The 142426-nt window shown below is 37.3% G+C and overlaps 11 protein-coding genes, 4 long non-coding RNA genes and 1 pseudogene across 23 annotated transcripts; 11 read left to right on the plus strand and 5 right to left on the minus strand.

Moving 5' to 3' along the window:
* Positions 1-15575: 15575 nt before the first annotated feature.
* Positions 15576-16522, plus strand: LOC148693349 (uncharacterized). Its single transcript, XR_015952714.1, has 3 exons — positions 15576-15736; positions 16028-16132; positions 16217-16522. It is a non-coding gene; the product is annotated as an uncharacterized LOC148693349 (long non-coding RNA).
* A 13232-nt stretch (positions 16523-29754) lies between these two features.
* LOC148693350 (uncharacterized) lies at positions 29755-31180 on the plus strand. The gene is made up of 2 exons (XR_015951866.1): positions 29755-30169; positions 30993-31180. It is a non-coding gene; the product is annotated as an uncharacterized LOC148693350 (long non-coding RNA).
* Positions 31181-32283: 1103 nt separating this feature from the next.
* On the plus strand, positions 32284-34515 carry LOC148693351 (uncharacterized). The gene is made up of 5 exons (XR_015952666.1): positions 32284-32567; positions 32663-32806; positions 32907-33068; positions 33170-33243; positions 34107-34515. It is a non-coding gene; the product is annotated as an uncharacterized LOC148693351 (long non-coding RNA).
* Positions 34516-38529: 4014 nt separating this feature from the next.
* On the plus strand, positions 38530-40789 carry LOC148693352 (uncharacterized). The gene is made up of 5 exons (XR_015952177.1): positions 38530-39054; positions 39150-39293; positions 39394-39555; positions 39657-39730; positions 40594-40789. It is a non-coding gene; the product is annotated as an uncharacterized LOC148693352 (long non-coding RNA).
* Positions 40790-43498: 2709 nt separating this feature from the next.
* LOC137727384 (cellulose synthase A catalytic subunit 2 [UDP-forming]) lies at positions 43499-50697 on the plus strand. The gene is made up of 14 exons (XM_068466251.2): positions 43499-44767; positions 45273-45468; positions 45557-45792; positions 45898-46000; positions 46097-46280; positions 46662-46928; positions 47061-47406; positions 47656-47793; positions 47905-48030; positions 48124-48336; positions 48449-48716; positions 48848-49044; positions 49148-49498; positions 49577-50697. The coding sequence occupies exons 1-14, from the start codon at positions 44687-44689 to the stop codon at positions 50156-50158; spliced, it is 3288 nt and encodes a 1095-aa protein (XP_068322352.1). The 5' UTR covers positions 43499-44686; the 3' UTR covers positions 50159-50697.
* Positions 50698-54519: 3822 nt separating this feature from the next.
* On the plus strand, positions 54520-55820 carry LOC137729767 (large ribosomal subunit protein uL6m). 2 transcript variants are annotated; one of them, XM_088677307.1, is made up of 3 exons: positions 54520-54665; positions 55040-55393; positions 55617-55820. In XM_088677307.1, exon 2 carries the CDS (start codon positions 55054-55056, stop codon positions 55360-55362), a length of 309 nt encoding a protein of 102 aa, XP_088533433.1. In that variant the 5' UTR covers positions 54520-54665; positions 55040-55053; the 3' UTR covers positions 55363-55393; positions 55617-55820. The 2 variants fall into 2 exon arrangements, with proteins under 2 accessions (XP_088533433.1, XP_068324889.1); XM_068468788.2 differs by having other exon boundaries at positions 55040-55820.
* A 2315-nt stretch (positions 55821-58135) lies between these two features.
* On the plus strand, positions 58136-61407 carry LOC137730234 (NAC domain-containing protein 82). Of its 2 annotated transcripts, none has more exons than XM_068469300.2 (5): positions 58136-58368; positions 58980-59361; positions 59458-59735; positions 59978-60388; positions 60835-61407. In XM_068469300.2, exons 2-5 carry the CDS (start codon positions 59199-59201, stop codon positions 61147-61149), a joined length of 1167 nt encoding a protein of 388 aa, XP_068325401.2. In that variant the 5' UTR covers positions 58136-58368; positions 58980-59198; the 3' UTR covers positions 61150-61407. The 2 variants fall into 2 exon arrangements, with proteins under 2 accessions (XP_068325401.2, XP_088533438.1); XM_088677312.1 differs by having other exon boundaries at positions 58136-58363; positions 59059-59361.
* Positions 61408-63103: 1696 nt separating this feature from the next.
* LOC137727601 (citrate-binding protein-like) lies at positions 63104-65018 on the minus strand (annotated as a pseudogene).
* Positions 64912-67529, minus strand: LOC137728079 (proteasome subunit beta type-5). The gene is made up of 8 exons (XM_068466966.2): positions 67389-67529; positions 67123-67258; positions 66874-67003; positions 66478-66584; positions 66064-66198; positions 65881-65984; positions 65243-65343; positions 64912-65168 (listed from the first exon to the last, which is right to left on the minus strand). Exons 2-8 carry the CDS (start codon positions 67237-67239, stop codon positions 65050-65052), a joined length of 813 nt encoding a protein of 270 aa, XP_068323067.1. The 5' UTR covers positions 67240-67258; positions 67389-67529; the 3' UTR covers positions 64912-65049.
* An 801-nt stretch (positions 67530-68330) lies between these two features.
* Positions 68331-73634, minus strand: LOC137729180 (protein LIKE COV 2). 2 transcript variants are annotated; one of them, XM_068468031.2, is made up of 7 exons: positions 73306-73634; positions 72448-72500; positions 72235-72344; positions 71636-71803; positions 70778-70875; positions 69596-69722; positions 68331-68776 (listed from the first exon to the last, which is right to left on the minus strand). In XM_068468031.2, exons 1-7 carry the CDS (start codon positions 73408-73410, stop codon positions 68670-68672), a joined length of 768 nt encoding a protein of 255 aa, XP_068324132.2. In that variant the 5' UTR covers positions 73411-73634; the 3' UTR covers positions 68331-68669. The 2 variants fall into 2 exon arrangements, with proteins under 2 accessions (XP_068324132.2, XP_068324133.2); XM_068468032.2 differs by having other exon boundaries at positions 68671-68806; positions 73306-73633.
* A 1725-nt stretch (positions 73635-75359) lies between these two features.
* On the minus strand, positions 75360-78412 carry LOC137729310 (uncharacterized). 5 transcript variants are annotated; one of them, XR_015951825.1, is made up of 4 exons: positions 78101-78407; positions 77881-77999; positions 76330-76457; positions 75360-75597 (listed from the first exon to the last, which is right to left on the minus strand). XR_015951825.1 is itself a non-coding variant. In XM_068468219.2 (4 exons), the coding sequence occupies exons 1-3, from the start codon at positions 78250-78252 to the stop codon at positions 77397-77399; spliced, it is 291 nt and encodes a 96-aa protein (XP_068324320.1). In that variant the 5' UTR covers positions 78253-78412; the 3' UTR covers positions 75360-75597; positions 77375-77396. The 5 variants fall into 5 exon arrangements, 4 of the variants coding, with proteins under 4 accessions (XP_068324320.1, XP_068324319.1, XP_068324321.1 ...); XM_068468219.2 differs by lacking the exon at positions 76330-76457 and adding an exon at positions 77375-77416 and having other exon boundaries at positions 78101-78412; XM_068468220.2 differs by lacking the exon at positions 75360-75597 and adding an exon at positions 77375-77416 and having other exon boundaries at positions 76335-76457; positions 78101-78412.
* Positions 78413-79968: 1556 nt separating this feature from the next.
* LOC137729004 (uncharacterized) lies at positions 79969-84437 on the plus strand. The gene is made up of 9 exons (XM_068467821.2): positions 79969-80283; positions 80411-80494; positions 80707-80816; positions 80954-81004; positions 81450-81593; positions 82431-82520; positions 82965-83071; positions 83429-83513; positions 83933-84437. The coding sequence occupies exons 1-9, from the start codon at positions 80172-80174 to the stop codon at positions 84029-84031; spliced, it is 882 nt and encodes a 293-aa protein (XP_068323922.1). The 5' UTR covers positions 79969-80171; the 3' UTR covers positions 84032-84437.
* Positions 84438-85461: 1024 nt separating this feature from the next.
* On the plus strand, positions 85462-97587 carry LOC137728964 (uncharacterized). Of its 2 annotated transcripts, XM_088677937.1 has the most exons (22): positions 85466-86037; positions 86139-86268; positions 86664-86995; positions 88016-88097; positions 88192-88513; positions 89013-89071; positions 90418-90507; positions 91229-91320; positions 91445-91543; positions 91653-91730; positions 92496-92580; positions 92658-92716; positions 92856-92925; positions 93088-93179; positions 93634-93696; positions 93909-93975; positions 94394-94660; positions 95840-95956; positions 96604-96756; positions 96837-96983; positions 97174-97223; positions 97296-97587. In XM_088677937.1, the coding sequence occupies exons 1-20, from the start codon at positions 85592-85594 to the stop codon at positions 96930-96932; spliced, it is 2799 nt and encodes a 932-aa protein (XP_088534063.1). In that variant the 5' UTR covers positions 85466-85591; the 3' UTR covers positions 96933-96983; positions 97174-97223; positions 97296-97587. The 2 variants fall into 2 exon arrangements, with proteins under 2 accessions (XP_068323881.1, XP_088534063.1); XM_068467780.2 differs by lacking the exon at positions 97174-97223 and having other exon boundaries at positions 85462-86037.
* A 963-nt stretch (positions 97588-98550) lies between these two features.
* LOC137729008 (prohibitin-1, mitochondrial) lies at positions 98551-101450 on the plus strand. The gene is made up of 6 exons (XM_068467824.2): positions 98551-98691; positions 98982-99163; positions 99822-99938; positions 100216-100386; positions 100549-100761; positions 101042-101450. The coding sequence occupies exons 2-6, from the start codon at positions 98993-98995 to the stop codon at positions 101234-101236; spliced, it is 867 nt and encodes a 288-aa protein (XP_068323925.1). The 5' UTR covers positions 98551-98691; positions 98982-98992; the 3' UTR covers positions 101237-101450.
* A 153-nt stretch (positions 101451-101603) lies between these two features.
* LOC137727602 (tRNA(His) guanylyltransferase 1) lies at positions 101604-103514 on the minus strand (the record flags this gene model as incomplete). Its single annotated transcript, XM_088677587.1, has 6 exons — positions 101604-101870; positions 101955-102040; positions 102184-102353; positions 102549-102593; positions 102672-102803; positions 103267-103514. Coding segments are annotated over 6 exons (906 nt in total), but the record flags the coding sequence as incomplete, so codon positions are not given.
* Positions 103515-128837: 25323 nt separating this feature from the next.
* Positions 128838-131432, plus strand: LOC137728901 (uncharacterized). Its single transcript, XM_068467697.2, has 2 exons — positions 128838-129950; positions 130482-131432. The coding sequence occupies exons 1-2, from the start codon at positions 129395-129397 to the stop codon at positions 131273-131275; spliced, it is 1350 nt and encodes a 449-aa protein (XP_068323798.2). The 5' UTR covers positions 128838-129394; the 3' UTR covers positions 131276-131432.
* The last annotated feature ends 10994 nt before the right edge of the window (positions 131433-142426 follow it).

The raw sequence follows: 142426 nt of genomic DNA on the forward strand, positions 1-142426 counted from the left end.
CACATCTTCAATTGACCAATTAGACATAGTTACAAAAAAATTGCAGCCCGCCGAGATATGACTCGGAGAGTTGAGAAAGAAGGAATCCATCGTAAGGAATTCAACAACAAAGAGAGAATTGATGTGAAGGCAAGAGATTTGCGGCAAAGGATAGACCTAACTCCCAAATACTAAACGAGAATTAAGAATAACTGAGATGCAAAATCAAAAAAACAAAAACTTAAAGACAAAAAGAATAAAAAAAAGATAAAAAATAAGGGGCTGCCACGAATAGCCAATGGTATTTGACACGTGTTTTGATTGCTAATGATAGCCACCAACAACAGATGAAAAGTATTAAGAATCCGATGCAAAGAATTAAAATATACTTGCAATTTGCAAAGCTATGTGTTGGAGATTTTAGCAGTCAAAATCTGGGTGCTATTTGCAAGGTTAATTATTACTAATCCAGCTTTAGCTAGGGTTAGTAGGATTAATTGTCAAACCCAAAGTCAAATTGTTGTTTCACAAGTAACCAAGTTTAATTGACTAGGTTAAGTTGGAAATAATCTGAGTTGCATAATATTCTAACATATTATACCTTTAGGAAATCAGTGTCAATAATCTAATTACTTATAACTATTTTCACCAAGCGTTGCTAAAAAACGTTTACGAATATGCTTTTCCCTCCGTATGTTTGTTCATATTTATATACTTGTGACGATTGAAACGTCAAGCGGTTAAGTGTTGATTTTGTCAATAAAAATAAGAGTGTGTTATCCACACACATCTTTTTACTTCTCATACATCATTTGTTAATTTCTGGCATTTAATCTTTATTAATTCAGTTGATTCAACGACCGCAAATTAAGAGGGTGTGTATGAAGTAAAAATGAGTGTGTGCATAGCACGCCACTAAAACTAAAATGAAACAACATCTTATCATTTGATTGGTGACTCGTTATGTATTTTATAATCATCTGATTTAACATGGATTGTTTGGGAGATGATCAAGTAAATACCCAAAATAAAATGACTTCGAAATGCAGCATGGAAGAATGCCAATTGATGACTCACACAAATAGAATAAACACCAAGGGAGGGGGGGTTTGGGACGAGCATAATTGAAAGATACATAGTCATTAGCCATTAAAACAAGAAGCAATAAGTAACTTTGTCCATCCCCCAATAGGATTGTTTCCCTTGAAGTGCAAACCATCCCAAGCCTGTGTTGTTTTGCTCGTGCACGAAAAGGTGATCCCTGGCCAATAAGGTTTTTCGTTTTATGAGGTACCGTTTGGTACGTGGGACGGGACGGAATAGAGTGGGACAAGGCGTTCCGTCCCACGTTTGGTGCGCCTAAAACGGGTGGAACAAGCTGTTCCACGAGACGAGTTTTGGGTGAATTTTCGTTCCACCTCACCCCCCTGGAACGACTCGTTCCACATCCGTGGAACACAAAATTATAACCTCTCTGTCTCCTTCTTCTTCCTCCTTGTTTCCATCCGAGGGCATCTTTGCTCCCACTCCGTTCCGTTCCGTTCCGTCCCGTCCCGTCTGCATACCAAACGATACCTGAGGTACTGTTTGATACGTGGGACAGGATGGAACGGAGTGGGATGAGGCATTCCGTCCCATGTTTGGTGTGCCTAAAACGGGTGGAACGTGTTGGTCCACGGGACGAGTTTTGGGTGAATTTTCGTTCCGCCTCACCCCCTGGAACGACTCGTTCTACATCCGTGGAACAAAAAATTATAACATTTTAAGACAAAAATGCCCCTCTCCCATTGTCTCTTTCCTCATATCTCAACGTCTCTATCTCCTTTGTTTTCCTCCTCGCTTCCATCCAAGCCCAGTTTTCCATGACATCTCTTAATATTTAGAAAATGGGGAAGTCATCCAAAGGCAAGAAATCTGAGAATTTGGGGAAAAGAATGGTCACCTCCGTCCAAATCGCCTTCATCGTCGATCGATACCTCTGCGACAACAACTACTTGGTAACCCGCTCTCTTTTCAAAACAGAAGCTTCATCCCTCATCGCCAAATCGCCAATTTGAGAGGTACCCACTTGGTTTTTCCTAACGATTTGTTCGAAATTGGTCTGAAAGATTTCTTATTTGTCTGATTTGGGATTTGGGTTTTTCTGTTTTTTGCAGGCGCCGAAGAGTTTGTTGAGCGTGATGAACACTTACAATGCCGACGGAAGCCCCGCAATCTCTGCACCTCCGGCTGTGGCTTCGCAGTTATTCAATCTTTTGGTTCCGTTTCCGTTCAACACGTATCAAACGCAAAACGGAACAACCGTCCTATTCCGTCATGCACGTGTCAAACATACACGGAACCTCCGTTCTGTCCCGTCCCGTCTACGTACCAAACAGTACCAGAGGGTCACAGGGACGGGAAGGGGAAGGGGAGGGGAACGTCTATTGTACGAATGCGTGCTCTTTCTTTGCAAATAGGCTATTTTCATTACTCAAATCTGTAATTTTTCGATCACAGAAGAATAACATTTATGTCGTACCAAAGCTTGCCTACTGGTTTGCGCATGCACCTACTCTGCAAAAAGAGTGGGACAATTTGGACAACTGCATTGTATTTGTATTGCATTTCATTTGGTTGAGTTGCTCAAAAGAAACCTAAAGCCTAACAGGCCATTCCATTAGTCCCCTCCGTCAAATAAAATACTATTACAATTTCTTTGCAACAATTATTGGTTACTAGCTTTTGCCTTTTTTTTTTTACTCTTTTTCTTTACCCTTTTCTTCAATACTAAGTAATTCACTATTGATGCTTGCATAGCAAAATATAATTATACTGAAGTAAAAGGCAGCTGCTTTCTGAGGTTTTTTTTATTCAAGTTACTATTCATTAACTATGTAGCGATGAAATTAACAACTAGTCTAAAGTAGAATTGGTCCAAGGAGATGCGAGTTGTTTTAATTATAGTAAATTAAAATGAAACATAATACGTCGACAACTAGAGGTCATCAAAAAATCATTTCAAGAGCTCAATTGAAGAAAAATGTTGAATGATGAGTCCCACATCAGAAACATGAATAAATGACATACATTTTATCATTCAAACCCTAAAGAGCATCTCAAATTGGCAAATTCTAACATAACTAGTAATTTTTGACATGAAAAGTACTTTTAGAGTTTTTGGAGTCTGTTTTCAGTTTCAGATATCTTTCTGGTAAAGAAACAACGAGACAAAGAAACTCATCACATTGCCACGACCCATGATGGATTTCTAGTATTTGAGGTCGTTTATGGGTCAAAAATATATTTCAACCATTTTGGCTATTCCTTTACTTTGTCATTTTATTTATGTTTGCTATTAAGGTTTCGTAGAATGTACTTTCCCATTCGATGTCATTTTTCTGTTTAAGATACTTTCTCGAAAATGAAACGGCGAGATGGATTAAGCTTATGGCCTGGCCACAGCCTAAGATGGATTTCGAGCGTTTTGAGTAGTTTAATAGGTCAAAAACAGATTTGAACTATTTCGGCTAATCTTGTATTTTTTTTCCAGTTTTATTTCTTTTTGTTATTAAGTTTCGTGATACTTTATACTCTATTTTTGGGGTTTTATTTCAATCATATCTTTTCATTCCATTATCAATAAAGTTGAGAGCTTCTCTCAATTCTCTAGTGTTCTGAAACTTAATCCAAGGACGGCCGTTTGCGATCTCTTTATCTATAACTTTCGTCGTGTCAATTATTTTGATCACAAAGAAATTGATTTCTCTCTTAATTATTAAATTTGAATTGTTTTTTTTTCCCTAAAAGTTTGATGTTATCAAAAGCTTACATTTGAAATTTTTTTTTTAATTAATAGCACACATAGTTGATAATATATAATGTGAATGATATTTGTTTAGTGATGTTTTGTCTTTAATTTTATTAGAGAAGGTCGTAAATTGAATTTACATACAAAAATAGTAACGTATAATAAGAACATATTGATTGACATTCACATGTACATTCTCCATAGTCTCTTCGAGTTGGTGAATCTGTTTGATTGTGGCCACGGGCAAAGTGAAATTTCCTAATAACCTCTCCGGGCTCGAAGGGGGTAGATAATATTGACTTACCATCAGTTGTCTCCCCTTATCACAAGAAAAAAAAAATGTAACGCTTTAGTAGGATCTTATACCATACCTTTTAAGAGCATATAAGCTGTTGATAACATCACAAATTAGAGGAAAAGAAACAATCAAACTAGAGAAAAATCTAACGTACTTTGGAACATTAAAGGAATTTTACAACTAAAAATTAATTATAGCATAAGAAATGAATAAATAGGAGCTGATTGTACTGCTTTCAATTTACTATACACTTTTTGTTCTTATGTGGACAAGTATAACTTTGGTATTAGTCATACTGAAAATAATATATTTTCTGTCTTTTCCCTCCAAAAAAAACAATCAATGTCTCTCTCTGCGTGTATATATATATACATATTAGCATATGGCTTGTGACAAACTATCGTACATTTATTTGGTCTACATATATATATATATATATATATATATATATATATATATATGTAGTACACAAGCAATGTTGGGTACATGCTATGTACACCTTATAAATCTGAGAATTATCTTTTACATACACCCTATAGTCTACCTCGTCCCCTCCAGCACGATGCGCGACTTGCATCCCCACCACCCCCGCCTCTTCCTTCTCCCCCTCCTTTTCCATTACCTCGTTCTGCTCGCCACTACCCATGTGCCCTGCCTCATTTCCCCCATCTTTCTTTGCTGTCTCTTTTCCCTGCCTCTCTCTGTTTCCCTTACCCCCTGTCCTACCTCCCCTCCCCCGCCTCATCTTTCTCCCCCTCATTTTCCTTTACCTCGCGCCTCCTCCTTCTTTTCATTGTCCCCTCTCTCACCGTTATTTGCAAGCAACCCACAACCGCCATTTGATGAAAAAGACTATCTTCTTTCTTATATTCATCTCCATCTTCATTGAGCTGTGCTGGCCAACACCTGGAAAATGACGAAGTTATAAAGTGTGATAATATATAAAATGTGAATAAATTTAAACCTAAAAGTGCCTATAAACACGAGTATGTGGTGAGCGGTTTTGAACTCATTTCACATATGATACAGAGCATAAGAAAAGTACAATGAGGTAAGATAATAATTATACCATCACAAGGAGCCACCTGAACTAAGAAGTTTCAATAGTCCTCGTCGATACGAAAGTTTGCTATTAGAACCTGGATGGGTGCAAAAGTAGAAAGTGTGAGTGAGCACCACAAAGATTTTCAAAATCATTTCAATTATCAAAGGTAGTAACCCCTCGTCGTAAAACCTGTATAGTTTTCAGAAAATCATACTACGTATAAGTATGAAATCAAAAGTATACTAACAGTAAATCTAGAAGTCTACCACGACTCAACATCTCAATAGCAATATAATTAATCATATGCTTAATAATCCATACTAACACGCAAGTTAGAGTCACCTATGGTGACATGTACGACTGCACCCATATCTCATCATTCAATGCTAGTACATAAGTTAGAGTCATCTATAATGACCTGTACGACTCATCCATATCTCATCAATCAATGCTAGCACATAAGTCGGAGTCGCCTATGGTGACCTGTACGACTCATTCATATCTCATCAATCAATGCTAGCGCATAAGTCAGAATCACCTATAGTGACCTGTATGACTCATCCATATCTCATCAGATGAGATTTAAACTTATGATTTTGGTGGTTAAATGTTGGCCATAAATCAATGTGTGAGGAATTGAGAGATTGAAGTAAAGAATCGTAAATAATGATGGTTAATTAAACTAATATTTAGTTGGACTTGTTCTCGATAATTATTCCCGAAATAAATAGTTTAGGAATGGGGTATTACAGACTATGCATATTTCGCCATGTTTTTTTATTATATATATTGGTTAATGTTATGACATAGTTGAGTATTAGATTGCATCTTGGCATATCCATATGTATACTACCTGTAAGCAATTACTATGAATGCTTTGAAGTGGTAAGAGGAACGCATGACGCACAGGTAAGTTCAGGTAAGTTTATGGTGTTACTTGAAATGATCGAGTTATGGCATAACTATATTTATACTTTAGGCAACTCCGACCTTGTCGTACAGGTTGTAATAATAGGCAACTATGACTCTATCGTACAGGTTGCCTAGGAGTCGTACATGTTATAATAGATGCAGTTAGAGCTCATAAACCTGCACCCCAGTGTTAGTGCTCCCACTTGTGGCCAGGGCACAGTCATTCACGTGATGTTCACCTCTCGCACCTTACATTCACCTTGGATCCAAGGTAGGTGCATAGTCATGTCGTACAAACCACTGCAGATGGTTCCAACTCGTTGGTGACCCGCGATTATTCGCACAATCTTTACGTGATCGTAGCACTTCAGCGTACACCCAGTCATGTCGTACAGACCACTAAAGGTGGTTCCGACTCGTGTGCAGGGATATGTGATAAGCTATGGGTTCAACCGTACATGCCACAAGAGGTGGATTCGGCTGACATATTACTTGGATATTGACTGATGAGATATGAATGAGTCGTACAGGTCACCATAGGTGCCTCTTACTTATGCTAGCATTGATTGATGAGATATGGATGAGTCGTACAGGTCACTATAGATGACTCCGACTTATGTACTAGCATTGAATGATGAGAGATGGGTGCAGTCATACAGGTCACCATAGGTGACTCCGACTTGCATGTTAGTATGGGTTATTAAGCATATGATTAATTATAGTGCTATTGAGATGTTGAGTTGTGGTATACTTATAGATTTACTGTTAGTATACTTTTGATTTCATACTTATACATAGTATGATTTTCTGGAAACTATACAGGCTTTACGGCGAGAGGTTACTACCTTTGATAATTGAAATGATTTTGAAAATCTTTGTGTTGCTCACTCACACTTTCTACTTTTGCACCCCTCAAGTTCTAATAGCAAACTTTCATATCGACGAGGACTGGTGACACTCCTTAGTTCAAGTGGCTCCTTGTGATGGTATAATTATTATCTTACCTCATTGTACTTTTCTTATGCTCTGTATTACGTGTGAAATGGGTCAAAAACTGCTCACCACGTACTTGTGTTTATAGGCACTTTTAGGTTCAAATTTATTCACATTTTATACATTATCACACTTTATGGCTTCCTCACCTTTCAGGTGTCAGCCAGCACAGCTCGATTCGGAGTCCTAGTGGACATTCCGAGTCGGGGTGTGTTAAAGCAGATCCGCAATATTATCTTTTGACTTAACATAATCAATAGAAATTACACCACTAGAAAGCCATTGCTTTATAGTATTATGCCTTCATCTAATTTGTCTAGACTTCCTATTGTATACACTATTTTTAGCTCGATATTGTGCAACTAAACTATCACAGTGTATACATATTGTCGTTACAAGTTTAGGCCATATGGGAACATCTTCCAAAAAATCTCTTAGCCACTCAGCTTCTCCTCCAGACATATCGAAAGCGATAAATTCCGATTCCATAGTTGATCGGGCCATGCATGTTTGTTTGGAAGATTTCCAAGATATTGCTGCTTCTTCTAAAGTAAATACATATCCACTTGTGGATTTCGTATCAGTATTATCCGATATCTAATTCGCATCAGTAAATCCTTTAAGCACAGGAGGATACCTTGTATAATGCAATCCATAATTCATTGTATGCTTTAAGTATCTTAATACTCGAATTAAAGCTTCCCAATGATCATGCCCAGGATTGCATGTATATCTACTCAGTCTGCTCATTGAGTATGCTATATCAGGCCTTGTACATTTCATTATGTACATAAGGCTTCCAATAACTTGTGAGTATTCACGTTGAGATATAGCATCTCCTCTATTCTTCTTTAGTTTGCTATTGGCATCAAAATGAGTAATTGCATCTTCACTTTCCAAATGACTATACTTTCTAATTGTAGCTTCTACATAATTGGACTGTGTAAGAATATATCCTTCTTGGTTTCTTTTTATTTTTACACCAAGAATCACATCAACTAATCCAAGATCTTTCATATCGAAACTTGATTTCAATATCTTCTTGGTCCAATTTATTATCTCTTTGTTAGTTCCCATTATAAGCATATCATCTACATATAAACACAACATAACGCAAGCATTATTTTGAGTTTTTGTGTAGACACACTTATCACACTCATTTATCTTAAAACCGTGTGTGATCATAATATGGTCAAATTTTTCATGCCATTGCTTTGGAGCTTGTTTAAGCCCATATAGTGATTTCACAAGTTTTCAAACTTTGTGTTCTTGACCTTTAACCACAAACCCCTCGGGTTGTTCCATATATATTTCCTCATCTAAGTCTCCATTTAAGAACGCAGTCTTTACATCCATTTGATGTATTTCCATGTTATGGAGTGCAACTATAGCAATCAACAGTCTTATTGACGTAATTCTTGTTACAGGCGAGTATGTATCAAAGAAATCCAAACCATGTTTTTGACGGTATCATTTAGCTACCAAACAAGCCTTATATTTGTCAATTGTACCATCAGGTTTTAATTTATTCTTAAAGATCCATTTGTACCCAATTGGCATATTGCCAGGAGGCAAATCGACTAATTCCCATGTATGATCTTGCATAATTGAATCTATCTCACCATTAACTGCATCCTTCCAAAATGGAGCTTCAGGAGTGGACATGGCCTCCTTGAATGATTGAGGTTATGTATTGGTTAATAAGGTCACAAAATCAGGCCCAAAGTCTTTTCAAATTTTTGTCCTTTTACTCCTTCTAGGTTCAAGTTCTTCTTCTTCTTGAACTCTAGACGAGGATGAACCATCATCATGTAATCTCTTTCTCAATAAATTAGACTTGCCTATTTTGTATGGAAATATATCCTCAAAAAATATTGCATTTATAGATTCTATAATAGTATTGACATATATATCACTTACTTCGGAATGAAAAACTAAGAATCTATAAGCTGAACTATTAGATGCAAAACCAATAAAAACACAATCTATAGTTTTAGGCCCTAATTTTGTTCTCTTTGGCAATGGGACTTGTACTTTTGCCAGGCAACCCCACACTTTAAGCAATTTAAATGTTGGGGTTCTTCCTTTCCATAATTCATATGGTGACTCCTTTCTCGTTTTAGGTGGAATTCGATTCAAAATTTTATTTGCAGTAAGTAAAGCTTCACCCCACAAATTGTGTGGAAGCCCAGAGCTATTCAACATAGAATTGATCATGTCTTTAAAAGTCTTATTTTTCCGTTCGGCAACACCGTTTTGTTGCGGTGTATAAGGGGCTATTGTTTGATGAATTATGCCATGTGTGGCACAAAATTCAGCAAATGGATGGGACTCATATTCTCCTCCCTTATCGGACCTTAAGACTTTAATCTTCTTGTTAAGTTGATTCTCAACTTCTGCGTTCTATGTCTTGAACATATCCAAGGTATCATCTTTACCATGAAGTAAATAAACATAACAATATTTACTGAAATCATCTATAAATGTTACATAATAGTTCTTTCCACCACGAGTTGGATATAATCTAAAATCACACAAGTCACTATGAATTAAATGTAATAAATCATTGGATTTTTCATGCACTGATTTAAAGCTTTGACTTGCAAATTTCGATTCTGTACAAGTCTCACATTTAACATTATCTAGATAATCAATTTTGGGTAGCAAACCTAAATTATGCATTCTAAAAAAAAGAACGAAAATTTACATGTCCTAATCTAGAGTGCCATAAATTAGACGAATCAACAATATAAACAAAAACATTATTTATTTCATTCATAGTATTAGCAAGTACATTTAGTTTGAATAATCCATCAGCAAGGTAACCCTTCCCTACAAACATTCCCCATTTAGTTAGTACAAACTTATTAGACTCAAAAACTAGTTTGAATCCCTTGTTACTAAGGATAGCACCAGAAACAAGATTCTTCCTTATATCGGGGACATGCAGGACGTCAAGGAGGGTTAATTCCTTTCCAGAAGTGAATTTCAGAACACATTTTCCTATTCCAGCCACAATAGATGCAGATGCATTTCCCATAAACAGTTGCTCGTTCTCCTTGATTTTCTGGTATGTGGAGAACATATTTCTGTCACCACATACATGGCGAGTCACACCAGTATCTATCCACCAATCAGCATGGTTAGATACAATGTTGACTTCATAAATCATTGCAGCCAAAGCATCCACATTGTTTTCAATCAGGTTCGCGCGGTTGTTGTTGCCTTGATTTCCAGGACCTTGATCCCTTCGATGGCGACATTCTTGAGCTCTATGGCCTTGTTTTCCACAAACCCAGCAACTTCCCTTGATTTTCTTGAAGTCTTTGCCTTTCGTACCAGGGACAAAGTGTTTTTCCTTTTTAGTTTCTGGAATTTAGGTCTTTGCGTTGATGAACTTCCTTCAACAACATTAGCCTTGGCTTCCATACTCGAAACTAGGCTCTTCTCATTTTTTTATGTTATCTTCCTCAATTCTTAGCCTTACAAGAAGATCCTTAAGGGTTATCTCCTTACGTTTGTGTCTGAGATAATTCTTGAACTCTTTCCAAGAAGGTGGTAGTTTTTCTAGAAAGGACGTCACTTGGAAAGACTCATTGATCACCATCCCTTCAACATGAATGTCATGGATGATTTTCTGGAGATCTTCAGTTTGAGAGACAACGGACTTGGAATCCACCATTTTGTAGTCCAAAAATTTGCCCACGACAATTTCTTTGAACCAGCATCCTCGGTTTTATATATTTTTCTCAAGTGATTCCCAAAGTTCCTTGGCTATTTTGCCCACATAGACATCATACAACGAATCATCTAATGCATTGAGAATATAGTTTCTGCAGAGGAAATCATTATGATTTCAGGCATCTATGGTCGTCAAAGCTTCTGCAGAAAAAATATTTCCTCCATCTGCAGTAGGCACTGTCTCGGGCAAAACTTTAGCCAAACTCAATGTTGTCAAATAAAACAACATCTTCTGCTGCCATCTTTTGAAGTCTTCACCCTTAAATTTCTCAGGCTTCTTAGAATGAGGTTTAGTTCCTGATTGTTCCATATTGTTCGAAGATAGTTGGAGAACAATTTAGAAACAAAATAACAGAAATACAGAACCAAAATATTTATACTTTATTATTCAAAAATACTTGCAATACAGAATGCAATTACACAATAATTACAAAAAAATAAAATGATACTAACTTGAATGAATTGAAGGTAGAGGCTAGCACAAAAGTTATGTCTTTCGAACAGTATTTCCGTCCCACTCTTATGCTTATGGTTCTATAACGTCTGCTCAAGCAGGATACAACTACCTAATTCTACAACCCGCACTGGATTGTAGAACTCTAACGAATTGCTTTTTGTGTTTACTCTCTGAAAATTTTGTACGGAAGACAAGGAGGAAGAAAAGTTGATTTTTTGTGGAACTGAGGACTTCAGTTATATAGGCTCTTTCATACCTCTTTAAACACCTTTTGGATGTATCTGAAGCTATACAACTCTTTCCAAAGAGTTGTGTCTATTAATCAAAACATTTTAAATTAATTTAATTAAAAATTTAATTCGAAATTAAAACTAATGAATCAGATTAATTTTAATTCCTTGGCCCCAAGTGCCCCAAGGCCCTTGTCTTGATTAATTAATATTAATTTATATTCATATTATAGTATAATCATCAAGCCTGATCCACACAATTAGTGGCCCAAGCCTCAATCCTCATTCCAAATGGTCCAACACCTAATCACTAATAAAAAGGACTTGACCTTTATAAAGGCCTTTGACAAATTGTTGTTTCCCGATGTGGGACAATGGGAGCTCAAAACTCTATAGGGTGCTTCGTCCCCTTCTTTTGATTTTTCACTCACCTCTTGGAGAATTTCGGTTTTGTTGCACCAGAACTAAATTAGTCTCAAATTTATCTCTAATCCCTAACCCAAACAACTACTTAGATATCCTTCCTCTATGCTTCACACGAGAGCTTTCTTCTACCCTCCTAATCTTCCGCCCACAAATCCTTCAATTACCTGCTACATGCTTGCTTTCAATTGAGAAGCCTTTGTTAGCCACTGTGTTTGCTACCCACCTCGAGAGCGAGTCGTCGCTCACTTATATGAAGGTGTGCGAAACCGTTTTGCAGCTGGTTTAGGCATGCGGGCTGCCTCCTTTTACGTTTTTGATGGTGTTCTTTCTTTTTGCTTTGTTGGCATAAGAAGTCTTCCCTTGCTGGTCTTCGAGTGGTGAATATGGTTGCTGGTTTTGGTTGCTTATATATATTTTGCTAAGCTTTTTAGAGGCAAATTAATGTATTCTTTGTGCATCTTTGTTTTTGTTTAGTCAGGAATTATATTTGTTCATTTGGTATTATTTTGCATCTGTGGTTTTGTTTTATGGCCCTTGTGTTTTGTTGGCGTTGACTGCGTATCAGCTGACTCGAACGATGGATTGATAAGGTACATGATGCTTTTGGCATTGGCGTCTTGTGTCAACAACGAAGTCTAATTGGTTCATCATGTACTTTGCTTAGGTTTCTTTGTCCACTTGACCTACTAGCAACCACTACTACAATATTAGCTTTAGATGTTGAATGATGGTGGCGGTTTAATAAGCCATTATGTCGGATAAAAGATATCCAACACATTATTCAATTAGTGTCGGATAACAATAAAATCCTGCCGGTTATATCCACCAATATTTTTGAATTCTTTTTTTATAAATATTTTTAACATATTCCGGCGGTTTTAGTTAATTGTGGCGGTTATAACCGACAGAAATTGATTATTTTATTATTTTAGTTTCTGGCGGTTATAACCGACAGAAATTTATTTTTAACATATTCCAGCGGTTTTTAGTTAATGATAGCGATTAGCCGGTTATAACCGACATAAATTGACTATTTTATTATTTTAATATTCAAGCGGTTATAATCGACAAAATTGACTATTTTATTATTTTAAAATATTATATTGATTAAAAATAAATAAATAAATAAACACATGGTTTAAATATTTTAACAAACACTTAAGAGTTAATGTTGTACTTCCATTAAGTATAAAATAAGATTTATCCACTAATGTAAATATTTTAAATTGAAGATCGAATTCATTCATTGCATTCTTATAGGGTCGAGGAGTGTAGCTGTAAAAAAATCATCAAAATCGGAGCTAAAATAACCGTTAAATTGTGATTTTTCGATTATAACCATCGAAAACTTTTGTTCCGTTATCTAATCTCTAAATGTTTTTTTTTTTTTGTAATTTTTTACATATGCGATCTCGAAGTGTGTCCAAACAAGTTTGACGGTTGGATCGTTGAAAAATGTTTCGTAGAATGCTTATCGCACCAAAACACTAGATTAAACAAACACTTATAGTTAACGTTATACTTTCCCATCAAGTATAAAATAAGATTTTGAGATATCCATTAGTGTAAATATTTTAAATGAAGATCTTATAGGGTCGAGGAGTGTAGCTGTAAAAAATCATCAAAATCGGAGCTAAAGTAACCGTTAAATTGTGATTTTTCGTTTATGACCGTCGAAAAATTTTGTTATGTTACTTAATATCTGAATGTTTGTTTTTTTTTATTTTTTACGTATGCGATCTCGGAGTGTGTACAAACAAGTTTGATAATTAGATCATTGAAAAAAATTTCGTAGAATGTGTATTGCGTCAAAACTGTAGATTAAATAAACACTTAAGAGTTCATGTTATACTTCCATTAAGTATAAAATAAGATTTTGAGGTATCCACTAGCGTAAATATTTTAAATTGAAGATCAAATTTATTCATTACATTCTTATAGGGTCAAGGAGTGTAGCTGTAAAAAATCATTAAAATCGGAGCTAAAATAACCGTTAAATTGTGATTTTTCGTTTATAAACATTGAAAACTTTTGTTCCGTTACCTAATATCTGAATGTTTGGTTTTTGCGATTTTTTACGTTTGCGATCTCAGAGTGTGTACAAACAAGTTGAATCGTTGAAAAATATTTCATAGAATGCATATCGCATCAAAATGGTAGATTAAGCAAACACTTAGAGTTACTGTTATACTTCCCCATTAAGTATAAAATAAGATTTTATGGTATTCACTAATGTAAATATTTTAAATTGAAGATCGAATTCATTCAATGCATTCTTATAGGATCGAGGGGTGTATCTGTAAAAAATCATCAAAATCGAAGCTAAAGTAATCGTTAAATTGTGATTTTTCGTTTATAACCTTTGAAAACTTTTATTCTGTTACCTAATCTCTGAATATTTGTTTTTTGTGATTTTTTACGTATGCGATCTCAGAGTGTGTACAAACAAGTTTGACAGTTAGATCATTGAAAAAGGCTTCATAGAATGTGTATCGTGTCAAAACGGTAGATTAAATAAACACTTAAGAGGTAATGTTATACTTCCATTAAGTATAAAATAAGATTTTGTGGTATCCACTAATGTAAATATTTTAAATTGAAGATCAAATTTATTCATTACATTCTTATAAGGTTGAGGAGTGTAACTGTAAAAAATCATTAAAATCGGAACTAAAATAACCGTTAAATTGTGATTTTTTGTTTATAACCGTCGAAAACTTTTGTTCCATTACGTAATCTCTAAATGTTTGTTTTTTATGATTTTTTACGTATGCAATCTTGGAGTGTGTACAAATAAGTTTGACAGTTGGATCGTTGAAAAGTTTCGCAGAATGCATATCGCGTCAAAACGGTATATTAAACAAACACTTAGAGTTAATATTATACTTCCGTTAAGTATAAAATAAGATTTATCCACTAGTGTAAATATTTTAAATTGAAAATCGAATTCGTTCATTGCATTCTTATAGGGTCGAGGAGTGCAGCTGTAAAAAAATCATCAAAGTCGGAGCGAAAATAACATTTAAATTGTGATTTTTCGTTTATAATCGTCGAACACTTTTGTTCCGTTACATAATCTCTAAATGTTTTTTTTGCCATTTTTAATGTATGCGATCTTGTAGTATCTAGTTCCGTTACATAAACTTTTGTTCTGTTAGATCATGGAAACTAGTTTCGTAGAATGCATACCTCTGTTAAATTTGCCTAAATTTTGAAGTGGGAAAAGCAATTTGTGCTAAATTTTTATTTATGTTTTTCATGTATTTTAGTTTGTGTGATGATATTTTCATTGTACAATTCTCTTTTTATTTTTTTATCGCATATTTTACACGGGTTATTATCTATTAAACCAAAAGAGTAAAAATTATCTATTAAACCAAACAATCATTTATTTAAAATTTAAAAATGTATTTTATTTAAATACGTATTATTTATTTATTTATTAAACCAAACAATTATTATTTTATTCTTTAAAATCGTAACAAAATTTTGGGGGGGGGGGGGATTTAAAATTTTTCCGAGGGAAATTTGGAGGGATTTTTACCGCCATTTTGTTTCTGTTGGTTATAACCGACAGTAATGATAATTTTCTATCGGTTTTTATTTTAAAAAAAAAATGTTTTTATCGGTTTTAACCAACAGTAAAGAAAAATTTCCAAAATAAAACCTCTTTATCTCTTCCTTGAGCCGGTGCTTCTCCCTTCCCCCTTTTCTCCTCTCCTCATTTCCTTCTCCTTCTCTTCTCCCCTTCTCCTTCTCGCTTCAATCACCATGGATGAACAAGGCGAAAGCTATGCAAGCCCTTGAGCATAGAGACAAGCAAAGCGCTATAAGTCCTTCCACATGCTTCCACCTATGATTTAATGTATGTTTTTGTTGGATATGAATAATTCATATTTTGGAAGATATCAATAAAGGCTCCATCTTATTGGGATTTCATAGATATTCAGGGATTTATTCGAGTAGTCCAAAATTATTTTCACAATCAATAATCGTGTTTTTTTTTCATGCTTATTAACTTGTTACCTTAATCCTTTTACCAGGATGCAAAAGATCTAGTTGACTCTGATGCAAGCATATGAAACTGACACCTAAGAGTTTATCACCTCTGTCATCTTTTTCTGCGATCCCTAACAGCTTTGCCGTGTTTTTTCAGGCTGAGGAAGAGGATGATGCCAACACAGATGATGCGGAAGATGACTCTGATGCGGAATCTAAACTGGACTCAACTGAAGAGAATGTCAAGGAGTCTAAGAAACATGTAGGCTTCTTTCCTTTTGCGGTTACTCAACTAATACTACTAATCTATTTACTGATCTTTGTACCTTGTGCTTTGTATATTCAGGATGCATTGTAGGAAGGGAAGCATATAGAGAAGCTTTGGTGGAGTGCGCCATTTTTTCTCCTTATTTTTTAGCTGTAGAAATGTTAAGAGGGAAGAGATACTGCTAAATGTTGTTGATGTCGTTGTCGGTTTTATCCGACAGAGAATTCTCTTACTTATTATTAATATATTCCTTGTCGGTTATAGCCGACACAAGTTCTGTTAATTTTATATATTTTATGTCGGTTTTATCTGACAAAGAATGCTCTTATTTATTCATTATTAATTTATTCTCTGTAGGTTATATCTGACACAATTTATGTCGGTTTTAAAGTATTTTCTGTCGGATTTTGCTTAATATCCGATAGTAATCCATGTTTCTTGTCGATTATCATAGCGACACTAATAAATGGTTTCATAGTAGTGAACTTTTCTTTAAGAGTGCATTTGTTACCCCTCTTTATGAGGGACTGGCTTAATTAGGATTGTAATCCAACGTTTGGTATGGTCTTGGACTAGAATAAATAAGACTCACCTCGATTAAAAGGCGCTCTGAGCTTCGCTAAACCCTGTTATCTAGTCCCAAACTTTTGCTTGGTATTAAGTGGGACTAAAAAGGAAACGAGCCCGACATCCAGTCCTAAGCTTTCGCTTACTAAACCTTGGCATCCAATCCCCGGGCTTTGCCTTCTTGTTCTTCAGCGTTGTTACCATGGCCAGGCCATTGACAGTGCTTGGCCCGAGCCTGGAGGACAACTATAGCTCACAGCCGACACAACGTCGTTGTCGGCTAAAATCGGCGTGTTGATAGAGGTCATGGTGACGCTACCATCGCTGGACATTACTACCAAGAAGCGAATCAAGTGGTTGGCAATGAAGAAGGTTAGGGAGAATTTGTAATGCAGTCGTCTGCCATCATGGATGGCAGCAAGCAAGTGGTGCCGATGGATATCTCGGACCCGTGGTTTAAGAAGTTTCAGGAGAGGGATAAGCGCGATCCCGAGTATTTGAAGGGCTTCACTTTGTAATTTTGTAAGCTCTACTCAGTTTTTTTTTTGGTTTTTGTTTTCGAAAAGTTGAATTTTATAGTTTGTAATTGTAATGTGTTTTTATGAAAATTACTATTTTATTTGGGAGTTTTTGCTCAATCCAATTCCAATGTAGAAAAATTAATTATTTGGTTGCGATAAGATCAAAGGAGAAAATTAATTAGGTTTTTAAAACACTTCACAATTTTTACACTGATTAGTCCAATCTAAGTAAATGCAGTTTAGCCCTTGAAATTAGTTTATTTTGAGATAATTCGGTGCGACAAACACACTCTAAGTTTGTCACTTGTAACATTTTTTTTCTATGAATGAAGTTTATGTTTGACCAAAAAAATAAATAAATTGGGGAATTGTCAACATTGGCCTTGATGATGTTTTTATATTATTTAAATATATAAAGTGTCTCACCACAAATTAAAGATAAACTAATCTTACTTATCATATAGCTCTGATACTGCATGAGACTACAACGTACATTTAACCTTTAAATAAAACAGTAAAGCAAAACAGAGTCGATGACCCACAAAATCCATCTATAAGAATTCGACTCCAATTGAAGTTGCTCATGGTCGCCGAACCGACCCTTGGGTTTTGGCCTTGATTATGTTCGTTGGTCGTGGTGGCGTTTGACAACACATGCAGTACTTTCTGCTTAACGCCAAATTGAAAGGCATCGAGATAGTGAGGGAAGGCCTTCATCTACACGTATTGAGGTCTATATATACGGTATTTTTACTATATCAAAAAAAACTTTTTAACCAAAATAGTCCCTGAAATTTTCATAACACATAACTTTGGTCCATAAGATTTAAAATCAATAGAAGTGGTCATTGAGATTGTCCACCATCCATTATTTTTGTCCTTCATTTAAAAAACTCTGTTAAGTGGTCCTCACCTTTTTAATGAAATGATCAAAATGATGGATGATAGACTATCTCAGGAACCAAAGTTATGTGTTATGCAAATTTTAAGGACCAAAATTATGTGTTTGTAAATCTCAGGGACCAAAGTTATGTGTTATACTCTCAACTTAATGGAGTTTTTTAATGGAATAACCAAAATAATGAATGGTGGACAATCTCAGGAACCACTTCTATTGATTTTAAATCTTAAGGATCAAAGTTAGGTATTATGCAAATCTCATAGACCATTTTTGACTAAAAAGTTAAAAAAAAAATAACAACAACAACAAAACCAAGTAAGTAAATTGCACCCAAAAAAAGGCAAAGCCAGGGCAGACGTCATGGACCAAACCAAACAATGCACTACCGTCGTCATTATCATCATCGTGTACTTGTGCTCATGAACGACATTGAGCTATCAAAACCAAATCAAAACCAAAGTTGTCGTTTTCAAAAAAGAAACAATCATTTTGATTTTGTTTTTGTTTTTGTTTTTTTGACACAAATAAAGTCATATTAGTCTTCACTAATGTAAAAAAAAGAAGAAGTGAAGTGTGTATATATATACCATATATCATATATATATATATATATACATACTTTTTTTTAATGTAGGATTCAATATGGTCACCCACAACTAGGTATCATTATTCAGTAAATACAAATCTATATGTCGCTCTCGCATGTATTCCCATGATCGAATGTGCGACATTTTAACTAACCACAAGTATATATAATTTTATAGCTTAAAATATTTACACTCCTAGCTAAATGCAAAGCATTTGGTCCACTGATTACATATTAAATTATAATTAGCAACGCGTACTCGGTACTCCCGAGTGTCGGCAACTCCAAAGGTCAACATTGCCATTTAGTGATTATTAATAAAAATAATAATTATAAAGATAAATTAAGTTCTCATTTTTATTATGATTAATTGAAACCGTATTTTATTTATTTTTATCAACATTTTTTTTATCTTTATCTACATCATTATTTGAATATTAAATTAATTTTAAAAATGAAAAACTTATTTAATCAATTATAAATAATTCTTTTAGAATTTTACATATATTTCTATTTTTAATTTGTATATTTTCAATTCTTTTTGTACCCATCTTTTTTAAGAAATTAAGTTACCTATAATTTTAATCATGACATATATCCACATACTTTTTTTTTGTACCCACATTTTAAATTTCTACCGATATTCTTTTAGTTTTTAATTCGCACCCATGTGTTTCTAATTTTTATGCCCATATTTTTTTAAAAAATTTTGATTTGTACCCATAATTTAAATTTTGATATGTACCCATATATATTTTTTTATTTTATGAATGTATCCATATTAATACATGTATTTATTTTTATGTTTAAAATATATTAATAATTATTTTTTAAAAATATGAACAATTACGTGGGTACATTAATTTTTTTTACTATAACTATGTGAAGAACAATATTACTCTATTATTGATTTTTAAATAATTATTATATTTCAAAATACTATTTGAATTCGTTTAAATTTCATAATATGTGAGTTATATAGAATTCATAAATGCGGGAGTTAAATTCCCTAGATGGTGCAACATTTAAATGTTGAACTTCGATCAAAATATTTGAATAAAGTAAATTTCTTTTGAACAAACGATATTATATACACTAAGGGAGAGAGGATGTGCTTACCCTCACATTTGGCTAGCAATAATGTGGTTCAAATTCATCTTTGGCGACAATCAAACTTATGACCTTTCACTTACAAGTGAAGAGGAATACCACTAGACCCGTAATATTAAGTGGTTGAGTAATAAAATTTTAATTAATCTAACTTTTTTTGTGGAGCATCAGCTGGATATATATCATCAATAATTGAGTCCATGAGAGGCATGCATGGTTCAGTTTGATCCTTTCACTTTCAACTTTCAATATCTTAAAGGGTTCTGTTTCTGTTAAGGATATCGGATATCAAACAATAAGTTAGCAAATAAATGGGGTAGCTGTAAGAGAAGCATCCAAATAACCCACTTGACCTAATTGTTTAATTCATTTGGAGCAAAGCATGCATATGGCAATATGCAGTCAGCCTCTAGAAGAAACACTGTGCACATGTGACACCCTTCATCATACACATGGATATGCTTTGGAAATATACATATATATCTCTGTAAATTTAATTCCCTGTTGCCAATTTGTCGTGCCATGGATTCTAATTTACACACATGCATTCTTGCCTGCCTGGGCATACTCCCTCTTTCTCTTTGTGGTCGAGGAAAGTGATTTTCACATACTTATTTTTTTTCGTGACTTTTTAGTTTATTTTTGACATTTGAATAGAATAAAGCAAAATATATATATATATACACATACATACAAAAATCATTTCCCATGATCTAGTGTTTGATGATGTAATATTATTCTTTGTATAAAGTATTGTGATGAGTGACACTACCAGTATGTATATGCAACTCAACCATTTTTGGACCAAATAATTAGTAGTAGTGTACTGTATGAAAATGCTTTTAAAATAACTAAAAGCAGTTTCAGATCATCAAAAGCACTTCTAATTATTTTTGACAAAAAAAGTTAGATGTTCCTTGATAGTGGGCAACTTACATGTTTATTAAAAAAAAATGCAATGTACTTCTAATAGAAGAACTTTCAAGAAAAATACTTATAAACATAAGTGTTTTCTAAAGAATCAATTCCAAACCAGCAATTAATATCGCTATAGTATCTAGGGTTGTTTTCAATGACATTTCGTCTTATTTTCAATCGACCCATTTTGTTTAACTTAGTTAATATCATGGAATTAGAAGCACATATTAATTAGTTCCTCAATCTTTTTCATGGAATCCTGCATTGTTAAGTATAAGACATTCGACGGGTTGAAATATGAAGATGCATGATTAAGATGTTGTAAAAGTGTGCCAGGAAAAACAAATGTTATAATATTATTCATGTTTATCATTATTAGTATTAGCTGTTGGAACATCACAATATTGCACAACTCAATCGGCAAAGTCCCGTTGGTTGCAGAAGATCGATCTAGTTGACCCCCAAAAAACTCATCTAATTTTGAATTTGGATACAGGACTTAATACTATCACTATCTAACGTGCTCCTTAGACATTACAGGTACTATTGTAAATGGATTAGATGATCTTTGATCCATATTCGGATTCATTTATATTCAAATTAACATATTTGATACCTATTCGGATCATCCGATCTGACTTGTCGATCCAGATCGAATTGGATTATTATCGGATTTAATTTAAGACCTAGAAAAGATTACAATATCATTAGTAACCTCATTTTTTTGTTATATTATTTCTCTTTTTTTTATTTAAAAGTTTTATGTTGAATAATAAGAAAATAAGATATAAGTGTATTTTTATTTCATAAAAAACTTAAACTACTCTTACACAAAAGTATAAACAATATAAAATTTAAATAATATGTTATACTAAGTCTGATCGGTCAACCTCGATCCATATCAGGATCCATTTGTAATCAGACTATCAAATTCTGATCTTATTCAGATAATCATATTGGAAGTAGCGATTCATATTCTTTTAATTACATCGTATTCAGATCATATCTAGATCAAAATCTAATCCATTAGTTACAAAATGTTCTAAATTTCTATATTTATGAATCTAAACAAGTGAATTGGTTCATGTCAATTTATAAATTATGAACTTTTGTCCAAATTCTAAGGTTATTTCCCTCATACTGTGACATCCCGTCCCGGGATTATTAAACGCACGTGTGAAATTACCTTTTTGCCCTTAGGTTGTTTTGTCACGTTGTGGGTTGTTTTGTGTGGTGTGGCATGTGTTGGACCACACACACACACACTCACACACACAGCCACTCTTCCCCTCCCTCTGTCTCTCTCCCCCGTGCCTCTCTCTTCCTTCCCGTTATCACCATACGTACGGACAAACACCAAAACCACCCAAACCATCACGGATCGAGGAAACCAAGGACACCATTCAACTCGTGAGGACAAGGGGAGCACGACCATAGCATTTTCAGGTAAGAACTTCGACGTTTTCACGTCGATATCGCGAGGTCCGTTTTGAGCACTGTTCATGCAACATTAATTTACTTAGTTTTTGGACATTTGAAGCTTGTAGGTGTGTTGGTGAGGTCCTAAGGAGCGTCGGAGTAGCTCGTTGGACGAATTTGGACGTCGGGAAGGCCTAGTTCGAAGTTGGCCGGTTTTTGAGTTTTGAGACAGGTATGATCGCGTAACTTTTAGCCTTTAAAAGTGGTCCATCGTGATTCTACTAGTTTAGGGCTTTCTTTTGGTCCAAGAATCATAGAAAACGGTTGAGAAACGAAGGAGAATAGTTAGTTTAAAGTTTTTCCCAGTTTCCGGCGACCGGAGTCCGGCGAGGGTAGGCCGGAGAAGAAAGGGGAATATTCCGTCAAGTTTGACGGAATATTCCTAACGGCAGTGACGGTATCCGGTTAGATTTGACGGAATATTCCGTCAGTTTAACGGAATATTCCTGACGGCGTCTGTTGACACCGTCAGTGTGCCTGGCACGTGGCCGCGCGTGGGGGGCGCGTAGGTCCGTGCCTGTGCTGGCGCGTGGGGGCGCGTGCGGGGTCCAAAAATTTTTCTAAAAATATGGTTGTGACCCTGAGGTTGTGTAGAGCACGTGGGTATATTCATTTGTCCATTTTGAGCAATGTATGAGAAGTTATTACGAGAAACGGGTTATGTGCTTTAAAGTTAACGTTTTTATAGTTGTTTCTCATTTAGGTGACACGTACCCAGAGGACGAGCGTGCACACGCGAGGCAGGGGGGCTACGACCCTTCTACATACCAGTGAGTGGGCTTTTGTTTTCCGTATATACCTATATACATTTATATTCCCAGAAATTGATTTAAAAAGGGTTATTTGCCTTATGCCATGCATATTATTATTATCGTTTATGCATCATCACATTTATTAGTAGTGGCATGCATATACATATTTATATGTGGGTGCTGTGGAGGCATAGGTAAGTGCCAGGTAAGCGTTAATTAACGATTGCATTAATTAGTGGTTAAAGATGCTTAGAGAGCTCATAACCTGCACCCCCGGTGTTAGTGCTCCCGCCCAGAGTAGGGCACAGTCCTTCACGTGTTGTTCACCTCCCGCACCATACGCTCAGCTTGGATCCAAGCTAGGAGCATAGGCCTGTCGTACAGACCACAATAGGTGGTTCCGACTCGTAGGTGACCCGCGATTATTCGCACAGCCTTCACGTGATCGTAGCACTAGAGCGTATATATATGTTACACCCAGGCTTGTCGTACAGACCACTTTAGGTGGTTCCGACTCGTGGGCAGGTTTAGATATTGAGATTGAGATTTGAGCTCTAGATGCAGCCGTACAGGTCACGTTAGGTGACTCCGGCTGCCGGATTATATGATATTGATATGGTTATACCTGGGCACATGCATATCACTTTGAGATTGTGGCATGGCATATTTTGAGCATGATTGGTATACCCTTGAGCATGTTTTGCATGTTTACACATACGTATATATGTTTATTTTCTGGGAAGTATACAGGTTTTACGGCGAGGGGTTAGAAAGTATTTTGTAAATGGTTTTAGAAAGAATTGTTTTTGCCCACTCACGCTTTTGTTTTGCGCCCCTCCAGGTTCTAGTTGCTTAGCCGTTGCGGTGGTTTCCCTTGTGAGCTTTTCGACGTTCTGACAGACACTCCACATCGTAGGGTCGCCTTCGGGCGTACTATTGTTGTCGTTTTATTTGGACTGCTATAGACCTGCTCTGAATTTGTATCGCATTAACTAGCACTCATTTTAGTACTTGTATGCTAGTTTTTAATTATTCGTACTTTTATATTACTACTTACTAGCTTCCGCACGTGCACATGGCTACGTCACCTTTGTGCGACGGCCAGCACGCTCCGATCTCGGTCGGAGTGTGTCAGTTTGGTATCAGAGCCTAGGTTTGGCAGTCCTGTGTCCTTGTGAGTATTCTAATAATTTTGGTGTCTTCTGTCAGAACTATGCCGCCTCGTCGGGAACCCCGTCGCTCTTCTGAGCCTATGTTCCCCGATATTACTCAGTTGGGGGAAGCTTTTGCTACAGCCCTTCAGGCAGTGATGCGCCCTCCCCAGATGACTCCTCTGGAGACCATGTACAATCTGAAGTTGGATAAGTTTAAGGGCAGTGAGGGACCCGAGAGCGCAGAGCGCTGGCTAGAACACATAGAGAAGACTTTCCGGGTGCTACATAATCAGGGGAACTTGCCTATGGAGAGGTGGGTCGAGACGACCGCTTGGTTTCTGGATACGGAGTCGGCAGCTTGGTGGGAGCAGGAGCTTCGTAGGTTGACTCCGGATCAGAGGATTGATTGGAACGTGTTTACGGGGTTGTTTAGGAGAAGATATGTACCCCCTGAGTACATTGACCGCAAGAAGCAGGAGTTTTCCGAACTGAAACAGCGGAAGATGTCAGCGAATGAGTACTACCGTAAGTTTACGGACTTGTCCCGTTATCACCCTGATGTCGCTGGTAATCCGGCGGAGATGCTCCGTCTTTTCCGTCTGGGCACCAGGAAGAAGTGGCGTTCTATGGCGTCTACGGTCCACAGCGAGACTTATCGGGACTTCTATGAGATACTGTTGAGGATCGAGGATTCCGAGAATATGTCGAGCGATACTGATGAAGAGAAGGACGGCAACCAGAAGAAAGATGACAAAGGCAAGGGTCAGGCATCGCTCGGGGCCCGTCAGACTCAGAGCTTCAAGAGAGGTGGAGCTAGTTCTAGTTCTTCGAGTGGTGGCTTCAGTGCCACTGGGCAGGGTCGTGGGGGTAGATTTTCTGGTGGCGCTAGAGGCCAGAGGCAGGGCGATGGTGGGCGAGGCAGAGCCCCTATTTGCCGCAGGTGTAACAACCGACATTTCGGTGAGTGTAGACGTGGTAGCAACGGTTGTTTCACATGTGGACAGGTGGGACATAGAGCGGCAAATTGTCCCCAGGGTCAGCAGCAGCAGAAACCACAGCAGACCTTTATGCCACCGCCTGCACCACTCCAGCAGATCCAGGGTCCTAGTAGTTACAGCCAGACGGGTCGAGGTGGTGCTTACCACTATCAGGGTGATGCTGTCCCTTATGCTCCGGGGCAGTATCAGTACCCTCAGGATCCCTATTCCCAGGGTGGCTATCCCCAGTATTCGGGCGGCTATGTGCCGTATCCTCCAGCCCCAGCGGGTGGTTCACAGTGGTATCAGGGAGGACAGTATCAGCAGGGGGAGATTGCCACTAGCAGTGCAGGATCTTCGAGACAGTCGGGCCAGCCCAGTCAGGGGCGTGGTGCTCAGGGACGCGGTGTTCAGGCGAGCCGAGGCCGCGGTGGGCGTCAGCAGGGACAGGGGCGTCTTCACAATATTTCTCTGCAGGACGCTCAGAACAACCCAGACTTGATTATGGGTACGTTGAACATTCTTGGTTGTTTTGCTAGAGTCTTAATTGATTGTGGAGCTACACATTCCGTAATTTCTCATACATTTGCTCAAGCGACGCAACCTCGCCCCACACCCCTAGGGTATGATTTAGAGTTGGTTATGCCTAGGGGAGAGAGTTGCGTTGTAGATTGTGTGTACCCGGGGTGTCCAGTGATCGTAGAGGGTGTTGCTTTGTCAGCCGATCTTATCCCGTTAGATATTGTGGACTTTGATGTGATTCTGGGCACGGATTGGTTGCACTTCTATCGTGTCAACATTGACTGTTATGGAAAAGTGGTTACGTTTCACCGACCTGGACTACCTGTGGTTACCTTCGTGGGTGAGCAGAGTGGGGTGAAATATGGCGTTATTTCGGCGCTACGAGCGAAAAAGTTGTTAACTAAGGGTTGTCAGGGGTATCTGGCTCATGTGGTGCTGGATGAGGTTGTTACTAGCAGAATAGAGGATGTGAGAGTGGTCAAACACTTCCCTGATGTATTTCCTGAGGATTTACCTGGGTTACCCCCAGATCGAGACGTAGAGTTCACCATTGAGTTGATTCCAGGTACCAATCCTATTTCTTTAACTCCTTATCGTATGGCTCCTGCGGAGTTAAGGGAATTGAAAGTTCAGCTGCAAGAGTTAGTATATAAAGGATTTATCCAGCCTAGTACTTCGCCTTGGGGTGCTCCAGTGTTGTTTGTGAGAAAGAAGGATGGAACTTTGAGACTGTGCATCGACTACAGGCAACTCAATCGGGTGACGATTAAAAACCGTTATCCATTGCCTCGTATCGATGATTTGTTCGATCAGCTGAGAGGTGCTTGCGTGTTCTCTAAGATAGACTTGAGGTCTGGTTACTATCAGCTGAAGATCAGTAGGGATGATGTCCCTAAGACGGCGTTCAGGACTCGTTACGGTCATTACGAGTTTCTGGTTATGCCATTTGGGTTGACGAATGCACCAACCGCCTTTATGGATTTGATGAACCGAATATTCCAGCCTTACTTGGATAGATTCGTCATTGTCTTCATTGACGATATTCTGGTGTATTCTAAGTCGAAATCGGAGCATGTTCGACATCTTACTTTGGTGTTGAAAAGGTTGAGGGAACACCAGTTATATGCTAAGTTTAGCAAGTGCCAGTTCTGGTTAGACCAAGTTGCGTTCTTGGGGCACGTCATTTCTGCTCAGGGTATTTTGGTTGACCCTCAGAAGGTTGCAGCGGTAGAGAGTTGGGAGCAACCGAGAACCGTCACCGAGGTGAGAAGTTTCCTTGGTTTGGCAGGGTATTATCGGAGATTCGTTAAGGATTTTTCGGTGATTGCCTTACCACTGACGAGGTTAACGAGGAAGGATGTCAAATTCGAGTGGGATGATAAGTGTGAGCAGAGTTTCCAACGGTTGAAGCATTATCTCACTCATGCACCCGTTTTGGCACTCCCAGACGATAGTGGTGATTTCGAGGTTTACAGCGATGCTTCCTTGAATGGTTTGGGATGTGTATTGATGCGGCATGGTAGGGTGATTGCTTATGCTTCGCGGCAGTTGAAACCTCATGAGAGGAATTACCCTACACATGATTTGGAGTTGGCTGCTATCATTTTTGCGTTAAAGTTGTGGAGGCACTATCTTTACGGAGAAAAGTGCAGGATCTTTACGGATCACAAGAGTCTCCAGTATCTCTTTACTCAGAAGGAACTCAATCTTCGTCAGCGGAGGTGGTTGGAGTTGCTCAGCGATTACGATTGCACGATTGATTATCATCCTGGTCGTGCGAACGTAGTGGCTGATGCACTTAGCAGGAAGTCACAGGGCCGTATTAATGCGTTGTACGCTAGTCGTGCTCCTCTTTTGGTGGACTTGCGTACTACGGGGGTAAGGCTAGAAGCCGAAGATCGAGATGTGGCATTACTTGCTAATTTCCAAGTTAGGCCGATACTTGTTGATCGGGTGCTTGAAGCCCAAGTAACTGATCAGGAGACTCAAGAACTTATTCAAGCTCGAGAGCAAGGAAGGAGGCGAGACCTCAGAGTTCGGGATTCGGATGGCATGTTGATGCTAGAAGGTAGAATGTTCGTGCCTAAGAGTGTGGAGTTGAAGAAAGAAATTCTCGATGAAGCACATATCTCGGCTTATGCCATGCACCCAGGAGCTACTAAAATGTATCATACCATTCGACCGTTTTATTATTGGCCAGGTATGAAGAGGGAGATAGCCGAGTATGTGAGCAGGTGTGCTGTTTGTCAGCAAGTTAAAGCAGAAAGGAAGAAGCCGTTTGGGTTGTTGCAGCCGCTTCCCGTTCCAGAATGGAAATGGGAAAATATCACCATGGATTTTGTGTACAAGCTCCCGCGTACACATAATGGCTTTGACGGCATTTGGGTGATCGTCGATCGACTCACTAAGTCGGCTCATTTTATTCCTGTGAGAGAGAAGTATTCTCTGAGCCGTTTAGTGGAGTTGTTCATTTCGAAGGTTGTAAAGTACCACGGTGTTCCAGTGAGTATTGTCTCGGATCGTGATCCACGATTCACATCGAAGTTTTGGGTAGCTTTCCAGGAAGCTTTGGGCACGAGATTACTTTATAGTACGGCATATCATCCACAGACCGACGGGCAGTCAGAGAGAACTATTCAGACCTTGGAGGATATGCTGCGAGCTTCGGTGTTGCAGTTTGGTGACGCTTGGCACCAAAGATTGGATTTGATGGAATTTGCTTACAACAACAGTTTTCATTCGAGCATTGGCATGGCGCCATTTGAGGCCTTGTATGGTAGAGCTTGTCGCACACCGTTGTGTTGGTCAGAGGTTGGCGAAAGAGTTTTAGTGGGTCCAGAGATTGTCGAGGAGACTACTCAGAATGTTCAGGTGATTAAGTCTAACCTGAAAGCAGCTCAGGACAGGCAGAAGAGTCTAGCGGATCGGCGTGCTACGGACAGAACATATGAGGTCGGAGATTGGGTATTTCTAAAGCTTTCACCGTGGAGAGGTGTTGTGCGGTTCGGAAAGAAAGGGAAGTTGAGTCCCAGGTACATCGGACCATACGTGGTCACAGAACGAGTTGGCGAGGTAGCTTACAGGTTGGAGTTGCCCCCGGAGTTGGCTAGAGTGCATAATGTTTTTCACGTGTCTATGCTCCGACACTATGTTGCTGATCCATCTCACGTGATACCTCCTCAACCGCTTGAGATTAACCCAGATTTGACGTACGATGAGGAACCGGTGACGATCATTGATTGGAAAGAGAAGGTTTTGAGGAACAAGACAGTGAATTTGGTGAAGGTTTTGTGGAGGAACCATTCAGTCGAAGAAGCTACGTGGGAGACAGAGAATCGGATGAGGGATTTGTACCCTCGATTGTTCTTTGACTACTAGGGGGTTGCTGCGTTGTTGTTTTGAATTTCGGGACGAAAGTCTATTAAGGTGGGAAGGTTGTGACATCCCGTCCCGGGATTATTAAACGCACGTGTGAAATTACCTTTTTGCCCTTAGGTTGTTTTGTCACGTTGTGGGTTGTTTTGTGTGGTGTGGCATGTGTTGGACCACACACACACACACTCACACACACAGCCACTCTTCCCCTCCCTCTGTCTCTCTCCCCCGTGCCTCTCTCTTCCTTCCCGTTATCACCATACGTACGGACAAACACCAAAACCACCCAAACCATCACGGATCGAGGAAACCAAGGACACCATTCAACTCGTGAGGACAAGGGGAGCACGACCATAGCATTTTCAGGTAAGAACTTCGACGTTTTCACGTCGATATCGCGAGGTCCGTTTTGAGCACTGTTCATGCAACATTAATTTACTTAGTTTTTGGACATTTGAAGCTTGTAGGTGTGTTGGTGAGGTCCTAAGGAGCGTCGGAGTAGCTCGTTGGACGAATTTGGACGTCGGGAAGGCCTAGTTCGAAGTTGGCCGGTTTTTGAGTTTTGAGACAGGTATGATCGCGTAACTTTTAGCCTTTAAAAGTGGTCCATCGTGATTCTACTAGTTTAGGGCTTTCTTTTGGTCCAAGAATCATAGAAAACGGTTGAGAAACGAAGGAGAATAGTTAGTTTAAAGTTTTTCCCAGTTTCCGGCGACCGGAGTCCGGCGAGGGTAGGCCGGAGAAGAAAGGGGAATATTCCGTCAAGTTTGACGGAATATTCCTAACGGCAGTGACGGTATCCGGTTAGATTTGACGGAATATTCCGTCAGTTTAACGGAATATTCCTGACGGCGTCTGTTGACACCGTCAGTGTGCCTGGCACGTGGCCGCGCGTGGGGGGCGCGTAGGTCCGTGCCTGTGCTGGCGCGTGGGGGCGCGTGCGGGGTCCAAAAATTTTTCTAAAAATATGGTTGTGACCCTGAGGTTGTGTAGAGCACGTGGGTATATTCATTTGTCCATTTTGAGCAATGTATGAGAAGTTATTACGAGAAACGGGTTATGTGCTTTAAAGTTAACGTTTTTATAGTTGTTTCGCATTTAGGTGACACGTACCCAGAGGACGAGCGTGCACACGCGAGGCAGGGGGGCTACGACCCTTCTACATACCAGTGAGTGGGCTTTTGTTTTCCGTATATACCTATATACATTTATATTCCCAGAAATTGATTTAAAAAGGGTTATTTGCCTTATGCCATGCATATTATTATTATCGTTTATGCATCATCACATTTATTAGTAGTGGCATGCATATACATATTTATATGTGGGTGCTGTGGAGGCATAGGTAAGTGCCAGGTAAGCGTTAATTAACGATTGCATTAATTAGTGGTTAAAGATGCTTAGAGAGCTCATAACCTGCACCCCCGGTGTTAGTGCTCCCGCCCAGAGTAGGGCACAGTCCTTCACGTGTTGTTCACCTCCCGCACCATACGCTCAGCTTGGATCCAAGCTAGGTGCATAGGCCTGTCGTACAGACCACAATAGGTGGTTCCGACTCGTAGGTGACCCGCGATTATTCGCATAGCCTTCACGTGATCGTAGCACTAGAGCGTATATATATGTTACACCCAGGCTTGTCGTACAGACCACTTTAGGTGGTTCCGACTCGTGGGCAGGTTTAGATATTGAGATTGAGATTTGAGCTCTAGATGCAGCCGTACAGGTCACGTTAGGTGACTCCGGCTGCCGGATTATATGATATTGATATGGTTATACCTGGGCACATGCATATCACTTTGAGATTGTGGCATGGCATATTTTGAGCATGATTGGTATACCCTTGAGCATGTTTTGCATGTTTACACATACGTATATATGTTTATTTTCTGGGAAGTATACAGGTTTTACGGCGAGGGGTTAGAAAGTATTTTGTAAATGGTTTTAGAAAGAATTGTTTTTGCCCACTCACGCTTTTGTTTTGCGCCCCTCCAGGTTCTAGTTGCTTAGCCGTTGCGGTGGTTTCCCTTGTGAGCTTTTCGGCGTTCTGACAGACACTCCACATCGTAGGGTCGCCTTCGGGCGTACTATTGTTGTCGTTTTATTTGGACTGCTATAGACCTGCTCTGAATTTGTATCGCACTAACTAGCACTCATTTTAGTACTTGTATGCTAGTTTTTAATTATTCGTACTTTTATATTACTACTTACTAGCTTCCGCACGTGCACATGGCTACGTCACCTTTGTGCGACGGCCAGCACGCTCCGATCTCGGTCGGAGTGTGTCACATACCCTCATTCAAGAATAGGGTTACCGTTTTTATTGGTCTTCTTATGGGATATATTGTTTTTCTTTTATGGGAAATTCACTTTTTATATAAGATAAATATATAAAAAAAAATTGCTATGGTATGTGAACTTGTTTTTCTTTATTAACCTATTGGTACAAAGGAAAAAGTTCGAGAATGGAATTTACAGAAGAAAGAGGGCGAACCAACTAGGCAAATACATAAAATTCCATCTGTTAGAGATATACTTGCAAAAAATTAATTTGTATAAATTAATGGCACACCAACAATTAAACAAAAAGAGGCGTAAAGAGACAAAGGGAGTGGCTACTTATATTTCTTTCTTCCGATTTGGAAATTGGGATTTTCTGTTATCACTGTGACCCAACACCAATTGATATCACGTCAAATATATACTTAATACAAATTATACAATTTGATCAAATTCCTAACTACTACTACAAAAATAAATTTTATTTTTAAAAAACAACCAGTTGGTGGTTTCGTCTTGACAGTCTATTGTGTTGGGAGTTGAGAAGACTTATCGAGATATTTCAGCCTTCCTGACCACCATAGTGCGATTCACCAACGTCAAGAAACGAACTCAAAAGATGCCGTGTAAAATATGAACCTAAAATTTGTGCCCAACCACTGTGCCACCTCGTAGTGGTTGCCTAACTACTTCAACTTAACATCGGTCCTTTTTGTCTCTTGCCATGTGCGGCTGTCACTAGTTATTAATTCATTAAAACTATACTATATATACAATACAATGGACAATATATTTAGGAAACTGTTATTAGGATTTCAAAATTTTCATTGTGCACTTCTTGCTAGTATATATTTCATTTTAGATATAGAAATTTTAGAGTGTGCGATTAAAATTTTACAGGGCCAATAATAATACTTTCTATGTACATGTATAGCTAGTTAAAAGAAATATAGCGATTTTTGTGACATCCCGTCCCGGAAATATTGAAACGTACATTTGAAATTACAAATTTTACCCCTAGTTCGTTATTTTACGTGTAGTTTTGTGTTGTGTGGTGTTGTAGGACCACACACACACTCATACACCCCGTTTCACTCTCCCGTGTTTTCCTCTCCCTCTGTCTCTTTTCTGTCACTTCTCTCTCTCTCTCTCCCAAGCTCCGTTCTTCCTTCTTCTTTCTTCAAAAACGTACGGACAACACACAAATCACCCAAACCTTGATGGATCGAAGAAACTAAGGACACCATCGAACTCGTGAAGCTCGTACGAGTGCAACCATACCATTTTCAGGTGAGAAATCCTTCGTTTTCGTGTCGATTCGAGGTATTCCGATTTCGAGTACTGTTCATGAAAGATTAATCTAGTTAGTTTTTGGACTTTTGAAGCTTGTAGATGTGTTAGTGAGGTCCCAAGGAGCCTCGGAGTACTTCGTTGGAGAAGTTTGGACGTCGGGATCGTCGTGTTCAAAGTTGGCCGGAGCTGTCGGGGCTTTTTCCGGCGAAACCACGGCGAGTTAGGGGTCGAGAAAGGTATGGATGTGTTCGTCTCGTCAATACCTTCATTTTGATATATAGTACGTCGAAAATGGTTAAGAAATGAAGAAGTTATGACACTTTGAAATTTACCCAGAAATTCCGGCAAAACACCATCTCCGGCGAAACCAGTCCGGCGACGCGAGGAAGAAGACGCGCGCGTGGGCAGCGCGTGAACAGTGCGCGTGGGGGCGCGTGAGAGCTCCAAATTGAGTTCTGAAAATTGTCACGCGTTCGTGACGTCGTGTAGATCACCGTGGTATATTCATACACCCAAATTGAGTAACGTATGAGAAAGTTATGGACGAATGTTTGGTGTATGCGCGTTAAATAACGTCAATTTGGTTACTTTTTGTATAGGTGAAAATTATACAGAGGAAGAATGTAACCAATCTAGGGGAGGCTCAGGGACCTACGAGACGTCGATGTGATATGTGAGTGGGCAGTTATTTTTCAGTATATATATATATATACGTATGCTTGACGTATTTCCCAGAAAACGTATTTTAAAAGAAATACGAATTATATATCCTGTCATATATGCATCATATTTTAATATGTGCATTACCATAATTATGCATACTGTTGCATGGTGCTGAGGAGGCCCAGGTAAGTGCCAGGTAAGTGGTATTCATGTTTGTATGCAATAGTAGTAGTTGAGATGTTTAGAGAGCTCATAATCTGCACCCCGGTGTTAGTGCTCCCGCCCAGGGCCAGGGCACAGTCCTTCACGTGATGTTCACCAGCACCACACGCTCGCCTTGGATCCAAGTTAGGTGCAAGCCTTGTCGTACAGACCACATTAGGTGGTTCCGACTCGTAGGTGACCCGCGATTATTCGCACAGTCTTCACGTGATCGTAGCACTAGAGCGTATATATTACACCCAGTCCTGTCGTACAGACCACATTAGGTGGTTCCGACTCGTGTGCAGATTCAGATATTGAGTTGAGATTGGAGCTCTAGATGCAGCCGTACAGGTCACGTTAGGTGACTCCCGGCTACTAGATTATATGTTATTGATGTGAATTACGCTTGAGCATTTATATTTGATTATGAGATTCTGTTGTGGCATATTCTCAAGCATGAATGGCATATTGTGAGCATGAATGGCATATCGTGAGCATGAATGGTATATCATGGAGCATGATTGACATATCTATACATACGTATATATGTTTATTTTCTGGGAAACTATATTTGTTTTACGGCGAGGGGTTAGTATATTCAAAGAGAAAAGAAGGTTTTGAATACGTACGTTTTGCTGACCCACTCAACTTTGTTTTGCGCCCCTCCAGGTTCAAGAATTGAAAAGGTGTGGTGACTACGAGGAAATTCAACGGTGTTCTGACAGAATGGCCAAAAATTAGGACTCACCTTTGGGTGTTTCATCTTAGAAATTGTATCTTTAAAGCTTCCGTACTGTGCAAATGGTTACGTCACTCTCACGTGACGGCCAGCATGCCCTCCTTCGGGACGGGGTGTGTCAAGTTGGTATCAGAGCCTAGTTTCAATCTTGGACATCTTGAGAAGTTCTAGTGAATTCTGTCAGAACTACACCGCCTCGTAGCAAACCACGTAGTTAGAGGAACTTAGTCTCCCTGATTTAGCTGTTGGGGGAAATTATTATTTTGGTGATTCAGTATATTATCAAAAAGGGACATTTTAAGATGGGTTATGAGTGGAATTTGAATCACCTTATGGAAAAATGATGGACCTAAGGGAGCAAAGCGATGGCTTAATCTTTTGGAAAAGATGTTTTAGATTATGCAAGTCAAAGGAATCTTCCTTTTGACAGAAAGGTTGAGACGACTACCTGGTTTGAGTTATGAACTTGTATCCTGGTGGAAACAGGAGTATAATTCGTTGTCACCGAAGGAAACAGCCGATTGAGAATTGTTTAAGGACTTGTTTAAAGAAAAGAATTATTTCCTTTGGCATCTTACGATGGTAGAAAGCAAGAGTTTGCAAATGTGAGACAAGGAAAGCTGACGATCAATGAGTATTATAGAAAGTTCTCAGACTTGCCTCGTCCCATTCGAATATTGCTGCTATTTTGATTGAAGTGTTATATTGTTTTAGGCTGGGTGGCATAAGGCAGTGGTACTTTGGGTGACCACTATCCATTGTAATTCTTACCAGGAGTATACAAGATGTTGTTGAGCCTTGAGGACTCTGAGAACATGTTCAGCGAGAGTAAAGAAGAATGATAAAAGAATGGGAATCAAAAGAGGACGATAAAGTTAATGATTCGTCATGTCAAGAATATAGAAAGATTCGGAACTTCAAAAGAAGTGAAGCTGATTCTAATTCTTTTGGCAAAGGTTTTAATGCCATTGGTCAAAGTCAAAGTGATAGATGTATTGGTAATCCCAGATCTCAAAGACAAGGTGATTTTGGTAAAAGAAATGTACCTTTGGGCTGTAGGTACAATAATGGACACCTTTGAGAATGTAGGTGAGAAAGCATTGGACGCTTTACAAGTGGATAGATGGGACATAGAACTGCAAATTATGTCCAAAGCCAACAGAAGCCCTAGCAGTCTTCTTTGCCACAACTGGCGCCGATCCAGCAAGTTCCTGGATATATTAATTATGGTCAGTTAGGCCGTGGTGTACACGAGCGAAGTATTTACACTAATAGAGGTTGTGGGAGACAACAACAAGCCCAGGGATGTGTTAACCACACATCACTGCAAGATACTCAGAATTATTCGGATTTGATTAGGAGTACGATAATTATTCTTAATGACTTAGCTAAAGTCTATTTGTTGTTAATGTAGAAATTTTACGTTATTATTGTTATTGCCTAGAAAGTAGTATTTAAACGCGGTTGAGACGTGTGTATGTATTTTCTAATGAGTGGCAAAATAGTAATATTACACCCTCGAGAGTTGTTGCTTACTTATCGAGACAACGATGATTTATCAGTATTGCGGGCTGCAGACCGTAATATTAATAATTTATTCGTGGATTCGTTAAGCAAGTAAACCGGTAGGTTATCCTATGTTAGTATCGTACTTATTCAGAGTGCTCAGTATTAGTAGAGTATTGTTGCTAGCTACTTTTGTTCTATTAGATTGTAGATTTCGATGTTATTCTAGAGCATATTATGTTATATACAGTGACGAGTTGCAGACCACGCGAGGTGGTACTGAATGTGTGCAAGATATACATGATATGATGAGTTGATTATGAGTTATATATGCCGCCGAGGGCTGAGTTGATTAGAATGAAAGAGTATGAGCTATGTTTATAGCCGAATGTTGAATTGATTATATGTTATTTTCCATCGGTCTGGATGACTAGAGATTACTTTTGTAAGTATGCAAAGTGGAGTGAGGCAGGCCGTTATTTATGTTGTGAGAGCAAAGAGATTATTATTAAAAGGCTGCCAAGGATACTTATCTCACGTGGTGCTAAAAGATGTCACTTCTAGTAGCGTGGAAGAAGTGGGAGTAGTCAAACATTTACCTGACGTTTTCCCTGAGAATTTACCTGGATTGTTGTCAGTTAAAGATGTAGAGTTCACTATGGATTTGTCTCCAGGTACAAACCATATATTATAGAATGTTGCCTTTTGAACTAAGAGAATTGGAAATTGGTTGATAAAGGTTTTTATTCAACCTAGTACATTACGTTGGGGGAACACCAGTTTATTGGTGAGAAAGAAAATGGACGTTAAGGCTGTGCTTTGATTATAAGCAGTTGAATCGAGTAACAATTGAAAACCGTTATTCGTAACCTCACATTGATGGTTATTTGATCAGCTTTGAGGTGGTTGTATATTTTCTAAGAAGGACTTAAGGTCTGGATATTATTAGTTGAAGATTATCGGTGAGGATGCCCTTATGATAACTTTCAGGATTCGTTAAGGTCATTTCAAGTTTTGGTGATGCCATTCGGAGTGACGAATGCATCTACTACTTTATGAATTTGATGAATGAAGTATTCCAATGATATCTAGACCGATTTGTTATTGTTGCTATTGAAAGGATTGATAAGACTAGAGCAAAGTATGCTAAACATCTTAAATCGGTATTGCAAAGATCGAGGGAAGGTCGATTGTATGCTAAGTTTAGCAGAAATTGAAAATTTAGAATAATCACGAATCGTGATTGGGATTCGGAGTTATCCTAGCTTAACAAGCTATCATGGACGGTTCGTGAAAGATTTTTCAGTCATTGCTTTGTCATTGACGAGATTGTTGAGAAAAGAGGTTATGTATGAGTGGGAAGGAAATTGTGAGCAAAGGATTCAACAACTGAAGCATTTCCTCACTCATGCACGTAATTTAGTATTCCCAGAGAATAGTGGTAATCATAAAATTTTAGTGATGTTTCTTGAATGGTATTGGATGCATGTTGATGCAAATGTTAGGGTGATTACATACGTTTCACGACGAAAGGAACCTCATGAAATGAATTACCCTACTGGTGATTTGGAAGTCATGATTACCATTCTTGCTGTGAAGTTATGAAGACATTATATTTGGTAAGAATGCAAGATTTTTACGAATCCAAAAAGTCTCCAATATCCATTACTTGGAAGGATTTTGTTATGAGGCAGCGAAGGTGGATTGAATTGTTTAATGAACATGATTGTACGACCAGGGTGATCGTAAAATTGTTCTAGCTGATGCACTTGGTGAAAAGACGGTGGTAAGAGTTGATGTCTGGCACGCTTGCCAAGATTGTCTTCTTGTGGATTAGAAATCAACTGAAGTAAAGTTGAGAATGGAAGTTTGAGAAGAAGTTGTAATTGCTAATTTTCAAGTTAAGTCTTTTTAGTAAGGTCATACTCAAGACTTAAATGGTTAACGAAGAAAATTAAGAATTAACCAAGGCAAAGAAAGAAGGGAAAAAGAAAGATTTCTGAGTTCGAGAATAGGATGGTTATGATTGAACTTGAAGTGATAGTTGATCAATGTACCAAGTTAGTACATTTACTCCAGTGTTGAGTAACAACCACAGTGCAACAGTACTTATATGTTTTATGGAGAAGAGATTTGGGTTACGGAACTGCTGAGTTTCTTAAGTATGTTGGTTGCACAGTTTCTAAAGTAACGCCATAAGGACCATGAAATGTGTCGATTTTTGTTGATTTGTGGAAGAAATACTTCTGGATAGAGAAGATTCGATCACGAAAGAGTTTTGGTAGGCCCTGAAACTATGGATAAGTCTTCTCAAAGTATTCAGGTGATTAAGTTTAACCTGAGAGTAGTCAGGAATGGCAATAGTGATTAAGAGTTGAACATGTCACTAATCGAATGTTTAACGTAGATGATCTTAAAATTTTGAAGTTTTCACTTTAGAAAAGTATGTTTCGACTGGGAAAGGAAAGCAAATTAAGTCCTAAGTACATCGGACTTTATGTGATCATCGAAGAGTAAGTGAAGTTGCTTGAATTACTTCCAGAGTTATTGTAAGAGCATGATGTGTTTCATGATTCAACATTTTTAGAAATTTCATCACGAAAAGAAATAGTGAGATTTGGAAAGGAGACAAAATAAGTCTTAAACACATCAGACCGTTTTTGACCACTAAAGGAATCGATGAAGTTGCATACAAGTGGTGATGTCTTCAGAATTGGCTAAGGTGCATAATGTATTATATTTCGATGCGTTGTCACTAGGTGGCAGATTCGTCACATGGAGTTCCGATGCAACTATTGAAAATTAATCCGGATTAGACTGGTTGAGGAACCAAGGACGACCTTGGATTGGAAAAAGAATGTATTGAGAATTAAGACAGTGTAATTGGTAAAGAATTTGTGGAGAAATCAGTCAGTCGAGGAAGCTACATGGGAGACAGAAGATCAGACGAGGAATTTGTATTCTAGATTGTTCTTTGACCACTAGGGGTCGTTGATTGGTTGTTTTGAATTTCGGGACGAAATTCTATTAAGGAGGGTAGGTTGTGACATCCCGTCCCGGAAATATTGAAACGTACATTTGAAATTACAAATTTTACCCCTAGTTCGTTATTTTACGTGTAGTTTTGTGTTGTGTGGTGTTGTAGGACCACACACACACTCATACACCCCGTTTCACTCTCCCGTGTTTTCCTCTCCCTCTGTCTCTTTTCTGTCACTTCTCTCTCTCTCTCTCCCAAGCTCCGTTCTTCCTTCTTCTTTCTTCAAAAACGTACGGACAACACACAAATCACCCAAACCTTGATGGATCGAAGAAACTAAGGACACCATCGAACTCGTGAAGCTCGTACGAGTGCAACCATACCATTTTCAGGTGAGAAATCCTTCGTTTTCGTGTCGATTCGAGGTATTCCGATTTCGAGTACTGTTCATGAAAGATTAATCTAGTTAGTTTTTGGACTTTTGAAGCTTGTAGATGTGTTAGTGAGGTCCCAAGGAGCCTCGGAGTACTTCGTTGGAGAAGTTTGGACGTCGGGATCGTCGTGTTCAAAGTTGGCCGGAGCTGTCGGGGCTTTTTCCGGCGAAACCACGGCGAGTTAGGGGTCGAGAAAGGTATGGATGTGTTCGTCTCGTCAATACCTTCATTTTGATATATAGTACGTCGAAAATGGTTAAGAAATGAAGAAGTTATGACACTTTGAAATTTACCCAGAAATTCCGGCAAAACACCATCTCCGGCGAAACCAGTCCGGCGACGCGAGGAAGAAGACGCGCGCGTGGGCAGCGCGTGAACAGTGCGCGTGGGGGCGCGTGAGAGCTCCAAATTGAGTTCTGAAAATTGTCACGCGTTCGTGACGTCGTGTAGATCACCGTGGTATATTCATACACCCAAATTGAGTAACGTATGAGAAAGTTATGGACGAATGTTTGGTGTATGCGCGTTAAATAACGTCAATTTGGTTACTTTTTGTATAGGTGAAAATTATACAGAGGAAGAATGTAACCAATCTAGGGGAGGCTCAGGGACCTACGAGACGTCGATGTGATATGTGAGTGGGCAGTTATTTTTCAGTATATATATATATATACGTATGCTTGACGTATTTCCCAGAAAACGTATTTTAAAAGAAATACGAATTATATATCCTGTCATATATGCATCATATTTTAATATGTGCATTACCATAATTATGCATACTGTTGCATGGTGCTGAGGAGGCCCAGGTAAGTGCCAGGTAAGTGGTATTCATGTTTGTATGCAATAGTAGTAGTTGAGATGTTTAGAGAGCTCATAATCTGCACCCCGGTGTTAGTGCTCCCGCCCAGGGCCAGGGCACAGTCCTTCACGTGATGTTCACCAGCACCACACGCTCGCCTTGGATCCAAGTTAGGTGCAAGCCTTGTCGTACAGACCACATTAGGTGGTTCCGACTCGTAGGTGACCCGCGATTATTCGCACAGTCTTCACGTGATCGTAGCACTAGAGCGTATATATTACACCCAGTCCTGTCGTACAGACCACATTAGGTGGTTCCGACTCGTGTGCAGATTCAGATATTGAGTTGAGATTGGAGCTCTAGATGCAGCCGTACAGGTCACGTTAGGTGACTCCCGGCTACTAGATTATATGTTATTGATGTGAATTACGCTTGAGCATTTATATTTGATTATGAGATTCTGTTGTGGCATATTCTCAAGCATGAATGGCATATTGTGAGCATGAATGGCATATCGTGAGCATGAATGGTATATCATGGAGCATGATTGACATATCTATACATACGTATATATGTTTATTTTCTGGGAAACTATATTTGTTTTACGGCGAGGGGTTAGTATATTCAAAGAGAAAAGAAGGTTTTGAATACGTACGTTTTGCTGACCCACTCAACTTTGTTTTGCGCCCCTCCAGGTTCAAGAATTGAAAAGGTGTGGTGACTACGAGGAAATTCAACGGTGTTCTGACAGAATGGCCAAAAATTAGGACTCACCTTTGGGTGTTTCATCTTAGAAATTGTATCTTTAAAGCTTCCGTACTGTGCAAATGGTTACGTCACTCTCACGTGACGGCCAGCATGCCCTCCTTCGGGACGGGGTGTGTCAATTTTTGTTTTTATGCACAAATTTTACACACGTTATTATGAGGCAAATCTGTAATATATATTTATACAACATGCACTTCGAAGAATACTGAACGGATGTCAATGAAAAACACTAAAAAATTCAAATTATATAAAAGAACAAAACTCAAAATTTATATTGCAGTAAGAATGAGTCGGGCTCAACTTTTCTTCTACTTTAAAACATTTGTTTAAGCGACTAAAAGTGTGTCTGTGTCCACTCAATAGTCTTATTTTTCCACAATATACTAATTTATCATCTATATTTTAGTTGTAAAGTAAAAATATAACGAGTGAGTATGCATAGCAGCGCTCATGTTTAATTTTAACAATAAAATAGAATATTGAGTGATTTGTTTGTAAATAGCCCATCATATTAGGTAAATGGATAAGTATACAACTCAATTAATCTACTAACTACCTTATTCATTCTTTAAACAACTAACAACCAATGGGTACATTTATCTCTTTAAACTGGTAATTTTTTTCCTTAAAAAGGTGTACAGCTGAATTTAAATGTTCCTCACCAATGAGTACATTTATCTCTTTAACTCTAAACCCTTTAGTGTTAGGAGATTAGATAGGCTTTTGGACGTCGTGCTCATATATCAATCGTCACATCATGTAATTTATAAAAAATTATTTAAAATTTCAGTCTCTCCATCATCACTCTAAATGAATAAACATATAATATTACTCTCATTTGGAATAAATTCTTGAATTTTATCCAGATGTGAACGCCAGTCAACTCATCATTTGTTATTTATTTTGTTAGGGTGCATGTAAAAACATTTTTCTGCTTTTTATTTATTTTTATTCTATTTCCTACCTGGTTTATTATTTTAGGGCTCGTTTACGTAACCGTAATCAAAATAGAGGAATTAGATTGAGGATGAATTAGATTGAGGAGGAATTAAATTGATGAGGAATTGGATTGAGGAGGAGTCATAATCGGATTCTTGTTGAAGCTGTTTACTTAAATGTTCTGGAATTGGAGTAAAAATGAAACAAAATTCATATAAGTTGTTTACTAATTCACCTGAATCGGAATAGATATCACTATGATTACGAAAATGTCCTTATTCTTTTTGTTTTATTTCTTTCGCATATTTTTTTTTTATAACATTTTCACAACATGTTAAACCTTCATCTATCAGACTTCCCCAGCAGAAAATAAGAACTCCTCCCTCCCCTTTCCCCCCTCGCTTTCATCTTTCCCACTCACCCTACCCCATAATCATCACCCTCTTCCCCGCCAAGTATTTCAATTTCAAGATTTTCTGGGTTTTGAGTGATTTCTTCACCAGATATGTGGGTTTATTATCTAGGGTTTGGGTGATAAATTCTTGAATCAGATTTGGGGGAAATGTGGTTGGGTTTTGTGAGGCAGTGGCAGAGGAGTAAGGCATGGCTACACGAGGAGGTGGAAGGTGTGGCGCAGACGATGAAGGTGAAGCGCATGGAGCGATGGGTTTGTTGGGTTGAATAGCAGCCAAGCTCCAAATCGAAGGGAGCTATGGAGGAGGACGTGGAGGATTTTGAGGTGGTGGAGCGAGAGGAGGTGGCAGAGCAGCAGAGAGCTACTGGAAAGGATGGCGGAGTACTAAAGATGCAGGGCATTTTGGGAAGGAAAATTTGATTCCGGATGGAGCCTTCTCCCCGGAATCCAAATACTACGTTCTTCTAGGTAATACAATTCCGAAAATATCAGGAATTGAATTCCTGATTTTACATAGGGCCTGCAGAACTGTTCATTCCGCTTAAGATGGTAAACGGAGGAATAATCAGAAATGGGGAATGATTCCCATATCCTTTCCCCATATGTAAACACGGCATTAGAGAGTGTGACTTTACTCAAAATTCAAGAGTTAAAATATAAAATAAAAACACCGAAACAAAATGATAATGATGTAATCAAATGACGAAAACAATTTTGACTTTGTTGATTTTGCAATGAATGATACTTGGAAAATGACTAAACAATTGATGCAAGCCAACATTGTCGGTTGAAACAACAGATATGTACATATACTGTTATACATATACATACACATACATACTATACATTAATACATAAATGTTCACACTCGTATTCTCGACCCCCCATTGTGCTACATGGTTGACTTTCACTACGGAGTAGCTCGCCAATTCCGCATTCTATACCAGATGGACAAATTAATTCATAACGCTCCTTGCAAGCATTGATATAAACTAATTAGACTTACATTTAGATTGCTTAGTCTGTTAATTTGACGCGTCAAACCTAACTGTCAATTTGCTTTCTAACTATGAGCCTAATAGACTGGTTCTCTCGTTTTGTTAATATTAATTTGGTCAAGACTTTATTTTACCGAAAAATGTGCTTGAGTTCAATTCACATAAATACAAAATAAAGTTTAATCTTATTTAGGTATGTTTTTTTCCTTCTAAATGACCTTAACCAAGCATAGAAAAAAATATAAACCAAACATTTTTTAATGTTATTGATTAAAAAAAAAAAAAAAAATCAAGGAAGGTAGACAGACAGCTATGAAATAGTTGGCCACCACTTTGTAAACCTTTCATAGACAGCAGAGCAGAATCTCATCAAATTTATCGCGATATTTTACCGGACTTTTCCGTATTTCGGACACCCGCTGCACGAGTCGCACGTGACACTCACCCAAGTACTAATGTGTCCTGTGCAACGGAAGAGGAGACTGACCTGCCGCTTCTTCCACCTCCTCCCTCTCTCTCTTTCTCTCTCCTCCTCCGAAGAACAACTTCCGAACTCTCTCTCTCTTTCTCTCTCATTTGATAGCACACCGACTGTGACCGACAGAGAGTGAGCGAGTTAGAAGAGAGAGAAAGTATCGAACCGAATCGGACGATATCCACCGAAGCCACCGACAATTCGCACAAAAAGCCCAACTCTTTTCTTGTTTTTTTTTTTTTTTTTTTTTGTTGGAAAACTCTTTTCTTGTTTTTCTGCGTGTTATTTTACAGAACTACCCCTTGTCCCACCCTCCTCCACATTCCACTGCGCCACCGACACTCCGGTGGGGCACCCCGGCCCTTGGCCCGACCACCATAACTGCTGCCCTGTCCTCCATAATCTGGGTCCCACCCTAAAACACATTTTTTAATTTATTTTTGGAGAATTAGTTTTTTTTTCTGGTTAATTAATTAGGAATTTAGGAGTGTGTAGATCCAGTTAAATAATCATCAATGTACTCTCTCTCTCCCCCTCCCCTCTCATTTCTGTCCCTATCTCGTCCCTTCTGTGTTTTGAGTGTTGAATTTTCAACTCGCCCACTCGCTTTCAGATTCTCTCTCTTCTCTCCCTCTTTCTCTCTCTAGAAGTGAAAAAAAGTTTTAATCTTTTTACTTTCTCCTCTCTATAATTTGGCAGCAAACCGTGTCACAGATCGAAAGCCACCGAGTGTTCTTTTCAAGACAGCAAATTTCTTAGAGGACTCGGTCTCTCTCTCTCTACATTTCTCTCTCTCTCAAGAAAAGAATCATTCATTGCTCACAAACAAAACCCTTTTTTCTAATTTAATTTTCTTTATTTATTCTAATTTCTTTAATTTCATCCTTTTTTATATTCACTCATTCTTTATTTCTGCCTCCCTCTCTCTCTTTACCTCTCTGTCTGCAAAGCTGTGATTTTATTCATTGTGTAATGTGGGGTTTTTCTTTCTAGTAATGGGTGCCTGAGAAGAGAGAGAACATACATAGAGAGAGAGAGAGAGGAAGGAGGCAAAGCTTTGTTTTTTGGGGGTTTTGAGTGATGAGAAAGGCAGAGGAAGTGGTGCTGTGAAGTGGATTTCTCTCTCTTCTCTATCTATTTGGGTAGAGATTGAAGGCTCTCAGATTGTGTAGGGTGACTGAGTGATATCAGCTATGGATACCAAAGGAAGACTTATTGCAGGTTCTCACAACAGGAATGAGTTTGTTCTCATCAATGCTGATGAGGTTTCAAGAGTAAGTCCTCTCTCTCTCTCTCTCTCTTTCTCCCCCTTCCCCTCTCAACCTTTCAATTTCTGCTACTGCAAAATGTTAACAGCCTTCCAAATCTGTACATTTTCTACATTTTGCAGATACCCATTTGCTCATGCTTTCTCTCCCTTTCTCTCTCTCTCTCTCTAGCATTTGTTAGATCCTGAAATTAATACATTGGATTTTTCCTTCTATTTCTTCTGATGGGTTTATGCCATTTTCCACCTCTTGCTAGTTATTTGTAGCAAAAAATTCTCTTTCAGTTCAGATTTACAAGCTGCAATTACAAAAGTTTTGAGGTTTTAGAGGATTAAATGGATTTTCATTCTATAGAGCTTGCAATTGTGTTTCCGCAACAGTTGATTTTGTAGGGAATCAGCTAGCAGATGGAGGAATTTTTTTTCCTCTTGGTTTTTGTTGTTTTGTTAATTGTTTAATCTTCCTGATCTGACAGAGATTGATAACGTTTTGGCACTTTACGAATTCGCAGGTAACATCTGTTAAAGAACTGAGTGGGCAGATTTGCCAGATCTGTGGAGATGAGATTGAGATTACAGTGGATGGGGAGCCATTTGTTGCTTGCAATGAATGTGCATTCCCCGTTTGCAGATCTTGCTATGAGTATGAAAGGCGCGAGGGCAATCAAGCTTGCCCGCAATGCAAAACCCGATACAAGCGCATCAAAGGTGAGTCTCTCTCTGTCTTCACAAATTTAATGCCGAGCATTCATGGTGATTCTCGAAAAAGAGTACTGAAGATTCATCTTTTTGATAGGGAGTCAAAGAGTTGAAGGCGACGAAGAAGAGGATGACATTGATGATTTGGAGAATGAGTTTGATATTGCTAGCAATGAGAGGAGGGATCCTCACAGCATTGCAGAGGCAGTGCTGGCTGCTCGCCTTAACATTGGAAGGGGTTCGCATGTCAACGGTTCCGGGATTAGCACACCAGCAGAGTTTGACTCTGCCTCCATTGCCTCCGAGATCCCTCTGCTGACCTATGGCCAAGAGGTGAATTGGTTTAACTGCTTGATGTTCTCTTTGTCAGCGATTGCAATAATTGATCCGTGTCTGATAAGTTGAAATTCTTTTGTTTCTTTTTTTTATCCGGTGAAGGATGTTGGAATTGCCTCTGATAAGCATGCTCTTATTGTTCCCCCATTTATGAGTCGCGGAAAACGGGTTCATCCAATGCCATCTTCTGATTCCTTTATGTCCTGTAAGTTCATTTAAGTCGGAACAGTTTTGTGGCTGTTGAGTCCGCTTTAATCGTTCTGAAGAGTGTGATTGACTGATTGTTGCCTTGATGATGCAGTTCCACCGAGGCCAATGGATCCTAAGAAAGACTTAGCTGTGTATGGTTATGGAACTGTTGCTTGGAAGGAGAGAATGGAGGACTGGAAGAAGAAGCAAAATGAGAAACTTCAAGTGGTGAAGCACCAAGGAGGAAATAATGGTGGAGACAATAATGGAGAACCAGATGATCCCGATTTACCAAAGTAGGTGTTACTTTAGAATATGTTGATATTCCTGTGACTGTCCTGTTATCTTATTGTGTGAAATTGTGTTCTTTAGGTGTTAGAGATTGGTTACGTTTTTTATTAGTTTATTTTTTGTGTATTTTTCTTCTTTACATCAATTATGGAGAGAAGAATATGTTGCTACTTGATATGAATCAAAACGGATACTGGTTAGGTGTTGGAAATAAGTTTTCGATGTAAACAACTTACTGCCATGCATGTTAGTGGAGAATCCAAATGGTGCAATATTTTTTGTCTTTTTTGACATAAGGTTAAAACTTAGCACCGTCACTACTTAAAAAGTGTTATAATTGTGTTTCAACCAAAGAGAGCTGATGATTTTACTTTCCTTTTTTACAGGATGGATGAAGGCAGGCAGCCGCTTTCGAGGAAGTTGCCTATTTCTTCTAGCAAGATAAATCCTTATAGGATGGTAATCTTACTCCGTCTTACAGTTCTTGGCCTCTTTTTTCACTATAGAATTCTCCACCCGGTCAACAATGCCTATGGACTCTGGTTAACTTCTATAATATGTGAGATTTGGTTTGCCATGTCATGGATATTGGATCAGTTTCCTAAGTGGTATCCAATTGAGAGAGAAACGTACCTTGATCGATTATCATTGAGGTAGCCTCCTCTCTCTCTCTCTCTCCCTCCCTCACCTCCCTCCCCTCCCTCTCTCTCTCTCTCTCTCTTGTTTCTCATTGGATGCAGCTTTTTGAAATCTGCTCTAATCTAGTGTGAAAAAAATTTGTTCAGGTATGAGAAAGAAGGGAAGCCATCTGAGTTGGCTGATCTAGATGTGTTTGTTAGTACTGTTGATCCTATGAAGGAACCTCCACTTATCACAGCAAACACGGTCCTGTCCATCCTTGCCGTAGATTATCCGGTTGACAAAGTTGCATGTTACGTATCAGATGATGGTGCTGCAATGCTTACTTTTGAAGCCCTCTCAGAGACATCTGAGTTCGCACGAAAGTGGGTTCCATTCTGCAAGAAGTTCAGCATTGAACCCCGTGCCCCAGAGTGGTATTTTGCTCAAAAAGTTGACTATCTGAGAGACAAAGTCGATCCGACATTTGTCAGGGAACGTCGAGCCATTAAGGTTAACAACCTTCTTCATCTGTTTGATAAGTTTCTTGCCTGGCATGTAGTTTCTTGGATAAGTAATCCAAAATGAAAAAGGATAGGTGTCACTAACTGTTGGTACGAAAGACAACCATTTTTCTAAGCTTTCGGTACCCAAAAAAGAAAAAGAATTTTCATAATATTTCTTTGCATCATTATAATGAGACTTCTGGTAAGTACTGGCTGATGACGTCTCTGATCGGGTGTTGTCATTTGTTTGGTACAGAGGGAGTATGAAGAGTTCAAAGTTCGGATAAATTTGTTGGTTGCAACAGCACAGAAAGTTCCTGAGGAGGGTTGGACAATGCAGGACGGGACTCCATGGCCTGGAAATAATGTCAGGGATCATCCAGGGATGATTCAGGTGAGGGGCAGTTCATTAATACGTTTATGTTGAAGAGCAAATCCAAATGTTTTGCAGGCCCTTTTACACATTATAATTGAGTATTCCTAAGATTAATCATTTTTTTTGCAGGTTTTCCTTGGTCAAAATGGTGTTCGTGATGTAGAAGGAAATGAATTACCACGTCTTGTTTATGTGTCTCGTGAGAAGAGACCGGGTTTTGATCACCACAAGAAAGCTGGAGCTATGAATTCTTTGGTAGCTCTCTCCCTCTCTCTGGGAACTCTTTCTCTCTGAACTTTCTTATGTTTTCATTTGGCTAATTGTTATTTACTTTTTGGCAAAATCTAGGTGCGGGTATCAGCAATCATCTCAAATGCTCCTTACATACTGAATGTTGATTGTGATCACTACATAAACAACAGCAAAGCTCTTCGTGAAGCAATGTGCTTCATGATGGACCCCCAATCAGGAAAGAAGATCTGTTATGTACAATTTCCTCAAAGATTTGATGGGATTGATCTTCACGATAGATACTCAAATCGCAACGTTGTATTCTTTGATGTAAGGGCCTTTTTCTTTGTTTATTTGTATTCTAAAAGTAGGTGTGAGAGTCAGTTTCAAAAACATGATTCTTTCCGGTGGAAGCTAATTTCTTTTCATAATTTGAATGCAGATCAATATGAAAGGTTTAGATGGGATCCAAGGGCCCATTTATGTCGGAACCGGGTGTGTCTTCCGAAGGCAGGCACTCTACGGATATGATGCTCCTACCAAGAAAAAACCACCAGGGAAGACTTGCAATTGTTGGCCAAAATGGTGCTGCATGTGTTGTGGATCTAGAAAGAAGAACAAGAAATCCAAGTCAAATGATAAAAAGAAGAAGACCAAGGATACCTCAAAGCAGATACATGCACTAGAAAATATTCAAGAGGGAATTGAAGGTAAGAAGTTGTTTGCATGACTACCGTTGTTTGTTTTCTTGTTACAGATTAATCTTTAATTTCCTTTGCTCAATATACTTGCGAATGTGGATTAACTCAGATATTTACATTGCTACTATAACTATTTGCAGGAATAGATAATGAGAAGTCATCCCTGATTCCCCAAATAAAATTTGAGAAAAAGTTTGGACAGTCGCCAGTTTTCATTGCTTCAACACTTATGGAAGACGGTGGAGTTCCAAAGGGAACAAGTTCTGCATCACTCTTGAAGGAAGCCATCCATGTCATTAGCTGTGGCTATGAAGATAAATCAGAATGGGGGAAAGAGGTATGCTGTACCATCTCAGAAACTAGACTAATGATGGACTCTCAGGTGCTTAAGATTTGATGTTTGGCATTTTTCTGTTTTCTAAATCTTAATTATTTTCCAGGTTGGGTGGATCTATGGTTCTGTTACAGAGGATATCCTAACGGGCTTCAAGATGCATTGCCATGGCTGGCGATCTGTGTATTGCATGCCCAAGAGGCCTGCATTCAAGGGTTCTGCTCCTATTAATCTTTCAGATCGGCTTCACCAGGTGCTTCGGTGGGCTTTGGGATCTGTTGAAATTTTGTTGAGCAGGCATTGCCCTATTTGGTATGGATACGGATGTGGTTTGAAATGGTTGGAGCGCTTTTCTTATATAAACTCGGTTGTTTATCCTTTGACATCCATCCCCTTGCTTGCCTACTGTTCCTTGCCGGCTGTCTGTCTCCTTACTGGGAAATTTATTGTCCCTGAGGTAATTTCCTCTTTCTATATGTACATATGCATCAAAACTTTTAGATTTCAGCTAATATTGGCTTTCTCTGATTAACAGATTAGCAACTATGCTAGTATCCTTTTTATGGCTCTCTTCTTGTCCATTGCTGCAACGAGCGTACTCGAGATGCAGTGGGGACATGTTGGCATCCACGACTGGTGGAGGAATGAACAGTTCTGGGTGATTGGTGGTGCATCATCACACTTCTTCGCACTCATCCAGGGTCTGCTCAAGGTTTTGGGTGGTGTTAACACAAACTTCACTGTCACATCCAAAGCAGCAGATGACGGAGAGTTTTCCGACCTATACCTCTTCAAGTGGACATCACTTTTGATCCCGCCCATGAGCTTATTGATCATAAACATAATTGGAGTCGTAGTTGGAGTTTCGGATGCCATCAACAATGGTTACGAAACATGGGGTCCTCTCTTTGGTAGGCTGTTCTTTGCCATTTGGGTCATCGTCCATCTTTACCCGTTCCTAAAAGGTTTGGTGGGAAGACAAGAGAGACTTCCCACCATCATTGTGGTGTGGTCAATTCTTCTGGCATCCATATTCTCCCTGCTATGGGTCCGAATCAACCCATTTGTGAGCAAAGGTGGCATTGTACTAGAAGTTTGCGGGCTGGATTGTAACTGAGGTACGCACGCTATACAGTGTGAGTTGTGTAGAAAAGCTGTTTGGACAGAAAGCAAGAAAAGATCCAAGTTCCAAGCGCGCGGCCGAAGGAAGGTAAAGTTGTTTCAAACAGTTTCTGTTCTCAAGGATAAATCTTCACGGTTAGAGCAATCGTGGGCGGTTGGTTGCGTGTAGATACAAAGGGACTGGATCAGACACATGAATTTGTTTTGCAAAGTGTTCGTTAATTCTTTGATACATGGATTTTGGAAGGGGGATTGTATTGAGTTCTGTCTGTAATCCCATGAGAAGATAAAAGAGTTTTTCAGTGTTGATTTATAAATTTCTATTCCCTTTTTGAATAAGGGGTTAATATATAAACGTCGTCGTCTTGTGCAGTAATTATTGAGAACCCCTGCTGCTGTCTTAGGTCATGTATTTTTTTTTTTTTTTTTTTTGAGATGTCCAGAATGTGTTTTGCCAAAACAAGGCAATTGTTCTTGTATGTGTGCTTATTTAGAACAACTCTCAAACTCTCAATAAATGTTCGGTTTCATTTCCTTCTGTCGGACTTCACTTGTGCTTTCCATCTTTGATTGTAAGTGTGATTCTGAATTCGCACTTCAAGTTTGTGTGTAATGGTATGGTGATGTCATTGTGGCGGAATGCGCAAACTCACGTCTTTTGTGAGTATCGCCGCCACCATTGCCACCATTAACATCAAACTCACGTCTTTTGTGAGTATTGCCGCCACCATTGCCACCGTTAACATCATGTCAGATCAATGCCACTTCCGTTGCCACCACTACCATTGTCGCTTTTATCACATCAGGTCCATATCTACAACCACTACATATCTAGAGATGGGAGTAGAATTCTCTCCTTCAAATTCTAACCCCTCCCCTCCTCACTTTCCTCCGTCTCTCTCTATGAAGAAGTCAACATAAGATGTTGACATGACGTCATTGTGAGCCTTCAAATAAAAGAGGACTGGAGGAGATAGAAAATGGGAGGGGGGAATTTGGATCTGTTTTAACAGATTAGCCTAGGGAGGTTGCAAGTGGTATTGGATTTTTTTTTCAATTTTTGTCATTAAATTTCCAAATCTGAGTCCCGAATAATTTGGTTAGAAATTGGAATGCATTTAAAGATTTTGAAATTTCCATTTTTTCCCCCAAAATGTTACAAACTCACACTATAAGAATCACAAAAAATTAAAACTTGTGTATTTTTATCATGTTTATTGTTAGTTTTGATAGTTTATTCTTGGGTTCTACATTTAACCACATAAATCTTTGAAATGAAAATTGGAAACCTTATTTCCGATGCAATCGATCGGAAAATCACCCATGGATTACCTGAAAAACAAGTTTAACCATTCCAATCTACCTTCTAAAGTTCCATCATTTTGAAGATCCAAACAGCTCAAAAAACATTTCGAAACACAATGTTAAAAGATCAACGTGTGACCGAGATAGAATTTAAAATCTCTATGCATAGAATGAACTGCATGATACTGCATTTTGCAGACATTTTATTTTAGCATCAGACACTCATATTTGAAAGAAGCAATCCATTATAGTAGCATACAAAAAATTGTTGTTCCATCAAAAGTCTCTAGAGGTGCTGATGACGCATGGCAAGGGGTGTGGTGATGGTTGTGCTTGTAGACGACGTTGTGTTTAGAGGTGGAAGTGGAAGGTGGTGGTGATGAGCATGGCAAGATTGTGGCAACGGCCATGGAAAGATGGTGGTAGTGGCATCACAATGTTAGGTTAGCAAGGGTGGTGACCGTGGTGAAGACAATGACAAGATGGTGGGTGGACATAAGACTTGTCAGTGTGATTAGTGACGGACGACTAATCCATCTCTGATCTTTCTCAAATCTTAATACATCTTCCATTCTTCCTCCTCTGTGACCTCGAATCATCCATCCCCTTTTTGCCTCAAACCCCCAAAAGACCCACTGAATGCTTTGCGTATTCACCGGCATCAGCGTGGATCTCATTCTCTCCGCATATAATTTTGTCTCCTAAATTTTGGAGTCAGCCATCAAGATTGGCAAGGCTATCTTATGCTAGCTATACTACGGGAAGGGGAATAATTTAAATCTGGGACACAATGAGTTGAATATGAAGATGTAATATATCCACCGCTTGTAATCTGAGTTTACGTTTAGTTTGTTAAAACTCAACCTAGTCCAAATATATATGTTTTGATAATTTAACTCTAGAAGTGATGTATGATCACCAGATAATCGTCCATTTTTCCTACACAGTTTCAAACTTGAATTTCTGGGTTTCTGAATAAGTTAGAAAAAAATTGATTGATTACGAACAAGAAATCTATTCACCCTTTCAATTAACCCTAAACCCCAAACGTCGAAGAAAAATAATATGAAAAAAAAAGAATCAAATAAGTAATCTAAAAGGAATTGATTAATAAGTGTGAGTTGACAAAGTGGAATTTCTCTTCATCTCTACATCACCACCAACCAATCTCCCCTTTCTTATTCCATGCACAAACTCAACATGCAATGCCTCTAAATACCTATAATCAAGAACTGAAAATCTGCCAAAAAAAGGTGATCTAATAATGTCAGATGCAAGCACCATCTTCATCTGCATGCTAAACCTCACACGCCCTGATCTCCACCTTTCTCTAATCGCCTCGTCATTTAGCGCAGGATTCGAAGAAGGACCATCCGGACATGATGAATTATTAAATATCAGGTTCACTGTCCGCTGTTTATGGCTCTGAATTCGTATTGGCACTTTGGGCTGCGACGCGCATGAAATTGCTTTGTCTTTGTAATAGAGGACGCTCTCGAGGCTGTTGATGAGGATTTTGATGTTGTCCGCGTGGTAGTTCTTTATCGTTATGGTTGCTTCCCATTCGCTGGCGTTCAATGGCTGTCTGGATTTGAGACGGAAGTTTGATGTCGTCAAAGAATGCAAAAGCACTTTAAGGGATCTGGGTTTCGGAGAATAGGTTTCCGACATGTACACAAGACCGGCAAACAAGTAGAGAAGAAACCCTAGAACAGCAAGCAACGAAAGAACAACTTTTGTTACGGTTACTTGGGGTACTTGATGATGAGTATAATTGGTTTCTGGAGCAACCATTTCTGCATGCGGGTAGCAACGAAAGAACTCTGTCTGATCAGAGTTCGACTCTCGCTCTCCCCTCGGCCCTGGAAGGAGAAAGAATTGATATAGAACGTCGAATACCTGTTTGCGGTATGAAAAACTTTTGTACTAGAAAACTAACCTATGTGAGACTCAACCATTTGGTTCAGCAACTGAAGTTGTTTGAAGTCAAACTAAAAGTTAATTAATTAAACAAAATTATGTACAAAATTAAACCAATTGGCGGTAACTTTTTTTGCATTGCTGTAATTATTATGGTTAATTTTTCTGGTTATATGACTATTTCATATTCACAAAGCATAAACCGATGTTGATATGCAAGCAACACTTTATTTGTGATCAGTTGAGGACCGTCACAATGCAACCAACACTAGTTAATGAAGAACATATGAAACAAAACACCAAGTTCCCTTCAAATAGTAACGCATTAATTTACGTTTGCAATTCAACCAACCCAACAGTTACTTTAAAATTAAACGTACGTTTACAAGTGGTGGGTTGTCGTGATCAAAAGGGTAATTCACAATATTCACACTATCCAGTTCACATTTGATAACACAAAAAGTAAAATAATCATATGACACAAATAACGTTGTAAATCTAGTACTGCATAGCCCTTGTGAGTTCAATATCTTATTATGATTGCTGATTATGTAATTCAGCCTAAATACTCTATCCCAAATCCCCAACCGTGTGACAAGCAATGTGTATAACCGAACATTCAAAGAGATAAAATTATTAATTGACAAAAATGTTCATATCCAATTTATATATTCAATATCTTAAATAAAAATACCATACGTTAACATAATTTCTTAATGAGTCACTAACGAGTCCATTTGTTATCAACATGACTCTTTAAGGCTCGACCTATATACTGATCTTTTCACGTATTTGTATCATGTTATCGAGTAGTGCACAATTTTGCCAAGTCTAACTCTAATAGTCGCACCTAAATATCACAGATTCTCAACATGACAATAACTATACATGGTATAGTAATGTAAATGTTATGATTTCATACCAATTACCACAAATGTACGGGAGTTCATTAGAAAAAGAGTGTAAAAGGTCAAAAAAGAGGTGCGGGAATCAGTCGGTTACCGCATTGGATCAGCGCTTCATCAATTTGATCAATAGCCCAATGCAGTATGCTGAAATTATTGGGCTTTAGGTCCGATCCAGAGAACAAACATTGGGCTTTGAATCAACAATGCAGTCCAATATATTTCACATCCCCAACCAACTTTCGATTTTACACTCGTCTCCTTGGGTCTCTCAAAGCTGTCTCCTCCTCCTCCTCTGAACCCATTAAAACTTCAGTCTTCCGCCGACGCCGACGACGACGACTGCCGCACTCTAAGGGGTTCAGCAGCTAGGTATGCCTAAGACCTCTTAGTGGTTGCAATAATCTCCAGTTGCTTACTCTCTCTCTCTCTCTCTCTCTACATATATATTTAGTATATATAAACAGATTTATACATACATAACAAACATGCATACTGGATTTTTAGTGCTCGGTGAGATTGAAGAAAATTTGGGTCGATCAAAATTTTGAATTTTTATAATTTTCTGGGTTTTTTTATTTTGTTTTCCAGTTTATTGTATCGGAACGCGGATGTTGCTAGGATGTGGTTTGAAATGTGAATTTAATAACTGAAGATTGTAGACTGGAAAAAAGGGAAACAGGATTAAAATTAGCTTAATTTGATAACAGTAAGACGAAATGATTACTGGGTTTGGGTGTTTTCAGGAGCATCTATTCAAATGGAAGCCAAATTTTTTCGATTTCTTAAGATTGTGGGTGTGGGTTACAAGGCCCGAGCGGAAGCCGAAGGACGCATGTTGTATCTGAAATTGGGTTACAGTCATGAGGTTGAATTGACCGTTCCTCCTGCTGTTCGGGTTTTCTGCTTCAAGAACAATGTAGTTTGCTGCACCGGAATTGATAAAGATAGGGTGCACCAGTTTGCTGCCGCCGTTCGTAGTTGTAAGCCACCCGAGGTCTACAAGGGAAAGGGTATAATGTATGTCGACGAAGTTATTAAGAAGAAGCAAGGAAAGAAGTCTAAGTGATTGGATATCTCAAACCTTATGCTGGAAATTGGTAATCTTTTCCATTTGCTTTCTGGTTGTAAACAAAAGATTCTAGTGGCTTGGGATTCTCTTTCAAACTATCCTCATTTAGGTTTCTTTGTCTGTACTTTTGCGGCTTTCCTGATTTTGCACTTTGGATGTCCGGTTTCACCTACTGCTAAACCACAGCGGAGATGAATTAAACTTCACGGCACACTAAATTTAGATGTTTCTGATGATTTATTCTTGGACAGGACTAGCCTATGAGATCATAGAATCATGCCTTCAAAATCGCATGTCAATGTTTTAGTTGTCACTGAACTGATAAGAAATGAGGTAGGTGAAGGTCTAATTGTATACTGTGAAAAAGGAATAATTGTTGTACGATGTTAATGTACACATTCTGAACGTGTTGAAAACTTTGAAGTTAAAATTTCCCTTATAAATTTGTTTCATCACTCGTGGAACAGTGACTTTTTGACTCGTTATGAGTTTGCCATGTAAAAGGACACGACACGCGTCCTCATTTTGATCGGAACTTTGCTTGAAACTCCAGAGGTTCCATTTAGTTAGCATCAATACTTCGATAATTGTCCAGTACACTTTTGGGATTACTTGGAACTGAACTCTAGGTAGAGATAGATTCGATCATATTGAAATATTTGGCAGTGGCCATTTCTGGTTTTGCTATGTTTCCTTGCAATTTTATATTCTCATTTGTTAGGCATTGGGTGATTTGCTTCCGAGATTGAAAGTGATGACTTGTTTGGTTCTGGAAATGATTGGAGTGGCTGATTAAATTTTGCAGTGTATATGGATGATGCTGTGTATGTTTCTACTCGTTCGAGCTGGGATTTGCATTTGAGGATTTATATTGTGCTTATCTTTGCAGCTGTTTTCAGTTATCTAAAAGAAGTGTTATGATTCTTGCTTTAATGTTTGTTTGATGGTCTCACACATATTGCGTGTTCCATTTTCTTATCAAACGTGGTAGTAGAATGTTTTTACATTGAACTGGCTACGGATGCTAGGCTCCGGTCGATACCTGCTCCTATTTCAAAAGCTAATGCAGTCCAAATTTTAATTGTTTGATGCTTTGTGATAATTTTTGAACATGGTGTTTCTAGGATCGAGGGAAAATATCTTTATAGAATCATGTTGAGGCCCAATGGGATAAGGTTTGGTTGTTGTCGTTGTTGTTGTATGCCAAGGCCTACGTAAGATGGAGGGGAATACCTAAAGAAGGCTAAGCAAAAAAGTAAGAATACAAACCCTTATCTCTCTTAACCCTAGATTATTCTCTACCTCTTATATATTGTCAAAGACATCAGAGCAGTTAGGCCAGTGCCACACATGTACCCTTTGATTCTTGTTTTCTTCTTGTATTTAGGTGAAAGAACCTCCAAGCCTTAGATACCTGAGAAACCCTAAAACCTCCTGGTTTTCTTACTCAAAACTAGGGGTGCAACTTGGGTTTGGTCAATTTGAATCTATCCATACCCAATCCGATTTCAAACCCAATCAGGCGGTTTAGAATGAAGTAAAAACCTGCACAAACTCAACACGACTTCAACCAGATTATTTATTGGGTTGGGTCCGGTTAATGGTTTTCCACCCATGTGGGCCCAAACCTAACTCCATTTCTTGCCTGAATTGCTTATGCACATGTTACCTATTCATATCTACTATATAAGCTAGTTACAAACTTTCGAAGGGCTATACTTGAAGTTTGTTGTTTGGTTTTCATTTGAACAGTAAATGATGGTGTTGCTTTTACGTGTCTTTTGGTTGAAACTTTTGTATTCTTGTAATTTAGTTTCAAATTTGCATGGTTGAACATTTAGAAATTCGTCTCATGCTATTTGGTTTCTCTTTTGTATGGTAGATGATGTGTAAAATTGAATTTTAAATGATTTTTTTTTGCTAAAAAATTTGAGATTAATTTATCTTATAAAATAATGTGTTACAAAATTGAACTCGATAAAGTTGCACAAAATCGAACCTAACTCGAGTAAGGCCGAACTCAATTTAAACTCGAACCTAAATAAACCTGCATGAACCTTAACTCAAACTCGAATTAGGAATTTTGTTAGGAATGGGTTGACTATCTAACTCGTTCAACCAATTGCATTCGTACTCTAAACCCTATCACCCACCATATACCACTACTTGTTAACCTTAACAGTTTTCTGCATTAACAGGTCGAAAAGTTTATTTTCGTCCTTTAGTACTTAAATCCCACTAATGTGAAATGAGGAATTTCGATGAGGGTGCAAACAACATATCTAAGGACTTTGAGAAGTGGGGAGGGCGGGAGGGAAAGGAAAACGGGAAGGGAGAGAACCCCATCCTTGGAAAGCTGCCAACTTTGTGTTTGTCCCTACTGTCAAGTCTGTTAATTTTTTTTATCAAATTGGCAACTATTTTCTCCCTTTCTCGTAGCGCGAATAATAAAAAAAAAAGTGATGTATTAAGATGTGGTGTGAAGAAATTGGCACGCTCTAAAAGGATTAAGAAACAAATTCAAAGTTGAATAGTTACTTGATATTATAGTTTAGTATTATTTTTCTTCACTTGTTAGGAGAAGATCATTATTTTTTAGTTCGAACCTCATGAACCCACCTGATAGCGTAAATGTATGATTGTATCAAAAAATAAAAAATTGAGAGTTGAGTAAGAAAATCGAAAGAGGAAGCATAGCATCTAGGTCCGGACTGCATTTGGGCAGAGGATTTTAAAGCCCAACTACATCTGGGTCAGGCCAGAATGTCTATAAAAACTCTGTTTCAGTTACGCCAAAAAAATAAAATAATAAAAAGAAACATTTTTGTCAAAGGATTCAAACCCCTAAACCCCTTAAACCCCGATCATGGAGAACGAGGACACCTGAACTCGCCCGAAGCAGATCTCTCTTCCAGTTTGCGCTTCCACTCCCGCCCTCCCATTCCCGCCGTCGACGCCGCTTTCCCCATTCCTTCCGCCGTCGCCAATTCCCTCCATCGTAAGGTACATTTCTCTCTCTTCGTTCACTGTTTACGTCGACCTCAGCATTTTCCTTTTCTTTTTGGGTTTTGATCATTTTGTTTTCGTTCTCTCGCCAAGCCCTAATGATTTCACCGTTAGGTTTTTCTCATCACGCTCTCTTTCTCTCTAAGCTATGAAATGTCTTTCCTTTTTCTTAAATTAGGGTTTTTCTATCTACAGTCTCCCTTACAGAGTATTTGGTAAACTCCGGATGTGAATGTGGAAAGATGATGAAAGTGGATTAAAGTACGTTGATTTGGCGGGCTAGGGTTCTGTTGGGTTTTAATTACCCTTGTCCGGCTTTCGTGATCGTTTTTACTATTTGGGTTTAATTGTTTAAGATGATTCTGATGGTTTTATGATCTGGTTTTGATTTTTCCTTCTTTTTTTATTTTTTTTTTTTGTCGACAATTGTCGTGTCTAGTTTGTGCGTAGGGTTCATTATCTTAAATGTGAAATGTGTTGCTTTCATCGGTTCAATTTTAATAAGTGCATAGCCCCGAATTGTCTTTTCCAGATATCAAGTTCTGTTATTTTCTCTAGTTTTCTGCTGCTTTTTCCCAGTGTGTGTGTCTAATAATGTTGGATAACAGGGGTGCATCCAATGTCTTTTGATCTCAACGACAAACATCCATCAATTATTCGATTGTTTTGTTTTATGCACCGAGGTAGGCTCTTGTGTTTGCGGAAGATCTTGTTCCATCATTGGACTTGAGGGCGGGGCGCTGTTTTCTTCGCATTTTGTGACGAACTTCCACATTGGGAATTAAGGCTATTGTCAGATAGTTGAGAGTGTACATTTGTATTTTCTGATGGGGAAAGGGAAATCATCGTTGTCTCCTGGTTTTCGGTTTTCTCCAACTGATGTAGAGCTTGTACAATATTATTTGAAGAGGAAAGTAATGGGGAAAAGACTCCCTTATAACTTTGTTGCAGAGGTCGACATTCATAAGTATGCTCCTTGGGATCTTCCAGGTAATATGTCTTTCTAACTTATCTTCTTTCTTGCCTTTCCTTGGGTTTCCTGCTTTGTGTTATGTAGTTTCTGACCGTTGTGCTTTTATTTTTCAGAAAAATCTAGCTGGCAAAGTGGAGATTTAAAATGGTACTTCTTTTGTCCGACAGAAAGGAAGTATCCAACTGGGGCTAGAGCGAAACGTACAACTGAATGTGGGTACTGGAAGGCCACAGGAAATGACCGATCTGTTCTTTACAATGGTGAAGGTGCAGGAAAGATAAAAACATTGATTTTTCATACAGGTCGAGCTCCAAAAGGAGAGCGAACAGACTGGGTTATGCATGAGTATAGGCTTGAATCTAAGGACCTAGCTAATCGTGGTGTGCCTCAGGTAAATGATACTTTTCCTCTCATCATTTTGTATTCTTCCTTGTTTTCTGTTGAATTAGTTTGGCACTCTGCAATGAGTTTGTAATATACTTTCCTTTTGTAAAGATTTGTTATTCTTGAATGTTTCAACTGATTAGAATTTTTTCATGCTTCTGAATTGGACTGTTGGTTTGTACAGTTTGTTATACTTCTTTGGATGGCTAGTCGGTGTTGATTACTTTTTCTAATATTTTCATGTTACAGGAATCGTATGTGCTCTGTACAATTTTTCAAAAAGAAGGGCCAGGGCCAAAAAATGGTGCACAATATGGTGCGCCCCTTATGGAGGAAGACTGGAGTGATGATGAGGCTGAAAATTGTTCAGAAGCAGTCCCACATGCAAATATGCCTGAACCAAACCTTGTGCTGCCGAGTAACTACAATAGTTCCATCACTACTAGCACGTATTCCCATGGAAGTATGCACATACGTCCTTCATCTGAATCGTGCATATCAGATGCTGTACAACTTTCTTGCCATGTTCCCCAACTGGTTTCCAGTAATCATGCTACAGTTGAGGAGCCTCATACTTCCAATGATGATGATATCCTGTCAATATTGGCTTGCTTCTCGGAAGAAAGCCCTTCCTTAATCAAAGAAAACGAAAAAAATGAGGTGCGTAATGCACCCTTCTCTCCTCTCTAAACAGTTTATAACATTCGTGATTCAGTAGTTAGTGGAACCGCCAATCATGATATGAATTTACATTTTTTGAGTGGTGGAATAGTCGCTACTATAGCTTTCCAATGAATATGCAGTTTTCATTTTTGCCTTTGTCACCGATGTCAATGAGCTTGTCGAAAGATACAAATTAGACTTTTTATGTGGAAGCTGGGAACATGAAGTCAGTGTTAATAATTATAGTACAGATGTTATTTTTGTTGAAGCTAGAGTTTAAAATTGGGTGGCGGGACCATCTTGAATATCTTATAAGCATGCATCTGTATCTGTTTATAGAACGAATTTAAATTCCGTAAGTACGTTAGTACAAATAAATTATCTTGCAAGTGTTCTTTCAACTTCTGAAGTACGTGAATGTAAAACTTCTTCATGATTTGCAGGAGCTTGGTAATGTTGTTCGTATTGGAAATGCTAGCGCTACACCTCACGTCGTTAGTGATGATATTTACGTCACTATAGGAGATTTGGGCAAGGTGGCTAGAGTAGGTGAAGATGGATGTAGTTTCTCCAGTTTGCCTAATTCTGTCTGTGCTACGGGTCAAATGCCGCTAGGTGACGATGAGCAATATTTGGAGCTGGATGATCTTGGCGAACAATTTAATTACCATGATTCTACGCACACTCGGCCTCCTCCTATGTTCGGTGAGCCTCAAACTTTGCTGGGAGAGATGCCTGTTCAGGATGAGACCGGTTGAATGTGTTTGATAACGTGAACTTCTGAAATTGTTACTGCCCTCCAGTCTTTCAGATCAAAACTTGTTAACCGGTTTCGCCAACTTGCAGAAGTTCACCTTATCAAACACAACCTTGTAGTTAATTCTGCAAATTCTTTTCATCGTTAAAACACAACAGTTGTAAATCCTGATTCAGTGGCTTTGTGTTGGATTTGGATTGCGTCACCATTTTATATTAAAAAATTTACATGGTAGAGGATAACTAATTCACTTATGTTATAACACGTGCATCTTTTTTTTTTTTTTTTTTTTATATCAAGAGAGTTTCACAACTTATCAACATTATTGTTTTCTTGTGGATTAGTAACATTATGTGCTGGTGTGACTGGGATTCAAAAGGACGGTGCTACGAGATTAATGAAATTACCTCACTGGCTCCCCCGGAGTCTCTCTAGTCAATCCAAGAGTCACAAAACCCAGTTAGGGGCTTTTTTTTTTTTTTTTTTTTTCAAACAAACGATGTTATATTTTTAGATATACACAAATTCTTACTCTCTCATTTACATGATTATGGTGTCTCACTTTGCCTAATCTTGCCAACTAGGTTGAAGGAGCTATTAGTTTTGTTTGGGTGGCAAGGACTTTTTGGTCTTTTAAACTAGTTCTCACATTGGGACATCTAAATCCACAAAAATCACTCTAGCATGGGAAACAAAAACACTATAACCTTTGCCAAAATTACTGGAAATGTCTTTCCTGACGACTCTAAATGGCTCAATTTTCCTAAATTGTCATTATAAACTCACAATTTCGTTATTGTATTCTTATATTTACTGTTGAAAATACCAAAGAGCCCATACCATATGAATAAAACTAAACGTTTTTCTCAACTTAGTTGACAGAATGGGCAAAGTAAAACACTAAAGAAGAGCATGGGGATAAAGTGAGGCATAATAGAGTATAGGGAAAGAAGAAAGTTTTTGTTTAGAGCAAATGTGCTCCATCATGTACTTGAGTTTTATTTCCCGTCGTAGTTTAAATTTTTGTAAAGTAAATATTGCTTGTATAAAAGAACACATGATTTTTTGCGACACATAAAAGCAAGAGAAAGATATGAATAAGGTGAAGAAAAAAAGTTGGGATTGGAGCAACTAGAGCGATGGATACTAGTAAAAACAACTGGTTGTGCTTAATCTTATGGGGACAAAAATGTGCATTTCATTATTGGTCAATACAAATTGTATATGCTCTATTAACAAAGAAAAATCAACCATGATTGGATGCCAGTTTTGGGTTTTTGTTTTTGAGTATTTGTTTGCAGACTCGCTGGAGCGTGTACGTGCCACTTTTTCTTATTTGCCTAGGATTTTGCTTCGTAGATTTCTCCTGCCAAAGGTTTAATGACACCGCTTTATATTTGTTTTTTATACAACGATGATATATAAAAGTGAGATAATAAATTGATATTAAATTCGTCATCCACGATTAGTGGCCACTTTGTAGTCAAAGTCCCAACTTTTCACAAATATTGTCGTAATTATGTTCCTAAAATAGCAATTTCATCTGCAATCATATTTTGAACACCAAGCTCCCCTTCCTTTCTCCCTCAATGAATGTCACACAAAACTAGTCTCCCTCCCTTTTGAGATTTACCCCCTTACACAATATTGTAATATTGACCTCAAATGTTTTGTTGAGTTGCAATCTGTTGCACGTTCTATTAAATTTATAGTTTTTGCTTACATTACATGTCACAAACGCGAATCCCAAGCATGAAGAGACTAGGATGGTCCCAAGCACATTTTGACATTTTTACTTGTGCTTATGAGGAGAGAATAAACAAGATTTCTTTTTCTTTTTCTTGCACAAATACATGGTATTAAAGCTTTTAGTATATTTCTTTATTTACATGACAAATTTCTCGACTCACCGCAACGCGCGAGCAAGAATAATTGTATAAAACTATTTTGTACATCAAGCTCCCCCTTCTCTTCTCCCTCAATGGATATATATTTCATTTTTTGAAAAGATTGATTCCTCTCCAACCTGATTGCATGTAGTTACTTGAACGATATAAGGCTCCATAAACTCCATACTTGAAGTAAAAGGTTGCTCGGCCATGATCTCTGGCGACGAACTTCCGTTTCCCGTCGATAAAAATTGTCACTTTCCCTGCGGCAACGTTGTGAATCACATTCAGCCTAACCCACTTACCGTAGATATTAGCAGCTACCACACTGTGAGCATAGTACTTCAAATCCCCATCATAGACCCTCAGTTGCCGAGCTGTCGCTTGTTTGGATGCACCGAATATCTGCATTATTGTGACCCCTGAAGAAAATTGCCTTCAAATTGCCAAACCCCGGAAGTGTAGTCATATCCCCACAACAAAGTCCATGCATGAAATGAAATCAACTTCCCTAATATATAAGAAAGAAATTCAATGGGACTTGAAAAGTGCTTGTGGACAACCAAAAGTGCTTCTAACTATCTTTGACAGAAAACTTCGAAGAGCACTTTCAAATGGAGAGAATATAAGCCTAAATGGATCACAATATTGGACATTGATTGATGTTGTAATAAAGTGTTTCTGTGTCAAGATGTGTGCTTGTAATAAAAGCGCTTCGTACAAAAGCAGTTCCAAACGTGCAAAGGTCAGTATAAGCCTAGTAGTATATTAAAAACGAGAGAGAACAAACATGCATACAGAAATTCTGATTTCGGAGCGTGGTCTGGTTGGATTGTGCTTTTGAAAGGGCTTGTCATGGTTGTAGATCCAAAACTTTTCAACTCCATCTTTGTTACTGTAACGCTCATGAGGAAACTTGTTATACGGTTTCTGTAGTTTGCGATTTTGTGCAGTGAAATGCACAGGTGTGAATCCATAAGTGGGATCAGCAGAACAGAAATGTTGGGCTTCTACGAAGAAGATATGATCTGTAGCAAAAACACAACCTCTCTGAAGTTACAAGAACTGATGATGGTTTTCATTTTTGTATGATAAAATTAAACGATGTGAATTGTAAGAATTTTATAGGGAAGATGCTTAAATTTTAAACAATTGAGAAAATTACAACGAGGATCCTAGATGGACAGAGAGTAACAGAATTTCCATATTTTCTTCGCATCTTTTGTATTCTTCTCTACACTCTTGTTTATTTATATTACTTGATTCTCATTTGACTTATTTCATCCAGAGGCTAGAAATAGAAAGCGATGTGCAGGACGAGAAAAGGAGTGTGTCACTTCCCTTAAAAAACATAACAGTCATGGACATAGAGAAACATGATTCTACCTAATAGTTGCCATACTGTATTTGATTGATGGTGATGTTGCTTATGTACTTATGCATTACGTCTCTCCATTAAAAAATTTGGTCTCCAGCAGCATGAACGGTATGAAGGATGGCTGTACAAATAAATTGAGTTGCACTTGATGGAAATTGGAAGATTGTTTCGATGTGCACCACGAGCCAGTAATGGCTACTGCTCACTTGTAAAATCCCATTGTAAGACCATTCATCAACCGCGTTTAAGGACTGGGTTTTTCTATGTGCTTGAATCTCATTTGTTGAGTCCTAGTACCATCAAATAGGCTTGTACCGTTCGTTGTACGTCTGTCGGAGTTGCTAAGTATGGGAGACCGGGAACAAATGATGGAATACCGGGAACCAAAAACCTAATTTGCTGAACGCCTAAACCAACAGATGGAATACCGGGAACAAAAAACCGGACACGAATGTGATCAGCTGTCTAATTCAAATGAAATAACATCACCAACAAATGATATGAAATCCGCAATTGAATGTAATAAAGATCACAAGGTTGTGAAGTCAACTTAAAAATCCTAATACAACAAACAGTTTCACATATAAACCCAGCATCGGCCATGGAATCCTACATTTGGTATTCCCATTTTCCATCAGACTTCAACCATTTCTTGTTCAACAGAGCCTGCCACTACAGGGTAATAGTGGTAGTGAAGTTCCCCAACATCGTCTCCGGACAGCTTCTTCCATCCGTTTGGCCCCACGTGATAGACTAATAAAAAACACCCCCGTTAAAAACCAAATAAAAAGTCATGAATGTGCAGAGAAAGGGACAGAGAGAGTTACCGCTTGCCACTCCCCCGCTGGCCCCATCGCGGAATGTTGCATGATAGATAGCTCTTCTAGCCAACTCAGCAGCTTCTTCGACTGACATGTCATACCGGTACCTAGCAGAATCAACTTGAGTTAGTAGAATGACAGGTGCATAACAAAGTATACAGAGAGTATGATAAACAGCAAGCATGGCTATGTGCTACAACCACAACATCAGGGCAAGGGGCTTAAATGATTCCCATAAGCCAGTTATCCTGATTACAAATTGAACCTCTACCAAAAGCAACGCAAAGGAAAAGCATAGTGGGCCAGAGCATAAGGGAAGCAAATTTCAGGTAGACAAGTTACATCTCCCATCCTTCGCAACTCCCTCCAAATCTATTTTTAAATTCATGTTATTTCAAACGTTTCTTCTCAACCAGCCAGGACGTTCAAAGTAAGGAAACATGTACATTTTACACTACCACTTGCTTGTGATTTGTATCTATAACCAAAATCCTAAACACTTGCTTGTGATTATTATGTAGAGAAATCCTATGCACTTGCTATTCTTCTGTTATATACTTAATAAAGACAATGCAGAAAAAATGGTTCAACATCATTGCACCAATAGACAAACAAAACTAAAGGGGTGAAAGCGAAGCACACACCCATTATCCAGAACACCATAAGCGTAAGGCGAGCCCGAACCAACAGAAAACCTCATTCCTTTCAAACGGCCTCCCTCACTGTCAACATAATACAGTCCAGGACCCTGCACTCCAACAAGGATACACATTACATGAGTATAAATGACAGAAAAATTTCATGTGACATGATTTGTATCTTCTTACTGTTTCGTCCCAGCCAGCAATCATGGTCCCAACAGAGAGACCCATTCCGCGGTAAGAGTACAAAATATTTGCCAACAGCTTTGATGCTCCAGTAACAGAAATTCTGCGCTTATTTGCTAACTCATGAAGCCGACACTGATTTTTACAAGACAATTGGTTGTTAGTATAAGTCAAATTAAACAAGACAATTGTTATCCCCTTTGTAAGTGAACATAAATATGTCACCACTACACTACTACACAATTCCTGTTGTGATAAGTTTCTCAATCATATTGATGATCCAAGTCCTCATACAAGCAACATGAAAGTATACAGAGCATAGAATAAATATAAGTCCAGACCTTCGAAAAGAATTATAGATGACAAGTCTAAAGTTGTAAGCTTCAAATTAAGAAAACACAATAAAAGCACTACCTTAATCCCCAAATTTCTGTGCCAAAACTGGCAGTCAGCAGCTCCTCCCGCCATTGTACCAAGCATGTACGGATTGATTTCAATAATCTTCTTCACAGATTGTGACGCTGAAAAGATAAGGAAGAGGATTGTAAATGTGAACCCAAGTTCCGTATACAAAGATAAGATCCATCGGTATGCAGACATGACAGACACAATAGGACACCTAAACTAACATGACAAGATACACCAGTACACAGATATAACATATACACTCTGGGAATATGCCAATTCGATTAATAGAACACTTCATGAAAATCTCGAAACCGTAAATAGCTACATCTTCACAAACACTTGGTGGCACAAAGCAAAGCATACAATTATGTCATAATATATGAGATAAAGCAAGCATCTTACAGATATATCCTCCCATTGAAGCCCGAGAATCGGCAGCAACCATGACTCCATCCTTGAAGATGAATGCAAGCGTGGTTGTCCCCTTGGCAGGCTTCACCATCTGGATAGCTTCCTTCTGAAATCCATCAAACTGAAACAGCAGAAGAACCAAAAAACACACAAACAAAAAATCAGCCAAAAATTCTACCACACAGAGGAGACTAGGAACCGCGACGGAAAAGAGAGCACTAAAAACATATCGAAACTCACATCATTGGTAATAGGAACCTCGAACGCCGGAGGACCCGAAACGCCGTCGAGAAACCCACTGCTCTCGCCGAAGAGATGCGGCGCGTGTGATTCGAGACCGCTAGTGTCAAGCTTCATAGCTAGCTCTTAAAGTCCTCTGAGAAGCACAAAATTCAGATGAAAAATTAAATTGATGATCGCGTTCCAGGATAAACCCTAGAAATCGATTCATAGACTGGGTAATGTAAATCGAAAAAACAGGGAGAAATTAGGGGTTGTTAAAATACCTTGGAGATTGATGATTGCGCACAGACGAAGAACAAGAAGTCGAGATGAAGAACGGAGAGTGAGATCGAGCTGAAGAAGGAATGCCGAGTGTTTTCTTGTGCTGGAGGAAAAGAAAGAGACGAGTTGGAGCCAATGGTGGGCTTTGCATTGGGCTATATAGAACCAAAATTAAATGGGCTTTTAGTTTTTTTTTTTTTTTTTTCTCTTCTTCTTTAAGTGGTCAATTTTACACTTTTTTCTTTTTTTTTTTTAGTATATCAATATTTTTACACTAATAAGAGAGGAAGTTTAGCTAAGCAATATAATGGGCAGCCTAATTTGGTATCGAATTCGCCATCCACCAAGTTCAAACCTAAGATGTCTTAGGTCAAGTGAAGAGGAATATTACTAGAACGTAGTACAAAATGTCAAGAAGAAGGGATTGAACCTTTGACCTTGTGGTTAACAACCACAAGCTCTAACCAGCTCTAACCAGCTGAGCTACTCCAGCTCCTTGAGAACTAAATACAAAAATCAATTTTTCTTTATAATTTACGATTTATTTATTTATTTTAAACAATTCTAAATCAAGAGCTATTCTAAGAATTTATAATTACAGATCCCTGCGCAGTCGCGTACAACAGCAATGCCATCGTGTTGACCTTCTTCCTTAATAGAAAATTTTAGGGAAATAATTCTCACACCATTTTTATCATTCAACACACCCTGCTCATTCCTATTCATTGATTTTCTTTGATTTTTTCAATCAAACGGCTAGAAATTGATAGGAATGTTTAGGAGCAGAATAATGACAGTGCGTAAACTGTAAATCACTTATTAACTTGAAGACTTTGCTCCATACAGAGCTAATTTATGTCCGTTAATTCTTCTTTGATTTACTCAATCAAATTGCTAGAAATAGAGTGGTGTCTAGTGGGAGAAAATGGGGGTTTGAAAACACCTTTCCATAAAATCATCATAACAGCATTTCTATACATCATTTCAACATTAAAAGTGTACTGAATATACATCGTAGCAGTTAAAAAGAATACGTAACATAAAACATCGCATAACCTACTCCTACACAATACGAAATTCAAAATGCAAACCCTAGCCATGAATCCATGAACGAAAAAATAAAGCTCTTCTCATGTTTTTTCATGTCCTCATGTCCTCATGTCTAGCTGTGTTTAGTGAACAAGCAGATTAGTAATCACGTACGACACCTGGGGTCCGGTTGAGGAACATACCATGTTGCGTACTTCTGCACCTGTCCTATAAGCCCTCCGTATCATTTGTTTTTAAAGAGACGCCATTCTGTTCGGTGGAATCCTGTCACTTTGCCTAGGAATCCTTTCGATCGGAGAAATCACTTGTGGCATCGTCATACCAACTGAGATTATGATCTCTGCATTCCAGGCGAGAAACGATTGTCAAACTGTTATGAAATAATAGCACTACTCAACAAAGTTCTTCAGCCTCTGCTCAAAACTAGGGATAAATGGTACTATTGGTCACAAAATCATCTTCCAGGTCAAATGAAAGGAGTCAGCAAATGCAAAAAAGTACATGTACCCGTTATAAGAGTAGAACAATCACGTTGCACGAGAACATATACCCCAACTAATGGGATCGGTTTGAAAAATATCAAATTATGTTCGATGACAAAACCATCCTTAACATAGAGCAAAAATACTTGAATCCAATTTCCTCCACTGAATTCAAATCAAGGATATAGGACCAATAATACAATTAAGATTTGTTTTTTTCTGGCATACAACTTAAAATGATTTATTTTTCATTTTAAATCTAACTCTTAAAATTCTTGAACAACAAACATTATTTGAGAAAAACTGAGTTTCATCAGCTTTATTCTTCACCTCCTCTGTACAGTTTTTCTTGTTTGCATGACATCAAGACTTGAATCTCGCCTAACCCCACCTCTCTCTCAGTGCCACCTGATCTAAAGCTATGAGTTTGTCAACTTTATTCCTGTTTAGGGTTTTCAGTATACTACTCTATTGACAACTTTATTGACAGAAATTAAAGCACGTCTGCTAAACCTATAAGACATCTGTAAATTACCGATCAATTTTTGTTCCATATTAAACATAGGTAACATTTAGAAAAGTCACAAGCAAAACACATTTTATGCAAAACTATCATGTCCATGAATGAATTAGACTATATGGTCCACGACTGCATGTCCACAAAAGAGGAAACAAACCTATGCCTTCCCGAACTGACAAATTTGGTCGTATGATCTCTTCAGAATTGACAAGAAAAATATCACCAATGTATAGATGGTTTGTTGGGACATAAACACTACACAACTCCTCGTCGCCATCATCCCTCTGTAATCAACCACAAAACAATCAGATTCAAAAGGTAACTCATGGTTATTATAAGAAAATCCAATATGAACTACAGCCAAATCTTACTATTAGAGTATTAATTTTTTCCATTGCTAACCATCACAACGCAACTGTTCTATTTTTATTTTTTATTTTTTCATTTGCAACTTGCATAAAACTGTTCCCTTCTTTCCTTTTAGAAGGCTGTTGCAATATAGCTGTTAATCTTATTCAAATACATTTTTTGAAAACTTAAAGTAATGCTTTGCGGATTGCAAGTAAAAATTGGTGATATCCATAGTATTTTCCTACTACAAGTGTAAATAACAATAGTGCAACCTGTAAATATAAAAAAATTTCTTCTTTACATTTAATTTAAGAACTGTACTTGAAAAATTAAAATAATGCCAGAGAAACCAATTTTGTACTTCCAGGAGGTGCCAAAACTAGCCAACCTTTTCTTTTTCGACAAAAGAAAAGCAAACAGGAAACCCTTTTTTTCAGACACAAGAAACTGTCTTTTGAGGGAATCAAATAGCTGTTCCCAAAGTTATTCCTCTCCAATGCATTAACAACCAACATAATCCATCACCTTCTTCTAAGCAGTTATTTACATTTAATGAACTTAAAAATCTCCCACATGAACTGTATAGGAAAAGATAATAATAATGCCAAAGAAACCAGTTCTGTACTTCCGAGAAGGTGCCAAAACTAACCAACCGTTACTTTTTCGAGAAAGAAAAGCAAAAAAGGAAACCTTTTTCAGACACAAGAAACTGCTTTTCAAGGGGATCAAATAGTTTTTTCTGACAGATATCTCTCTTGTGCATTAACAACCAATAAGCCACCACCAGCTTCTAATATAAGGGGAAAACCAGCAAGGTCAAAATTGGGACAAAAAAAATCTGAACATACAAACTATACCTGCTTCTTCCAAACACACACACCAATCTGTTGACAAATAGAACATTAAACTATGTCGAGGTGGTTATACATGAAGTTCTAACATAACATGTATAAGGTAGATCTTCTAATAGCTGGACAGTTCAACATACCTGAAGGGTTACAGATGATGTTATAAAACCAAATGCATATTCACCAAGTCGAGGATGACGAATAATTGCAACCTCTTTAAAAGCAGTGGTCTTTTGATCTGTCCAATAGAAAGAGAATTAATTTCTGAGTATAGCTAAATGGAGACGAAGAAAAGAAAAGCACTGAATGAATTCCATATCAGAAATACACTAATTCTACCATGCACCAAACCACACACTCAGAAAGTAGACGGCATCACAAACTTTTACTAGCTCCGGAGAAACTAATGCAGCCTACCAAATAATATAAACAAAACTATTTATTTGAATTAGGAAGACCATTGCATGTGTGCGCTCACCACTTTTTCTTTACAATGGCAATAACAGGGGTCAGAGGTTTATCTTAGATAGGGAATCATCTGTGTCTCCCTAGTACCCAAGCAAGGGAACTTATATTTCAAGTTCACATGATTATTCAACTTAAGTCAAACAGTGTAGTGAAAGCCTACATGGGAGTTGACAAAAACATTCAAGCATCAGAATTTACCATTATATGGCATACTTTCTGGCGGAAAAATCATACAAAGAGCCACTTCAGATAGGTTGGTGAGCCTTATGATTTAACCAACCAATTTCTGGGCTTGGATTGTTATTTTTACAAGCCTCAAGTTAAGCTTGGATTGGTTCATTTGTTGAACAAACGAGCTCAGGTGTAGCCTTTATCAAGTGAGGCCAACATGCTTGCAAGTAGCTAAGCGCCTTTATAGCCCACATGTGATAGAGGAGAATATAAACCCCAAAATAATTGGGACGGAGCCATGCAAAAGCTTTACAAGAACATATAAGAATGGACATATAAATTGAAATAAAGGCAATTACCTGGAGAGATCGCAGAACTAATCTGTTTAGAGGCCGAGTATATGTGCTTCATAAAGGGCAAACGTTTTATGAACCATTCTCCAATCCAGAAAACTGTCTCACCCATCCATGATGAAGCAAAAATACCAATCAAGAATATAAAAAGTAGGGATGTAACAAATCCTAGGCCTGCAACAATAAAAAAGAAGTAATCAATACTGAAGCACACAAGGACATAGATTAAACAATTAACTACCCACGATGAAATTGACAAACATTTAATCCATTATCCAGCAAAACTTGGTATGAACTTAAGATATGATTCTACTTAGACCAAATAAATTAAAGATACTCCACATTGTAAAAATTTTCCCTACATGAACTGAAAAATGCTACCCAAAAACGGTATATAAGAGGCTTGATGATTCACATTGACCTTCTTCTAATTTTTTGCTCCTCTTCGATAGTTACTGCAACTTGAACTACTTGGAAACTTCCACAAAACCTATTCAAGGCATATGGTACCACCAGAATTTTCCCCAATTTTTTTGGTCAAAAGTATTACTGGTATTTCAAAACATGCAGAAACATATGTAAGTAAGAAGTCTTTGGAGTCATACCAAATATGCTAACCCCAAGCCTGGCATATATTGGACTGGAAAAACCGTCTATAAACTGAACAAACCACCAAGTGATGAAGAACGTAACAGCGACAGGAAAGAGAACCATACTGCAAATTCACAGTTCAAATCTTTTGTTGTTACGATCAAACTTTATATATTACAAAAGATTATATAATAAGAAAATAACCAAACCCAATTTATGCACATTACCATCCAGTCATGAATTTCTTGGAGACCCAACTCTGAAGCACTGCATAGCATGCCTGATCAAATTCAAGGGTAAATGTTATACTGAAGACACAAGGTGTTTGGTATACTTTATGCATTGAAAAACAACCAACAAAAACTCTGGCACAAACAGATTCAGTAAATGATGACTTTAAATAAGACTAGATAGAGGAAAAGGACTAACATAAGTGCTTAAAACCCGTTGGTACATAATCTACTTCGCACCACTATCACGGACTATTACAGCCCCTTCTGTTTAGCATTTTTCGAACCTTTTGTGACATTCTTTATAGAGGTCATGAAAGCGTAAGCTATTAATATTTGCACAACAACTGGAACTTCAAACTTGAAACGAGTATGAAGAAATTACCAACACTTTACATTTCGAGTTGTTACTGCGGATCCATTTCCCAAGACTACCCATTTGTAGTTCATCCAAGAGATCAAAATAAGTTTTTACCAATTTTTTTTCTTTACACAAGCAAATACTTGGGGAAGGGGGACCGGGAACCAACTGAGCTACAAGCCCCTTGACTTACCATCATAACAAATTCAATCATAGCTACCCAACAATTATATCTTTCCATGATTTTATTCAGATTCCAAACCCCCAATTTTTCAATCCAAAACCATCTTGTTCTTGCAGGTTTCTAATACAACATTTCTCTATCTCCCAAACCTAATTAGGAAAATTTCAGCATTCAACTATTAATTATGCTTCTTTCAAATTTCATGCTCTAATCAAATCCCCAAACTACCACAAAAATAAAATGATTCAATTTCCAAATTGGGGAAGAGGTTTTCTAAAGTGGCGGGAAGGTGACGGACAGACAGACAGACCTTGCGAGTGGAGGAGTTGGGGGAGATTGGCGGAGACCTGGAAACATCTTCAGAGTCAGCTTGCGTCAGCGGACTCGACGACGTGGACTCTTTAGCTTGCGCCATTTGGCTGCTTCTCCGTCGTTGTGTTACTTACACAGCAAAGCAACCAGAGAGGCGGAGACGGAAGGCCGAAGAGGAAGAGCAACTGATTTCAGTTTGCCACGAACCGTCGGACTCGGACGCTGAGTGGACTCTCTTGTCACTCTTGGTAAAGCTCCTACTGTTTTGCTGAGCCCGTGTTTGGCTGCGCGATTAACTTTTTTGGTTTCTCTCTTGATCTAGCTATAGACAATTTCCAGCACAACTTTCTTATATAAATAAAAAAAAAAAAAAAAAAAAAAAGACCAACTGGTGGCTTTGCCGCCAATCCATTTCTCGGGGGTTCAGAAGATTTATAAAGGCATTGTAGTATTCCTGATCATTATCGTGTGATTCACCATTATCGAAAATTAAAATACTAGCATGAAATTCGTAGCAATCATATAGCCATAAACAAATGTCATTGTGCTCAAGCTTGGTTTGTTTAATGTTTTTTCAAGCTCAAGCTAATCCTAAAACTTTCGTTATTAAATATTATTTCTCATTTAGAATATCGGATTATTGGGTTTTTCGTAATCAATTTTATCTCAAAAGCATACATTATTTGGATTAACTACATTTTGCAAGATTTTGGAAACCTTCAAACTTTCATGTATTTACCATTCAATATTTCTTCTTCTTCTGAGTTTTGCTATAGATTTGGGTATGCTTCTAATTAGTCGATTTTATATAAGTATGTTTGCAGGCATATGCAGGTGTGCATAACGTAAAATCATATGTCAAGATAAAATAGTACATATGAATATAATCACTTTTAATGTGGTTGAATATACAAAATAAGAAATGAAGCATATCCAATAAAACTAACAATAAACTTGATAAAATAAGAATATACATGAACTTTTTTCAGAAATTTTTATTAGCACTTCAAAAATTTCATTCTACACTCCTAACAAGTGTATTTTTCTTTCAATTATAAAAAATTTGGAGTTCAAAATGAGAATTTTGAAGTACTAATAACAATTCCATTTTTTATAGTAATAAGTTTAAGAAATTTCAAACTTTTACATCAAATATGTAAATTATAAATTCCATATAAAATTTATGTAAACTTTCGGACTCAAAATGGAATTATTCAATTGGAGGTTCAATCCCTAAACTAAAAAATTGTTAGTATTAATTTCTAAACTTGTTATAATGTGGAGCAATGGTCTACTCTGTTTGGAACTCTTTATTTTGAAAGGAATTTTTGAACGGTATTACTCATCAAGTTCCCATTGAAATACGATCCACACAAGGCAAAGCACATACCAGTCAAATATGGCTTTAAAATTAAGTTCCGAATTAGTTGATGTTGTAAACAAGAGTGTCAATGCCATACGCAACACGAGAACGATCACCAAAATTGTTAAAAGCCCGTCCTACTATAACACGCCACTATGTTTTGTTAGTTGCAATTAACATCTTCACATTTTATCCATAAGCTATAGATTTTTTTTTTCTTTTTGAAAGAAAGACAACTAGTGGCAAGCCATGATTATCCACCCCTTTCGGGGGCGGGAAGACTCACAAAAGCATTTTAATCTCACCCTAACCACAAGTCTAGCTTCCACACCAGCAATAGGTTTTGAACTTGATACCTCTAGTTTTTAGTTTTAAGGAAGCCTCCTAATCCGCCATTTATGACTAGAACACCAACTCGTAGTTATCCTTGCGCTATAGATTCGGTAATCGAATATATATGCTAGAAGGCCATTCTTCCCGCTTTTACAAGGCAGAACGAGAACGGACAAGGACAATGCCGTAACATTTGCATTGACCGAAAAGAAGATACAATTCAGAATGTTCAAAGCCATTTACCCTTTATTAATGAGCATGGTCTGAAGGCCCTCAACCCAAATAAGCTCGTGCATCACATGAACCTAACTGGTACAGACCCTATACTTGTAAGCAGTAACCAAACCATACAAAGAGAATGCAACATTCCTATTGTTCCATTAATTCTTCAGGCCAAGCATTACATCGCGAACCGTCACAATCAAAATGTCTAGTTTAAGCAAAAACAAACATTGATAACGGAAACCGTTTAACAAATAGCAATTTATATGCCATGGGCACACAAGGAAGGAGAGCAGTACAGTACAACTTGGCCGAATCAGGGCAAGGTTGTTTGGTTAAATTCGGTTCATGCTCAGCTTCGGTCGAGGAGCCCTATCCAAGAATAATTTATAATTAGCCGAGCTTGAACTCATTCAACAGAAATCACGCTATTGCTATTTACTAAAGAAGCACATGTAAAAGAGATCACACAGTTAATGTATGAGAAGTTTGAGTAGTTTAGGTGGAGGGTGCCTTAACCCCGTCATTAGGTTTTATTGGAGAGTATTAGAACATGAACTTCACAGATGATCAGAATATGCAGTAATAGCAGAAATGATAAGGTAATTAAGCAATTTGCATCATTCAAAACAGACAGTGCAATAAGATATTCTTGTCCAGCAATCATTGGTGTGGACATTTCGTACGTAGTAAATAACTGGCAACAGTCATAGAGTACAAGAGCCACTAATGTGACTATAACTTACTACTTAGGACCGCTAAAAGAAAACCGAATTCCTAAACATCAGGGTGAGTCCTAAGGGACTATCTCAATTCTCTCTATTAGTCATTGGTCACTTTGAAACCCATGAAGAGCTATTCGTTTCTAAACTCCTGATTTTGACTATCCCTGAGTCCCACATTGAAGGATAGGCAAATCCCAAGTTTAACGTTAGTCAAAATGCCCGAAATCACTTACTAACACAAGCTGTGGTTGAACAAAAAACACAGCAAATGTCCTCGGTGGTCCTTAGAAAGGTACTGGACTAAATGTCAATGTGCACACTAGCATGTAAACATTCAAGACGGTAAAACTGTTTTTCAGGAACGCCTAATGTAACTTACACAAGGCAATTGCCATAAAGCATAGGAAAAAGGAAAAGAACAAAGGATGGAGGAACCAATATGCAAGCCAATTTGAAAGCCTGAAATGATCGGAGCATGGAGTCCTTGTCACCGAGGAACTGCAGCCTCTAGAAAAACCAATGAAGCAAATAGGAAGATCAGTAGACGAAGAAATTCTACCGACAAAGAGAAAAACAAATTGTACTGGTGAGTAGGATATAATATGTTGAAGAAGAATGTGTCTCAGATGAGCCTAAATTTAATACAACAAATTCAAAGGGAAAATGACAACTAACTGCATCGTATTTCTAGTGAGGTGAAAATCAAAGTCAGTGGTTCTTTCATGGAACCAGACTTGCATAACCATACGGGTGACAGGATGTTTTGAGTACAATAAGAAGATGTTAACTTGAAGATCTCTAGCTTGTTTTATTATTTTTCTCTGTTTCTAAACCAAGGGCTCAATCAGGAATATTTTAAGTATATGCAAAATTGCAACAGAATATCCCATCTTTTCACTCTTCTGCTACAAAGCTAAGTGGATATTGGTGATGAACAATAGAATGAACGCAAACAGGTATGGCTGAATAACGCTGTCACCTAAATAGGCTTAAATTTCTCCGTCCCCATCGATTTACAACCAGCCTTGCACATTTATTTATGTATAATTTTCGTTTTGATAACCATAGGTAGTAATATAATTGCTCAAAATATCAATTATTAAATAACTCAAGCCTTGAACAATAATCTAGTTGTTTCACCATCACATTACAAAATACACACCACAGAAAGTTGAAATGAAAACTCAATGCATCCATGTGGATCATTTATACCACAGTAAGAAACTGCAATTCCATGAATTACTCATGTAAACTGAAAACAAGAGCAGAATAAGAACGGTTCTCAGAGGTACCACTGAACAATCTAACAGAAGTTTAGCAGCAGCAACTAAATAGCTAAATTAACCGAGCTGGCATAAGCTACGCAATACAGTGTCCAAAATTTCAAGACATGACTCGGAAGGGAAACCCTAAGCACCGATTACCTCACATAGCCAGCGGGCCTAGTCACAACGGTGATGCAAGACCTATACAACGATGTAGAAAAAATGAGTCAGAAATAGACACCCAATGCAGAAAGAGGTAATCAGTGCGCCACTAGACAAGAAATGACTAGCTTAAGAGCTATTTGTTAATGAACAGAATGCATTAATCACATCTGTGCACTAGAAACTTGAATTATTATCCAAATTTGACACTGAACCGAGTTTTGATTCTGGAAATGAATGAGAGAACGACGGATAATGGATAAAAGGGACAACTTTGTTGAGATTTAACTCTTCATCTTGTCTACTCAACCATTAAAAAAATCCAACGAATCCCAATTATTCACACGAAAAAGGACTAGAAAACACTCCCTACATCTCGTTAGCGATATAGCTATACGTGCAACTAACAAAATTAAACACCCATTCCAAAAACACAGATAAAGAAAACAATTCAACAAGAAAAAGTTCAGTTAAAATATTTAAAAATTGGGAAAGTGGGTTACCAAGAGAAAGGGAGCTCCAGCAGGTGGAATCGACGGCAATGTTGGATGTAAGCCGAGCAGAAGCAATGGCACTGTGAAGCGGCATCATTGACTCCATGCATCCCAATACCGAAACGAATCTAATCACAATAACAATAACAGATATTTGTTAACACTGGGTTTCTGAAGCCACAGAAATTGACAAAATTGGCTGACTTGGAGGGATTTGAGAAGACTGTACCTTGTAGCGCAAGGAATTGTTCTGGTGGCGGAAGCAAACGGGGATGCCATGGCTGCAGGGTTTAGGGAGTTCAGGGAGGTTTGGCTTAGAGCTCTTGAGCGAGCTATGGACCTTGAGCCCGCCATTAGAGCTGATCTGCAGAAGGAAGCCATTTATTGTTCGGCGAGAGAGAGAGAGAGAGCGAGAGTGCGAAGGAGGATATGGAGGTTGAATGTATCGCAGGTCGATCGAGGAAGCAGGGAGGAAGCAGGGAGGCAGCAGTTCGCTTAAACCCTACTCGTTTCTGAAGGCACCATTTTCTTCTTTTAGTTTTTGCACTAGTTGGTTGGGCTTTGTCTGTTCATATAATTTCGGTATTGGGCCAAATTTGGCCCGAGTCAAATTCTCAGCCACTTGTTATTTTTGTGCAATGACAAAGTGGAAACGAATCACATGTATATGAGTTAGATCAGTTAATTTAGATAGTGCGTTTTATTTTAAATTTACTTTCTACAGATTAGATTAATTTAAATTGTGAAGAAAAAAATGTGCGTGAGTTTTTTCTTTTACTTAAGTGTATGCAAGTTGAGTGAAGCTACAATTATTTGGATGTTCACATTTTGCTTTATTTAAATCTCTCAAGCTCTTTCACTTAGTACTACAGCTTACTATGTTCATTTGTAAATATATTGTTGTATAAAAAAAGGAGTTTTAACGAAAAATTCACGGTACTGTTCACTTTAACGAAAAACCACATTTTTACACTAAAAAGTCAATCCTAGTACTATTCACTTTACCCTTTATTTTGTCCCTATCATTAAAACTCAAAGTTTTCAAGCCATTTTCATTAGTTTTCCTATAAAAAAGGGTCAAGCTCTAACGTAGCTTGAATTTGAGCACAAAATTACTTGAATTGTTTGCGTAACTAGACAAGTATATATGGAGACCAACTAGTGATGGTAACTTTACTGTGAAGTTTGTCTGCGTGTTTATCCTAGGCGCTAATATGAACAAGTAACCATGAACTTTTAGGGGAGTTGCATCTTCCTCCTAAGGTGCTCTTTTTTCTTTGGCTTCTGTTGCTAGACAAATTGGCTTCTGTTGCATCTTCCTCCTAAAGTACAACCCAATAGGATTTTAGACATGAAAGTGAACAAAGAAATGAGGAGGGGAAGTAAGAATTATTAAGGAATTTTGCAGCTGTTATTATAACCTTTTTAAATCCAAAAACAAAATGGTGAGATGATCACGTATGTTATTCCGTCTTGTCTTTCTTCTTCTCTAAAAGTCAAAGGTAAGGGTTACATTTTTTATTTTTATTTTTTATGAATGGGATTATAAGCGTTTTGTCATTGTGTTTTGCCTTGTTTTCAAATTTATATATGTATTTTATTTTTGTTGTATTTTCGTCTTTGCAGTTTCATTATGTTGGTTTTATTAGTCTAATGTGTTTAGTTGAGAGTTTTAACGAAAAACCCACGGTGCTGTTCACTTTAACGAAAAACCATATTTTTACACTAAAAAATCAATCATGATACTATTCACTTTATCCTTTATTTTGTTCTTATCATTAAAACTCAAAGTTTTCAAGACATTTTCATTAGTTTTTTTTATTTTTTTTATTAGTCTAATGTGTTAAGTACGGCAAAATTTCTAAAGTGAAAAAAACCAAAATTCAAGGGCAAAAATGCAGCAAATAAACTATAGTGACGAAAATGAGAGTTATTGTAAACTATGTGGATTTAATGCAATTTCGTCATTTTATGGGCAAGTTTTAATAGAAATCGTGGGATCAAACATTGACGGCTAAGATTGTAACGGAACAAAAAGTGGACGGCTAGGATTCGAACTGAAGTGCTAAAACCCTATCTCCGCACCTTCTGGCAGGTGAGCAAGCAAGAGGGAGTGACCTGCCATATCCCTAAACCCCTGCTCTCTCTCTCTCCCCTTGGTTTTCACTTTCTCTCTCTAGGTTGTGTTACAGACAGAGCAACAAAACGCAGAGTCATTTTTCCTAAACCCCTACTCTCTCACTCTCTCTCCCCTTCGTTTTCACTTTCTCTCTCTAGGTTGTGTTGCAGAGAGAGCAAGTATGCTGCGCCGAAAAATTAGGTTGACGAAGGAGTACTTGTACAGAAAGAGCTTGGAAGGCAAACAACGCTTGCTCTATGAGAAGAAGCGCAAGATCAAAGAAGCTCTGGAAGGTTCTCTCTCTCTCTCTCTCTCTCTCTAGATGCATATGTGTGTATATGTTCTTTGTTTCTAATTTGAAATTTTGTTTTGGAAGTGATTGAATTTGTAACAATTTTGGGACATTTGATTTCTTTGCAGAGGGGAAACCGATACCCACCGAGCTTCGGAATGAGGAGGCTGCTCTTCGTCAAGAGATCGATTTAGAGGACGAAAACACTGCCGGTATGGGGGTTTATGAAAGTTTTTCGATTTATGATCATTTATATATGAAAGTTTTTTGTGTGTGTGTGTGTGTGTGTAAATAATGTAGTAATGTATTCAAGTTCTTGTGTAATTGACAATTTGTAATATTCTGGGTAGTTTGAACATGTAATTCTTTAGTTTTCATTCGATTATGATGTCGATTCTTCATGGCTTTCATTTCTGCATCCCAGTCCCGAGGTCACATATAGATGACGAGTATGCAAACGCAACTCAGAGAGATCCGAAAATTTTGCTGACTACTTCCCGGGATCCGAGTGCTCCTCTTATACAATTTGCTAAGGTTGGCTTAGCCTCTTTACTTGTGTTTCACATTGTTGTAATCAGTTTTGCTGCTCTATTGTGTTCACTTTGTGGTACTAATATTATGCAAGGCCAGTGTTGATTATTGATTGTTGTTCAATGACACTTTTGTTGCAGGAACTGAAACTCGTTTTTCCCAATGCGCAACAAATGAATCGTGGTGGTCAGGTTGGTCCACTTTTCTGCCTAGTTTTATATTGTTATTGATTATGGAGATATATAATATATTGTTCTCACTTAAAGAGCCTTCTAACCATTAATGAATCATTTACTCCGTCAAAACTGTATTAATGAATCATTATGTAACTATACGTTATTTGTATTAGCCTTCCAACTAGAAAATAGACAATAGACAGAGCGGTACTCTAAATTGACTTGCACATATTTTTCTGCACGGTGCTGTTTGATCACTTCTTATGAATCAACAATTCAACATGCATTACCCAACCGTTGTGTTGTGGGAAGATGATGACATTTAAGTAATGCTAGATGGACCCCTTTACTTGAGAACACGATGACATTTAAGGATGTACCTATCGTTGATGGTTCTGATGCTTTGGTCCCTTTTCATACTTGAGCATACATTGATATTTTATTCCTCCAAATCCTGCAGGTTATTTCTGAAATTATTGAAACATGCCGTTCACACGAATTTACGGATGTTGTGCTGGTTCATGAACATCGTGGTGTACCAGATGGTTTGATTATAAGCCACCTTCCTTTTGGTCCAACAGCTTATTTTCAACTACTCAATGTGGTACGTAGTGTGATAATTTTTGTGTTAGTGTTGGACAAATATCTTGGTATTAAGACTAATGTAGGACAGCAGAAAAGGAATCCGGACAACATAGAATTTCCTAGGTCCTACAGCAGCAAAAATTAGGAAAGTGAGGCCAAGATAGAATTTTGAAAAATGAAAAAGAAGGATCATGATCTAGAGGTTTGGATAGGGCTAGAAAGGATTTCATTTCACTGCTTTCAGGAATCAGAGAATGCTTTGGTTTCTAGTAACAGTTCTTTTGGGAGAGATGGCCTTGGGTTTTCAAATTTGTGATTTTCAATGGTTGATTGTACAAGTCTGGTTAATGCTAGAGTGTAAGGTGAAAAAAATGAAGAGGAAGTTGAAGAGGATCAATCTTGGCCTCACATTGGAGATGAACCTGTTTGCCTAAACCCAGCAAGAAGGCCTCATAGCTTCTAAATCATTTACTAGAATGGTTTTTTTTTTTTTTTTTTTTATTGAATGAAAAGAGTTAAATGGATATTTATTGGTAAACTTGGATCCAGAGATTCAAAATCAATCATAATCGGCAAGTCAATGACTTGAGATCACCCACGAAAGATCCATGTACGACTATTACAGTCCTCCAGGAAACTTGAGCGACTCTAATTCCTTAAAAAAATGATAAAAACAAAGCCCTTAAAAAATTGGTAAAAACAAAGCAGCAGCTTCTTAGTGCAAAGAACCATAAAATGAAGGTTTGATACTGACAACAATTGTAGATTGCCAATCATGATGAACAATTGTAGAATACATTATTGCTTTTCTGACTTATTTATTTTGAGCACTCTGCTAATAGTACTGTTGTTATAGGTCACAAGACATGACATCAAAGACAAGAAGGCCATGGGAACGATGCCTCAGGTTTATCCACACGTGATACTTGACAATTTCACGACCAAGGTATCATAGCTCAATTAAAGATTCCAGCAGCTTGACTTACTTTACTCCGTACATTATGCCAAGATAGATCAGACCCCATTGATCCAATTAGAGATAGTTTATAAGGTTCAGAGATGAGGATGATTGATTATAGTTATCTCCAAAGAGTTTATGATATACCTCCTACTATGAAAATCATGTGAGGAATTTCAATGTTGCTGTTCTGTCTATGACTACATATTGAGCTATTGATAAGCTACCTTGATGGTGATATAATTAGATGAGGCCATCTTTCATCTCTCTCTCTCTCTGATTACTATTCCTACTAATGCTGATCCATCCACTCCTGCTACGTCTTAATCTTATGCACACTTGCATCTCTGCATCTTTTTGAGTTGGCCTTTGTAGTGACTAACCTGTTGACTCTTTTATTGAATACAATTTTCTTTTCTTGATTGTTCGTAGTTGGGTGAGAGGGCAGCAAATATTTTAAAGCATCTCTTTCCAGTGCCAAAGCCGGATACAAAACGCATAATCACTTTTGCCAATCGCGCTGACTACATTTCATTCAGGTTGGTTTGTTAAGGATGGTTGTTGATATATCAACAATGATTTTCACATTTCCCTTAAATTCTACTAAATGCACATGTTGGTGAATGTAGATAGGGCTTTCTTGAATGATACGAACTCGGGCGCCTTTTATTTGGTCAGAACATATATTATGTAACTGTTTTATTTGGTCATTATATTTTAATAACTGTTTTTTCCTTTTTTGTGCATTTTCTCCCCCTTTTTTTCCGTTGTCTTTAACCATTGCTTAGGCGCAATTGTACCATTGTACTCATTATATTTCTTATATCAAGGGATCTAATTTTTGCTAAGTGAAAATGGTTGCTTTGTATTTCCATTAACGATTTGAGAACTTACAGGCACCATACTTATGAGAAGCCTGGTGGTCCTAAATCTATTGAGCTGAAGGAGATCGGTCCTCGGTTTGAATTGAGGCTTTTTAAGGTTAGTACTCATTACTGTATCTTCATTGTTGAGAAATTTGTGCTTCTTGCAAGGATATGGCTCGTGTTTCATTTTGCATTCACATATTGCTGTTGATTATGTCGTCTGGATATTAGTTAGAATTTTTTTGCTTTACCTAATTTGCTCAAAATTTTCCCGTTGTCTGCTGAGATTTTTTACTTTAAATTTCTTTTATGTTTAATACAAAGAAAGCAACATCACTGACACACACCAAGCATACTGATAAGTGTTGTTTACCTATCGAACCCAATACCTCCTTACTAAGTCGTGCCGGTGCTAATCAAATCACTTAGATTTATTGGTCATGTTCGTGTTATGTTTATTCCTAGTAGACTGTTTAATGTTTCGTAGCATTACTTGTTCGTGTTTACACTCGATTTTTTGCTTTGATGTTGCAGATAAGGTTAGGAACAATGGATCAGGATGAAGCCCAGAATGAATGGGTCATCAGACCATATATGAACACAGCCAAGAAACAGAAGTATATGGGGGATTGATAATATTTGGCGCTTTTCGTTAACAATTTTGTGTAACTGGTCCTTAGTATGGTTCAACCAACTCGCCTTTTATATCGGTCCATCGAAACATAGCATGGGACTAAACAGCCTGTTAACGTCTTCCCGATTTCCTTCAGGGCGACTATTTTTGCTGCATTTCCAACTTATTCCTTTAAATTAAAGAGATAGATGAGAGAGGTGAAATCAGCTGTAAATGGTGGTTGTCTTAATTTTATCTGCACTCACTCGTTCGCTTTTCTGTTAACATATTTGTTATATCTCGTCTCAAAGTTCTTTCTATCATGTAAACAAACAGATGTTATGCCCCAAGTGTTTTCGATTCATAATTTTGACAATTTGACTGCATTTTGAGTGGAAATGACAATTGTTCGAGTTTGTTTGGTAATCATTTATTTTCATTTTTTGGGGACAGAAATAGTGAATTTTTTTGTTGGAAGGAGGGACGATGAGTGAAAAGGGTGATGGATGCAGTCTTTGTATGCAATCCGACGATCAGAAATTAAAATAGATGTGGGAGAGTAGTGTAAAATTCAACTCCCAATTTTATCAAGGCAAAATGGTAAATGACAAAGGTTAAAAATTTCCCACGTTTTTTTCTCCACTCTCTTTTTTCTTATTTCTCCTGCAATAACTTAATTCTCCTTGGCTAGTGAGGGTTGGTTAAGTTCGTTTTATTTGCTAGATCAAGGTCTAGGTTTGAGTCATGTTGGCATAATTTCATTGCAATACATTTTGCTTGGAGTTGAAAATAAAGAATTATTGATAAATTTATAATTCTCTACAATATCACAATTTACAATACTTTAACACTATTGTAAGCATATTCAACTTAAGAATTATAGGGAAAGGGAGAAGGCGGCAAACAGAGAGAAGGGAGAGAATTTGGTGAATTCTACATTTTTTTTTTAATTTTTTTATTTCTAGTAGGAAGAGGATAGAATCTTTACCTTTTAAGTAATACATTGCAATCAGAAAACTGTCAAAAATATTTTGTAGAATTCGATCATAATTTATTAGGATTCACACTATCACATCCTAACTAAATTAAGAGCTCGTTTAGATGTTCTTTTGAAATAACTGAAAACGTTTTTGGTGAAAATATTTTTGAAACCAATCCTCAGTAAAAATGCAAGTAAATCCTGCAAAAATACTTAGTGCTTCTTGGAAAAAACACATAACTGGTGTTTCGTGCAAAAAACACTTCAAGTGCTTTTGGAATCCAAAAACACTTTATCTAAAAACTCTTCCAGTCATTTTAAAAATATATCTAAACGAGCCGAAGACTACAACAAATACTTTATTAGAAGGTTTTTATAAAGCCATAATTTGCCACTAGACAGAAATCTAAACCAAATCAAAGTAAATCACTAATTAAATCAAATCCCTAGAATACTTATTTTTATATTTTCCAACAGACCGTACCGCATTCAATCACAAGTCCACTCTAAAACCCAAAACCCCGCGCTCTACTTCCCTCTAAAACCCTAACCTCCCTTCTCTCACTGACCCGAAACATTTCGCTCCACACCTCACAGCAACATGTCCGAAACGTTGCCGGAACTCGCCATCCTCCGCTTGTACGAGCTCCGTCTCCTCCGCTGCACCCTCCCATCTCCGCCGTCCGATTTCTCACACCGTTCTCAAAGGTGCGATGAAACACTTCCCGCTCACCCCCTCCACCCTCTAATCAACGACCTCCTAACTTCCATCGAGTCCGGGCAATACCTCCAAGCCCTCACCTCCCCCGACCTAGAACGCGTCCTGTTCAAATTCGCCGAGTCTGACTCGATACAATCTCTCGGAGACTCAGCGGAGTGCGCCGACCGAGTGTACTCCGAGTTGCTCGACCGAATGGAATCGTTTGTATCCAAGGAATGTGAAGAGGAAGAAAACGATGGTGGCAAGGACAAGGCCTATAGAGTCATAGTAGTTCTGTGCATTGCTGTGGCTGCCTTTTTCGCTTTCACTCAATGCAACGTCACTGGGTAAGTCCCCAATTTTTAAATTTTTTTTTAATATTTTGTTTGTTAATTAGTTGATTTTTCTTTGTGGGTTAATTAAAATTTTTGGAAAATTGGAAATTTAGACCGTTGGAGGGGTTGCCGAAATGTCCTCTGCCGCTGGCGGTGCCCAAATGCGATGAGTGGGACAATTGGGCGCGCAATCAGCTTATGGTTGCTGGGTCTGACTTGCTTGGAAAGTTAATCAATATTCAGGTACCAACTTTTTTTTTTTTTTTTTTGCAATTTTAAAATTGTGAATTTATTTATATGCTTGGAGTATTTCCTTAAGACAGAGCTATAATTTCTCGTTTCTTAATTAGTTTAACTACTTACCATGTGCAATAATTTCTTCGAAAGTTCACACGAATTCTGAACTGGGTTTTGCTTCATTTTTCATCACTTATAATTAGAAGCAACTATGTATTCAAATTCCGGCTATATGTGCGTGTGCGTGTGCCCGTGTTGTGTCTCTTCTCAAGTTTCATTTTTCTTTGGTATTTCTAGTCTTTGACTCTGTACAAAACTTGAGTGATAGTTGTTTTTAGTTGTCTTGTAGACTCATATACAACCATAATTGATATGTGCAATGGTTTGTTGTTGTTTTGTAGTATATAGTGTATGCGAAGATGTTGGCCATGAAGGTGAAAGATTTGCTATTTGAAGCGAGCGTGCCTTCTACGTATGGAATTAGGAGCATTTCATGGTGGCTCATTAGGATCACCCTTCTCCATCAAAGAATTCTTGATGACCGTTCTTCTTCTCTGTTCAATCTTTTGCAAGTCTTTACAAGTGAAACTTTGAATCATTTTGGTACACTGGAGAAAGTAACAAGCTACTGGGGTAACAATTTACAAAACGGCGAGGGATCATCACTTGTCTCATCGATTAATCTGGAAGCTGGAATGATGGAATACACCTATGCACGAGTTGAGTCATGCAGGTGATTTGTCAAGGATAGTTTTATCTTGTTGGAAATTTGGTTATTTTGTTATTACTAAACATCTTAATAACAACGTTCTAAAGAAACCATTTCGTTTACCATCGTATTATTGTGTAATTGCGAAAGCTCTTGCTCATGTTCAAATAAAGTTGAACTGATATTTCTTGTTAACTCCTCCAGTAAAATACAAGTACTTGATATTATTTTTTCTAGGATTGTTACAATAGGTTTCAAATTTTATTGAGACGTGTTGTTCTCATCAGTCTATAGACTATACAAATTTCCCCACATTTTAAATGTTGAATAATATGTTTAAGATTTAACTTATGCACAAAATTACTAAAATCCATTGTATTATTCATTTTCAGCATATATGAATGAGTTTCTATGTGCGTGTTACTGCGTAAGTAGATTTTTGAATGGTTGATTAATATTTTAGATAATTTTACATGTGTAAATAAAGCAAATTGTATTAACCAGTCAGTTAGCATATTGGAGGTAATCTTAAAAACATTTATAGAAATTAAAGTTTATGCAGTTCCTTTCTTTGTGGTACGGAAAGAGGGTTTCCAAAACTCAAATTTATTAAGCATAGTCTATATAATTATTAGATAAGTTAAGCATTCCAGGTACTTTTGTTTTGCAGCATAAAATTGTTTTTCTTTTAATTTTATTTTATTTTTTATGTCCTCATAATGGGGGTATTGTTGTGTGCTCTTGTGTGTGTGTGTGCTGGGTGAGGGGTGGTGTAATTTTGTTTGCAACTGCATGAAGTTTCATTTTCAGTCAATGAGAAGCTAATTTGGGTGTCTCAAAAGAAGTACAAGTTTCATTTTCAGTCAGTGAGAAGTTAATTTGGGTGTCTCGCAAGAAGTACAATCTCCACATTTTCACTTTTTAAAATTTTCTTTTCCCTTTATCATTGTTGTTAAACCAACCCGTATTTTTATTTGTATGCTGATTAAGCTATTCTTTTATTTTAGTTATCAATATTGTCTCTGAGTGTCCTTTGTGGTGCAGGGTACATTTTGAATCAGCTGAAGCAGCAGCTGGTCTTCAGCTTTCTCTTACAGGTGTTCTTGGCTTCCGTACTGTACATCAGGTAAATGCTGAATGCATTCAACAGGAATTTTGTTATTTCTGTTTTTTTAATATCAAAGTTACTTCTTATCTTTACATATCATTTTTCCCTAAAGGTAGAACCAAAGGCACAAATGATACTTTTAGCAAACCCAACTTCATCGAGCAGTGGCGGTAGCTGCCCCTCAGAAAGCCCTGGCTCCGAGACATGCGATTCTAGTATTGGCAGAAAGAATATACATCCATCTGAAAACCATGAGGCCTCTGACATATTGATGACCCCAAAATTGTTAGCGAATGATGACAATTCTGGAACTAAACCAGAAGGCATTCAAGTTGATGGTACTGCTGCTGCTGCTTTGAGTGCAATCCATCAGGCAGTGATCCTGGCTAAATGCCTTCTAATTGAAAAGAGCACACGGCATGATGACATGCAAAGTAATTTTCCTTTATATATACATATATGTACTCTTATGCGTATATGTACTCTTAAAAGTGTGTGCCTGCGCTTGCGAATAGCAGAGCTGACTACTTCTCCTGTGTTCATGTCATAAAGTTCGGGGATGGGCATTGTGTTATTTTAGCTTTGGTAGAAACACAAGCATATATTTGTATGCAAGTACTAGATTTTTTGGTGTATACGAATCAGAATCATCTTCTTGAGAACGTGACCTTGAGTTTAGGAACTTGAGTGAGGTTGTAAACTTATTCAGGTCCATATTCTTGAGGATTCTTTTGCTAGAAATACCTTGTTTACCTGGTAAAGTTATCGATTTAGTATATTGGCCATATCCGTACAACGTACACGTAGTGGAGTAACAAAATTTAAATTTCATGTTCCCTGATTTTATAGTTGTATTCTTGGAGGACAATAATTTTCTTACATACGGTTGACCCCCTACTCCTTGATTTCTCATTAACCCACTGTGTGTTTCAGGATGGGAAATGGCTCCGTACATAGAGGCAATTGATTCTCAGCAGTCATCATACTTTATTGTAAGTATGACATCACGACATTGTATGGTTTATTATTTTCAGTATATCTTCTAGTTTTCTTGAATCATTCTTTTTGATGACAGTTAACAATTTCAGTGTTCAATATATTGTAAAAGTTTGACTACTTATCTTTCATATTGTTAGAAATGAAACTATTTTGGTCGGTGAGCTTTATGAAGTCTCCCAAGTGCCAGTTGATTTAGCTAAAACATGCACTAAGAGATAATCTCTGTTTAGTATAAAAAACAGCAAACAAAACTTGCGTAGGTCATCAACCGGAGAGTTCCTGAGAAAGTGACATAAGGTCTACGCAGAGTACTCCTTCGTATCTTTAGGCACTATAACAACTTACTAGACCATTTAGATGTACAATTACCAAGAGGGGTGAGATTACTAGTCTCATATCAGTACTGGATCTTTAAAAGTACTGCCACCAAAGGAATTCTGCTGCTATATGGGTTTCTCAAGAACTATCTTGAGGTATTACATATGTACATATTTCTATATATTCTATATATAAATCTGAAGTATTTATGGTGTTTAAGTACCATCACCTTGTGGCAGAAAATAATATTTGCTTCTTTTTTCTTTCTTTTCTATTTTAAAAAATCTGAAACACAAAATTCTGCTTAAGAAAACATTCCTCAGGAGTCACTTGAATATCTAGTGGACCTGGTCGATTAATCTATACACAAAAAATAATGACTGATTTATACGATACCATGTGACATGTGGATGTGCTAATACGTGGAATTACACAAATTTTACTTATCTTCAAGAGTCAAGAACCACACTCACTAAAGTAAGCCTTCTCTAAAATTTTGTCATATGGCCGCATCAGTATTACAAATTTACAGGAGGTCATCAAAGTTCCACCATAAAACTAATTGGCAATGTGGGGTGTAGCCCAAGTTCCAACCTCTTATAAGCCCTTGCATGGTTTGGTCCCTCACGGATGTGGGACTTTGTCCTCAGTCAGCATCAGGTCCAGACCATGTGACATTGCTCTAGAATTTTCTTTTGTACTTTCAAGTCTTCATTTGTTGGGGCTACTTTCCAAAAGGTAAAATTTTTTTCTTACTAGTAATTCTGTGTTCTGGGAACCTAATCCTTGTGAACTTACTAAGTTCATCCAGCAAACAAACAATTTCAGCACCCAAAATACATAGTTCATATCTGAAATGTTATCATATCATAGTAATTGCACCTTGACAGTTTTACTTCGTTTTATGTCTTCCCCACCTCAATAGACAACTTCTATTGCCAATTACACTTATTTTGTATCTAATTGATATTGCCTAACTTGGTCATATGTAATGAGGTGTAGTTTTTTTTCTTTTCATCAGATACGATGCTTCTGTCACATCCTACGGATTCGGTGGGAGTCGGCACGTAGTCGCACAAAGGAACGTGCATTACTGATGATGGAAAAATTGGTATGACCTGGCATTTTTTGAAGATTGCAAGCTTTTTCTTTGGCATGTTTTATGTTCTCCCCAATCAGAGACTTTTTTCTCCTGTTTATAAAATTTATCCAGCTCACAGGATCATGCATTTACTTCTTAAGCCTCAGATGTCCTTTTTAGTTTGTAGCTGAGAAATTTTAAAAGATGACACAGCATGGCAGTGAGAGTTTTACATTATTGATGCACTCTTTCTAAGAAGTTTGAAAAATCTCATCCAAAAATCAAATCTAATTTTCCCAAATTTTTTAATGTTATCACCTGCTTGTTTTTCTTTCCTTTAAGCATGGCTTATTTTTCAACCTTTTACAAGCCACTAGTAAAATATATATATATATATATATATATATATATATATATATGCACATCAAATACACACACTATCATGTAAAGAGAGAAGCTTGATTTGGCTCATGCTTTGTACTGTTGACTCTTACAAGGTTACAACCTTGGTTTCGCTGTCCTAAGTGGTCACCTTATTTCTTGGGCAACGATTCCTTGCATGTGGAGTTGTTACACATATAATAGCCTGTTTAATATATGTTGTTTGATGGATTGAGCACTTTTTTGATCCCTCCTTCTTTTTATGGTGTTCATGCTTTAAAGATCAGTTCTGTTTCTCTTGCATGTCAGTTAGTCAAGTTTTTTTGAAAGTTCGTTTTACAAAGTCAGAAAATATTTATATTTATTTCAGGTTCAGGGTATCTCTGACCCTTCTCCAGGAGTGGCGGAAAGGATTCTTTTCTGCTATGACGTTTATATCCCCACAATTCCTGCCTTGCGGAAGTATATATTCATCTTTCACATAGTGGTTTTCTTTTAACTCAAATTTTTTCTGTATTCTTCTATCTGTTGGTTCTTATTTAAAGTTCTCATTTTGTGTATTTTTTTTTTTCTGGATTCATTGTAGGGAATATGGTGAACTTTTAGTCAGCTGTGGTCTGATAGGGGAAGCGGTTAAAACTTTTGAGGATCTAGAGTTATGGGATAATCTTATATTCTGCTACCGGTATGATGCACATGACAGTTTTGTAAATTGGAAGTCTCCTACATGTATCAATTTTTATTTTTCAACTTTGTATCCAAATAGTCTCATGTGAGCTATCATACTAAAACAGCCTATTGGAGAAGAAAGCAGCAGCTGTTGAACTAATCAGGAAACGACTTTCTGAAACACCCAATGACCCCAGGTTATGGTATGTGTTTTAAGTTTTCATTGGTGAATTGTTTTAACTTATCAAGAAATTTCTTTTCTCATGTTAGTTAAGTAAATGTATTGTTTGGTCTCTTCTAAAGTCCTCAAGGTTAAATGCAAATTTTGACATTTCTCTTATTCAAAATAGACTGCTAATAGATTTACCTTTAATTTTCCTCATTAGTTGGAGTGTTTGAAATTTTGAATACGAGTAAGATATTTTCTGTTCACAGTTTGAAGCCTATTTAATGATCCATCTACATCTACAAAATATGAGATATTTTATGTTTGCACGCCTAATCTTTGTGCACTGTTTGTGAATTTACTGTTATTTGATTATTAAATTTGACGTGGCCTTCCAGGTCCCCTATTTTCTGTATCCATTTTCCATGGCTTGTATTCTTTTTTACCATATTGAGATGCATCCATATCTTCATGCTACTTATATAGTAATGCATGACTTGAAACCAAAAGAACATACTAAGTTTCAGATTTAAAGAAATCTTATACGTCCTGTAAGTAAAATGGAGATTTTTTTTTTTTTTTTTTAATAGCAGTACTAACTTGGGGCACATCGTTTTGTTTCCATCTTTTTTGTCTTGAGTCTCTATTTAGTATGGATGGCCCCACTATTTGTTGTCTCCATGCATGCGATTAATCGTTTGCTTAGTTCGTTTAGTAGTTTTTATTTATTTACACATATCTGTGTATTTATATGACAGAATATCTAAGAGCAAATTGCTTCCATCTTGGAAATAATATATAGGTGCTCATTGGGTGATGTTACTAATGATGATGCCTGCTTTGAAAAAGCCTTGGAAGTTTCAAATGATAGATCGGCTCGAGCAAAGGTTATGTCATGAACTCTGTCTGTATAATAAACATTTTCACTATTATAGATTTTTAATATTTCTTTTCTATTTGACAGCGGTCTCTTGCTCGTAGTGCATACAATAGAGGGGATTACGAAATCTCAAAAACCTTATGGTATTTTTTTTCTTTTTTCCTTTTAAATCCTTTGTCCCCCTCACCACCCTCATGTGAAGGAAATGAATTGTTTATATGAGAATTTTGTATTTCATAATTGATTTAGATGTTCAATCATATTCTGCATGTCGTTTTCCAGGGAGTCTGCAATGTCCTTGAATTCTTTGTATCCTGATGGCTGGTTTGCACTTGGGTCTGCTGCATTAAAGGTAGTTATGGGATCCATGAAATGTTGCCTTATCACTTTCCATTAATATTCTCTTTATAGATTGTCATGATCTATGAAAATGTGAAGAGTCATACTGTATATTCTCTTTTTATCTTTATTCCTTTTTACAAGTTGTAAACTTATTGCTGAGGGGATATTACAGGCTAGGGATACTGAAAAGGCATTGGATGCCTTTACTCGGGCTGTTCAACTTGATCCCGAAAACGGGGAGGCATGGAATAATATTGCTTGCTTGTATGCTTTCTTCACCTTACTGTCTTACATTCCACTCTTAAGTTGCCCTCTTTGGTTTTGTTTGTTGTTGCTCACTTAATATTGTCATAACATTTTAGTGTTTGCTTTTTACGGTTACTGTGGGTGCTGAAGCCCTTCTGAGCTTTTGAATCATATTTTATGTACAAATCTTATCTTGGAATTGGACATCTTGATTAATGGGGGCTCATGTCTTTGATCAATGTCTAAAACTAGGAAATATTGGCGAAACATTGCATAAAACATTTTCTTCTACGCAATATAAATGGAATAATGAATGATGAATATGTTCCAAGTCATTAAAAGTTAGTGAGAGGTCATTTTGATTTTCTTTTTGTTGTAAATAATACAGCGGTAATGATGTATTAGTTATTGATTATTATTTTGGAAAATCATTAAAACTAATTGTTTTCCTCTTGCTGTACCACTTTTGCAGGCATATGATAAAAAAGAGGAATAAAGAATCCTTTGTTGCCTTTAGAGAAGCCCTGAAGTTCAAGTTCTGTCTTTCTCTGTTGACTAAACTGTTATTTTATATCACTCTCTCCTCTCTCTCTCACATTTCCTTCCCCACACCAACAACCCCCACCCTTCCCACCCCCCCCCCCCCCCCCCCAAAAAAAAAAAAAAAAAAAAAACCCAAACTTTTGAAAACTTTTATTTGTCATTGACAGTTTGGATTATGTGCTGACTGAACATGACTTGTGGCAGGCGAAACAGCTGGCAACTTTGGGAGAACTACAGTCATGTTGCCTTGGACGTTGGCAATATTGGTCAGGTAATTGTCTGGTTTGGAGAAGTAGCATATTTATTTTTACTTGACGTAGTTGTGTAAGCTTGCCTCCGTAGGTTGTTTATTGGAAAGTGCTATGAAAAGAAATATTGAGGAAAATACAAAAAACTGGGGTTTTTCCTTCTTTTTTTCTAAAGTGATATGGCAAGTCTTTCTGTAATTAAAACTGCATCTTGATGAGAATGATTATCAGACTCAATACAAAAGCTCTTACGTTCTATAAATATTAAATACCTCAGATTAAATCTATAATCCTTCTTTTCACATTCACTGTTTGGGTATCTTAGGGCTTCCATTGTTATATCCTTTTGTCGCTTTCAGTTTTCTTTGTGTGGATGGTTATTACTCCCATCATTCTGTATTACTTTTCAGCAGTTCTTACTTTTTTTATTATTTGTTATAGGCTCTAGAGGCTGTGCAGATGGTCTTGGATATGACTAATAATAAAAGAGTTGATGCTGAATTTATGGAAAGAGTTGTGGCTGAGGTGGAAAGAATGTCTTCAAATACGACTCCGGCAATGATGGATGAGAATATATCTGCCAATCAAGAGTGTTCTCTAAATTCTCAAATAAATATTTGGAATGGTTTATCAAATGCAGAATCTGAGGTTGCAAAATCTCGGGAAATTAAACACTTAGTAGATTTCCTCGGAAAAGTTTTACAGAAGGTATGACTTACATTAATATAATTTCATGTTTTTTGCTTATGCTTCCCCACCCAAATTTTTACCGTATATGTTTGTATGAAGAGAAACAAATAGAGTCAAAGACAGTTTACTGGCATCTGTTATTGCTTGTCATGGTTGGTTTAGCACTATATTCTAAATTTTAGTTGTTATGATGTTGGCCAAGGTCTAACTGTCATTTTATATACTAATACTTGCCTCACATGTGGGTTCCTCTCCATATCTAGGTGGTCAAACATGTCAAATTCAGTTTATACTTTATAGTGGGAATCTTATTACAGAGAGGTGAAAGTCTGCTCTGATACCGAATGTAAATCTTGTTTTTTCTTCTATTCTCAAAAGCTTAAGTAGGAAGTGGGCTGGCAATTATTTCAGATTTTAACATAGGTTAACTTAATTATAGTTTTTGATACAACAATATTCTACTCTTAAGGGTAGGGGGATATTCTACTCTAAACGAGGGGGATTGGGCTAGGCTACACAATGGGCCAGCCACTGTATCAAACTCATCACAGTGTAATACGTCCTCGCCATCCTTGTGAGTTGAACTCGAGACCTTGAAGGGGGAGGAATACTACTAGACCATAGTACTAGTTGGTAAGTTATAGTTTACGATTTGGGGTATAGGATGTGTAATTCTTTGTTTTGTTCGCGTAGAAAATGAGAAGGCCAGTAAGGTTAGGGCACCTTGCTACAGAGATGGGGTATTAGATCTCTGGCATATTTAGATATACACGAGTCATATATGTGGCTCTCCATACTCTGTCGATGTGTTACTAATAAGAGTTTAGCGCCCACACTCTCTCTCAAGGGTGTGTAACTTTACTAACAAGAAATTTCTGGGCATTTGACTCCGGGTTTATTTTTTGAATATGTATACGTTGGATGGAGTGTGCCAATCAAATGGTATAGAACAGTTGCACAATATCTATTTCAAAGCTTTTTGAATTATCAAGCTATCTTCTTCTATGTAGTTTCCTTCAAGATTTTGTTTCATTTTTTATTATTTTTAGTTTTGTTTTTCTTTGTCCATCTGTCTGATAGTGTTTTTGCGAGTTTTATGTCTGAAGAAGAAGCAATGAGTTTTGTTTTGGTTGGTGATTAAGTACTAAGTTTCCAATAAAAAACATGTAATATTTTCATCTTTTTCCCCTTTTGTAGGTAGTTAAAAGTGGAAATGGAGCAGATATTTGGGGATTGTATGCACGGTGGCACAAAATGAAAGGAGACCTGACAATGTGCTCGGAAGCTTTATTAAAGCAAGTTAGATCATACCAGGTTGGCAGTGGCTTTCTAGTTTTAAGTTTCTATCTAACGTTAAGTTTAGTGCTTTATACTGAAAATGGGTTAATAAGTAGGATATGGTTGTAAAACCGAAAATATTTTCTACACGTGTGGGGAAGTTGTTAAACACTTGCAGTGTCTTTGCATCTGTTGGTTATCTCAGTCTTCCTTTCCTGATTGATCTTAATAACACTCTACTTTATTTATTTATTTATATATATCGGAGAGTGAGTATAACAACTACTGATACAAAAACAAACCAAGGTTAAAACTGTGGCATTGTTAAGAGTGAGGCATGTGCATTGACACATTTTGTATGGTCTCGTACTCACTATTTAGAGCATTATAAAATTCTTGGAAAGACTAGTTTCAGAAGCATGTGGATTTTTACCTTAAGTCACAATTTTTTGTAGAAGAACAAATAAAACAATTAAAACGATACATAAATATGTGATAAAAGTTCTACTCATTAGTTCACGGTGGGTAAGCGCATTGCATGCTGTGATGAACATGGAGTTTCTTTTTATTCTGATTTATATGTTTTCCTTTTTCATTTATTTATAGTTTTTTTTTTTCTTTCTAGAAAATGCAAATCTCAAAACCAGTTATAGTGCCATATATTCACAATGATTTACTGTCAGGGATCTGATTTGTGGAAAGATAAAGGTCGATTTAAAAAGTTTGCTCAATCATCCTTGGAACTCTGCAAGGTGTATATGGAAATTTCTGCGTCTTCTGGTAGCCGTCGTGAACTTCTTGCAGCTGAGATGCACCTGAAGAACATAATTAGACAGGCAAGACAATTGGTATTTCAGAAAAAAATTGAATAGTGGAATCTCTGTTTTGACTAAATAAATACAATTGGGTATTTCAGGCGGGGAGTTTCGTGGACATGGAAGAATATCGGGATCTTGAAGCTTGCCTTGACGAAGTGAAGTCAAAACTTGAATCCAGTTCCCCAAGTACATAGAGCTTTTATTGGTAGTGCCTAATTGGAATTGTGTGAACCTTTTTAGACAAGGTTAGTTCTGCACTTAATATCTCAGTTCGTAAGCATTTCTGAAGGTGTTTTAGCTGGTTGTGCTAATCTCTGAGTAATTCCAGCTTTTATGTTTTCCAAAACCAAATAAACATGTGTGCAATACTTGTTCTGGTTGATGGTTTTGCGTATCCATTCCACGACCTTTTTGACTCCTAAATTTTTTGAGCAGAAGACATCTGTTGCTTCACGTTGACAGTACTCGACTTGGAAGTTGAAAAGGCAAGTACTGTCAGAAAGTGAAGTTACAGCGTAGACAATTATATGACTGACCTTTGGCCTTGTAATTTTCAGGAACACCAAAGACAACGATATTTGATGGAATTGGAATGTGGTGGCTATCTTTGATGGATCATCATACGTTCGTGTGGAAAATATATTAGTTTGTTCGCGTAGAAATACTCTTTTTCTTTCTTTTTAATTTACCATCTAATCGTTTTGCACCCATTTTTCGTGCAACTCATTTTGCTTCAGTGATCCTTGTAGAATTAATCGACATTACCGTATGGATTCTTAGCCATATGTAAAGAACAAGTTCATTTTTCGTTGTTTCAGTGAAGGGGATGAATGTATCAAATTTATCTTTTTCCGTCGTCTAGTTTTGAAGGTATTTGCACGAATTTATTCAACATACCCGTAGCTCCAAGTTCCTACATCTACAACCATGACAACCCCTGCAAAGCACATACCATGACACCTACAAAAAAAATGCAACAATCAAAGAGTAATGTTATTCACAACCCTCTTTTATTTGATCCGACTGCCAGATATTGAGATGCGTGTATTAGAGGTAAAAATGTATGTGAATAACACTATTCAAATCAAATCAAACAGGTAACACCCCCCCCCCCCTCCTTTTTTCTCCCAACCCCCTAGCCTTAGCCTTAGCTAGGAGATTAATTCTCCATAACAAAGAAATAAAAACCGTTTGCTGAAAAAAAATAAAAATAAAAAAGGAAATAAAAACCGTAGGCAATAATTGAGTATCTTGGACGGTGATGATGCATTATATTTGTCTTGAGTTTGATACCTAATTGTGTGGCTTAGCCTAATTTACCTCTCTTTAAAATTGAATATCTGCTCCTTTTGTGGTAGAATATCGTTGTATTAAAAAAAACTTTTTAGCCAAAATGGTCCATGAGATTTGCATAACTCTTCATTTTGGTCGTTGAGATTTGAAATCAATAGAAGTAGTCCTTGAGATTGTCCACCATAAATCATTTTGGTCATTCTGTGAAAAATTATGTTAAATAGGGATCAAAATGATAAAAATACTTTTAATTTAACAAACAATAGGCCAAAATGATTTGACAAAAAATTGAGGGTAATTTTATCATTTACTGTTATTTAATGGAGATTTTTCATGAAATTACCAAAATGATTGATGATAAACAATCCAATTTTATTGATTTCAAATCTCAAGAACCAAAGTAATGAGTTATGCAAATCTCATAGATCATTTTAGCTAAAAAAGTCTAAAAAAAAAAAAAAAAAAATGGGATAACGGGCCTTAAAAATGTTGGGCTGTGGAGATGGAACTTGGCCAACACTCTAGGCCTTTTATAAGTCTGAAAGGACGGCTTAAACCTTTCCAGTTCTCGCTCGTCGCCTGTAAACCCTAAACCCTTGCGTCTGCTACTGGGGTCTGAATCCCCACCGTCACGACCGCCACGCTCCTCACCTCTCACTGGTTCGTCTCACTCGTCTTCCACCTCCCTCTTCTTTGTTAGATGATATTCTATGTTGCCGCCCTCCGCCCAACCATTTGCGGCTCGGGATCGAAGCAGATCTCGCGGCTCCGCCTTTTTATTTGCTCAAATTTAATCAATGCCTGAATTGCTTCAATTTTATATTGATTTTTCTTTTTTCTTCCATGATTTTTGTTTTCGAATGGACTATTTTGCTGCTTGACATTTTTCGTTCCCGAATCTTTATTTTTGTTCAATTTGGTATTTTCTTCAATTCTTTATGTTTTCGCAGCGAGAAGGAGTATGAATTTCAAGAACGTTAATGTTAAGGTTCCGAAAGTTCCCGGTGGTGGTGCAATTTCTGCTTTGCTAATTGGTGGGCTTGGATTGTATGGAGCTGCCAACAGTCTGTACAATGTCGAGGGAGGGCATCGAGCCATTGTGTTCAACCGTATAGTCGGTGTCAAAGACAAGGTTATAGGTCTAATCTGTATTATTGCATTTGTTCGGTGTAGGAATTGTTCGTCTCAATCATTTCGTGGTTCGCCATCCATCATTTTATTTGTTTTGCAAAAACATCTTTTTCGTCTGGTGATTTTTTTCTTCCTACGTAATTCTGTGAGTATAAGAATATAAATGATATTTGCATGTTGGTTTTTTAACGAGATACTAATTTATTCCACGATTGAGTGCTAATATGATCCACACTTCAGTTGATTTTCTGAATGACATTCTTTTTTAAAAGGTAGTGTTACTATGGCTTGATTTGATCGAAAAGGTCACCCGAAAGCTCTTGGCCATTAATAACTATATTCATAGAGTAGCAATAGCAGACTTCCTGGGGTAACTTTGATAAGAGAAACTGTCCAGGATGATTGTTATCATTTGTTAGACAATTTTTCGTACACAAGGTTGGCCACTCCATTTATTAAACTAATGGGGTTTTCCCAAGTCATGTGCTTAATTTGTCTACCTTATAGGATGAATCTAACACAGATGTAGAGTTACTGTGTGTATGCGAAACATCTTTTAGGTCTAAGAATGTGTTCATTTATTGTTTCAATATAAATATGTTGTAAAATGTTTTGGCTTTTGGCTTTTTGTAATAGTATACTAATGGTTCACGTTTCAGGTTTATCCGGAGGGGACACACCTTATCATTCCATGGTTTGAGAGGCCAATCATTTATGATGTCCGTGCACGACCTCATCTAGTGGAGAGTACTTCTGGGAGCCGTGATCTCCAAATGGTTGATCTCTTTTTTCTTCCCTAGAGTGACATGGATTTTTGACAACTTCATTGTTTGAGATATATGCTCAACTACTTCTTTTTTTTTTTTTTTTTTTTTTTTTTTAAATTGTGGTTGCATATGCTTAAACCTGTATCCCATGCTAAAAAAAATGTCCTTTCATCTGGAAATACTTGTCAACAAGTTAATAATAGATATAATTTTGTTATTTCAGTCAATATTGTCTGCAGTTGTCGTCCTCAATGTTTAATTTTGGTTTTCTCGTTGTGCTGTACAGGTGAAAATTGGGCTTCGAGTGCTTACTCGACCTTTACCAGACCAGCTGCCTACAGTTTATCGGACTCTTGGTGAGAATTACAATGAGAGAGTCCTTCCTTCTATTGTTCATGAAACTTTGAAAGCTGTTGTTGCACAGTATAATGCTAGTCAACTCATTACTCAGAGAGAGGTAGGGAGCAACGCTTTTGGTATACACGGCCTTCGTTTTCCTTTCTAGTCACTTTGAAGTTTCTTCCGCATTTTTCATACCTTATCTACTTGTATGGTTATTTAGATGAAAAGGTAGAAGTTCATATGTTTCCGTAGTGTTGATTGTCCTTTTTATTTGTAGACTGTTAGTAGGGAAATACGGAAGATTTTGACAGAAAGAGCTGCCAACTTCAACATTGCGCTGGATGATGTGTCAATTACCACCCTCACTTTTGGGAAGGAGTTCACGGCTGCAATTGAGGCCAAACAAGTGGCTGCACAGGAAGCTGAGAGAGCTAAGTTTGTTGTGGACAAGGCTGAACAAGACAAGAAGAGTGCTATCATCAGAGCAGAGGTGAGTTATAACACATTCTCAAAATAGATAATATCTACTGATCTTTAATTGCAATTTTACCAGCCGTTAAACCGAAACTATTGGTTTTTAAGCGTATACCTCGCTGAAAGTTATGGGAAAGCCATGTTGCATGAACCAATATAGATTATAGAATAAAATAACATGTAACCAGTTACGTCCAAGGGTAAAGAATAAGATGGACATAGTGTCGCAATATTCCTGTATGAATATTGGTGTTCTCCTTTTTATTTTGCTTAAATCATTTATCTGTGTTGATCAGGGAGAGGCCACTAGTGCCAAGCTGATTGGTGAAGCTATTGCGAACAATCCAGCATTTATAACACTGAGGAAGATTGAAGCTGCCAGAGAGATTGCGCATACAATCTCAAATTCAGCAAACAAAGTTTTCTTGAACTCGGATGATCTGTTGCTGAACCTTCAGGAGATGAACTTGGATATCAACAAGAAGAAATAGACAATGCAGGTTGGACTTGTAATAATTTCGTTTCAGATTGTACAATTGTGGAAATATCTCCTTGGAAGAGTTGAGCAATGGACCTTAGAGTTTCTCAAGTCTTTTGATGCACCGTTAGTTGGCATGGCAATTGCTGTTCGCGGAGATAAATTCTGAAACACTTAAATGAAACTTTTCTGATGCGATTACTTTTAGGTGTTTCGCATGTTATCCACATTGTCCTGCCTTCTAGATTTTGCTTCATTTTATGTTTGATAATTTGTAAGTTTCGCTCATAGTCATGCCCTTCCTGAGCCTTTGCGGTTTTGATGTTACCGGAAATTTCCGGGTCAATTTGTAAAGCTCAGGAGAAAGCAGAACGTTCAATGGCTAAAAAAAAGGGACCCCCATTGCTTGGCGGAATGAGCAGTTACCCAGAAAGAATTGTTGGGAGTGCATCCCAAAAGCTTGCTTCAATAATATTACAATGTTCTACAACAACTCTTTTCCCAGAATTCCCATTACATTCTCCGTTTTTGTCTATCCTTGTGGTGCCCCAGAAAGCAGAGGATCCACAGCGGAACATGACCGGTAATTCGTTGTACTCGATACCAAATTGCCTAAGCAATTTCTCTTTGCCTCCTGTTTGAGTACCCTGCAATTCAAATTCGAAAAACATTACGAGAGGGCAACGACAAGAACATGATAAAACGAATTTTGGATCAACTACAACATATACCTTTACGGCCTTCTGAGCTTCAGTTTTTGTTTTTCCAGACTTAACAAGCTCCCAGAAACAAGTATTGTATTGGTTGTTAATGTGGCCTGAAACCCATAAGAAATGTAAGTCCAATACCCTTACCGCCTTTAACAAATTTGAACTCATGTATTGCTTCAAGATTTTACGTGTTAGGAATGACAAGACTTAATCCTATTATGTTTTGGAACATTTAGAGCTGAATACTCACAATCGACTTGTCTCCAGGATAGATAATCTCGAAGAATTTCATATGACGGATAGCAGACAGCACGCCCGTCAAAACAAGGAGGGTACTTCAACTCTTTCCGCGGGAAGAAATCTTTCCATTTCATAACGTACATGGAAGTGAAGAATGACACAAAAACAGAAACCATCTCACTGCAAAATTTTAGTAATTCCAATATAGGTAAGAAAGATCAATCTGATTTGCAGGGAAGAAAAGTGATTCAAGCATAAGCATTATGAAGGACCCTGGCAGAGAAATAATGTTCCGTAAACCAGTGAAAACAGTATTATAGTGTATCCAGTTAGCATACGAAATTTATGAAATAAGAAAGGTGACGGAAGCAAAACCTGGCTTGCCTTTGACAGAATTGAGAATCCTTCTTCAAAACAAAGCTGCAATAACAGGAACAATGAGATAACAGATGATAATGATATAGACGACAAAGTTCAGATACGAAACATATTCTGTGCCTGTATTCATCACTGACTCCATAAGAGAAAACCAAGTCTTGGAACTCTTGTAAAACAGCCACTGCACAAGAATTCATAAGGTTGATAGCTTGCTCATCATTCGGCTTCACAAATTCATGAACTTCAGAAAACCTTCCAAAACCAAACAACTGAGAATCATTTCTAGATTCTTTCGAGATAATAACATAAATCACATGCATCCATAAAGAAAACTTGATTATTCTGAGTTGTAAGTTAATTGCGGTGTGGCAGAAAAATTGCATCCCTTAGTTTGTTAAAGCCGAGACTACCATTCTTGTTCCTTTGTACTTAATGAGCTGAATGACAAACAAATTTAAAAGAGCTGTCTGATTTGCACGACGGATGAAATAACAAGGACCTAATACTTCAGTTGCACCCACTTGATAATATAACATGGGAATCCTCACAGAGTGTTCTAATCCAAGTTTTTATAACCTATTTAGATTTATGATTGGAACCATTTGTTAGGATATCTCACAAGGTGACTCCACCACCCTAATAATTAGCAGCCCAAGTGAAGACAGACACAGTAACAACAATCATAATTACGTTCCCTTGACACGTACCAGTTTACCTGTGGAAATGGCAACCATCGATCCTAACTACAACCCATGTTGACGGGATCAGTTTGTCTTCAAACTGGAAGGACCTAATATAATCATGTTCAACTTTTTCAATATCCTTTGTAAAGCTACCGAGTTCCTTCTGAAGATGGGCTTGCTTGTTCCAAAACCTTCTGTCGGCTATATTCTTTGAATGGACTATGCTTGACTTTCTCCTAAGTCTCCTGACAGGAGAACCATTGTCATTGGTTTCTGAAATTCATGAACTTGGGAAAACCTAACATAAAAAGAAAAAGGAGCATGTCACCATCCACATCGTCTCAAACTCATACACAAACACACAGAGGCAAGGAGTGAGGAAAGTAGTAAGCACCTTTGAAAATCACAACCATCAATTCGAACAATGATCAAATTGGGCAGGAAAACCTCGTCATTTACTTCATACGACTTGACATACTCGTATTTACTGTTTGCCATCTCCACCGCCTCTACTTAGCTCAGAGAACAGCAGTGACCGATCAGTTTGCGAAAGTATACACCTGTGCAGATTACAATTAAAACAACAACAAAGCCTCACCCCACTAAGTGGGGTCAGCTATATGAATTCTAGAACGACACTGGTTTTGCGCAGATTACAATTGATAACTGGAGATTCCAACACAATCAGACTACACTTATATATGTTCTTTTACACTGACTGGACACGTTAGACAATTCCACAAATCACCATTATACCAAGTAAACAATATTGGCATATTCATTTTTCCGAAATTGGCATAAGAAAATTTCCAAGCACTCTAACCATGTATAGCCAAAGAAGCAAAGGGAAACGGCTCCTGTGAGCTTCGCTTGGCGTTTGGACATGATCAACAAATCTGAAGGAAATAAACGATGCCAATCAACAATGTGATCATGTATTCAAGAAATAAAGAAATTCAAAGCCATGCCTGAACTGAAACTATTAAACTCATCTTCAATTAAATTTCTCTAATTTATAGTTTGATTATACGGATTTACCGTCTCTCAGCCTCAAAATTTGAAATATGAAGCCAGATCGGGCTTTTAGGGTGAAAAGGCATCCAAGTCCTTCAGTCTCCAACACCGCTACTGAGTACTGATACTAACATCACTGCTACTCAGTACTCATACTAACATTCATCCTATGACAACCAGATCAAAATCTGGTATTTATTGTAGGGCTGGGTTGGGTACAAAACGGTTTGGTTTTTTGCCAAAACCGAAACCGAACCGAAATTTCGGTTCAGTTTTGTCCGGTTCGGTTTAGGTTTTTCTTCGGTTTTTTTTTTTTTTTTTTTTTTCAAAAAAAAGAAAAAAATTGAAATCTGAAAATTTATGTGCGTGTGTATATCAAGAAATGAAATTTATGGGAATTAAGGATTTGATGATGTTTTACATATATTACTTACAATATTATGTTCCTGTTAAAAATCTGGCACCCTAAAACGTAAGAAATGATAATTACGAAATTCTAATTAGCACTCCAATAAATCCAATATTATATTTAATTTTCTTCAGTAAGTTTTCTCAAAATTAGTGACTAATTATACATATATATTTGGCCCGATGATTTTCACAGAAACTTGCTTTGTTCCTAAAATTTAACTTTCTTCAGGCAGCTGCAGCGAAAGTAGAAGCACCTCCTTGTCAGGATTCATCAGATGCACAGCCAATGGTTGCAAATCCTTAAATCAAAACCTCACATTTTTTCTAATTGACAACCCCTTCCTCACCCATCAGATTCTTCTAATTGACAACAATAGTAAGCATTACCATCAAAGAAAATCTATAGAACATGAGAGACTGACTGACTATCCTTGTAAAGGAAGTCGTGGGTCGAGACTGGAAACGGCGAGAGGAGGTCGCGGGTCACGCCGTCACGGGTCACGGGGGTGAGAGATTGAGAGTGAGACGGCGACTCTGACTGAGAGTGAGACGGGTCACACCCTCGCAGGTCGCTGGGAAGGAAGAAGATGAAGACAGTTCGCAGGTGCGCGGAGTGGCGGAGGCAGGGAATGGGAACTTGGGAAGGATAAGGGAAGGGTTACCTTTCAGACTACAGAGTACAGGGGAAGGGTAAGGGTTACCTTTCAGATTGAAAGGAGGACGACACCGGTTTAGCAATAAAAATATTAAATTTATAATTAATTATAATACGACGTTGTTTTAACAATACTTTGGTTTGGTTTGGTTCGGCTCAGTTTAACAGTTATGACTCGATTTTTTTCTGCTTCGGTTTGGTTCGATTTTCGGTTTTTTGAACTCACTCCTAATGATTAGTGCCTAGAACCGGGCCATTGATTTGTGCCTAGAGAGTGGCCATACTTTGTAGTATCTTTTTATTGCTTTCATGTCCTTCTTTGTGTTATTGAGACTCTATAGCATCTTTTATCGATATCGTGTCATTCTTTCTGTTATTGTACTGCATTTAGCCTCTCTCTCTCTCTGGGAGTTTCTTATTTGGCTTTTACCGTTTTAACAACTGCATCAACATGACAACATGGATGATTCTACGTTGCAACTCATCCTGAAAATTTTCATGAGTTCTCAAACCGTTGATGTTTTATCTCACTTGGTAGAACATGTAAATTGCCTTAAGTGTACCACTTTAAAACATTCCTTGGTGGGAGCCTCAAGGCTGCTGTATTTCCCTTGTGCATATAAGCCAATAATTTCACCCATCGTCAGGATTGCAGCCTAGGTTATCCCGCAAGTGACAGTGGCTGGATTATCATGGTTCACATGATCTCCTCAACCTCTATTTAATAAAATGCCTGCTTCTTGCAAATGCATAACAACTATATATTTCTTGTGTTTTTCTATCCTTTTTCTGCATACTGGAATTTACAGACCTGTTTGGCATTAAGGTGTTTGGATTGAAAAGATACAAGACACCATCTTTTGGTGCAATGTAACAGATATGGTCCGGGTGGGAGTGCAATGTGTTTATGAATGTTTGTCTTACTCTATACAAAGCAAAGGTGTTGCCCTGAGCCTCACAAAGCAAGAAGTCTTGTTGGCTTGGATCGCCCTTTTTAACTTGAACATTTCTATAGTATGGCATACATTATTACATTTTGGAAACTGTACACTCGGTCTGTGTGGTTTACTAATTATTTTGTCTATACGAGCTCCTTTTATTTGATGCTTAAGGTGAAGTCTGCAACCAAAAAGCCATCATCTGTTGATTACATGTTACTGACGAATGACGATATGTACTTGCAGGCTGGAATCATCCATTACATTGGAACATTTGTCTCTACCAACTTGAGGAAATGGTGCTCCTTCACCACGGAAAGGTAGAGTTTAGTTTCCAATGGCCCCGGAGATAGGATCAGCTCAGGCTATTTGAGGAAATGCGTCTGTTGAGTTTTGTAGGTTTCAAGCTCTTGAATCACATAAATAACATGCTTGCATCTGAAACAGTAGTTATAGCAGTGTCCAAATGAGGGTCTTATTTGTTGATTCTGACGTATTGATATTCTGAAATGCCATTTACTTGACGACTCTCGAGTGCAAGATCATCTAATTGGAAAGTTTATGAAAGTTTCGTTGCCTGTTACGATGGATATATAACATCCGAGGCAACTAACCCAACAGCAGATTTTAGAATGATAGTGATCCCGTTTGCATGTATATTGTGCAGGCTGAAGATTTTGAATCACTTTTAATTTGTGCTAGAATCAAATTCAACTAGCTGGTATTTTAATCTAATATTTATCTCATTGACTTGTGAATAATCTGTATTCAAAGTTGATATTTGCTTGAGGGGGAAATCAGAAATTTGAAGGTTATGCTCAGTGTATTTGACCCTAACACTAAGTTTGAGTTCTATAAATGGCTTTGAAATTGACCAATTTTCAAGAAGTGTTTTTTTTTAAAAAAAAAAATTTGGATACTGCTATGGGGATGATGAACTTTAAGTCTTAAATTTGTTCTTATACTCTGAAGTCGTTTTAACTGTTAGATTTTGATCATTGTATCTTTAACAAAAAATTTAACCGTTTAAAGTTATGAAGTATAGACGTGTATCTTTTTACATCATTACTCTTATAATTTTTATTCGAAGCTTCAGTAAAAGAAAAAAAACAATGAGACAGTTTCATCAACGCTATAGAAGTATATGGTTCCCCACCTTCTATGCACGTAATTTTAGACCCATATACCTCATACACTAGCCTGGGTTTCTTATAAATAGTACTAAAAAAACTGGTTGCTTCAACCCCTGGCAAATAATTAGCTTTGTATTTTTAAGCCTTTTTAATTAGTCACAGAGAAATTTATTTCCCAATATGAACTCCCCACCACCACAAGTATGCACTCGTTGCTCTTGTTCCTCTCTTCTCCTGCACCTGTAAATGCAACAGTTTCCCCATTAATTAGAAGTGTTTGCAAGGATGTTCTACACTACAAAATCCGAAACTATCGTGTATGCATGAAGGCTCTCTGGCCAGATGCTCGAATTAAATCAGCATCGAATCTCAATGATGTTGGTATAGCCACCCTTGAATTAGCAAAAGAAAAGGCGAATGTAAGCCTAGCTTCGTTTAACAACATTCTCAGCAACAACGACAACAGAGATTTCGCATTGTGTGCGAGTATGTACAGTTTTGTGGTAAAAAGGTTTTCAAGTTGCGATCAAGGAGCTAAAGAAGGATCACGATGTTGTTAACTATATCCTCGAAATAATCCAGAACTACCACAGTATCTGCATGAGTGTTGCGACGCCGAAGTTTGGTTCTAGATCTGACGGGATTCAGATTCCTAATACAACTCACTCCACCATGGTATATGTGGACATCGCGGTCACTATCGCTTCAGGTCCTTCAGGAATTTTCCAACGTGCGGAATAATAAAGCTGATTAACTAGAATAAGGAAAGTATCGCGAGTGTTATAAGTTCATAACCCCTAGCTGGATTGATTCGCGAAATCTGTATGTCATGAAATTAACATGCTTAATTATAATGATCATAACGTGGTCATCTTTGATGATCATAACTTCATTGTCAAGATTATTTTCTGTCTTGCAATTCACATTGCTTTTTCCCCAAGAATATTGTTGCTTTTAGATGACCTTTATGGTGCTCTATTCCTGTCATTTTCCAATGATTATTACTTCTCGCATATGCTGAAAGCACCATCTTGCCCTCGCTTTGAAATCGATCGAAATTCTTTTTGTAGAAGAAACTCATAATTCGTGCGTACGGCTGCTCTAAAGCGGCATCAACTTAAGAAGAAAGAAGTGAGAGCCCTCTCCCTTATGAATGTGTTGACACATCGAGTAGCCCCACTTTCATACGAAATGATTCTTTCCGATATTTTACTACTTTTCAATCAACGGCCAAAAATTGAAAACGAAGGGAAAAAAAAGAAGAAGCATGATACAGTAATTATTCAATACGGCCCGAGTGCAGAACTTGGACCAACAAACTTCACTCACTGTCACAACTAGCTAGCTAGAAAGAATGATTAATTAACGTAACTTGGAGGCAATGCATGCATGCAAATCCTATCTATCAAAAAAGTAATTAAGGAACATAAAATCTGGATATATCCAATCTATCACCAAATATATAAAGTCAAGTCTGTGTGACTTTTTTTTTTTTTTTTTTTTTTTTTTTTTTTTTTGATGTTCTTTAAGATCTAAGCTTTGAACTTAAACCTGTTTTGGTATATTCATCACCAACTCACGTTTAACATTCCCAATTTCCTTTTTAGAAATACGTATTGAATTTGTTTAGGTTGATGATGGGACTTTCACTGAGACTAATATTATGGAATTGTTTGGAAGTGATTTTAAAATGATTGAAATGTTGTTTGCCAAAAAAATAAAGATTGAAATGTTTTTTTAATTCCAAAAATGCTAAGCGTTTTTTTTTTTGGAAGAAGTATCAGATATGTGTTTCTAGCAGAAAACACTTAAAAGCTTTTCTATGATGGCTCCAGGTTTGTTGTCCCCAAAAGTGTGTCTCATTTGTATCTCCTTGCTAATATGTTGACACATGTCCTTTAACTTAACTTTGTTAACTTTATTTATTTAACATTTAAATTTAAAAAAAATCCAAAATAATAAAAAAAAAAAGTTGGGTTAACGAGGTGAGCAAACCCAAATAGGATTCTTCACCTTCTTTTACGTGGCTGTTCAGTGCACAAACTTATCTGTTCAAGCTTTCTAGTAGAACTTGATGATGGCTTGTGGCTTTTTGCCGGCAGGTGAAGGAATCACTGGACAGGATATGAAAAGCCATATTTGAAATAGAATTCTTCACTTTCTTTCCGTGGGTGTTGAGTTGAACAAGGATTAATGAAGACAAAAATGATTCTAGGAGTTAAGGATTAATGAAGACAAGGTCGTGGGTGTAGATCAGAGCTCCAGTGACTGCGCGGATATGGAGACACCTTTGGTGGCACTTGATAAAGGCACCATCTGCTCGTCGTGGAACTACTCCGGTTAGAGATTAGCTAGTGGTTCCGCTGACGGAACCCTCGCCATCTTCAACTCACATGACTCTTGTTCTTCGTCCTTCTCCTGCACCTCAAAATCCAAGATGCACGAGGCTGCTGGAATTGTCAAAATTGCTTGGGTTCCACCGGAATTGTTTGGGTTTGCTCACCTCATTAACCCAACAGTGTTTTTATTATTTTGGATTTTTTTTAAATTTAAATGCTAAATAAATAAAGTTAACAAAGTCAAGTTTTAAGTTAAATTAAAGGACATGTGTCAACATATCAGCAAGGAGACATGAATGAGACACACTTTTGGGGACATCAAACCTGAAGCCTTCTATGATCCACTTAGATTTTACTAAAGATTGGTTTCAAAAATATTTTTACCAAAAAAACTTTTGGTTATTTAAAAAATAGTTCCAAATGGCCCTATATATTTCTTTGTGTGTGCTCTTTGGAATTAGGGGAAAAATATTTTGTGGACTTCTACTTGAAAGAATTTTTCGTCTGGTCAATTACTTCACAGAAGTTTAACCACTTGCTCTCTCAAGCTTGCTTGATTTTATATTCTATACATTTTTGTATATTTAGAATAGCGAATTGCGAGGTATATCAAGTTTTATCTCACTAAAGTGAGGTTGGTTGTATAAAACATAGAACGCCCTTGCGCTAGGTTTTGCGTCAATTCTTTCGTTAGTTTCAAGTAAATGAAGTATTATAGTAATTACATTAGATTTTTTTTTTGTAATATATATATATATATATATATATCTTTATAATATCAAATTACTCTTATATAAAGAAAAGAATTGATGCTGTGAGCACGTGAAAGGAAAATCCCAAAGAGAGGGATTTTACATTATAGAAGATAGTAACTACAACAACCCATCTAATAATTTGACTACAAAATCTATTAAATATAATTTACTAGAAAAAAACATATATTAAAATTTTGACCAGTAGTTCGACAAAGGATCGTGTGATGCTCGAGCTCACCTTCTTTCACGTCATTTGGTCATTGAAAAAAATCCCACTTATGAATTAATAATCCACGATTATTACTCATTTTTGCTTTATATATAATATTGGGTAAAGTACAAAAAACTACCTTAACTATTGGTGTCACGACACTTTCATACCTCATCTTTTAAAATTGACAATATCATATTTCATCTTACGAATTTGTGACAATGTCAGACCTCCGTCAGTTTTTCTGTTAATTTTTTTGTTAAGTGCTAACGTGGCTGGATTCGGAGCCCACTTTCTATTAAAAAATTAATAAAATATTATTAAAAACTAAAAAAAATATTTAATATTTTTTTAAAATATTAAAATAATAAATAAAAGTAAAAAAAAAAAAAAACCTTATTCATCCCCTCCTCCTCATCTTCATCTTCGTCCCCTTTTTCCTCTACCTGCAACCCAGAAACAAAAAACAAAAAACAAAAAGAAAAAAAAAATTCATACCCAGTTTCGGCCCAAGAAGAAGAAGAAGAAGAAGAACGAAAAAAAAAAGTGACAAATCCAGTTTTGGCCCAAGAGAAGAAGAAGAAGAAAGAGGAGAGAGAAGAACAAAAAAAATTGAAATTGGTGCGGGTGAAGAAAAGGGGATGCGCACCCCTAGGAATTTTTTTTTATTCTTAATTTTTTAATATGTAATTATTAAAAATATATTTAATTATTTTTTAATCCAGCTGGATTAGTGAGTGGTTCTCGTCCCTTGCCACGTCAGCACTTAACAGAGAAACTAACAGAAAAATTGACGGAGGTATGACATTGTCACAAATTCGTAAGATGCGGTATGACATTGTCAATTTTAAAAGATGAGGTATGAAACTGCCGTGACTCCAATAGTTGAGGTAGTTTTTTGTACTTTACCCTATAATATTTCATATGAATTAATAAAAGTATATAATGACGAAATTTGGCAGCTTCCCACCTGAAGATTAATCAGAGCGTTTGTTTCACGTTTTTAAGGTTTATGGTGTTTAAGCTTCTATCGGTTCCAACCCCATGTATGTACGTGTGAGGCGACAAAAACAAATGAGAGGCTTGTCTTTTAGGTCTAAAAACATTGCTAATCTGCCCACAAAACATAAATTAATTGATAATTTTTATTTGTACGATGGAATGGCACAAAGTGGTCAAAAGAATCAGTCAATCTGTCTCCAAAGGTGAGCTAATCTATGGATTTGGATCCTCTCCTGAGCTAATAGAGAGGATCCTTTTGACCAATTATTGTGGGCCATTGGATTTTTATCCAACAGCTACAAACAGGAGGTCCTTTTAAAGTTATAATGATTGTAGCCGTTGGATAAAAATCCAATGGCTCATGATGATTGGTCAGGAGGATCCTCTCCATTAGCTCAGGAGATGATCCAAATCCCTAATCTATGACGTTCTCTTTTAAACAAAAAACAAAAATCACGTGCAAATTAAAAAGAGCAAGATTTGGCTGCTGAACAATTCAGCAGCCACTCCTTCTTATATTTCGTGTAGACACGTGTCCAAATTTGATTAAAAAAATCAAAATTTGGATACGTGTTCACACAGGATTAGATATAAGCATGAGTGGCTGCTGAATTGTTCAGCAGCCAAGTTAATTCCAATTAAAAATTGACAAGGTTTAGTGGTGGCAGCAAATTAATTGGTTGGTCTCAAAAGGAGATGCCAATAATCTGAAAGATTTTATATGAGAAATGATAAGGTGATTTTTTCAAAGTGGGATTTTTTATGGATTCTTCACATCCTCGTATTTATGACATAATTTTTGACACGAGAATTATGCCAAAATAATGAAGAAACGAAGAGTTCATAAAAAAATCCTAAAAAGGTCTCATTAACATATATATATATATATATATATATATATATATATATATATATATATGTAGTGAGGAAAGTAAAGAACAAAAGCAGAATGATATACTATTATAACGCCTCGTGCAAAACATTATTTTATCAAATGTTTCTCTTAGGAAATTTTTTTTTTATTTAAAAAAAAAAAGATAATAACGTTATGTTTTTCATGCATGCATTACTAGCTTATGTCCAATGCAAAATCTTCAGGTTGCACAATACAATACACGTGGGAATGGGGTCACCATCATTGTAACAGCCAACCAAATCTTCATAAACTTTCCATGAATTTCCTTCTCTATTTTATTGACCGCAACTTTTGGCCGCCGAAATCCGATATAATTGGGAAGATAATCAAGTTTTAGTAAACACTTTTTTACGATTCAACTCAGTTTGGGTTGCTAGCATTTCCAAAACAAACAAACAAAAATTGTGTGGAAGTAAATGTGAAAGTAAAATGAATGGATGGAGGAGCAACCATTTTGGCTATCCCCCTTACTTGAAGTTGATTTGGAGAATGACAACTAATTGTAAGTTGTAAGTAAGTTGGTGAAGCACTCTTTTGGCCTCTTCTTTGAAGGTTTTTAATGAGGCTTCCCTTGCCCCCTAAAATTCTTGTACTTTGTTTGTTGACAGTAGTTCAAATTGCACTTATGATAAAAAAACGCTTTCAAATTAAAAAAAAAAGTTGTTAAGACACTAACACTATAGTCTAGTGGTATTCCTCATAACTTGTGTCACTGTCAGGCTTTAGGTTCAACTCTTCTGGAGGGTGAGCTCAATACCAAATTATAGATAACACAATGTGTGACTGTTTGGGCCCAAAATAACATTTTGGGCCGAGCCTAGGATTATTCTCAACCCAATGGCATTTATCTAGAATTTTCTTGTGAGCTGTCCAGTTAGGGCCGGTTGAATGTTGTTGCGAAGAGAATTAGTTTAGATAAACGGTTAAGTAGTCGATTCCTAGTGGTACGAGGAGTTTTGAAATCGAAGGTGCTTGGGATCAGGAGATGAATTTGGTTTGTTATGGAGCTTGGTTCAAAGTCCTATTGGAGCTAGGACTGGCCGAAACCTAATCAGATTGGGTTAAGGAGTTCTAATCTGAGTACATTTCTAGTTCGGTTATGATGGGGTTTTGCTCTATAAATAGAGAAGGAAGTGCATCATTCAAGCCTCTCCAGTTTAACACACAAATTGCCCTGCGCAAAGCTTTTCAACAACCTTGAGATTTTATCCTCTCCCCCTTTCTTCTTGCCAACACATCTTCAGTTTGGATAGACAGCACTGTGAAGGCAACCGGCAACATCGTCAATTTGGATAGACAACATTGGAGCCGTATAATTAGCCGATTGAGAAGCAACTTCAGTTTGAATAGATATCACTGCTTCAAGGCCAATTGGTTATTTATCCAAGTCTCGGTCGATAAGGATTTCCGAGTCCTTGTTGGTAGAGGTCATCTCATTAGCCTTATCTGCGAAGTGAGGTGTTACAGGTCCTAGGCTCGGCACATAGAACGCTGAGTTTTATTTTATGATTGGATATTCATAAGTATGTTTTAGAGTTCGGCATTCCGATGGCCGAACCACATTTACAATCAAGACTTACATCTCATTTGAGTATTTGTGTCCGTATAGTCTGGTGCCAGTTTGGCATGCTTATACTCTCACGAATATAATCACCGTGATAGTACCCGGTGTTGACAATTTGTAAACTTTGCAGGATTACCAGCCTTGTCTTCAGGCTCTTGAACCCAAAGGCCAAGGTGTGTTCCTTCCTCGGCCGCAATCGTAGGATCAAGAAGTCAGCAACGCGCTCAACACAACAACACATTTTACTCCCCGGTCAAGCTCAACCGTTGAGTTGGCACGCCCCGCACATAACCGAAGGACGTAGTTAGCTTATTAGTTACTCGACCTGCGTGCCACGTAAGTTTGGTAGTTTTTAGGGTCAACAATGACTTAATCCAAATCCTCCATTCTCAATATCATCGTATAAATTTTTTTTTTATAAAAGAGTAGTCATTAACAATACAGTTGGATTTTTTTTTCCCATCACTTGTTAGTTTGAGGGTTTGGGTTCGGCTCCTCTTAATGGCAAGTTTGATACCAAATTATGGATAATTCATTGCATGATTGAGTCTAAATTCATCACCTCTAATATCATCATATAAAAAAGAGTAAATTGATGTCCCCACTTCCCCCCTTCAAAGACTATCAAGTAAGTGCCAATTTTCCCATGAACTATTTTTTCAAGTCAACTTATCCCCTAAACTATGTGGTAAAGTGGGGCAATATAGTTCGATTCAATACTATTTGAATTGTATTTTGTTGAATTTTAGTTTCTTTTATAATCTGATTCAAATGATAGCAAGTGGGCCTAAGTCCTCCATAAACGCGTTGGGTCTAGCTTTGTAGAGGTCTGTTTGTGCAAGATATTGGAGAATGGCGCCCCAAGTGAACTGTACATCTGTTAGTAAATTAAAAAAGGAATGCTAGCTACTTTTTATTTTTACATTCTTCTTTTTCTCTTCTCTTCACTTTTTAAGTTTATATATTACTTAATGATCATAACCGTGAATGTTTATTACTTAATGATCATAAACGTGAATGTTTAATAGACTTCACATTTATGATGTGATCTGCGAAATAAACTTTTTCGATCCTCAAATCACATTATGAATCCTAAAAAAAAAAAAAAAAAAAGTATAGGAAAAAAAAAAAAAAAGGAATGTAGCGAGTATTTCTTAAAACTAAACAATAATATAGACAAATGAAAGGGAAATACTTGATGCACCACGTCTGTAAGTAAAAGACAAAGATGGAAATTTAAGTGTCTTTTGGCCAAAACTAAAAGGTGGTAACATATATAACCTGTGAATTGTCAATGTCAGCATCTCGTGGTCGAAGGAGGTTACCAATATCTTAAGAAACTAGGTAAGTAGGTAGGGAAATTCATTCTTTCTTAGACCACCCCAAGGTGATGACTGTTGATACATTCATGCGTGGAACAGAATTCTCTATCATTCTATTCTTATTCCATTCCATCTTCTCTTCTCACATATTATTTGTTATCTTATTATTTTTATAAAAAAATTAATATAAAATGTTAACGTAGCTTAACGCTGATCATTCAAATAAGAGAAACATATGCTGCTAAATGTTTTAAGCGGCACCCTTTGGTCCACATATCATATGAACCAGGATCCTCTCCGGATCCATTCCCTAGGGATCATAGGGATCACGCAATTATGTTTGTTCACCGTATATCGTGAGGTCATAAATCATTTAAAATTTAAAATTCAAATATAAATAGTACCTAACGAAAACTGGTAGCACAATATACGATAAACGGACACGATTGCGTGATCCTTAGGATCCCTAAGGAATGGATCCGGCGAGGCTCCTATTGTCTAAGGTCACATTTGCCACGAAGCTCCTATTGTCATTATCCTAGCTATAAAGCAGAAGCCCCACCGAATCATGAGAGAGAAGATTGAGCATGTACAAAGTACAAACATAGGGTCCAGTAAAGTTGGAATAATAATCTGGCTCCGTCAAGCCAATTAGCTTTAGATTTAACGCCAACCTAGGATGAATTATATACCGTATAATCAAGTGTAACGACTTTCGCACTTCTGTTTTTAAGTATTGCACTCACTATTTGAACTTTGTGATTTGACTCATGTTTGATCAATACAATGACTAGATAAGATTTGAGGAAAGTGCAAAACGTGAAAAGAGAGTGCAAACTCATACATGGTTTTTCTATATTTTGACTATTTAACTTTGGTTCTTCGACTATTCATTTAGTCGTCAAAATTGTTCAAGTGATTAACTCTCGTTAAAAAAAATATATATTAATATGTTGATGTGACGTTTGTATATTATCAACATAACAAATCATGTGTTGCTACGTGTATTAAGTATAAAAAATTAATTTTTAAAAATATTATAGAAATTTAAAAAATGCCTTAAAATTTTGAAATCCAAAAAAGATTTAGACGAAGAGAAAGTAGTGGGTTGGGAAACGGGGAAATGTGGGTGGGTGGAGGAGGGGGCGACGGCAAGAGAGCCGGAGAGGGAGAGGGAGGGGAGGGTCAATCTGGCCGATAAGGTCGAAATCTGGGTTAGGAAGTGTGTGGTTGGTGGTTTGCAGAGACTGGAAAGGGAGAGTGAGGGAGCTTTTTTTATTTTATTTTATTACTTTGATTCAGAAAAACGAAACAAAGCTTCATAGATGGTCTCTTTCTCGCATGCTAGATTGCTAGTATGTATGTCCCGGTCTTAATTTACAAAAGATGCAGAAAATATGCAGTCTTTTATCAACACAAGAACGAATCAATAAGCCATGGAATTGTGATGAATGAGGGACGGATGTCCCCATCAGGTTCTTCCCTCACAAGCACAACGTTTTATTTTTCCTTTAATTTTTACTATACTTGTTTTTTTTTTTTTTTTTTAAATTATTATTTTGATTTAATCTTTGTCTTAATTTGTTTTGTGGGCCCCAGTTATTGCCACATCAACGTACTAATGGACTTTTTAACAATATTAGATAAAGGACATTTTTACATAACGAAATTAGATTGTCGAACAATATTAATGATCAAAACAATAGATAAAGAACCAAATTGATGAATTTAAAATATAAATGACCAAATTGATGAGCTGTTGTCATAACATAAAAGACCATTTGCGATATAAATTATAAAAATATATAGTCATTTATGTATGCTATTTTTTATCTTTCCTCGTTCCTTTTTTTTCTTTGATTCCTCTTTGAATGTTCAATATTTAGGGTAGATCACTTATTCAATTAGCCTATCCTACTCATCCATCTCTCTTAATTTTGTTTTTTTTATTCTTCTTTTTTTGTTTAATATTCAGGATAGATCATTGATTTGATTAGCTATCCTGCTTGTATGTTTGATTGAACGAGTGAGAACAGTACTTGGGTAGAAGTGACTATCTTAATGAAACGTCTATGAAGACGGCTGTTATCTTACATCAATGCTCGCATTCTTTCATCGTCCCTGACATTGATGATCAACCCCGAACACATTTAGGATTTGCTCTTCGGCCATCCTGGTTCTAAGGACTTTCATTCTTACATATTTTCTTTGAAGCTCGTAGTTTCCGATTTAATATATTTATTTTCATAAAAATATGTAGTCAAAATTATTTAGTAATCTTTCTGTTAATTTACAAAGAATGGCGGGTCCTCGACCAGCCTGACTATGTCAGTCGTTTGACGTAGGTTGAAATAGTGTTTCTCTCTTTTAAACGAGTTCAACTCAAGGATTTTATATTCTGAGTTTTATTTTTTTTATTATGTCAGATATTATTATATATGAGTTTGAATGTGAAAAAGGATATGGAGTTTCGTAGCGCACATGCCGCATGATGCATGCAGGAAAGGTAGACGTGCTTTGACCGTACTATATTGGGTACAAACCATGAATCCACAAATTAAGCAACTAAGACTATAAATGTCAAATATGTCAAATAGGATTAAAAGACATTCAAATGTTTTTCAATGAATAAGCTATCTATGATGTGGCATGTGAGTCATTTGACTATTTGCTTTCTAGCTGCCTTTTTGATGGTAAACAAAGAAAGAGTCAAATATATTTAATTGAATTTTTTAATACATGATTCCCATTAACAACCAATAGAATAAAAACTACAATTAATTTTGATTATTTTTAATAGTTAATGTAACTCTAGGCTCAATAAAATAATAAAATAAATATTTGACACATCCATTAAAAAAGAAGAGAATTTAGCATTTGTATACAATTTGTCATATCAGCCATCAAATAAAATTTTAACATATTATACTTGACATCTCCTTTAAAGATCTATAAGAAAACAAAATCAATAGCATAACCCCATTTCATTTTTATTTATTATTCTTGTGGTTGTGATTATACTTCTATAATGTAATTTGTTGTCTATTCACTCTTTAAACTACCCTTCATCCCAGCAACATCGTCAACACCTTCTCTCACCATCGGCAGACCATCAACTAAATGGAAACCAAAGGTGATTAGAATGTTAATTTCCAACCATTTATGCGTTCAAGAGACTATTTTTTATTTTGTGTCGAAGCAATAATAACTGTTTAATCTAATAACTAAATTGGCTCTTATTTTAGCAATACTTCTTTTTAAGTTGGGAAAAAAAATACACTAAATGAATTTGGTATTAAAAAAAAAAAAAAAAAACAATTGGGAATGTGTAGTATACCCAACTTATACTTTTGTAATAATTAGGATTAACAATGTGGGGTTCTGCATACTTTTTCTTATTTTGTGTTCATATAAACGACCGTTGTTTATGCATATGGGTTGACATTTATTTGCCGTACTCATAAAAAGAAGGAAGGAATATTATGCTGTTGCTTGCACTGTTACACAACCATGATGGTTTTTCAAATTAAATACAAGTCATAGTTTTACTAAGGGTTCATTAATTACAAATAGGCCCTTTTGACTTTTTTTTTTTTAATAAACGATATTATTCACATGACAATTTTTAAGGAGAAGGAAATTGGTTTAGCCTATGACTTATATTTCTTAGAAAAAAAATTTCCATGTATAAACATTCGACAAAAATTCAAAATTTAACACGTAAAAATAAAGTAACCTAGTATTACAAATTATTTACAACTTATACCACATCTCTTCTAAACAGTTTCTCACCCACATTTGAATTTTGGCTCCAATCAAAGCATTAAAAACAAAATAATGTCACTTAGTGCTACGGTTAGTGGCGGAGCCAGGACCAGGAAAGGTCTGGGCCTACCCTGAAGTTTTAGCATTTTGTAGCTTTTGTTTGTGTGTTTTTGGTTGGATACTTTGCATTCTTCGACTTATGTACACTTTTGCTCCCAGCTATCTTTATTTTGTTTCTCTAATTGACAAAAAAAAAGAAGAAAAAAAGTGTTTTAAAGTAGTATTGGTATGAAACGAAAGTCTTATATCAACTAGCCTTTCTTAGTTAGTTCACTATTTTGTATGATAGAGTGTTGTTTTACAGTGAAACCACGCATACATGGAATAGAGAAAGAATGCATTTTGAAAGATAATTTTCATAACTACAGTTTTGAACCATGATTGTTAATTTGTTCAACTTCAATGTAAGAACCTGTAATGAAGTTAAGTGCTTATGATATAACTATTTCATTTTTTTTTTTTTTTTGGTGACTTCATTACTCTCTTTTGATTAATATTTTTCTTTCCACTACAAAAAATGAACCTTCCCATTAGTTATATTTTTTTTTTGTCTAATTTCTCTCATATGACTTGGAGGCCCCTCCTAGCTTTGATTTCTTGCTCCACCACTGACTACGGCCTAGTGATATTCTTCTTCACTTAAAAATGAGAGGTTTTAGGTACTGTTCTCACCAAAGGTGAAGTTGAACCACATTATTATGGTAAACCCAATGTAAGGCTTAGCGCACTCCTCCACCGCTTTAATGTATATACTATCGTTTGTTTGAAAAAAAAACTAATAATGCTCACGGTTTTTTAGTATTTGTTTTTTAATTTTCCAACGATCCATGCATTGCCATATATAATAAATACATTTTACTATTGTTCAGTAGAATCGTTTTTCATATAAATTAATTTACCTACTCCTTATTATATATGTAAGTGGGTAAATTATACCCACTCCTTATTGAGAACCACATTATTATGGTAAGCCCAATGTAAGGCTTAGCGCACTCCTCCACCGCTTTAATGTATATACTATCGTTTGTTTGAAAAAAAAACTAATAATGCTCACGGTTTTTTAGTATTTGTTTTTTAATTTTCCAACGATCCATGCATTGCCATATATAATAAATACATTTTAGTATTGTTCAGTAGAATCGTTTTTCATATAAATTAATTTACCTACTCCTTATTATATATGTAAGTGGGTAAATTATACCCACTCCTTATTATATATGATAAGTGTGAAATTTGTTATTACAATATTCTAAGTAGGTAAACTAAAGCCCACACCATTTTGTTTTTGTCGAAAACTTATAAATTAATTTAGTTATATTTTGAATTCTCACCGAGATATCATTTCCACACAGAGTTATTAGAATATTCCACGGAAAAATATCAATGAAATACTTCACATTTTTTTATTTTATTAATTTACCCATATTTATCATAGATAAATAGATGTGGAAGAAGAGTAATGCATGAGGTGGGTAAATTAGTCTTCTTAATACTAGCTAGCTGAAATTTGAAGGTAATTTAGTCAAAGGTCAATAAAAACTTTACTATTAAGCCATATATCAATGATATATTTTTAGTAATTAGACATAGGTCAATGATGAATGCCACATAGACTTTAAGTCATTATAAATAGTTAGAATTTGACTATTCTATCATTCACTATCTATTTCTCTCTCTCTATTAATGTTATATGGGCTTAAACTATTATAAATATGGATTTAGATCATCTCCATATCAATTTGTCGATATCCTCCAGGTCAATGGATCTCATCCATTGATACAAATCCAACGGCCAAAATCTCTTATCCTTCCTCTTTTACCCTCAACTCTTCTCTTTCTCCTTCACTTCAAAGCTCTCAACCTCAAACCACCAACTCCTCAAATTCCAAATTAAATTCAACCACACCTTAAAATCAGCCACAACACTGCCATAACCCACCCAACCCACAACCACCAATTGCAAGTCCCTCACCTTACCCTTTCCAAAATTAGCCCCACCACCACCATATCCCTCAGTGCAAGTCCCTTGACCTTAAAATCTCAACCGATGTTAATGAAACAACAAAGAGAGGGGTCGTGCAAACAATATCTTTTGGTTGCAAAGATCTTTTTCATAACTATAGAAGAATTAGAGTGAGAGAGATCTCAAAGATGAAGAAGAAGAAAGAGATGACAAATAAAAAACTAAAACAATAAGGGATAGTGAAAAAATAAATCAGACTTAGAGCACAGATGACCTGCAATTGAATTTGGGGTTTATTAACAACGGTGGGGTGTGGGGGTGCGAGAGAGAAATAAGAGTTGAGGGGGAAGAGGATTTGGTCGTTGGATTTCTATTCCTATAGAACTGATCTTGAGAGGATCCGAATCCAATAAATAGTTAGAATATGTATATTTTATTTGCGACATCCCACATTGCCCATAGGAGTGATCCTTAAATGTATATTCCCATCCCTACCTAGCACGAGGCATTTTGGGAGCTCACTGGCTTCGGGTTCCGTAGGAACTCTGAAGTTAAACGAGAAGGGGGCTAGAGCAATCCCATGATGGGTGACCCACTGGGAAGTTGCTTGTGAGTTCCCAAAAACAAAACCATGAGGGAATGGTAAGTCCAAAGCGGACAATATCGTGCTACGGTGGTGGAGCGGGTTCGGGAAGTGGTCCCGCTGGGGCGGGGATGTGACAATCGGTATCAGAGCCTAACCCTGGTCGTGGTGTGCCGACGAGGATGTCGGACCCCTAAGGGGGGTGGATTGTGACATCCCACATCGCCCGGGGGAGTGATCCTTAAATGTATATTCTCATCCCTACCTAACACGAGGCCTTTTGGGAGCTCACTGGCTTCGGGTTCCGTAGGAATTTCGAAGTTAAGCGAGAAGGGGGGCTAAAGCAATCCCATGATGGGTGACCCACTGGGAAGTTGCTCGTGAGTTCCCAAAAACAAAACCGTGAGGGAATGGTAAGCCCAAAACGGACAATATCGTGCTATGGTAGTGGAGCGGGCGCGGGAAGTGGTCCCGCCTGGGCTAGGATGTGACAATATCTCTCTCGCCCTACGTTTACATGAAGGAGTCTACTCAAGTAAAAAAAAAAAAAAAAAAAGGGACTATGAAACAGACATTGCATTGCAGTGTTCGAATCCAATTGTAAAAAAACAAAACCAGGAAACGGACACTGCATTACAGTGTCTGAATCTAAATGTAAAATCAGGAGTCGTGTGAGGTGTGAAGTGTATGAGATGTGTGAGTGATGGAAAAAATAGAACCAGGAAACGGACGTTGCAACACAGTATCTGAATCCAAAAGTGGAAAATAGAACTAGGAAACGGACATTGCATTGCAGTGTTTGAATTCAAATGTACAAAGGAACATGTAGGAGGCGTGTGAGTGATGGAAAAAACGAAACCAATAAATGGACACTATAACTCAGTGTCTGAATCCAAATGTAAAAAACAGAATCAAGAAACAGACACTGCATTGCAGTGTCTGATCTGTATTGATTTATTCCAAATATAGAATTATAAGAAAGAGAGTGTTAGTTGAAGTGGGTGCCGGCTGTAGTTGCAGATTTTGTAATTTTTGTTTATTTTAAATGCATTTAAGTATTACAATACATGATTGACATATTTATAATTAATATAAATATTGTTGATCTATTGTTAATATTGTAACTTTTTATTGATTTTTCATAAAATCACCCTAAAATTTATGCGCCGACCAATACATCAATACCTCTTACACATTTTTTTTTTTCCAGAATCATTAATTCTCTGTTTCAATTTTCATAGTTTGAAAAATATTTCATGATATTAATTCACATAATATCGATATAATTAATTGTAGATAATAAATAAGTAATTAGGGGTATTTTAGGCATCTAAAAAACACAAATTGTTTAAAGCCAAACTTAATTAAGAAAGAGTGTTGATATTCCCATCCTAGTATCTTATTTTCCCACCCACCATTTAATAAATATGTTAATGACATGTTTATTGACACACCCCGACCGAGATCAGGGCGTGCTGGCCGTCACTCGAAGGTGACGTAACCATGTGCGCGTGCGGAAGCTAATGAGAAGGTAATAAAAAAGTACTAATAATTAAAAACCTAATAACATACAAAGTACTAGTGTATGTGAGACACAATTCAGAGCAAGTCTACAACAGTCCAAAAGGAAAAGATATGACATATGTACACCCGAAGGTGACCCTACAATGGTGAATGTCTGTCAGAAATTGCCGGGACGCCCTCTGGGATAAACCACCGAACCTTCTAGACCACTAGAACCTGGAGGGGCGCAAAAACAAAAGCGTGAGTGGGCAAAAACAAAGTTCTTTGAAAACTCTTTAGCAAAACACATTCTAACCCCTTGCCGTAAAACCTGTATACTTCCCAGAAAATGAACATATATACGTATGTATAGATATGTCAATCATGTTCCACATATGCCATTCATGCTCACAATATGCCATTCATGCTTGAGAATATGCCACAACAGAATATCATAATCAAATATAAATGCTCAAGCGTAATTCACATCGAATATATATAATCTGGCAGCCGGGAGTCACCTAACGTGACCTGTACGGCTGAATCTAGAGCTCCACTCTCAACTCAATAACTGAATCTGCACACGAGTCGGAACCACCTAACGTGGTCTGTACGACAAGCTGGGTGTATTATATATGTATGCTCTAGTGCTACGATCACGTGAAGCTGTGCGATAATCGCGGGTCACCTACAAGTCGGAACCACCTAATGTGGTCTGTACGACAGGCTTGCACCTATCTTGGATCCAAGGCGAGCATGCGGTGCTGGTGAACATACACGTGAAGGCTGTGCCCTGGCCCTGGGCGGGAGCACTAACACCGGGGGTGCAGATTATGAGCTCTCTAAACCTCTCAAACTACCATTGCATAATAAACAGGAATGCATAACCACATGAATACCGCTTACCTGGCACTTACCTGTGCGTCCACAGCACCAATTACACATATATATATATATGTATGCCAATTACCAATGCACGTGATAATGCGTAAACGTCATTCATATGATGCATGGCATAAAACAAATAACCTTTTCTATTCTATTTCTGGGAATTTAGAGGTATATAGGTATATACGGAAAACAAAAGCCCACTCACTGATAATTAGAAGGGTCGTAGCCCCCCTGTCTCGAGTGTGTACGCTCGTCCTCGGAATAGGAATCACCTATACGCGACAAAGTTACGAAAACATTAATTTAAAAGCACCTAAACAACTTCTCGTAATAACTTCTCATACAATGCTCAAATTGGACAAATGAATATACCAACGTGACCTACACAACCTCAGGATCACGCCCATATTTTTAGAAAAATTTTTGGACCACGCACGCGCCCCCACGCGCCTGAACACGCACGGACCTACGCGCCCCCACGCGCGGCCCACGTGCACTGCACACTGACGGCGTCAGTTGACGCCGTCAGGAATATTCCGTTAACTGACGGAATATTCCGTCAAATCTAACCGGATTCTGTCACTGCCGTTAGGAATATTCCGTTAGACTTAACGGAATATTCCCCTTTCTTCTCCGGCGAACCTCCGGCGCCGGCGACGGCGCCGGAAAACTGGAAAAATTTCTAACTTTGTTTTCTCCTTCGTTTTTCAACCAAATTTCACGTTCTTTATACCAAAATGAAGCTTAGGACTAGTAGAATCACGTTGGACTACTTTTAAGGCCTAAAAATTAAGGAATCTCACCTGCAACAACGATCCAAGTTCGGCCAACTTTGCACAGGACGATCCCGACGTCCAAACTCACCCAACGAACCACTCCGAGGCTCCTTGGAACCTCACAAACACAACTACAAGCTTAGAAATTCCAAAAACAAGCTAGATTAGGTTTGCATGAACAGTGTTCAAATCGGCCAAGGCGATATCGACGTGAAAACAACGATATCCTTACCTGAAAATGGCACCTTTGAACTCCTCTCAGCTCCACGAACACGATGGTGGTCTTAGTTTCTTAATTGGTGCAGGTTTGATTATGTTTGTATGTGTGGCCGTGTGTGTTGAAGAAGGAAGAAGAAGAAGAGAGGAACTCGGGGAGAGAGAGAGAGACTGAGACAGAGACAGAGAGACAAAGAGTGAGGGAATGAGGGAGAGAATCCCGGGAGAAAAGAGAGTGTATGAGTGTGTGTGGTCCCACAACCCACACAACACAAAACTACCCGAAAAAAAAAAACGAACTAGGGGGTAAAACGGTAATTTCACACGTACGTTTCTTTAGTTTCGGGACGGGATGTTACATTTATCCCTTTAAAAGAAGACTTTTAAATCCCTATTTAATTAATTACAAAAATTAAAAAAAAAACATAATTTAAAATAATAAATAAATAATGGTGTGTGGGGTGTGATATCTGCATTGGAGAGAGGCTAGGAAAGATTTGGGCTACAATCATCATAAAGGTTGGAGGAAGGAACAGTGTGTGATAGATAGAGGCAAGAAACTTCAATGGAGCCTATGCGGTGCTGCGGTAAATATGAATACTAGGCATTTGGAGGGGGTGGGTGGGTGGTAGGGAATATCAGTGAAAATAGAGGGTGGGGATTTGGACAGAGATTTTCTTTTTTGGGGGGGGGGGGGGTTGCGGATTTGAGTAGGAAGAGATATTATGAAAGGGATGTGATGATTTTAAGGACATGTGTGATTTGAAGGAGATAATGAATGTCCAAGGCTTGCATTTTCTTTTAGTTTTTCGTTTTTATTTATTTATTTAAATATTAGGGCACATTACAAAAAATTACCTCAACTATAGGTCGAACGACACTTTCATACCTCATCTTTTAAAAATGACAATGTCATACCTCATCTTACGAATTTGTGCAAATGTCAAACATCCGTCAGTTTTAATAGTTAATTTCTCTATTAAGTGATGACGTGGCTAGAGACGGGGTCCACTCACTAATCCAATTGGATTAAAAAATAATTAAATATATTTTTAATAATTAAATATTAAAAAAAATAAAAATAAAAATATTTTTTTATATAAAATTGTGGAATCCCTCTCTCTCTCCTTTCTCTCTCGCCTTTCTTTCTTGTCCATCTTTGCGCACCTACATCCCCAAAACCCAAAAACCTTTCCACCCGTCCCTCCGCCCAACCTTCCTCCACCACCCTCTCTCTCTCTCACCTCTTTCTCTTCTCTTTATCTCTGGGCACCTGCATCCCCAAAATCCCAAAACCCAGAAACCTTTCCCACCCGTCCCCCCCAACCTTCCTCTCATGTGCATCGTCGTCAGCCATGACAGCGTTGTTGGTGGCACACAACCTATCGTGGGTGATGGAGGAGGCGTTGAGGATGACACTGGAGTCGAAATCGGCCCTCGACCTGAGCAAACAATATAATCTACACTAAGGGGAGGGGGTGGACTTAGTCTCACAATGAGCTAGCAATAATGTGGTTCAACTTTGCATTTGACGAGAATCGAATTTAAGATATTTCATTGACCGTAGTACTTAGTGGCTTGACAAACAAAAATTTAGCCTACTCTCGATATCTAAATTAGTAAATTTCACACCATACTACAAGAAAATAAACTACCCCTTTATTTAATTTCTTACCTCCATCGATCCTTGTTTAGAAACATCATATCAATTAATGATTTGATCACATTATGGGTGATACAAAGTTGCAAACGTTACCCTGTTATATCTTTGACTTTTAATATTCTATCCATTCAGAGAACTAAGGAAAAATTCCAGAGAAAATATTTTAGACATAGATTAAGAACACCTTTTTTTTTTCTTAATCGAAAGCTTAAGAACACTTGAGTATTCAAATATTCATTGTTTGCCTGTTAAGATATGCCGCCAAAATTTTATATTAAAATCCAAAAGACGCGTGGTTGGAAGGTGAATGTGTAACCACCAAATTAAACCAGTCCTCCTAGTTAATTAGGCAGGAGAATTATATAGATTTCCTACCGTTTAAATTAATACGACTTAAGTAATATTCATCTTGCTCACAACTACAAAATAAAAAGTAATGTGATCAAGGTCACACCCAAACATCGTCATGCATGATGCATGGTTGATGATGATTCATCAACAAATTGTACAAGCGCCTTTAAATAGTTGGGTTTCATCCAAGTCCCGCAAAAACTGTAGAACCAAAATTAAAATTACATGCCAAGTACATAACTTTAATTCTTTTGGAATAAGATGCTTTATTTAAATATCATAAGCTAGTACAAGGGAATTAAGAAATAGTACAAATAATAGTATAAAGGACAGCCACAATGTCCATTCAAACTCAAACGTGAAAATCAATAACAAAAGTATGATTTAAGTTAGGGTAACGTTAACCACATATTCATTTTTACTTCTCATACATTATTTTCAATTTCGGCTATCGAATTAAGTGAATTGAAGAAGATGAATGGTAAGAAATTAACAAAAGTATGTGTAAGATAAAAATGAGTATGTAAATAACACTATAAGTTAAAAGATCATCTGCCTGAAGAAAATAAGGGTACGTAAATAAAAAAGAAAGAAAAAAATAAAACAATTCTCATCGAATCAAACTCTCACTGAACTCCATGTCAAAACTAAATCTACGGTGGTTTCCATTAAAAACAAAAAAATAAAAAATAAAAGCAAGCCTCGATAGTAAAAATTACTGTGAAAAAAAATCATATGATAAAACTTCAGAGAACGAAAAAGAGCACTAAAATATTACAAGCTGTCTTTATCAACAAGAACATCCACATTTGAATGTGATGTTAGGTAGACTAATTTTGGCAACCAAATTTACAAATCATATGATGTGTCACTAATAAGAAATAAACATTTTAATCAACAGTTAGGTAATAATTCAATTAATTACAACAACCACGTCATACGATTTATAAAATTAGTTTTAAAAAATTGAACTCTCTAACATTACTCCCATTCGAATTAGTTGAAAAACATTTTTAACATGCAAGTAGACAAATAATAACAAGATTAATGCATCTTCCCAATAAAAAGAATAGGCTTAAATGTCAAAATGGTCACTGTGTTTTACTCTATCAGCCAATTTAGTCCATGTGTTTTCAATTTGGCCAAATTGGTCCCTATGTTTATATTTGTTAGCCAATTCAAGACATTTCGTTAAAGGACCAGTAAAATTGACAGTTGTCAAGCACATGTGAGGATAAAAACGTAATTTTATGTACACCCACTAAACAAATAAGATGCCTATCTTTAGAAATTGATGTTTCGTTCAATTCATTTGAGTACTATTTTAACTGTCTTTTAACAGATTGTCTTGAATTGACTAACAGATATAAACACAGTGACCAAATTGATCAAATTGAAAATATAAGAACTAAATTGGTCAATAGGATAAAACACAGGGACCATTTTCACATTTAATAATATCACATTTCCGAATTAAGCCCATGTTGCCAAAAGTGCCAATTATGGGCTAATCACTGAAGCCCAACAGTAAAAAGTATTCTATTCCTAGCTTTAAATGTCGGCATAGTCGTTGCAATACAGAACTCAATTCAAAGATGAACTCTCTCTCTCTCTCTCGTTTCTCTCTCCAAGTTCTAACACCGTCCTCTTTCTTGCTTTCTTCAACAAGTAAACCGACAGAATTCCCATTACTTTATAATCCCCATGTACATATATGCATCGAATTAAAACCCCTCTGTGTGAACATAATCTCCACTACCTTCATAGTCGGCTTCTGAGATCTATATTTTGATGGGGTCTTGGTACATATCACATCTCACATAAGAAATTGCAAAAACACAAGTTTTAATTGTGCCAAAAAGGAAAAAAAATTAAGTTAAAGAAAATAAAATTATTAGAAAGGTGCATCGTGGATGAATGAACAAGAGGCAACACTATTTTAATGGCGGCTCGTCAAGTTCGAATTGTGAACCGTGAACCGGTCCACATATATATATAGCCGTTGCTCTCAGAAGGGTCTTCATAATTTGTCAAAAGCTTGATCAGGGTCATCCTTAAAATTCTCTCTCCGTCGATCAAAACTTCACATCGAAAGAAAATAAAAAGAGCTAAGAGCGGCTGGGTTTTACATGTGCTTACTGAAGGTGGCGAACCAAAGGAGCTCAGGAGGCGGCGGTCAATACGACAGGTTTGACTCTCCAAACGACGCTAGCGATGTTGATGCAAATATTAATAATATTAACTACGGCGGAGGATTGGAGTTGCCGCCGCCGTATCAACAACAAGAAGGACAACAACATGTTTCGCCTTCGACGCCGACAATGTTTTTGGGGTACGGTCGGGCGGCTACGGAGATGTCGGCGATGGTGTCGGCTTTGACGCATGTCGTTTCGGGACAGAGAGGCAGCGATAGCTGGGGGCATATTGGAAGCGGTGGAGTTACGTCTAGTCTAGGCCAACTTTATTCTTCTGCATCTTCATCTTCTGCTTCTCCTTTGTCAGCTGCTTTTCCTTCAAGTGCTTCTGGTTCTCACTATTGGGTCGGTCAAAAAAGAGGGCGCGAAGAAGATTTTGCTTCTGCTTCTGCTCAAAGCCAATTCATGGAATCTGGTAATAGAGCATTTAGAGGTGGCTATAGGGATTACAGAGGAACACAATCAGAGTCTTCATCTGGTGGTGCAACGGGTCAGTTTTCAATCTATAATCCAAATCATCATCCTTCAAACTCTTTTTTTTTTTATAATTATTATTATTGTTTTTTTTTTTTTTTTTTTTTTTTTTTTATAGAACTTGGTTTTCTTTATCATATGTTCTCAACAATTTTTAATAATAATCAATGGTTTTGAGAAGACAAAATAAATTAATGCCATTTTAATCACATAAAAATAATTCATTCCTTCATATTATTTCTCTTTCTCATGAGATTTATTTGTGGAAAAATAAATTGAAGATTTGCAAAGAGTTTTTCTTCTACTATAACATGATATATTATCCAATATTGCATGCAGTTTGTTGTTACTTGTTTACCTTAATTAGCTGAATCCTGCAAAGATTAAAACTTTCATTTCTTGAGCCTTTTAGGCTAACATGTTTACATTTTGAATGTATTTTTTTCCAAAATTATTCATAAAGGAAGAAGAAAAACCCAATGAAACAGTGCCATCATAAACCAAGATGAATAATCTATATAATTAATATACGTGCTTTTCAATACAGCGACAGAAGAAACTACAAATTTTGCCACCGCCCACACCACCACGACGGGCACCGTATCTGCTACCACAGCGGTACCAACCACACCATCAAGTGCAGAATCTGTTTCATTTGGAGAAACTGGCGAGAGGAGGAGGAGATACAGGGGAGTTAGACAGAGGCCGTGGGGTAAATGGGCAGCTGAGATACGCGATCCACACAAAGCTGCAAGAGTCTGGCTCGGCACATTCGACACGGCCGAAGCCGCCGCCCGAGCCTATGATGAAGCTGCTCTAAGATTCAGAGGAAACAGAGCTAAATTAAACTTCCCAGAAAACGTCAGACTCATCCAACCACCAGCAGCTGTCCAAACATTCAATTCAAATTCTAGACCAACACAATCAGCTCAGCCGTTGCAGCCGCCGCCTCCGCCGCCACAACCGCCACAACCGCCACAACAGCAACTCTATCACCCTCAGCAAGCTTTTCATCCCTCCTCTGACCCCATCCGAGATTACTTTGACTACTCTCAGCTCCTTCAAAACTCCGCCGACTCAAATTTACTGGAACAGATGTACTACTACAATTCCCAATTGGCGTCACTTCAATCTTCTTTGCTACAACCTACAACGTCATCCACTCCATCTTCTGCATTGCCGTCCTCGGCCTCCTCTTCTTCATTTCCTCTGTTTTTCTCTGAGCAGAATCAGCAACAGGGTTTTTTCCTGCAGCCACAGGATCCGAATCAGGGCGGTTCGTCTGATTTCCAGGCACCATCTTGGTCACAGTCCAGCAACAATCCATCCTCATCCGGTTGATACTTTCATGAATACTTTTTTTTTTCTTTTCCTTTCCTTCCTTTATTTTATTAATTTAGAATATTTTTCTTGTTACTAGGTTTTGATTTTAATATCATAAATACACCATGTATTTTGCACGTTGCATTTTTGTTTTATTTATTAATTATTATTTGGATTTTTATGTCATATTTATAAAGCAAAGAGATAAAAACAAGGGAGGCACTTAGGATTTAGGTGTTAGTTTGATCTCAAAAGATTTGATGTCTACATTCTTCTCTCAGTCATCATCTATGGAAAGATGTAGAAGCCTTCCTTTTTAACGTTTCTGCATCTTGCTTTACATTCAAATTATCACAATGATACATACCACTGGTTAGTAGTACAGATTTTACGCAAGATTTAAACATTGTAAAGATTAATTAGATTTATATATACAATATATACATAGTTTATTTTCTAAATCGATCAGTGGTATGTATCGTGGAAGAAAATTGCAAATTTATTAACTAAAGGATACATTTACATGTTGTTATATATATGTCTCTGTGTGTGTTGTGTATAATAATTTTGTGCTGATGGTGATCTTTCATGGTTATCCTTTGTGTCATCGGTATCCAAATATGCTCCTTTCTAATATTACCAACTTACCCCGTTTGTGTTGATCTTCACACCTAAACTGTGGATGAGGATCAAATTGAACAAAGAATACTAAATTGTAAATTCATGGTGGATCCTATCCAAATTAGGGCATATGGATAAGACTCAAACCCATCATATTGGAGGGGATGAATGTATCACAAGATCTAGTGGTGTCCTTTCTTTTCAGTTATTACCCCTAAACATCTTATAAGGGGTGAGATTTGAATCCAAAGTATGTGTTAGGTTCATAATTATATGGGTGTGACTTGAGCGCTATATCATGAAAAATAATTTAAATTTTGAATATCTTCTAACATTTCAAGTATGTGTTAGGCTCAAATTAATACGGGAGTGACTCGAGCCTAACCATATCAAGAAAGGTACTTTGAATTTCGAGCATCTTCTAACATTTCGAGAAAAAAAATATTAACACAAGAAAAATTAGGCCCCATAGCTTTTTACTTCTTTTGTAATACTGAGACGACTAGTAACGAATTGTAGCCAAACAAAAGTGAAAACATATACGTGTATGCATGTATCGAAGCACGGCATGAGAGGTTCGTGTCTCGTATGTGTTAGGCCTAAATTTAGGATAATCAAGCTTGCCACTCCTACAATTTTTGGCACACAAAAGCAAACTAGTAAAATGAGGTCCACACAATAAATTATTTTTCTTTTAACGTTTTAGACTTGGTTCTCACTGAAACTAATATTGTTAGTGAAAAACACTTGTATCAAATTAAGGAGAGAAAAAACAAAGATTTGGCCTAAGCGCATTTAATCTGTTGGCGGACTATTGCATGGAAATTTTAAGAGTTTGATTGTTTTTGAAAGTAAAACTTTGACTTAGATATGTCAATGGATTAGATTTTGACTCATATTTTACCTGATTTCGATGTAATTAATAGGATATGGATCGCGATTTTCAATTCGATTATTCGATTGATTTTTTGTAAGGATGATCATTCAATGTTGATTAAGAAGTTGAAAGATTTCGATTTTAAAATATCTACCATGAACATATATTATTTGCAAGTGGTAAACTAAGTTCATCCTATAAGAAAATCCAAATACTATCCATTTAATATTAATTATAAAATTCAAAGAGAATACCCAAACTAGAACCAATTCAAACTCTGTACAAATTTTGAATCAGTCTTACATTTGAATATTTGAGGTAGTTTAAAGTTCGTCTGTTTACTTGGTAATCAATGAGAACTACAGTTGGTAATCAATGAGAAATACAGTTAGAATAGGTTATCCATGCCACTAAGCTTTGACACTTGAAAGCCTAAGCTTCAGCAACTATTTTCTTCGTTCCTTTATGGCGAACTGGCGAAGAGGACTCGCAGTTCATCTGTAGAAAACTCAAATGGTGGACATGAGTTTATCTAAATTGGCTAGGACAGTGTGTTCTACTATCTTCATTCAAGTTCAAATTCCTGTTCATTTTAGTAATTTAGATGAGTGGGTTTAAGTCGCATAATAAGTCAACCATAATAATTTGGCATCGAACTCGCCATTCACTTGAGTTGAACTTAAAACCTTCTATTTATAAGTGAAAAGAAATTACTAGATTGTAGTACTAAGTGATAATAATCAAATTTTAGTATAAAGTAGATTAAGAACAAGACAATTATATAATTATAGTATTTAAAATATGGAACCCCATGCACATATATGAGACCCACGTCTAACAATAATCTTACGTTTTGTCTCTTTCTTATTTTTTTATCGAATGGAACGTGCTTCTAGATACAATAAACGTGCTAAACATTTGCTTTTAAGATTGTTGCTTGATCTGAAATTTTGTTTGTTTATAACTTGCTTTAGTTGTTGATCTCAAGTGCCCCATTTCAAGTTATAATCTTTGTTAAAGCATTAAAAAAGCTATGGGTTTAATGTCATATTAGGACACCCAAACCTTATCATAAACATTGTTTTCACCATTAAAAAACATTTTGAGGGGATATAAGGAAGGTCATTATCTTATACAAGAAGATCAAATCTAAATATATCAAATTATTTTATGGATTATTCCCAACAGCTTACCAGAAACGTGTGCTTCTTTTTATTTTCATATTACGGTAAAACTTCTACATAATAACTCTAAAAAGGAATTATCTCCTTATAGTCATAAAAAAAATTTAGTCTCTACTTCAGTCAGTTATGTATAGAATAAACTCCGTATTGTAATAAGTTATAATCTTTTGAGGTACCGTCTTAAGAAAATTCACCTCTACGTAGTAAAAATTGTCAATAGGTACAAAAAATTATGCAATGTCACAAAGATAAATTTAAGATGAAGTAAAATTTTTCTCTAAAGTTATTTGGGACAATGCTTTATTTTTTAGGATTGATACCTCGCCAACATGGACAATGTTTTATAAAATTTACTTAGGAAGCAGAAATATCAAAGAGAGCGCTACATAAATGTATGCACTTATTTTTCAATATTAGGTGTCTCATTTTTTTCAATACTACATTTTGAAAATTTGCATGCTCCGCTATTAATCATTTATTTGTATCATACAACTTTCGTTAAGGATAAATAAGTCAAAAAGTTGTTTTTTTTTTTTAAAGTATTCCTCTATCAATTAATAAGCTCCCAAAATTTATAAAATTGGTTTAATCCTAACATTATGACTATATTGACACTACTACAAAAAGCACTTTGTGTGATGAAATAAGTTTGTTGCGCAAAGTATGATTTCGTTGCTCAAAACCCTGCACGATAAAACCTTTGTCGCGCATGGTTCGTCTTACAAAGCTCATAACAATAGGATTTGCATGATGAAAACTAATCTTCGTCGTGCGAAGGTACTTTGGGCGATGAAATATTTCATCGCGCAAAGATTTTTGGTTTTTAATTAAATTAAATTAATTTAATATCTTGTGCGACGAAAAATTTTGTCGCGCAAGGTTTTTGTTTGTTTTATTATTTCTTTTATTTTAATTTCATCACACACAAGATTTTTCAAAATTTTATTTATTTTAATTTAATTTAATTGTATGACTTTATTTTTTTAATTACTTTAATTTAAATTGATATATTCAAAATAAAATTACATATGAAAAATAGTGATCAAATTATCCAATATATATAATATATTTAAAATGTACTCATAAATTAACAAAGTGCAATAATAAAATCTTAATACAAGTCTATTGTGGTGGTAGTGGCGGGGGATATGGTCCGATAGCATCCTATTCCTCAACTTTCGCCGTCAAAGTCTTGATGATTCCCTACGAACAAAACAAACATGGTCAAATAACCAAAAAATAACATAAAATAATACCCAAAAATCAGCATAATCTCCCCTAAAATTGGCATACCCCAAATCCTACTGTCACATCCCGGCCCGGGGCGGATCACTTCCTGGGCCCACTCCACCACCGTAGCACGATATTGTCCGTTTTGGGCTTACCATTCCCTCACGGTTTTGTTTTTGGGAACTCACGAGCAACTTCCCAGTGGGTCACCCATCATGGGATTGCTCTAGGCCTCTTCTCGCTTAACTTCAGAGTTCCTACGGAACCCGAAGCCAGTGAGCTCCCAAAAGGCCTCGTGCTAGGTAGAGATGGGAATATACATATAAGGATCACTCTTCTGGGCGATGTGGGATGTCACAATCCACCTTAGGGGCCCAACGTCCTCGTCGGCACACCGCGGCCAGGGTTAGGCTCTGATACCAAATTGTCACATTCCGGCCCGGGGCGGATCACTTCCCGGGCCCACTCCACCACCGTAGCACGATATTGTCCGCTTTGAGCTTACCATTCCCTCACGGTTTTGTTTTTGGGAACTCACGAGCAACTTCCCAGTGGGTCACCCATCATGGGATTGCTCTAGGCCTCTTCTCGCTTAACTTTGGAGTTCCTACGGAACCTGAAGCCAGTGAGCTCCCAAAAGGCCTCGTGCTAGGTAGAGATGAAAATATACATATAAGGATCACTCTCCTGGGCGATGTGGGATGTCACACCTACCCAAACTTGGCTCCACACCAAACCCAATTAATTAACTCCAAAAACACATATTAATGGAAAAAATTAAAAATTTGGGAGAAAATACCTTTTGGCAAGATTGATAGTGAGTGAGAATGAGAGAGAGGAATGAGTGTGAGAGAGCTAGAGAAGATAGTGAGAGAGAGAGAGAGAGAGATGAGATAGTGAGTGAGCGTGAGAGATAGAGAAGAGAGATTAAGTGAGAGGAGTGAGTGAGAGAGAGAGGGTCAGATTTGGGGAAATGGAAATAGAGGAGAAGTAAGAGAATAGAGAAAGACATTGAGAAAATTGTGGAGGAGTTATTTTGGTTTTAAAAACCGTAACACTTTGCTCGACGAAATGTTGGTTGCGCAAAGTCTTAAAAAAATTAAAAAAATAAAATTTCTCGCATCCCATTTTTGGTCCCTGCCCAAATTTTTAAGGTTTTGCATGATGAAATGTTGGTCACGCAAAGGCTTAAAAAAAAAAAAAATTATCTCACTTCCCATTTTTGGCGCCCGCCCAAATTTAAGGATTTTGGGCGACGAAATATAGGTTCGTTGTGTCACATCCCGACCCGGGCGGGACCACTTACCGGGCCCGCTCCACCACCGTAGCACGATATTGTCCATTTTGGGCTTACCATTCCCTTACGGTTTTATTTTTGGGAACTCACGAGCAACTTCTCAGTGGGTCACCCATCATGGGATTGCTCTAGCCCCCTTCTCGCTTAACTTCGGAGTTCCTACGGAACCCGAAGCCAGTGAGCTCCCAAAAGGCCTTGTGCTAGGTAAAGATGGGAATATACATTTAAGGATCACTCCCCTGGGCGATGTGGGATGTCACACGTTGTGCAAAATTAAATTTTTTTTTTTTATAAATAATAAAAAAGAGAATAATTTTATTTTACAATTAAAAATATAAATAAATTAAAATAAATAGGAATTAGGAGACCAAATGTTGATTTGTTGCGCAAAGAAAATATTAAAAAATAAACAAAATAATTTAGTTTAACAAAATAAAATATATAGTTAAATAAAAAAAAAAGTAAATAGGGTTTAGGTGACGAAATATTGATATTCATCGCGCAAAGTTTTGAAAAAAATAATAAAAACTTATGGAAATAACTATATTTTAAAATTTATAATATAAAATTAAATAAAAAAGAAAATAAATTGGTTTAGGCGACGAAATATTTGGATTTCATCGTGCAAAGGTTTTAAAAAATAATTTTTTATTTTTGCAAAGACTTTGCACAACGAAGTTTAAAAGTTCGTTGCGCAAAGTAACTTTATGCGATGATGTTTGTTTTGTCGTGCAAAATTTCGTCGCTCAAAGTTACTTTGCACAATAATGTGTGTTCTGTCGTCCAAAATTTCGTCGCGCAAGGAGTTTTTTTTGCTTGTGAGAGAGTTTACTTCATGCATGTGATAACATCTTCTCAGTTGGATACTTCAACATATTTTAACATGTTTGTTGAAGGTTTTAAGTTGAATTCCAAATTATTGTTGGCTTATTTTGTGGCTGCACTCAAAATTTTCACCTTGAAAATTTGATGTTTGCGCATTATCGATATATTTTTTTATTTATTTGATCACAACTAAATGATAATATAATTTTCTATTTGCCCAATTTATTCAAAGATGCGTGATTCTTGAATAGTTTCAAACCTTCCACTTCACTTAATAATAAAAAATTGCTAAAATATATTTTGAAGCTGTTTTCTGGACAATACTTTTTATTTTTTATTTTTTTAAGACAAATGATAAGGATAATCTACACTAAATTACTGAAAGAAAAATTCGAATACGAGACGTTGAGGGCAGAGACACATACTCTTAACCAATAAGCTATAAACTACTTGCATTTAAGATTAAGATCAAATTATTATGATATTGTCAAGAAAAAAAAAATCAATTAAAACCAAGTAAGTAAGTTATTGCTTTCTGCAAGTTTCCATTCCCTTGTATTATCATGTCTAATAGTCGGATGATTACATCATAGTTTGATTTCGTACAGCATGGTTAATCTGAAATCGAAGTTTCCGTATGACACAAGATTCGGGTGTCACAGTGTCAATTTCTTTCCTTTAGAATGTCTTTTTTGGCAAAGAACGAAGAGGTAATCTCCACGTGGAAGCACAGTAGAAAGCGAGACCAATAAAGTAGGTCAAAACTCAAAAAATAGAATGCGGGTCCCACTTGACACGTGTGAAGAGAAGTAGCGATCGTGGTTGATGACACAATGTGGATTGTTTGAAAGTATTTAATTTAATTTTTTTGGTACACCATATTCAACTCTAAGCAGCGGGAGATTGGACTGCCGCACATGCGTCAGATAGTTGTTAGGTGCCAACCCCCGCGTTACTTGTGGTTATAGAAGATTACAATGCTTATATGAGTTTTTCTAACTTTCGAAACGTAGATAACAATGGTGAAGCAAATAGCTAGTTACCTTTTTGGGAAGAAGTTACTTGTAAGTACCCAACACAATACAAATATTAGACATTCTTGTAATTTTTGTATTTAAATTTGATTCTTTTACTTATAAATAAAGAAAAATACTAAATTAAAGTAATAGTTAGAAATGTAATTTAGTTTAATTGCAAGAAATTGTATATAATCCAGGGAAACACGCACATAGATAGGAGGGACACGTATCCTTGCTATGGCCAGACGTGTACGGTTTGGAGATCACATGGCACAAGTTTGGACACGTGCTATAATTATTGGTTCTTTGTCTTTAACTATTGATAATTGCCCTAAAAGAAACCGCCAAAATGTGTGGTTTCACAGCTTGGGAGGAATCATGATTTGTGGTTCACCTACCATTCTGGTTATGGGCAAACGGGATCCTCTCAACTCTCGGGATAGATCAGGCTTTAACTTAGACACTTTTAAATTGATAACTCAATAATGTAGAGTTAATCGTGATAATTATTTCGTTTATAGTTTTTGATTTTTGGTTATTAGTTAGAAATACAATGAAAATATAAGAAATTTAAGAAAAATGGCCAAAGGTTGAGAAAGGGTGATGGGAAGAAAGATATAGTTTGATGATATTTCTCTTCACTTATAAGTGAAAGGTTATAGGTTCGATTTTAGCCAAAAGTAAGTTTGAATCACATTATTACTAGCTCATTATGAGACCAAGTTCACCACCTCATTTTTAGTGTAGATAATATTGTTTTTTTTTTAAAAATAATATTAAATACATAAAATGAAAAAAAAAAATTATAATAAGCACACCCTTTTTGTTATCTTCACATGAATTTTGTTTGAATTAGAGATTTTACTTTTATTTAATTTCATGGCCTAAAATATAAAAGAAATTGTGTAAGAAATTAAAAAGAGTAAACCTCAGTTCCAATAAAAATTATAGTGTTGTAGTCATATTTAATATACGAATGTGATTATATAAATTCTAGTATATTTGGGATATCTAGGAATATTCTCTAAGTTAGATATTATCCTATTTGAATTGTAATCCTATTAGGGTAAAAAATTAACCTTCTATACTACTATAAATAAAGGTACAATGGGATGAAATACAACTCACCTTACAATTAAATCTCTCTCTTCTCTCTCTTGCCACCGGCCTCCCCTTCTCTATTCCTTTAGAATAGTTCAGTAAATTAGGCTTATAACACGTTATCAGCATGCTCTTGTCAGAAGCTAAGGAACTGAAGAATCGTGGGGGAGGCTTTCTTCTACAAAAGTCAAAGGCTTTTATTTGTTTTCTGCCAATCAGGTACACTTAAAATAAAGAAATTTGAAACGTCCACGAAACATGAATACATTTCCATGATGCATGAACTGTCACATCTCGGCCCGGGCGGGACCACTTCCCGGGCTCGACCCACCACCGTAGCATGATATTGTCTGCTTTGGGCCCCGACCACGCCCTCACGGTTTTGTTTCTGGGAACTCACACAAGAACTTCCCAGTGGGTCACCCATCATGGGAGTGCTCTCGCGCGCTACTCGCTTAACTTCGGAGTTCCCATGGAACCCGAAGCTAGTGAGCTCCCAAAAGGTCACGAGAACTTCCCAGTGGGTCACCCATCATGGGAGTGCTCTCGCGCGCTACTCGTTTAACTTCGGAGTTCCCATGGAACCCGAAGCTAGTGAGCTTCCAAAAGGTCTCGTGCTAGGTAGGGATGGGAATATACATTTAAGGATCACTCCTCTGGGCGATGTGGGATGTCACAATCCACCCTCCTTAGGGGTTCGACGTCCTCGTCGGCACACATGCGGCCAGGGTTAGGCTCTGATATCAAATTGTCACATCCCCGCCCAGGGGGAACCACTTCCCAGGTCCGCTCCACCACCGTAGCACGATATTGTCCGCTTTGGGCCTCGACCACGCCCTCACGGTTTTGTTTTTGGGAACTCACACAAGAACTTCCCGATAGTTCACCCATCCTGGGAATGCTCTCGTGCGCTACTCGCTTAACTTCGGAGTTCCTACGAAACTCGAAGTCAGTGAGCTCCCAAAAGGCCTCGTGCTAGGTAGAGATGAGAATATACATATAAGGATCACTCCCCTGGGCGATGTAGGATGTTACAATCCACCCCCCTTAAGAGCCCGACGTCCTCGTTGGCACACACGCTGCCAGGGTTAGGCTCTGATACCAAATTGTCACATCCCGACCCGAGGGAAACCACTTCCCGGGCCCGCTCCACCACTGTAGCACGATATTGTCCGCTTTGGGCCCCGACCACGCCCTCACGGTTTTGTTTTTGGGAACTCACACAAGAACTTCCCGATGGGTCACCCATCCTGAGAATGCTCTCGCGCGCTACTCGCTTAATTTCGGAGTTCCTACAGAATCCGAAACCAGTGAGCTCCCAAAAGGCCTCATGCTAGGTAGGGATGGGAATATACATATAAGGATCACTCCTCTGGGCGATGTGGGATGTTACAATCACTCCCCTGGGCAATGTGGGATGTCACATGAACCTCCTATATTTATATTTACCTTTTGACATATATATTGTATATGTTTCATATATTTGTCAACACATACACACACACACGTTTCATCCATTACACAATTATTATTTTGCTATGTGGAATTTGTGAGTAAAGCATATAAATAAATTAAAAGCAATTAGGGTTTTTCAAACCCTAGAAAAAGTCGAAAAAAATATATTAAAATATGGAATTTTTGCGGCATAAGCCGCGACTCATCGTCGCTGGCCTGCAACCCAGCAGAGTTGAGCATGCCATCAAGACGATGTTGTTTTGACGTCTAGACCAAGGCAATATCCCACTAGGCTTGATGCATGTGAGAACAACCAGGCCTCTAACCTGGGATTGGTTTGGATTGGGAATGCAGCCTCAACCCACATTCTAGCACGGCCTGCAGCTGCTTGCTGGGCTCTGCCCTCGCGCTTATGGCTCAAAAACCAACAACCCCTATGTTGCTGGGATTTGCCTCGAGTCACGACCTACCTTACAACAAGTACACATGCTTGCTGGGTCCATTTCATGCCCTAAGCTGCCTACAGCAAGCCCAAAGCTTGCTGGGCTTTACTCACCCCTCGACCCAGACTGCCAGCAGCCTTAGAGCCACCTATTGCCAATCATTTGTATTGTAACAACATGACTCTTCAAACTTCTATCTTCAAAGATTGCAACTTGATAATCTCCAAATAATAGAAAATAACCATGCTGCATCATTTGCCCCATATTTAGAAGATATTCATCCAGTCCTGGAACAAGCATTACTTCTTTAATGTGTCTGGTACCTTTCTTGGTTTCAATACCAAGGTTCCTTTCCCACTAGCTTGAACAATCTATCCATTCCTTATTTTGATTCTTCTTGAGACACTTCTATCCAGATTAATCAACATTGACTCATGTGAAGTCATGTGATTACTGCATCCACTATCAATATACCAGACATTTTCACTTTTAACAATTATAGCAAAATTACAAGCAAAGAACATTGAAGTTTCCTTCTCCATTCTCTGTGCAAATTGAACTTGTTGAATTGGTTTACTTTTGCAATCTTTGGCAAAATGATTGAATTTGCCATAGTTATGACACTTAGGCTTCCCTTTGAACATGTATTCACCATAGTGTATATTCCAATATATTTTACATGCATCTTTTGTGTTTTCCTTGTTAAACTCTCCTTGTTAAACCAGGGTTTGACAGCATTTTAAGACTTATCATTACCTTTAAAATCACCATTCGTATCTCTAAATTTGAAAGGTTTCTTCCCCTTGTATCCAGTGATCTGTTATCCATTTTTGTTTTGGATACTAAGACTGCTAAATGCCTTATCACTCACATCCTCATCTTTAGTATGTCTTTTCAACCTCTGCTCAAATCCATTCAAAGTTGCACCAACCTCATTTGGATTAATCTCATCCAATTTCTTAGTCCGCTTAATGACAGAAACAATATTATCATATGCAGAAGGTTAGACTAATTAACATTTTCTCAACTAGTCTCTTGTTTGGCAAGGTTTCACCAAACATGTTCATCCTAGCATATTCAAAATCACGGTGAATACCTTGTAATTTCACAGCCATGA

This window comes from Pyrus communis, chromosome 10 (genome assembly GCF_041283825.1).
Source record: "Pyrus communis isolate YQ-2024b chromosome 10, ASM4128382v1, whole genome shotgun sequence".
NCBI lineage: Eukaryota > Viridiplantae > Streptophyta > Magnoliopsida > Rosales > Rosaceae > Pyrus > Pyrus communis.

Coding starts and splice junctions, on each gene's coding strand:
- LOC137729310 (XM_068468218.2), bottom strand. CDS start 78,252: ATGGCTTCCTTCTGCAGATCAGCTCTAATGGCGGGCTCAAGGTCCATA. Junction 78,000..78,100: donor ACAATTCCTTGCGCTACAAG/GTACAGTCTTCT, acceptor TATTGTGATTAG/ATTCGTTTCGGTATTGGGAT. Junction 75,598..77,880: donor CTGGAGCTCCCTTTCTCTTG/GTAACCCACTTT, acceptor ATTCTTGGATAG/GGCTCCTCGACCGAAGCTGA.
- LOC137729004 (XM_068467821.2), top strand. CDS start 80,172: ATGCTGCGCCGAAAAATTAGGTTGACGAAGGAGTACTTGTACAGAAAG. Junction 80,284..80,410: donor GATCAAAGAAGCTCTGGAAG/GTTCTCTCTCTC, acceptor ATTTCTTTGCAG/AGGGGAAACCGATACCCACC. Junction 81,005..81,449: donor AAATGAATCGTGGTGGTCAG/GTTGGTCCACTT, acceptor CAAATCCTGCAG/GTTATTTCTGAAATTATTGA.
- LOC137729008 (XM_068467824.2), top strand. CDS start 98,993: ATGAATTTCAAGAACGTTAATGTTAAGGTTCCGAAAGTTCCCGGTGGT. Junction 99,164..99,821: donor TAGTCGGTGTCAAAGACAAG/GTTATAGGTCTA, acceptor TTCACGTTTCAG/GTTTATCCGGAGGGGACACA. Junction 99,939..100,215: donor GGAGCCGTGATCTCCAAATG/GTTGATCTCTTT, acceptor TGTGCTGTACAG/GTGAAAATTGGGCTTCGAGT.
- LOC137730234 (XM_068469300.2), top strand. CDS start 59,199: ATGGGGAAAGGGAAATCATCGTTGTCTCCTGGTTTTCGGTTTTCTCCA. Junction 59,362..59,457: donor TGCTCCTTGGGATCTTCCAG/GTAATATGTCTT, acceptor TTTATTTTTCAG/AAAAATCTAGCTGGCAAAGT. Junction 59,736..59,977: donor CTAATCGTGGTGTGCCTCAG/GTAAATGATACT, acceptor TTCATGTTACAG/GAATCGTATGTGCTCTGTAC.
- LOC137728079 (XM_068466966.2), bottom strand. CDS start 67,239: ATGAAGCTTGACACTAGCGGTCTCGAATCACACGCGCCGCATCTCTTC. Junction 66,585..66,873: donor TTCAATGGGAGGATATATCT/GTAAGATGCTTG, acceptor TTATCTTTTCAG/CGTCACAATCTGTGAAGAAG. Junction 65,344..65,880: donor TATGGTGTTCTGGATAATGG/GTGTGTGCTTCG, acceptor TGATTCTGCTAG/GTACCGGTATGACATGTCAG.
- LOC137729180 (XM_068468031.2), bottom strand. CDS start 73,410: ATGGCGCAAGCTAAAGAGTCCACGTCGTCGAGTCCGCTGACGCAAGCT. Junction 69,723..70,777: donor CATCATCTGTAACCCTTCAG/GTATGTTGAACT, acceptor GGTTGATTACAG/AGGGATGATGGCGACGAGGA. Junction 68,777..69,595: donor GTCAGTTCGGGAAGGCATAG/GTTTGTTTCCTC, acceptor CCTGGAATGCAG/AGATCATAATCTCAGTTGGT.
- LOC137729767 (XM_068468788.2), top strand. CDS start 55,054: ATGGAAGCCAAATTTTTTCGATTTCTTAAGATTGTGGGTGTGGGTTAC.
- LOC137728964 (XM_068467780.2), top strand. CDS start 85,592: ATGTCCGAAACGTTGCCGGAACTCGCCATCCTCCGCTTGTACGAGCTC. Junction 90,508..91,228: donor TACTGATGATGGAAAAATTG/GTATGACCTGGC, acceptor TATTTATTTCAG/GTTCAGGGTATCTCTGACCC. Junction 92,717..92,855: donor GAAATCTCAAAAACCTTATG/GTATTTTTTTTC, acceptor GTCGTTTTCCAG/GGAGTCTGCAATGTCCTTGA.
- LOC137727384 (XM_068466251.2), top strand. CDS start 44,687: ATGGATACCAAAGGAAGACTTATTGCAGGTTCTCACAACAGGAATGAG. Junction 45,793..45,897: donor TGCTGACCTATGGCCAAGAG/GTGAATTGGTTT, acceptor TATCCGGTGAAG/GATGTTGGAATTGCCTCTGA. Junction 46,281..46,661: donor GATGATCCCGATTTACCAAA/GTAGGTGTTACT, acceptor CCTTTTTTACAG/GATGGATGAAGGCAGGCAGC.
- LOC137728901 (XM_068467697.2), top strand. CDS start 129,395: ATGTGCTTACTGAAGGTGGCGAACCAAAGGAGCTCAGGAGGCGGCGGT. Junction 129,951..130,481: donor TTCATCTGGTGGTGCAACGG/GTCAGTTTTCAA, acceptor TTTTCAATACAG/CGACAGAAGAAACTACAAAT.